Source organism: Melitaea cinxia, chromosome 19, assembly GCF_905220565.1.
Source record: "Melitaea cinxia chromosome 19, ilMelCinx1.1, whole genome shotgun sequence".
NCBI classification, from domain to species: domain Eukaryota; kingdom Metazoa; phylum Arthropoda; class Insecta; order Lepidoptera; family Nymphalidae; genus Melitaea; species Melitaea cinxia.
The window spans coordinates 11,175,019-11,319,197 of record NC_059412.1 but is presented as its reverse complement, the minus strand read 5'-3'; the positions used below and the strand labels follow the sequence as shown (position 1 = coordinate 11,319,197).

General features: G+C 32.4%; 4 protein-coding genes and 1 non-coding gene across 5 annotated transcripts; 1 reads left to right on the top strand and 4 right to left on the bottom strand.

The window, feature by feature from the left end:
* Window positions 1-6,354: 6,354 nt before the first annotated feature.
* Window positions 6,355-8,111, bottom strand: LOC123662840 (FMRFamide-related peptides-like). The gene is made up of 2 exons (XM_045597633.1): window positions 7,981-8,111; window positions 6,355-7,354 (listed from the first exon to the last, which is right to left on the bottom strand). The coding sequence occupies exons 1-2, from the start codon at window positions 8,109-8,111 to the stop codon at window positions 6,919-6,921; spliced, it is 567 nt and encodes a 188-aa protein (XP_045453589.1). The 3' UTR covers window positions 6,355-6,918.
* Window positions 8,112-56,825: 48,714 nt separating this feature from the next.
* On the bottom strand, window positions 56,826-62,530 carry LOC123662750. Its single transcript, XM_045597549.1, has 7 exons — window positions 62,455-62,530; window positions 61,867-61,990; window positions 59,746-59,885; window positions 59,355-59,415; window positions 58,283-58,385; window positions 57,542-57,637; window positions 56,826-57,128 (listed from the first exon to the last, which is right to left on the bottom strand). Exons 1-7 carry the CDS (start codon window positions 62,528-62,530, stop codon window positions 57,006-57,008), a joined length of 723 nt encoding a protein of 240 aa, XP_045453505.1. The 3' UTR covers window positions 56,826-57,005.
* Window positions 62,531-79,331: 16,801 nt separating this feature from the next.
* On the top strand, window positions 79,332-91,349 carry LOC123662850 (proteasome subunit alpha type-1). The gene is made up of 6 exons (XM_045597640.1): window positions 79,332-79,450; window positions 79,825-80,075; window positions 81,404-81,563; window positions 82,270-82,479; window positions 83,821-83,994; window positions 90,828-91,349. Exons 1-6 carry the CDS (start codon window positions 79,448-79,450, stop codon window positions 90,846-90,848), a joined length of 819 nt encoding a protein of 272 aa, XP_045453596.1. The 5' UTR covers window positions 79,332-79,447; the 3' UTR covers window positions 90,849-91,349.
* Trnaw-cca lies at window positions 90,347-90,418 on the bottom strand. The gene has a single exon. It is a non-coding gene; the product is annotated as a tRNA-Trp (tRNA).
* A 607-nt stretch (window positions 91,350-91,956) lies between the features above and the next one.
* On the bottom strand, window positions 91,957-94,403 carry LOC123662849 (ras association domain-containing protein 10). The gene is made up of 4 exons (XM_045597639.1): window positions 94,268-94,403; window positions 93,641-93,765; window positions 93,109-93,323; window positions 91,957-92,915 (listed from the first exon to the last, which is right to left on the bottom strand). Exons 1-4 carry the CDS (start codon window positions 94,401-94,403, stop codon window positions 92,117-92,119), a joined length of 1,275 nt encoding a protein of 424 aa, XP_045453595.1. The 3' UTR covers window positions 91,957-92,116.
* Between the last annotated feature and the right edge of the window lie 49,776 nt (window positions 94,404-144,179).

Sequence of the window (144,179 nt, the reverse complement as noted above, 5' to 3'; positions counted from 1 at the left end):
GGTGTATATGTACATATATGAGTATAATATGTTCATGTGTATCTTACATAACATTTTTGCACCCCATCTCACACTCCTTATTTAGTCCTCTGCCCAAAGGTTGCCTGGAAGAGATCGCTGTATTAGCGATAAGGCCGCCTGTTGCAACTGATGCAAATTCTATTTTTATATATCATTTGTAATACTGTTAAAACCTTGCGAAAGTGTAAATAAATAAATAAATATTGGCTTGCTCTACCGGCATCAACAACAAAAAAAAAAATTATTATTGCTTTTGTTTTTGTAAATTAATTAATTATTAAAATTATACACATAGATATACATTGAGACACATATAGCAATGCTGCCATCTGGCGGCTTTAATTTTGAAACAACGTCAACATAATTGACGGTCGGTACATTTTTTATTCAATTTCAAAACATTTTACGTATGTATATAAATGTAAATGTAAAGTGATAATCATTATACTTACTTAGTAAGAATTTTTTGCATGGATATAGAAAGTATATATTAATAATAAATTGGATAATCTGTCAATCTGTATAAATATTACAATACATACATCATTTAATAACACATTCGTCTCTGATACATAAAACCTCCTACATTAGTCTATGATACTTAAACCTTTATAGAACTCCAAATCAATTGTAAGTTTATTGAAACCCGGTTCCTATATTAAAAACGATGTGTTTTGATTACGAAGGTTAAAACGGTTCCCTTTGTATTCAAACAACACCTACTGGAAAGCGAAAAAAAAAAAAACTGCCTTAAAATAATTATAAAACTTATAATTATTACGTATTATTATTGATTATTATAAAGAGTGATGTATAGTAGGTATGTAGTTAAACATAATTTGTTCTTAGGTCGTTGTCAGGGCTAGCGATACCTTATAACGCCTAATCGTACTGAGATTTTATTTATTATAACACATAGACCTTGTACATATATTACTCGTACATTCCAGAGCTTTGTGACCTCGAATTAAATACCTCTCGTAATAGGAATGTGTATAATTGATAAATTAGTAACATATACATATATATGTGTATAAATGAAAGTCGAAAATAATAATTTTTGTTTCTTATTTTTTTATGTAATTCTAGTAGTAATTTATAAAAATTACATAAATCATATTTTTAGAAGAGAAGAATTACATAAATCATACTTTTACAAATATATTACTATTACGACTAATAATAATAATTAAACCACAAAAATTTACCTTGACAAACAAGGCCTGCTTTGGATTTTTATAAAATTATACTTTTATAACTAATACATTTAATATGAAAACAAAACCTAACATATTTAAGGTTACAGTTCGTTCATTTTGTAAATACACATTAATGACTCTTAATAAAATCATATTAATTTTATATAACAACTGGACTCTTTTAAAGGTGTAAGAATAAAATTAAATGAATAACAATAATAAATTCAAAAATGTTTCTGTTTATTTTATTATTAAATTTTTTTATACAACTAGGTCGGCAAACAAGCGTACAGCTCACCTGATGGTAAGCGATTAACGTAGCTTATAGACGTCTGCAACACCAGAAGCATCGCAAGCACGAGGCGAGTGTGGCGAGGGCAGCGGAGATGACGGACAAGAAAATCCTTGAGCATAGTCTCAAGATGGCCATTCACCATAGAGATGCTGCCGTCATTGAGAATGTGCTCAAAATGTTGAAAAATGTAGAGGTGTGAAGACATCATTGTATTGTAAGTATAAATTATGCGTAGATAAAAGTGTAAAGTAAGTAATATAAATAATAAAATTGAATGTAATAGTATAGGAATAGGATAATGTAATTGTAATGATAAGGCTTTATATATTTACTTAATAAGATAGGATTAGTCATATAATATATTAATAAAAATTAAAAAAAAAAGGAAATTTAAATGGATAAAACGATTCCTAAGCACAAAAAAAGTACCTAACTACTAACAATAACATAGGTTAAGTGTACATTGTAAGTAGCAAATAAGTGTACATATATTGTAGTTAGCAAATAAGTGTAAATATAATAAAAATAATTAGTATATAAGAATATAAAATAAGCAATATGTAGAATAGTCTTGGTCAGTGGACTCGCGTCGACTTTTAGAAATTTGAAATTTTAAGACTAGTTATTAAGGCTTCTAGATTCTAAGTTGCGGTGAAGTACCGATGCATGTTAAAAAAAATAATAACAATATATGGAATAACAAAAGCACGGGCATAATAAGCCTGTGGATATATCACATAACTAAAAAAAAAAAAGAAAAAAAGCACGTTGCGGACCCTACCCCCAATACCGCGCCGGAGCTCTGGTCACATTACTTACCATAGGACAGAACATTGCTTGAAAGCAGTATTATTTAGCTGTGATCTTCTGTAAGGTCGAGGTACTTCCCCAGTCGGGATGCTCCAAATTTGAGTCGAATATTTCCTGATGTGCCCTACCTTAGTGTGTATTAAAGGAACATAATATATATGAATACACCCTTCGCTTACCCCTCTGACAAATTGTGAATGACTTACTAACATGTCGTCGTCTTGTTTCTATCGCTTAACATAAAATCAGTAGAGATATTCGTGACAGTGTTACAAGTAAAGAGAATATTATATTTTATATTTTTGTCAAAATTAATATCATAAATCACATTCAATGTTGATGGACAAGTTGAGAGTCGAAATATAATACTGATAAGAGAGTCTTCACCTGTGAATTATATTTATGAGTATAGTTATCTAGAAGATGAAATACGTCAATTTTAGGGTGATTGTTTTTTTAATCCATTTGTTATCTCCACTATCTTCCTCTTAAAATATATATTGTTCAGTGATTCAATTTTCGTACGATATTAAGAATTTATATATTAATACGTGAAACAAAAACGTTGTACCCCTTTTTGCGATAAATGCTCGGAGTCCGCCGGAGGGGCGTAGTTACCGCCGTATCAGCCGTGTCAATGATACGGGGCCCTCGGGTTACAGAGGCCCCTTATGTGTGTAAGCAAAAATTAGTAAAATGTTATCCACGATGTCACTTAATTTCATGCTTGTCGGGAAAAAACATTTAAAAAACTGTCATGCGTGTCTATAGAGTAGGAAAGTGTTAATAAAAATTGATTTCCAGTCAAAAAATTAATAAATAATAAAACACAAATGAATTTTTATTAATTCAATATTAACGTATGATAAATAAACATAACATGCGATTTCAAATAATATCTTTGAAATAATAATAATAATAATAAAATAAATTTTGTATAAATCTTATGACTTTTAAATAGTGTATTATAATAATAATAGTTAAAATTATCCAAATTATTGTAGTAACAGACTACTTTTATATTTTAAAAGGGATCTCGAGAGTGTTTCACGCGTAATTTTAATGGCATCACTAAATTGAACGTGGATTAAGTATTGCGGAAGAAAAAATTTCAACTAGTATTATAGAAAAAGTTTTGAGTTCCCGGTTTTTTTACTATTTTAGATTCGGGTGATAAGAATTAATTTATTGGTTGAATTTACCAAGGAGAATTGCGTATAGTGTTTTGTGTATTATTATTTTTTTCGAACGTATGAGGTACATATTATCTAAGTAGTGTACGACTTGAAAAAAATTGTAATCGTGCTATTTGGCTGGCGTGCTAACTAGCTGAAAATTATTACTGTAAAAAATAATCATGTTAGCTTTTTTATTTTGTAAAAACTGAATTCGATAATATGTTGCTAATTTGACTAAACTTCTGCAAAAACCGGCTTTTGACAGAGGTTGTTCATTTCTTATTCGGTTTTTATCAAGAACTGTTTAATTGTAAGAACTACAAAGTGATTAATGTTGGTTACTGTAAAAAACGTTTTTACAAGATTTGTTAGTGATTTTATTACTAACGAGCTTGAATGTGATTAGATTCAATAATCCGTAGTGGTAATAGTAAATCAATGATTGGCGTACGTTATACAATAACTGTGATAGTGAAAAAAGTTAAGTCCTATTTGACAACGTTTTTTAATTACAATGGTACGTTTTAGCACGAGTACGAGTCGCTATTCTGTCGTTAATAAACAACGAAATCTGTGAAAATTGAGTTTACAGTTTGATCCAAACAAGGGTATTATAGTTTTATTAAAGGTCTATTAAAATACTATGGGCAAAACACATGAGTTCACGTTATTTTTGACGTAAACTTGTGGAGGCCTATGTCCAGCAGTGGACTGTATAGGCTGTAATGATGATGATGATGATGAAAATAGTTTTATCGATATATTTTATAATTTTAATCATAAACTAGCGACCAGCCCCGGCTTCGCACGGGTGCAATGCTGATACTTAATATACTACAGAATGTCTTTACTTATAGTGTGAAGCTAGCTTATAGCATGGTTATTAACATAGTAACAACAACATTCAAATATTTGTCGTTAGATTACACGTTGTTACAGAATGCGTTGAAGAAATAAAGGTTCACTGCTCGTTCCCCGTAGGTGATAGCGTGATAATATATATCCTATATGTTGACCCAACTTCTTAATAATATTCGTGCCAAATTTGAAGTAAATCCATGCGTTACTTTTTGAGTTTATCACGGACATACGTACAGACAAACAGACAAAAATTCTAAAAACTATATTTTTGGCTTCGGTATCGATTGTAGATCACACCCCAAGTATTCTTTTAAAAAAATATTCAATGTACAGTTTTGACTTTCCTACCATTTTATTATATGTATAGATATAGATAATGGCTTCAAAGTTTTATAAAACCTGTGAAAAACTGTTACCTAAGCACGGTAGCATTATTATTCTTTGCGGTACGTACTCACTCTGTTATAAGTACGCACTCTGTTTGACCTGAGCAATATCGTTATATTGTCATGATAAAAGTGAGCCATTAGGTGTCGACTTACCAAATGCATTGTAAGTCGAAGCTAATAGCCTTTAATGACCAATTAAAAGATGGCGTAAATGACGCTTTACAAGAACTTAAGCTTTTGTCACGCGATCTTTCAGCAATAAATAACTGTAAGTGTCGTTATAATGTTTAAAATTTCTTTTATGCTACTTTTTTTAATATACTTTATTTATTATACATTTTAATTAATCATCTATATTTACATATTTATTGTAAAAAATTACTAAATCTTTAGTAACTATCAAAATTAACCTTCTATCTGAATCTTAAATATTAAAAATATCGATAATTTGAAAGATATTTTAAGACATCTAATATTAAATAAAAGTAAATTAATCGAAAGTCATGTACCTACATGTACAATGCATATCTAGTTGCCATATACATAACATTCTTTTTTGTCTTTATTAATAAAGGACGCCTTTATTCAGCATTTAGAGACTGGTAGAACACACTAAAATAAAATATATATACTAAAATAAATTTGTCTTTATATGATACCCATAATTGGTTGGCATAATAGGTTTTAATTAAGGCTATAATACATTTATTCATTTACTTTATTGCAAACTTTAAAATTTAATGAAAGAAATTCTCAGTATTCAGATTTAACAAAGTGCAAAGGCATTGTTATCTGTGGAAATAATATTTGCGTAGTTAATGTAAAGGTATAAATCAACGAAATCAATAAAAGTATCAATGTAATATGACTTTTATTTTTAAAATAAAACAATCCAAAATATTACGCATTTATGCCATTTATTTTATTTATATATATTAACAATTTTATTATCCTATATTTGACATTGATTTATAACATATACATAGATGTGCTAATTTTTATTATATTTTTAGTACTTGTATCCTTATTCGTTGTCTGCGGTGAGCGACAAACTGAGAAATGCGACGGGTTCCAAAGCGACATGACAAAATTAACTAATACAGCCTAAAATGTCAGAATCACAAGATTCTGCACAGGAATTTAGTGGTAGTGTTACTTCAGCAAGATAGGAATACTAGTATTTTAACAGAAGTTGGTACATTTTTGTTAGAAAGTTCAAGATACTGGGCGAAGTTCATAATTGATCGTATTATAACTCGTCGCGTCATGTACTAACGTCTTATGTCGCTCATCTTAGACAACGGGTTAACCCAGCCTTGAAATTTGGATACTAGCACTAAGTATTTCAAAAGACAGAGAACTAATTATGTAATTTTATTAAATATTTGATTTCAAATACAGTATTGTACAATGTTATTTAAATTAAAAAGAATTGACAGTTAGGTCACACGTTCAATATTTTTTTAATATCTTACATTTTCTCCGATTGAAGTTCTTAAAGTAAGGTAATGTGTTTTAATGTTTTCATACTTTGGCACACTGAGTAGTGCAATCGACTAAGAGACCTTGTAATGATTAATACATCATAGAATGCCAAGTTATTGTAAAATAAACTTAAAACTGGTGGACGTAAAAATGAAGTTTTTGTTACAAAGCTTAAGAATGGGGGGGGGGATAATAATTTTAAAAATGATAGTAATTTAAACAAAATAACGTACACCACAGAAGTATAAAGAAAATTTATGTTCCGTAAAAGACTAAAAATAGTTAGAAAAGCGTATTTTGCTTTAGATCAATTGAAGGATTAACATCGATTTTCATACAATTTATTTCATTTTAAAATTTCTTAGTATAATTTTTTATATAAATATCAATAAGAATTCTCTAATTTGTTTTTGGTTTTACGCCACAATTGTTAAAGTTGGTGATTGATTTTATAAAGAATAATGTTAACTAAAATATATATCTTTTTTCTTTTATATAATTTTTTAAAACATAATAAATAATTTGTACATTTTTTTAAATAATTTAAGTTATACACTTGTAAAAAAGTACAAGAAAACTTATCTAACATATCATAATCTAGAAGATGTTTAGAAGATAAAACTTTGGCACAAAAACATTTTCCTGGAGATCACGTCTGACTTTGAAAGTATCACAAAAAATTACGATTGGCAATCGTGACAATCGGTCGATCTCTTCTTCCTCTCAGGCTCTTCTAAGTCAGTATCTCTGGTCAGTTCCTCGCTGTCCCTTCCGAGTCGGATGAAATGGTCCCTGGCCCTGCTTTTTCTTTGGGGATAGCCACTTACAACTAGCTCTGAACCTTGTTCATATTCAGGTTTGTCTTCGTCAGTTGATCTTCCGAGACGAATGAATTTGGGATCACGGCCCAGTCTTACGAAGTTGGAAACACGTTTTGAGGCAGGGCTATCGTATTCATCTTCATAGGTCCTCAGGAGTGATATGAGGTCGTCGGTGGTGAATGAGAGGGGCTGTGTTCTTCCGAAACGAAGAAAGCTGTTACCTCTCCTTGTTGGACGCTGGAACGCTTCGCGAACCTCACCAGCTGAAGGTTCCGGTGGGTAAGATCTTCCAAACCTGTTGCAGGTTAAAGTTTTCTTTAATTTCAGATATTTTAAATCTTAAAAAAAATGAAATATACTTAAGTTTTCGTCTAACAAAGTAGCCAAAAAACATTTTTTTTATTAGCAAATTTTGAGGTTTAAGCACCGTATAAACTTCTTTTTAACTGATAGGATGGACCCAACTGAGTTTGTGGATGTCAAATTTTTTGGATAATTTTTATGGAGCCTTATAGTGAAGAAAAAAAATTGATAGAAATTAGTACATTTTTGTGTAACTGATAGACAGCTCAACAGAATTGTAGACTAGGCTACAAAGCCAGTGTATTTTCCTAGTAATTTAGAGTGATAAACTAACATTCTGTCTTACATATTGTTTTCTAATGTTTATGCAAAATTCACTAATTACAATGATACAACTTTTTGGATTTTATCGCAGAGAGATTTTGGAGATTATCAAGAGTGAATAGGCATCTTCTAGGCAAGCGCGCACCATCTTAGACTGCATCTTAACTTACCATCAGGCGAGATCGCAGTCAAGCGCTAGTTTGTATATTTAAAAAAATATTAGGTTTTTTTTATCGCCCGACATTTCGGATACTTTACAGCAACCATGTTCATGGGAGGAATATTCCGTCTTACCTTATCATACTTCTATCGATAGCACTTCTGCGCCTCGCTTCAAGATCTGGAGATCGTCTGACAGGATTAGCCATAACGCCGGCTGCTAGGCAGATCACCACCACCAGCATGATAATTCTGTTGTTTATCATGACTTCTGCCAGGGCCCTGGATAGAAATAATTTCGTTAAAACCAAATAAATATTTACTAATATACGACGAAAACCAATCGAGTTTAATTACATCGACAACGTAGGTAGAGGAAAAAATGTGTCAAGAATATGCGCGCTATCAAAGATAACTCAAAAAATAGTCATCAATTATTGATCAAATTTAATTGGAACTACAAAATAAGTATCAACTTTTGATTAAAAAAAAGGTTATCAAAATCAGTATACCCAGTGAAAAGTTATGCGGTATAATGCAATGTAGATCGACGAAAAATAGTCAAGTAAACACGCATTAGTAGATAGGTATAACAAAAAAAAGCACGGAAACATGACACGCACCACCTTTCTACTAAAAAAGTCATCAAAATAGGACCCACTTTAAAGTTCTGAGGTAACATATATAAAATAATTGTGTTTGCTCGCAAACGAAAAAAAAAACCGACTTCAATTACATCGACGAGTAATACAACGTAGATCGGCGAAAAAATAGTAAAGTAACTACGCGTTATCAAAGATTAATCAAAAAGTAGTTATCAGATCTCAATAAAATTTATATGTGACCACATGACAAACATCAGCTTTCGATTAAATTAAAAATTATTAAAATCGGTACACCCAGTAAAAAGTTATTGCGTATTTTTAAGAGTTTCCCTCAATTTCTCTGGGATCCCATCATCAGATCCTGGTTTCCTTATCATGGTACTAAACTAGGGATATCTCCTTTTCAACAAAAAAAGAATTATCAAAATCGGTACATCCAGTAGAAAGTTACGTGGTATAATACAACGTAGGTCGACGAAAAAAGCGTCAAGTAAAAACGCATTATTAGATATAGCTCGAAAAGTAGTTATTAGATCTCAAATAAATTTAAATGGGACCAATTGACATAAACCACCTTTCAATTAAAAAAAATTTGTCGAAATCGGTCCACACGGTCAAAAGTTCTGATGAAACATACATTTAAAAAAAAATACAGTCGAATTAAGAACCTCCTCCTTTTTTGGAAGTCGGTTAAAAATACAATCGAATTGAGAACCTCCTTACAACAATACAATCGAATTGAAAACGTCAACAGTTACAAGGTCAATTACAAAGCTATTCAAAAATGTCTATTTGAATAGTAAAATTATTGTTTTACCTCCTCGCACAAACCTCTAAAAAATTTAAACATTAAAAACTTAAAACACATATAAATAAAGTATATTTATTGAATGTAAGTAACTCGTAAGTGAATAAAGTTACAATACGAGAAACATACAATATTTTCACACATTTTTTTATTGGATAATAACTCAAAAAGTTGTCTGTAGACAATATTTTTCAAACGAATAAAATTGAATAGAATTCCTAGAAACTTTCGTATGTGTCAAAGTAAAACTAAATATATACATTTTAAGTATTGCTACTTTATTGTAAAAGGAATCGGTATTTCCTGATATACGAATTGTAAAGGTCGTGAACTAGAGGAAGGTCATTCAGATAGACTCATCGGCGCCGCCGCCCGTTACCAAGATTTGAACAAAAATAAAAACATAGTATGTTGTTAAGCGCAATGCGTACTTTCTTTTAATTCCTTTTTAGTGATTATATTTGTATCGATCTCATAATACTCTTAACGTATTAACTTTTGAGTATTAAATGCGTTTTTTGACATAAGAGTCAGTTTTTTTCAAGTTTTACGATTCTTTATAGATGAAACTTAGGTCCAGCAGTTGGATTTTTTCTTACGACTATATAGTAAAATATATGAAAGAAATTTAATAATAACCGTTAATGTATAGGATTTTGATAAATAAGTTAGTAGATAGATAAGGGAAAATAAGTTGGTGTAGTATTTATTTATCAAAAGCCCTGAAATAGTAGATATTAAAATTATTTATTGATGTATAGATACTTATTAGTCAATTAAAATAATTAAAATATTCCTGGAAAAATAAAACGACAACCAGGACGATTTTCACGAGGACCCAGAACCACAGAGAAATAATGATGGACCCACGGAGCCTTAATATCAACAAATAAGGTTGACACATGTCAGGTAAATCTAATAAGACCTTCTTTCGCAGAACTTTTAAAATAAAAAATACGATTGCGATTTCTAAGTGCCGATATTTGAATGATTGATACACTTACTTCAATGTACTATTTAAGTATTTAATTCTTTTATTTATCTGTTTTTATGTTCTATTTAACGTTTGATTGGTACAGATATGAAATATGCGATTTTTAAAAAAATATAATATATACTCGTATTTATTCCAAAGAATAACAATGTATTGACGAAAGTTAGTATAAGCTACAGTAGCTTTGACTGCATTAATCGTAGCTGGCTACGAACACTTCTCTGCTACAAACAGTATTACGTAGCTAGTAGTATAATCGTAATACTCTCAATGGACACCGTATTAAATACAATCAATTGATCTATATAAATAAAAATGAATATCTATAATTCAGAACGTGCCCAGCTTCCGAATGACTGGATATGTTTTTCGTGTTCCTTATTGTCATTACAAGGTTTGCATAAAAAATTAAAAGAAGTCGATATTTTCACAAATATTAACACATAAAATTCAAATGCGCAAAATATTTTATTTTATTAAAATTTTCCCAAATACCCATTTAATTCTGTTCACAAATAATCAAGTCAGTAGCTTAACCTGATAATACTATTCTCTAAAGTTCGTTAATTTAAGTTACAAAGCCAATTAAATTAACATGTTTAATTGCATTGATTAATTGTTAAACAAACAGACAACGCTTCGCTTCAGAATTACTTCTTAAACTTTGAATAGACCACGGCAAACTGTACGACGATTATGTCGGACATTGTTTTAATACTATTCAAGTGTATACGTGTTGTGTTTGTGAGAAATTCAGTGTACACTAAAGCCTCGTTCCTGTTCATTCTCGTTGAAAATTTCATGTGAAAAATTCAACCATTCGTATAGAAAACGACTCGTTTTATTGTAGGTTTATATATACAGGGCATTAGTGTATTGTGAATTAGTTTTAACTAAATTTAAATAATTTTATTCGATATTAATCTTTAAAAACTTGCTTTTAATGTCTATTATCGCTTGGTTCATCATGACCGTGGTAAAAGAAGGCGTATGGACAAATTTGTCGCCTTCTCGTCTGCAATAGCATCGTAAAGCGTTAAAGCACTTTTTTTACGATGATATGTATAATATTGATTACAATAATGCATTGTTATATCCCTCGGCTGGTCATAGAATATTATTGTTTATTGGATGTCATTTTTATAAGGCTATTTCTACCAATATTTTAGAGAAAACGTGAATTTGTATGTATTTTACCGAATGTAGTATTCACTTCAGTCTGTAATATACCTCTGCTGGCCTCTTTCCCCATGCAGGAGAAGGATCAGAGCTTAATCCACCACGCTGCTCCAATGCGGGTTGGCAGTTTTTTTTTTTTTTTTTTTTTTTTTTCCTTTATTGGGAAACAAACAGCACAAAGAATAAATTCGTTCATGAAACTTAAAAAAAAATAATCAAGCCAACAAAGTTTCCACTTAAAACTATGAACAAATAAATTAGACAATACAATAACTATAATTTATACATACTACACAATACAATAAAATATAGATGTACTCAGGGCGTATATATAACATTAAAAAAAAAAAACAAAGACAAATATACATTATACAAATCGAACACTATTACACTATATTTCGATTAGTTATGGAAAAAAATTTTGCTTCTATAATATAATTACAATTCAACATAGCTTTTTATATATATTAGATTTTGTATTTTTTTTATACGACTAGGTCGGCAATCAAGCGTACAGCTTATAATGCTAAGGGGTTACCGTAGCTTATAGACGCCTGCAATACCACAAGCATCGCAAAGGCGTTACCGACCCTACCCCTAATCTTCCAAGAGCTGTGATCACCTTATTCACCACAGGAACACGTCACTGCTTAAAAGCACTATTATTTGGCTGTGATCTTCTGTAAGGTCGAAATACTTCCCCAGTCAGGCTGCTCCAGATTTTGAGCAGGATAATTCCTCTTGTGCCCTTTTTCAGTTAGCTAGTACATATACTACTACATCATATTTTATGGACTGTATGGAGCTTACTATTTTGATTGTTACAAATTTAGTTCCAAGTGAACGAGAGGTTTGTGGATTCAATTAAGAACTTCCCCAAATCTGTTATAATCCACGTTTGACGGTGGATAAATTGATGAGATTCTGAAACATTCCCAATTGTAGAACTTAGTAGAGCTTAAATAACTAGTAAAACAACTATTTTAGCCATTACAACAGATTCATATTATATATTTTATCGCTCCGATCGCTCCTTCGCTTCCGTCTATTGAACATAGGCCTTCCCAAGTTTGGGCAAGATATGTCAATGTTAACAATTTAGGTAGGTTAAGATATATAAACCCGTAGATTTGATACTTCTGAAGAAATTAAGTGGATCTGAAATAAACTAAAACGGTAAGCAAAGTCCCTAATCGCTTATATATTGGACTGACCAATAAAATTCTTTCTGTATCGATTAACTTTTTGTAGACAATGTGACAAATTCATTTATAAACAGGATAGGTATCGGACGTTTACTTGAAAGTGCTTATTTGGCACTTATTTTTCTGTAAACATCTTAAAGACATCAACAAATTGACAGATTTACATTTGAGTTCGATTTGTTGAAAGCGTTTCGTTGCTTCGCTTAATTTGCGAAATAAAGATAAGGTCTTTTGGTAAATTGTTTAGCACGTAAATAATACGTAGTGATAGTGCGAAGAATTTTTTAAAACTTTTTATTTCTTTAACTAATGGAAATAGAGTAAAATAAAATATATTTTATATTTACGGACTTGGGAACGAAATTCAAAAAAGTTTGATGTTCACGATTGGCTGTTATTTTGTGTGTTATTAACATACGATATGGATAGATTCGGATCAATTTAACAGTCCTTTAAAAAAATATTGTCATGGCCTTTAAAAACCTTCGTAAGTCTACTTTTAGGCTTCAGTTTTATTAATATGCTTTGTAATTGGTATCTAATCTATTTATTGATTGTTGCTCTTTTATTTAGTGAAAGTCCAGCCCGCCGGACCTATGATCTACATAGATCACCGGTGCGGGCTAGATAAGGATTGCAGTGAACCGGAAAGTTTGGTCCAAACTTGGGAAGGCCCAGGTCCAGCAGTGGACTGCGATAGGCTGAAGTGATACATAAATAAATACATTCATGTCATTCATTCAGACATTCAAGAGACCTTCTACGCTAAGTTCAAACGCTTCTAAATTAATCGAACTAGCTCGACAAGGTTATTTAAAAGCGAGCGTGTAAGTAGGGTGTTGATCCTAAACGTCACAAGTTGTGAGATGTTTAACAAATACAAAATCAAATAAGTATATGTGTTAGACATTTTTTGGCTAATAAAGTACTCAATTATTCAATATCAAAAGAGTTCAACAAAATCAAAAAATGCCAGTCAGCTTTTATCAGGGAAGTTCCCACAGTTTTTATTGCACACACGTTTAATAGTCGTCCCCAAAACTCGTCATAGTAGTACTCGTAATTATCTGGATTTTTAATCATTATTTTCTTATAGTAATTCTGTATTTAATTATTATTTTTATATTATTATATAATAAATACTGATAAATGGGTCTTTGTTGTTCGTTACTTTTTAAAACGATATAACTTTTTACTTAAAAAGAAGTTGAATTTTTATTCAGAGCGCTGAAATATATCGAACTTATGATTATTTGCATACAAATTCACAATATTTGCAAGTTTAGCGCTAAGTCGAGTGATTTGTACATAGTTCGAGTTCGCGGCTACTTCAATGAACTCCTCAACTACCCATTTCCCACTTCGAACTTGAATAGTTTTGAAAAGCTATTCCAGTAGTAAATTGAGAAACGCATCAAGTTTCATTTATTTTAATATTGTAGAATCAAATGTAGTTTTCCGAAAATCGTAATATATTCGACTTTCTCTTTTCATAATTCACTCTGAATTAAAAAGTACAGCTATGTGTAAACTTAATTACGGTCCACGATCCACTCTAAAATCAGAATTTTTAAAAACGACATGAAAATCTAAAATACAAGCGCGTTTGTAATAAAGGTCTAAAAATGGTAATGACGTGGTTATATGGAATAGCGGGTTTCCATTTTCGTTAGTAATTTATTAAGTTCTCATTTCCTTTCGCAAATTTTTTGTAGAAAATGCGGTAGAGAATGGTGCACGCAAGGAATGTTCAGTAAATACAATTTTGAATCAATGCTTGTTCATTGGCTGTTAACTGGTGATTCGTTATACCACTGAGAAAGGGAAATATGATAGCATAAGATGAGGGAGGGGGCGGAAGTAGGAAGAAGAGCAGTGATAGTATGAGAATTGGATCGGATCTTGGACTTCTGCCTTTAGGTGGATTGTATATATTCTATCTCCCGTTGTACACGTTGAATAATTTTTCTTTCGTTATCGTATTTTTTTTTAAAAAAGGTAAAAATAATATAACAATATATATCATCATTGGCCTTATCCGTCTATTGCAGACGATTTCGACAGTGTGAGACGGACACTGTGTCGCCTAGGACACTCTTCAGGAAAACGCAGAGTTGCCTAAGCTCTGCGCCACCCTCTTGACCTCACTGGCTAGGCGTACAGGAACGACGAGTCGATACGTGTGGAGCCAGTTCGGCTGCAAGAGTTTTCGCATTTTAGCACTATGCCACGAATGTCTGACGGAGACTCCTTTCCGGGTTTCAAATGAAGTTTTCCTTCTCCAGATCTCATGATTTTGAGCCAGCTTTATCCCTCGGTCGCCTTTTACGACCCCCACGGGAAGAAAGGGGGTGGTGCTATTCTACTCGGCCGATACCATACGGTATAACAATATCTATACAATAACAATATAAATAATAATTGTGTTTGCTCGCAAACGAAAAAAAAAACCGACTTCAATTACATCGACAAGTAATACAACGTAGATCGACGAAAAAATAGTCAAGCAACTACGCGTTATCAAAGATTACTCAAAAAACATTTATCAGATCTCGATAAAATTTATATGTGACCACATGATAAACATCAGCTTTCGATTAAATTAAAAATTATCAAAATCGGTACAACCAGTAAAAAGTTATTGCGGATTTTCGAGAGTTTCCCTCGATTTCTCTAGGATCCCATCATCAGATCCTGGTTTCCTATTCATGGTACTAAACTAGGGATATCCCCTTTCCAATAAAAAAAGAATTATCAAAATCGGTACATCCAGTAGAAAGTTATGCGGTATAATACAACGTAGGTCGACGAAAAAAGCATCAAGTAAAAACGCATTATTAGATATAACTCGAAAAGTTGTTGTTAGATCTCAAATAAATTTAAATGGGACCAATTGGCACACACCAGGTGGTGTGTGCCAATTGGTCCCACGAATTAAACAAAATTTCGAAATTCGATTAAAACAAAATTTGTCGAAATCGGTCTACCCGGGCAGAAGTTCTGATGTAACATACATAAAAAAAAAAAAAAAAAAAAAACAGTCGAATTGAGAACCTCCCCCTTTTTTGGAAGTCGGTTAAAAATGAACCGTAAAAATGGTCAAATAAACAACTGATTATGCATATTGAATAATTTTATATAGTTGAGAAAACTCATAAGAAAATACACGTATTATTTTCTATATACAAAACAGGTGGTATACAATAAAAGTTCTCCTAAAAACGTAATAACATATTTTTACAAGCGAATCGTGTTATGAGCAAAAACAGTAAATGCATTAAAATAAAAATATATATTTATTCATAGAAATTATAATGGAATATCAACAGCAAAGCACATATAAAGTCAGGTCACGTCTATCAAGAATATCTAGTATATTATAACGCTACAGAGCCGTCATAGTCACAGCATCCGTTTAAAGACAATACCCGTATCAATACCCTTATGATATGAAATGTTAGAACATAATTATCATATTTTGATCCTAATAAAACAATGGAATTAAATTGTATATTTTGCTGTATGTTGTATACTCAAATCTTATACATAGTCATGAAAAATATTATATGTATATATTATGTTTGAAATTTCTAGAGTTGTTTGTAGTCGTAAGTAGGCAAACAGGTCTTACAACACCAAAAGCATGACATGCGCGTTGTCGACCCTACCCTTATTAGAAGCTAGAAGAAGCTCGAAGCTGGCAACCTTACTAACCACAAAAACACAACATCGTTTGAAATTATTATTTAGCTATGATCTTTTGTAAGGTTGATACTTTTCAGACGAGCTGCCATATATTTTGAGCAGGATATATCCCGCTATTTCCTATCTCAATAAAAAAATATTTTATTGCATTTGACAACTTAGGTAAACAAAATCGTAAGTGATAAATAGATTAAAATATTACCGACCAGTACCGACCAGTACATTTAGTGTTCAAACGAATATTTTGTAATATATTAACCGCGTACATTTTCTTATTACGCAAAGTAAATTACGTTTTTTCATAACTCTCGAGTTAAATGATATAATCTAATATTAATAAATTTGAAAATACTTTTAACGTTTTATTATAAATATAATTAAAGTAAAAAATTACGAAAACATACTATTCCTGTAATATTGATCAAATTTAAAAGTCCTTTGTAAGAAATATCCTTAACAAAATCTGAAGCAACTCGACGTATAAAAAAATCATCCATTGGCGAAATCATCTGTGCCAGGGGTGTCAAACATAATTTTGCAGATTGGCCATATATTCAATTTAGAATGTGTAGGCGGGTCAGGTTCAAATAAAAAAAATGTAGTGTGCGTATTTTAAATATTCCGTAGAGGAATCGAAAAATCAGGATTCTTCTTTCTGTGACATATTGCGATTGCGGGTCGTATTTAATATCTCTGATCTACGCCATTTTGGTCATTAACCAAAATAAACGAAAATACTAAATTTGAAAAATTATATTAAGATTGAAGCAAAATTTAAATGAATTTTAAAATAAAATAAATTGCTAAATACATGAAGTTAACTTTAGACGTATTTTTATTGGCAGTAAATTTAAAAGTTTATCCGTCTCATACCATAAAATGGATTTATAACTTATGAGTAATAATTCCGTTGCATGTGTCCGCATATCTTGAATAATGTACTGTTGAATTATATCTAGATGTGCAAATATGGTTTTTGGAAACATTTCTGTTTACTGGATAATAGGTATGTAGAATATTGTTATTTAGACAATTGTATCATATTTCAAAATGATTTGTTTCTGTTGAATCGCTGATTCGACGACATTGTCTTTTTATACGATGTTGTGTGAAATGCGTAAAATAAAATAAATAAATAAACGTGTCACACGCAATGGTCCCCACTAGGGTTTGCAAAGGTTACGTGGGAGGAGCTCGCACGCGTGCAGAGGCTGGAACAGGATACCCTGTTGCGGCGGTGGACGGAGGACCTGGCCCTGCCGGTCCCCGGGCAGTGGACATATTCGGAAGTGGGTGAGGCGGCGGTTCGGGCCGCTGACCTTCCGTTTGGTGCAGGTATTTTCCGGATACGGGTTCTTCGGTTAGTACCTGCACCAAATCACGAGACGGGAGGCGACTCCAGCCTACCACGAGTGTGGGGCGCCAGAGGATACGGCGCTCCACACGCTAGAGGTGTGCACCGCGTGGGACTCGCAGCGGCGCGCGCTTTCGGCGGTCCTCGGACGGGATTTCTCACTGCCGAGCGTCGTAAAAGCCATGCTCGACAGTCAGAGATCGTGGCAGGCGGCCGTCTCTTTCTGCGAAGAGTTGATGTCGCAGAAGGAGGTCGCGGAGCGGGCCAGGGAGAATGACGTCTCCGCTGACCCACTCCGGCGCAGACGTACGGGGGCAAGGAGGAGACGGTTTGCCCATCTTCCCCCCCCCCTCGTAATAGACCCATATCGCCGGCTGATAGTCAGGGGACTTCGGCCGGCCGGACGACATGACCCCACATGTCTTGAGGGGTGGGCTTGTTGTGAACGAGATCACCCCCACCACTGTGCCGGGGCCAGGTTTCGTCCGGGCCTACTGCCGGGGCGAGGTGGCGAATGCTAGCGCGACCCCATCTCGCCCAACTCAGGCGGACGACTGCTCACACGTGGTGGTTTTTTAGTCAGTAGGAGTCTGACATAACCCTCTGGCACCCCCGCGCCGGAGGGTATCCATGATGGATTTTCCCCACGTATAAAAAAAAGGATTTGCAAAGGTAAAATTTGTGCATTCAGCCTGTAATATCCCACTACTGTTAATGAATGCATATTAATCATCGATAAAAATATTTAGCTTTATATATAGTAGTTATGTTATTATATTCTTTAGTCTTCATCTATACTTAGTGATTTTCTGATGATGTACTTTTCTGCTTGTTCTTTTTTCCAGAGGAATTTTAAAAACCCTTTTTATGTTTGAAATCTTGTTTATTATAATTATGCAGTATCAACTAAAGTCTTGAAGCTCTTTTAAGTATTGTGAAGTATTAAACATTTTTATTTTGTTTAGCTACATTTTCATATCAAAGTATGGCCCATATGGATAATGTTCCGCTGAGCGAATTTATTTTGATGAAGGAATTTCAAAGGGAATTTATTTTGCCTTAAACGTCAGCTCAAGTATTGACTGAATTAAAAAACCTACATCTGATGGGATTTGAATTCGTGTATATTTAAAATGAAACGCTGTCGAGTGTTATATTGATTCTGTTAAGAATTTTGTTACTTAATTTTCAGACTTGTAGACTAGGTTCTAAAAGAGCGTACAATAAAGCAATTATTTAATAATATATTATTGTTTTATGATAAATATACTAACTACCGCTTTAATCGCAAGCAATACTGTAATCATTCACGCAAAAGATGTTCTTAGATTTTAGATATATCCTTATACCTCATCAAAACACGTATAAATGCAGACTAAAGTCTCATAGAAAGGTTTTGAGAGGCTATGAGTCTTATCTTCTGATTCGGTATGAGAATTTATTCTGCATTTCTTCATATTTTATGACTTTTATAAGATTTTTTTTCCATTGGGTATATAGATAGAAGATTGATAAAGTGAACGCAAGTTTAAATTTAACGATAATAGCTGAATATCTAGGACAAGTAGGACACGAACCTCAGTTTTTTTAAAACTTATTATAGGATTGACAATATTTAATTTTTTTTCAATAACATCAACCCACCACGAAATGTAACTGCTCTTGATACTTGAATGATATTTGTTCGAACTTAACCCAGTTCATTAAAATAAATAAAATATACAAGTGACAATCAATTTATAAAATAACTAGACTTTTACTATATTGGCTTAATTAACGGTTCTGGGTCGATGGATTAATGAATATTAACATACATATATTCTTTTATATTTGATTCGTTAATGATATTTCTTTATATTTTTGTGAAGTAAAACTTTTTTACGCACGCTTGGCTTGGGGAGTAAGCTGGTGAATTCGTGACGAGAGCGTTACGAAAAGTGTGATCGGGCGAACGGAAGTTGAGAGAGATAGAAAGAGAGAGAGATAGAAAGAGAGAGAGAGAGAGAGTTACGTTTCGTATGTTACTATAGGGGCAACTAAAGAAGTTTTACTTCAGTCGAGTGGTCTAAAGCACACTCGTTTTTTTTTCATGTTATGTTTGAAATTTTTAGAGATTTTTGTAGTCATATCATAATGTTACTAACGTATTTTCTGACTTACTCCTTATAAAATCTATCACGTTATTATAATTTAAGGGTTCATATTTACACCAATGAGTTTTTTTTTGGTTTTTTTAAATTTATGATATATAATAATTGTGTTCGCTCGCAAACGAAAAAACCGACATCAATTACATCGACAAGTAATTTTTTTTTTATGTCACTAGGTTGGCAAACAAGCGTACGGCTCACCTGATGGTAAGGGATTACCGTAGCTTATGACGCCTACAGCACCAGAAGCATCACAAGCGCGTTGCCGACGCTACACCCTCTCCTCCCCAGGAGCTCTTATCACCTTACTCACCGTGGAACACAACACTACTGGGTGTACTGAATTCGATGATTACTTTTTAATCGAAAGCTGAAGCCCGTTTGTGGCTGACTTGAGATCTGACGGGTATTTTTTGAGTTATCTCTATCAAAGCGTATTTAGTTGACAGCTTTTTCGAAAACTAAATTATTAAATACTAGCTGACCCCGCAAACGTTGTTTTGCCATATATATTAGTAACCCTCCTTAATCCCCCCCTTATAACTTAGCTGTATGAAAAATAGATGTTAGTCGATTATCAGACCCACCCGATATGCACACAGATTTCATAAGACATTCATAAAAAAACAGTCCAGCCGTATCGGAAGAGTATTGTAACTAACATTGTGACATGACAATTTTATATATGAGATTTTTGTTTAATCACAATAAAATATAGCATATATTACTCCTGAATAGTGTAACTTTCTGTTAGTGAAAGAATTTTCGTGATCGGACCAGTATTTGCGAAAATTGCACCCTACAAACAAAGTTAGAAACTTTACCTCTTCATAATATTAGTATAGATTAGCGTTGTTTAAGAAGAAAATTCCAATTACCTGTTGGAGCTGAGAACAATACTTTTAAGCTCATTAATGACCAAAGCACTAATGAATTAAACTTCTGAATTACTAATAAAGAAATTCAATTTCTGTCACAAGGCCCTGCATGTTTATGACGTGAACGATTAACCTTTTGAGTACATTGTAAATACGGTACGTTAATTTTCCCCGATACAGCTAAAAGGTACTAATACATGTATATGTTTAGCGTACTTTTTTATTTCAAGAGTTTCTTTCATAAATATTATATTTAGGATGAATAAATTCACAAATTAAAAAAAATAGTTATTAAAAACTAATTTATCGTTATTTTTTTTAATGAGATAAGGCTGTAGAAAGAACCTTTACCTTCCTGCAAGATGAAGAAATGAAAATTAATTAATTTCCGAAATTTTAATAAAGTATAGACTTTAAATGAACTGAGACCATTATGTGTGTGTTATATTTTTAAACGTTTGTCATTAAGTATGATCGCATATTTCAGATTTTTCAAGAAGTTTTCTTATTGGCCTGGATACCATTATCGGAAATTCCAATGTGCCCTAGGTTTGTGACATACTAAATATGGATATATTTTTATTATTTATAACACTTGAGTGGCAAACAAGCGTACGGTCCGCTTGACTTTAAGCGGTACCTGGCTATGGACACCAGCAAAACCAGGTGGAGAAGAAGCGCGTTTACAACCCGACCCCTGATCATCCCCAGCTCTGACTGTCCCACTCGCTACCGAAGCACAACACTATAAGCTATTGTAGCTTTTTGACGCCTGGAATACCAAAAGTTTTGCAATCGCATCTCTCCCGCCCCCACTCTCCGCCCAGACTCTCCACCCGACTCTCTCTAGAAGCTCTGGCTATTTTACTCACCACAGGAACACAACACAGGATCTTCTGTAAGGTAAGATACTTTCCCAGTCGGGCAACTAAAAATTTTAACCAATATATTTCCCGCCGTAAAAACGTTTTTTTGATATTCTTGTATGTAGTAATGTCCAATAAGGAAATTTCGGCGTGGAGCGATCTCAGAGGCCTTTTACTGTGTGATGTCTACCATGATTATGCAAAGTACAATCCAGTTGATATTTCACTTTTTAATAGGGAAGAGATAGGCCAATTTCCATACATTTAGAGCGTGAAATAATATTTTGTAAAATTAATGACTTTAATAATAATCAAATATATATTATGATATGTGTTATTACGCTAACCATATTTTTGTTCAAAAAAGGAAAGTTATAGTTTTATGAGTTTTTTTTTTATAGTTTTAGAGAATTTTTTTTCAGTCAAAATATAACAATTAAATGAAAGTTTCAGTAATTAATTTTTATTTTGACAAACGCTTCTGTATACATATGTCTGTGTAAATAAAATCGTACAGCTGACATATTTTATATGTCACACACGAATGTCACAATAAAAACCCCTCTCCATGGAATATGGTGTAAATTGTAATATACTTCGACAATAATTTAAATTGAACGCGCTCATCTCGTTACGAAGACAAGTACTGTTTTACACTGATTATTATTTATGATCAATGTAGAAACCATTTGACTAGGCTGATGGCGGAGTTGGTAGTGACCCTACTTTTCTTCTATGTAATTAGATATATTTATTATCGAAAAAAAGTGTGTGTGTGTCATTTCCGACACCTACTTCAGCCTATCGCAGTCCAACGCTGTACATAGGCCTCCTCAAATTCGCGCCAAAAATGCCGAACTCATATGTTTTGACCATAGTCACCAGGCTGGGCAGGCGGGTTGGTGGTCGCAGTGCTGGTATTATCGCACCGAAAACGCTGATGCCCGTCTTCAGTCTGTGTATTTCACAGACAGCAGCTGGATGGTTATCCGTCATCGGTCAGCTTTTTAAGTTTCAAGGTGGTAGTCGAACTGTGTTATCCCTTAGTCGCCTCTTACGACACCCACGGGAAGAGAGGGGGTGGCTATATTTTTTACTACCGTAACCACACAGCAAACCGACACCCATCTGAAAGTCTACTCATTAAGGACGATTACCGTGATGTTTAAAAATTAAATACTCTATTAAATTAAAACAACAAAATTCTGAAATTAAAAGATAAATTGACGCATCGTATACAAGTATACTATTATAGCTTGATCTTGATACGGCTAAAAGCGCTGTAAAACGTCACTCCAGCGTCACTCAGAGTCACAGCTGTTTTGTTTTCACTCCTTATATTTTTTTCAGGCCGTGCCCCTTATATTGTTTCTCAAGAAGAAAACTCCAAAAATAATCTATTTTTTTTATGTCACTAGGTCGGCAATCAAGCGTACAGCTCACCTAATGGTAAGGGGTTGCCGTAGCTTATAGACGCCTGCAACACCATAAGCATCGCACGCGCTGACCCAATCCCCATTCCCCCCAGGAGCTCTGGTCACCTTACTCACCAACAGGAACACCATACTGCTTGAAAACAGTATTATTTTGCTGTGATTTTCTGTCGAGGTACTACCCCAGTCGGGCTGCTCCATATTTTGAGCATGAAATTCCTGCTGTGCCCTACCTCAGTTACTATCTATTACTATCTATTTCCGAATGTTAAAATAGTTTTCGACATTTTTAGTTTATCTGCTCATTACATTCTGATTGCGAGTTCGATCCACACTTCGAGTCTAGTCTAATATATGTTTAATTACGCACACATTTTTTTTTAATATGTAAATTTTTGACAAAAATGTGTATTCGTCAGTTTTTATATCAACAACGGGGATTAAGTTGCTTAATCTGGAATTAGTCGACCGCGTGTTTTCCGTACAATGTCAAAACCACATAATTATGATAAACAGTTTTGTTTTACATTGTAATGATAGCAACACCGTCTTTAGGCGCAATTGCTGTGGGCTACGTTTGTGTAACAATTGTGTTTGATCGCAAAGAAAAAAAAACATCGTTTACATCGATAAGGAATCCAATGTTGGTAGTCGAAAAAATAGCTAACTTAATACATAATGTTTATTATCTAGGGATAACTGAAAAAGTACTCAACAAATCATGATCAAATGAATAGGTCACACAACAAGTACCAGATTTCGATAAAAAAAGAATCAAAATACCACGCATAAAAAATACAGTCAAATTGAAAACCTCCTGCTTTTTTAATTCGGCTAAAAAAACTCTAAATAAGTTTGGAAAATAATAATATCAAACCATAATTAATGGTTAAATAAAAATAAAAGGATAGTCAAACTGAAAGTATAATATATATAGAAATATAGTAAGTAAGAAGAGGAATATTTTAGAAATTAGCTCTAATTCTGTTGGCGCTGACAGCATAAGCCGTAAAATGATCATGCCGATTATTGATGTTGTAGCTCCTATTATTACATCAATCTTTAACTTTTCTATCCAATCCTGCACCTTTCCATCTGTGTGGAAAGATGCTCCAATTATCCCTCTACCAAAAAAGCTGAATCCCTCTAATTATTCTGACTATCGTCCTATAGCTATTCTTCCCTTCCTTTCAAAAGTACTTGAGCGACTTATTTACAAACAAATGACTCCTTTTCTTCTTCAACACAACCTCTTCAATCCTATGCAATCTGGTTTTCGGCATGGTCATAGTACGACTACTGCTTTAGTTAAAATTACAGATGACATCAGATTAGGTATGGACAATCAACTCGTCGCAGTATTAATTTTACTTGATTTCAGTAATGCTTTTAATGCTGTTGATTTTGATTTATTACTAGCCACACTTAGTTCTCTTAACATATCTCCTGAAGTGATTGACTGGTTTCATAATTACTTGCACAATCGTCGGCAGCGCATACACATTGATGGTCATTTTTCCAACTGGTGTATGAGTAAAGCTGGCGTGCCGCAAGGTGGCGTGTTGTTCCCTCTATTATTTTCGATTTTTATTTCATCTGTCACTAATCACATCTCTTCTCTCTGTCATTTGTACGCAGATGATCTTCAAATCTACTCACAATCTCATCTCAGTGAAATCTCGCAATGTATAAATTTGTTGAATAAAGATCTTACATCTATTCAACGATGGAGTAAGTCTTATGGTTTAAGGGTTAATCCTATAAAAACGCAGGTTATTGTCGTCGGCAGTCAGAAGTTGATTTCCCGTATCAACTGGACGCAATTACCGCCATTAATAATTGATGGGGTTTGTTTACCGATAAGTGATAAGGTTAAAAATTTGGGAGTTACTTTTGATAAATATCTTTCTTGGATTCCTCATGTTAATGAAGTAAGTAGGAAATTGTTTGCCTCGATGAAACTGCTAAAAAGGCTACGTAACTTTCTCCCTATTTCCACTAAAATAAAGATAGCGCAATCCCTTCTGCTTCCCATTCTTGATTACGCCGATACGTGCTTTATTAATCTAAATGAGGAACAAGTAAATAAACTTGAGCGCCTACAAAACCTCTGTATTCGATTTATATTTGGACTTCGCAAATATGACCACGTTTCTGAATTTCGAAAAAAACTCAAGTGGCTTCCTATACGACTTCGAAGGAATACTCACATATTGACCCTTCTTTATACTATCCTCTTCAATCCTTCTGCTCCGCACTATTTAAAAAATCGATTTGAGTTTCTCAGTAATTCTCACGAACGGCCTCTCCGTTCGAAAGAAAGCCGGATATTGAAGATCCCTGCACATTCTACATCCTTTTATTCTAAATCTTTTACTGTAGAAGCTTGTCGTCTTTGGAACTCATTGCCACTGTCTATAAAGAATGCTCAAACATTAGAGACATTTAAAAAACTCACAAAAGAAATGTATTTATTGTCTTAATGTATGTCAAGCAATTTTATTTCAATGAGTACTTTATGCTATGATGTTTTGTCTGTCATTTAAAATTTATCAGGTTTTTTTTTACTATTATTGATATATATGTATTTGTGTATGTATGTATATGTGTATGTATATGTATGTGTATGTATGTATATATGTATATATGTATATGTATATATCTGAATGTATGTATATGTAAGTAAGTATTATGTATATGTAAGTAAATGTATTTGGTGTACATGTACGTTTGTGACTATGTACATATGTATGTTACATAACATTTTTGCGCCCCATCCCACACTTCTTATTTAGTCCTCTGCCCAAAGGTTGCCTGGAAGAGATCGCTGTATTAGCGATAAGGCCGCCTGTTGCAGCTGATGCAAATTTTATTTTTATATTTCATTTGTTATGCTGTTAAAACCTTGTATTAGTGTGCGAAAGTGTAAATAAATAAATAAATAAATAAAGTGGCGCTAAGAAAAGTTGTATCATTTAAAATAAAAATAAAAATAAAAATAAATATAAGAAAAAACATTTTTTTACAGTATCAATTATCAGATCCTATTTAATATATCTTAAAATTATCGTTCAAAAAAGAGTTGTTAAAAATGTAAACAAAGTTTATGGGCTTGTACCTTTAATGTAACCATTTTTAGCCGTTAGCGTTAATTAATATAAAATCGTAACAAAGGTTTTAAGGACATTATTAATTATCATGTTTTTTTTGTATCATACGGGTCTTTTATTCTCGAATAATCAAAATTAAGAGCAATTGTTTTTAACGATATCCTTTATTTGTGACCGGCCTTTATTTAAAAGTACACTTTCATTATTGTGTTTTATTGTCACAAAATGTTGTGTATTTGAAAACAATAAATGATATAGGTTTTAAGTGTTTTATATAACTTTTTAACATATTATATGATTATTTTTATCTTTAGTGAAATCACACATACAAAATATATTAATTTTATTTACAACTGATTTTAAAATATATTTAAAAGTTTATTAATACTAATAATGATAATGCCGATTCTTGAATCATTGATTCGTTTTTGATTTCTTGATAAAAATTGTAACTTCTGCATTATTCTGTAGAACTAGATTTCTAGATAGTAGACTTTATATCCTTTGTATGGATGAGTAATAAATATCCTTTCATAGTTTCATTCTAATAAATTTAGTTGTTTTTAATATTAGTAGGATAGGAGTGAGGCTAGGATTATTTGTGATTACTTTTAAAAGATTATTAGAACAAAGTCCTACCATACACACATAAGTAAGATTTTCCTACCGCGTTATTTTTGATACCTGTATTAGATAACTAACTTCGTTATTTTGTAAAAGTAGTTTTTGTAATCGATTATTTTGCAATTAATTTTATTATATAGACATTGCTGTACTTCTAAACATGGATACTGGACAGCTGGACACACATAGATACTAATAAGCATGGAAACATGGATATTATATAATATGTAAAACATATATACATAAATAGTTTACAAAAGGTTGTCTTATCGATATAAGAGATCTCTTACTGACAGCCGTTAGGCGTTTGACATGAAAAGGGTAAAGCGAAAAGGAGAATTAGTTTTTTAGGGGCTAAAGTTACACCAATGTGAAAATTCAATAATTGAGAGATTTATGGTTACTTCTTCGCACCTACGAATCATATTGTTCTATTTAATAGCTTACACTATTTCTTAATACTTTGATAGCCTGTTGGCGCGGTTTGCAGTGCGCAGCTTTCTACTCCGCGTGTTGCGGGTTCGATTACCGCCTGAGTCTGGGTGTAATATTTATATTTATATATGTACGTATATATTATTTCTATGTATATTTGTCAAAAAAAATAGATATAACGGTCAGCTGTTACCTATAAAACACAAGCATTAAGTTGCTTACCAAAGGGGCAGACGACCGTGTGTGTGTGTTGTAAGAATATTCATAATTATGACACATAAATAATATTTAAAATTACTGGATTCAAACAAAGAAACTCACAGTTCATTTCTACAATATTAGTAGATATAATTAAATAAATAAATAAATAAATAATAAGATGTTTATCTTACCCTCAAAGGTTTATTAATAGCATTTACTACTGTGTCAGGAGTCTGGAAACACACACAATACACAAACACACATACCGAGACCACGACCAACATGTGTATGATCAATACAAACGTTTGCCATGAATGGTGTAATGAGGTATATACATTTCTTATACACGTATTTATTTACTTTCATTTATAAATGATTATATTACTTAATATATTTCAGAAATTTCACTTTTAGAAGTTTTGAAATTGAAACAAAAAATAGTCTTGGTACTAATCGATATTAACCGGTTTACTTTCATGTAGCAGTTTGATAGCGCAAAAATTTTAAGAAAATTCTTGATACTTTGACTGACTATATACAAGAATGTTTATATAGTATTTATGTAGTCCATTAACAAAAAAAAGCTTTAGATATTAAATATTATTTTTTCCCATTTTTTTAATGTGTAGGAACAATGTCCCCCGGAAATTAGTGAACGTGATAATTATAATAAAAATACGTCACAGTCCTCAAGAATTTTAAAAACATTAAAATAATTTAATTTCTTGTGTATTTTTTTCCATAGGTTAATGTTTTTATACCAACTAATAATAAAATATACCAACCTACCAACCAAACCAAAATATACCAACGTAAATTCAGTATTAAAACATGATTTTTAACCGACTTCAAAGAAAGGAAGAAGTTCTCAATTCGACTGTATTTTTTTAACGTATGTTAACTCGAAACTTTTTACGGGGCGGACCGAATTCGATGCTTCTTTTTTAATTGAAAGATGATGGTCAAGGGGTCCTATTTAAATTTAATTGAGATCTGACAAGTACTTTTTGAGTTATATTTAATAAGGCGTATGACTTGACTATTGTGTCGTTTACCTACGTTGTATTATTATACCTCATAACTTTTTTCTGAGTGTATTGATTTTGATGATTTTTGTGTATGTCGAAAGTCGATATTTGTCAGAGTAATCTTTGATAACGCGTGTTTCCCTAATTATTTATTTTTGTATCTAAGTTGTGTCCCTTGTCGATGTAATTGAAATCTATTTTTTTTGCGTTTGTGAGCAAACACAATTATACTTTTAAATATATAATCATAAGAATATTAGATATATATATATATATATATATATATATATATATATATATATATATATATATATATATATATATATATATATATATATAACTCTATGTGGTCAGAATTCTGCAGAATGGAATAAGTATATATAGAATTTCGAAAGAAAACAATAATAACGTATGATATGAAAGATGTTTTAAGACAGCTTCGAATAAATATGGGGTCGCTTCCCGTACCAGGAATAATGGAATATTCGAATAAACATTAGCTATGTCTGGTTTGAAAATATATTTAGACGTACTTGTTTTTTAAGACTAATAAGGTTTTAACTTTTTAAGATTGTCGGTGTGGGCTGGACGAGGATTGCGGAAAACCGAGATGTCTGGCGCAAACTTGGGGAGGCCTATGTCCAGCAGTGGACTGCAATAGGCTGAACTGACTGACTAATTGATTGTATGTGTTTAGCAATAATTATAAAGATAAAAATTTAACAAAACTAATTTGAAGTGATTTCACTTACGCATATCTTTGCCAACTTCCATTTATATTGAAAGTTGTTAAAAATGTCCTAAAGTTCAATAAGTTATTTGTAAAAATAAAAATGTATCTAAATGTGTCACTATGAGACAATGTACGAGAACGGCTGAACCTATTCGGCAATTTTTTAAAGTTTTTGCAAACGTAGTGGATGTTTAAAGTAACACATATTTACATTACAGCCTATACAGTCCACTGCTGGACATAGGCCTCCACAAGTTTACGCCAAAAATAACGTGAACTCATGTGTTTTGCCATAGTCACCACGCTGGGCAGGCGGGTTGGTGACCTCAGTACTGGCTTTGTCGCACCGAAGACGCTGCTGCCCGTCTTCGGCCTGTGTATTTCAAAGCCAGCAGTTGGATGGTTATCCCGCCATCGGTCGGCTTCTTAAGTTCCAAGGTGGTTGTGGAACCTTGTTATCGCTTAGTCGCCTCTTACGACACCCACGGGAAGAGAAGGGGTGGCTAAATTCTTTAGTGCCGTAGCCACACAGCACATATTTAGTAGGAATGAAAATAAATATCAATTAAATACACAAAAAAAAACATTTGAGCTGTTACCACCGAATGACCACACTCAGCGGTCCCCACAAGTTCGCGCCAAAAATGGCGTGAACTCATGTGTGTTGCCTATAGTCACCACGCTGGGCAGACGGGTTGGTGGTACTTAGATAATATAACATATTAGCGCTTGTGTTATAGCCGATTGATATCTACAGCCGATGTTGTGTGTATTTCCTCACCCCCAAAAAACATCCTGCTAGAAACTGTTGAGTTTGAGGCATTTACCATGTTTAATATTAAAGTCTAATAATTTGTATTACCTTTCAATAATTCTATTGATTTGCATAACTCAAAACAATATTAAACATTTTTTAATATCATATCAAAAATCGACCGTTCCAGCGGGGATCGAAGCTGCATCTCCGACTGACCATGTCGGTGCTCTAGCCAATTAAGCTATGCAACGATGTACCCGCTAGATCGAAATTTTTAATATGATGATTTTATATTCAACGGTGATTGAGCCATGGATTGTACCTGTTGCGCTGATGGTTGCGGGTACGATCCCCGCACATGACTAACATTTGTATTGGCCATACAGGTGTTTGTCGTGGTCTGGGTGTTTGTGCAGTCCTAGTGGATCTCCCCACCGTGCCTCGGAGAGCACGTTAAGCCGTCGGTCCCGGTTGTTATCATGTACACCTGATAGCGATCGTTACTCATAGTAGGAATATATCCGCCAACCCGCATTGGAGCAGCGTGGTGGATTAAGTTCTGATCCTTCTCCTTGGATTTGGGGAAAGAGGCCTATGCCCAGTAGTGGGATATTACAGGCTGAAGCGATTTTATATTCGGTCTAAGTGACCGTGGATGACCGTATGATATAAAAAAAATGTTTAGAGTTTCCTAATATGTGGGTAATATAAAAATAAAATCGTACAAATCAAAACAATATTGTTTTTAATTGTACCGCTGTCTTTAGTTCGTTTCATTTCGTTCACAACATTTCGCTGAGCTTTCGTCGGTAAATTTTTTACTTATTTAGTGCGAATTATTCGCACGGGTATTGCTAGTTATTAGTATTCTTTCAATATCATTAATTATAATTTCAAATCAAATTTAAAGTGACTTTATGAAAAATATAATACTATCATATCTTAAAGTACATAATAAAATCTTATCTTCCGTAATCTAAATTAAGCCTTAACAAGTGTTTTAGATAAAAATAAACTAGGAACATGGATAGTAAGGGAATGGATCCCTTTAATTAAAATATTTCCTTCTCATTGAATCGAATTTGCATAATTATTTCAGTGGCCCCAGGAGTTAAACTATTTTAAGATTACGGTGACCTGCCGTTTTTGTTTTTTCAAACTTACGTAAATGCTTAGTCTATTCTACTAGAAGTAAAATGTAAATTTTGACTTTTTTTGTTGCGAACTTTAAAAAAAATTGGTAAAATTCATGTTTTTGAGGAACTATGTACAATATAATAATTTATGATTTATTTCATAGTTATATGTTACTAGCATCCCGCCCCGGCTCGCACGGGTATTTAGCAAAAATTTCAAAATAATTATTTTCCCTATTTTTTTTAAATTGTAATAAAGCCTATATCACCCTCGATTAGTGAAAGCTACACTATATACCCAGCTATACACCCAACAGTGAAAGAATAATTCGCATCGGCTTAGTAGTTTCGGAGCCTATTAAATGCAACTAATACTCGTATAGGTATATAAAAGGTTTAATGTGTTTCAATGAGTACCTCAACAATTTTTTTATGCTGTTTTGAACTCAAAATGCATAACTGCATATCTTGTTGTCATTTTAATGCATTTTTAGATAAACTAGGTAGAAGTGATTCTACATATTCAAATTTTGTTTATTCAAATAAATTTCTACAAGCTGTTTTGAATCTTCAAGTGCCGCTACTGAAATGCAATGAAACAGGATGAGAAAGTTGCAGGAATAGCTTAATATTGTTTTCTTTTTTTATATATAACAACTTTTTTATCTTCTTTCTTCTCTGTCAGTAGATAATAGCTTGATGATGAGTATTTGAAAGAAGGTCCGTGAAAAAGAGTCTTGATAAATCTAGAGGTAAATCTTGAAAATATTAATTATATGATTTTGAGTTTTATAATTCTGTTTACCACATATTTACACTAAATTCACTTTCTTAACTTTTTTAATAACTACACATATATTAATGAATACAGAAACATAACAATACACATAAATAAAGGAACGAGTAGACAGGAATTAGTAGCAGTTTAATAAATAAGTTTGAAGCTTTTTTATACAACTAGCTCGGCACACAAGCGTACGGCGCGCCTGATGGTAAGCGATTAACGTAGCTTATAGACGTCTGCAACATCAGAAGCATCGCAAGTGCGTTGCTGACCCTACCCCCAATTCCCCCCAGAAGCTTTGGTCACGTTACTCACCAACAGGAACGCAACACTGCTTGAAAACAGAATAATTTAGCTGTGATCCATAGGTAAGGTCCCATATATTGAGCAGAAAATTACCTGCTGTGTCCTACCTCAGTTAAAGCTCTCAATTTTAAATTAAGCGGAATGGATATGTGATATTTTGTTTAGTATTCGATTTTAGACTTTTTTTAAATATTGAAGTATGTTTATATCTTAGAATACGCACGTTTTCTATCACACACAAGTGGTATAGCACTTAAATTTCCATGTTTAAAGAAGGTGTGGGCGTCTACTAGTTAACGAGTATAAATGTAGAAATGTTTTTCGTTTTCATAGTATATAACAATAATGTCAATATACGATTGATAAATCTACTGGAATAAACCTTTATAGAAATTAATTCATGAGTTTCAGCCGCTCTTAACATCAGGTACGTGCAACCGACGGCTCCTGATATCATCTGATGGTTTCGGTAAATCCGAATGATTACTTAATAGCCTTTGTTTTGAAAACAGTTGCGGTTACCCATCGTACCTGCTGATATTTGTAAATTCTATTCGGTTTCAGCGATATGATAAATTTTGTAATTTTGTTTAGTATCTCCATAAATTTTGGAAACGTAGCGGTTTTTTATTACTACAGGTATGGAATAAATTATTAAAGAAAAGCGATAGACATTACCCAAAGTTACTATCATTGTTTTTCTTACAATTTATTATTTTTGAGCATATTTTGTTGATATAGGTAACAGGTATAGGCTTAGATAGGAATTGTTATCAAAAACGAAACATATACTCATCCTCTGTAGGCTAGTAAAATAATGTACCTATAGGCTACAAATAATCAAAAGAGATTAAGAATTCAAGGAATAATTTTAATCCATGCCAACGGTACCAACAAACCCTTAGCTTACGTAGAATGCATGTAAAATTTAAAAGATATGTTTGTATGTAATACTATTTATTAGAATTACGTCGGGATAGCGCTATGGCTACAGGAGGATTGGTGATGTGTTCACTGGCTTTTGAGCTAGCGGGTGTTAAAATGGATATGATTTGTAAATGTTATTTATATATTTTTTACAGTCTAGAAATTGTTATTTTTCATTTTTTCGGACCCCAAAAACAAGACCCCAAGAACAGGATTCTTCACCTATTGAAGGCTATTTATTGAAATATTGATTGTATTTACTGTTAATTGATCCGAAAGACATTATTGCATCTTGCTTTTAACACGTAGTTTAAATAACCGTTACGTCTTCTGAAATTCTTCAATTTTCTACGCGATTTTCTTAATTTATCATTCCATAGGAACTTTGTACAAAGTATTAGGAAAATCGAAATCGTAGGACACAGCTAGCATTATAAAGTATCAAGGTGAGACAGTTGGACGCCCAGCTCAGCGGAGTTCTTCCGCGCCTCGCGGTCTACCCGCGGTTAGTTAACTTACAGTTTCAATGATCGTGATCTATTTAGGATACATATTTTCATAATAGAGCGGGAACTTCTTTTGCAATTAACTTTCATAAATTCTTTAATGTAAGACTTGTGTTTTAAAATGAAATAAAAATGATATATCTATGCTAGGTTCTGGATGCGGTTAAAAAACTCCAAGTTATTATTATGGTTCTAGATGAAAATGCAAATATTCAACTTCGGCTTCAAATTTGATTGAAAAGTTAAGGAAACTGACTCTTATTGTTCTAAACAAAATAAAAAATTTCGAAATTCTTGTTTACGGTATATTTCACATTAAATATTTATGCGTTTGAATATCCTAGTAACATACAACTCGTTCTCATGTAACTGATTTTTATATGTGTTACAAGTTTAATAAAAAGTTCCTTTTCATTTATTCCGATATTTCATTATATTTAATGCACTAAAATTTATGGTCGTGTGTGATTTTATTTATACCAAAGATGAAGTAATGGTAATGGTATATTGTGTGAGTGAGGATATGAGAAAGAAAGGAGTAAGCACTGAAGTGACGAATAATAGAGAGGAATGGAAGAGGAAAACATGTTGTGCCGACCCTACATAAGTGGGATAAGGGCAGGAAGATGATGATGATGAAGTAATGGTATGGAAGTCACGCGAAGTGCCAACGAATTGAAAGTTAGACAAAATTTAATGACAACTTAAGAGTTTGCTATGTTGTAATGAGTGTAATAGTTCTCTTTTAAAATCTGTATTTTACGTCAATGTCATAACTTCTAAAAAAGAACGAGGTTTTCAACTATATTTTTTTTTATATTTTGATGCTATTTTTGGTAATAGTAAGCAGCCATTTATGTATGGTCCCATTTAAGTTTGAGCAAAATGTGATCAGTATTTTTTGAGTTATCCGTATTATGCCTAATTAGTTGACAATTTTTTCGCCTACCTGCGTTGTATTATTATTTATCGATGTAATTGTAAATCAATTTTGTATTTGCAGATAAATATAATTTATTTCTATCTTTACATCTTTATTCGTATTTCAGGCGCGTGATATATACATATTTAATTAATTTTTTCACCCTTAAATGTGGGTCAATTCGTTTTTAAATGTATTAGCTTATAGATTTTAAGCATATGAATTTCAAATGATTTTGCGACGGAACCTCCGGTAGAACAAAATTATAAAATCTCTTCACTTAACGCTTTGCGATGTGTGAATAATAAAATTGTTTAGACAGTTTAAATTGACCTTATTTTTATTCAAACAAAGGCAAATGTGTACATATGTGGGAATTTAATGTGTTCTCTCATTAAATAAATATATATTTTTAGGTCACTTTAAAATCGGTGGAGCATACATAAACAATACGGCTTGTGATTTTTGTGTATCATATCATGATTATTAATCTATTTCTCAGAATGTAACAAGTTTTTAAGAATATTATCAAAACGTAGTCAGCTGCCGAGAATTATTTCTTAAAGCTTACAGTTATTAATTTTTATTTACTCTACAAAACATTTAATTTTGATTCATTTAAGTTTTAGGAGAGTTTGGTTTTTTTTTTTAAATTCAAAATTAACATCAATAGACAAAAATATTTATGCCTTTTATAAAAAATTTTGCTTAAAATTAATGTAAAATAAATATCATAATAATAAAGATGTATTGTAAGTATTTTTGGCAAATACTATTCCTTAAATAATTATTAAATAATTTATTACGAGATTATTATTATTAATGTTTTTGTTATATTATTCAAATGTTACTCGTATAATATATTTTGTTGTATTTTATTCGTCTATGAATAAATATTTCGTAATAAATTGAAAGAAAAATATTCAATCAGTATGAAAAAAAAATGTTATAAATTCATAGCGTACTTTGTATAATAAAAGATTACTTCAATCGTTATTTTAGCCACTACAGAATAGTGATTGAAACAAAATTATTAAATGTAAAATATTCCTTTTCAAAATTTTTAAAGATTTTTAGGCAAACTGCAAATTAAAATTTCCTTTTAATACTAACCATTATATCTTAAATTGATTATAAATGTTATTATTTATAACAAGGTAAAGGTATTCTGGTACATTTAATAATTAGCTTTCTTAATAATGAGCTTTCTAATAACCTTATAATAAACAATGATTACATTTTAAATAGGTTTAAGCGTTATTTACTGAAAATTAAAGTTATAGAATTACACTGTAAAAGGTTTATTTTTCTTTTACTTATTAACAAACAATATTAATTTTATTTATATAGGAATAAACGTTGTGTCCTAATAATGATAAAATTGATAGTAATTAAAAAGAAAATAATTAATATTATTTTGTAAGCCATACAATTTTAATGGATAATGAGCAGCAAACAAGACATTTATTAGATTAAAATTATTTATACTAAATTTTAAAATATAAATTTTTAACTTTTCAAATATTTAATTGAGAAAACGATAATTCACTATTTTAAAGTTCTTTCGTATAAACAATAAAAAAAAATTAGGAAAAAATATTAAAAGTGTGTTGTAGCATTTTATATCTTACTATTACTTATTTAAATAAAAAGTTGTTTGATATTTTAATTAAAAATTATCAATTTAATTAAAAAAAAACCTTATCACAAATTATTTTAAAATACCACTAAAAACTCTTTACATTGATTTTATATTTTACCACACCTTGTATAATATTACAATATACACTTCAAAAAAAAGTTTTACTCACGTGGAAGTCCGTATGAGACACGTACTCGTACTCTGAGAGTCCACCACTGTTTTGAAGGCTGTACCGCAAGCTCGGAGCTTTTATGTTGCGGCCATGGCGTGACGTCATCGACGTGGGATGGTGGTCTGGTGTAACGTTACACTTATTGTGCTATTCCTACGATTTATGGGATAAAATGGACGGTTCTAGGATAGTTTGTATCAGAATATGACTAAATTTATTTTATAATTATTGACTAAGAGTGAATAACGATCATCTTATTCAAATAACATATAATTTTCTATAAGATTTTAACATATCTTATAATTGACTGTTTATTTATTTATCAATTTATTTCAAACACAGTAAAACACGTAGTGGTAGAAAATAAAATAAAAAGTAGAAAGATTCACTAACACCTGCAAAGGCAGTCCTTATTGCTTTAAGTAATATCTTCCAGACAACCTCAGGTGAGAGATTATTATTAGTAATAAAATGCGTTTTCTAATAATAAAGTATAACTATATTTCAATTTAAAAAAAGTATATAGTTACAAGCTAAGACAACCGTTGTTCTGTCATATGGGACACCGTTATCACTAATGGATATAAAAAAAATAGCCTTCGAACTATTTTCAGGCATAACAAATATACACAAAAAAAAACGTAAAAATCGATCAAGTCGTTTCGAAGAAGTTCGATAAAAAACAAGTGACACGAAATTTTTGCAAATTAGAGAAGATTGGTTTAAATATTTAAATACAGACTTGATGTCGTATAATTTCATTGCTTTTATATACATTATTATTATTAATATTAAGTCATTTATTTATCCTTGATATACAAAAAATATTTTTTTGTGAGTAAATCATGCAAATGTTGTTTTTTTTTTTTTTAATTAAGGACCTCTTTTCGAGTAAAAAGTCTATCATATCGTAGTTTTTATCTATTTATCATTGATTTTTCCTCCTTAATTTGTGCACACTTCTAACCGCTGCTACTGTATCGCGTCCAGTACCCAAAGGTTATCTGGAAGAAATCGCTATTTAGCGATAAGATCGCCTTTGTACATCTTGTATTGTATCTTTCTTTATATGTGTCTATATTTTGGTGTACATTAAGAATAAAATAAATAAATAAATAAACAAAAGCCTCATCCGTTTTACTCCAAAGTTTTCTATCTTTGACTTTTGACGTCCAGTTGTCTCCTGCTATCTTTTTAATCTCATCAAGCCAATTATTAGCCTACTCTGTTTCCTTTTTCCATATGGGCCTGGCCAGTAAGTTACTTTTATATACATATAGGTATAAAAACTCTGACATTTATAATCCATTCCCTTTCATCCCTTTCAAGACCAATTTTCAGAGACCCTGTTTAATAAAAATTCAATTTTAGACTTATAAATAAAAGATATGTTTATGACACAAAAATTTAAAATATCAGTCAGTGAATCAGGTTGTCTCTCTATTTTTTCGAATAAATAAAAATAAATCAATCTAAAATCGTGTATATATTAAAATATAATATAACATTAAAGTATAATATAAATTATATTAAAATATAATATAAATTATATAAATCTTTTCAATAATTTTTTGAATTTTCTTTGCTGGTTTTCAACTTTTATAAGAAAATAACAGGAAGAATAATAAAAGTTATTCGTAATATTAAGTTATGCGTTTATAAAGGAGTTTTTTTTTTATGTCACTAGGTCGGCAAACAAGCTTATAGCTCACCTGATGGTAAGCGATTACCGTAGCTTATAGACACCTGCAACACCAGAAGCATCGCAAGCGCGTTGCCGGCCCAATCCCTAATCCCCCCAGGAGCTCTGGTCACCTTACTCACCAACAGGAACACAATACTTCTTGAAAACAGTATTATTTTGCTGTGATCTTCTGTAAGGTCGAGGTACTACTCCAGTCGGGCTGTTCCATATTTTGAGCAGGAAATTTCCTGCTGTGCATTACCTTAGCTAACTTAAATATACTATTTAAAATCTGTGCCCTACCTCAGTTAATATAATACCGGAGTTACAAAAGCACAAAGCACTTGAACGATAGTAGAAAGTTACAGAGAGTTTAGGATGATAAAGAAAGGGTAAAGCCTTAGCAGGCAGTTGTTCCACTCCATACGAAATATTATATCGTTAAATTAACGATTCGAATGATAGTTTGATGTAGGTCTAGTCTGTGTTCATGTAGATATTTCTTATTTTCCAATTGATATTAGTATTTTTTTTTTTGTTATTGTATGGCAATCAAAATAGATCATCACTTCAGCCTAATACAGTCCACTGCCGGACATAGGCCTCCACAAGTTCGCACCAAAAATGGCGTGAACTCATGTGTTTTGCCATAGTCACCACGCTGGGAAGGCGGTGGCTTTGTCGCACCGAAGACGCTGCTGCCCGTCTTCGGCCTGTGTATTTCAAAGCCAGCAGTTGAATGGTTATCCCGCCATCGGTCGGCTTTTTAAGTTCCAAGGTGATAGTGGAACTGTGTTATCCCTTAGTCGCCTCTTACGACACCCACAAGAGGAGAGGGAGTGGCTATATTCTTATTGGCGTAACCACACGACAAGCAAAATAGATCGTCGATCGTAATTTCAAAAGTAGCACGCGTAGCGCTCGTAGCATCGTCGTAGCAAAGGTAAAATCATGGTTACTAATTTCTTTACCAATTGAAGATATATAATAAAAAATTAATACCAAAGAAATTCTAACAAATATTTCAACAATTTTATTTAAAGTAAAGTAATTAAAGTAATTTTTTGTTATGTAATTAAAATAAAAAGATTTTTTTTTGATTAGTGACTTACTTGTATGAACAGACGTTATTATTATTGTTTGCTAACTAATGTCGGTTAATATTAAATTTGAAGATATAACCTTCAAACTATTCTCGTATTAGAAACAAAAAAACCTTGCATATTATCTGGCAGATAGGCTTATTGCTAAGTGGTGGATAAATTTGTTTCAGCACTTAAACAGGTCGTAATATTTTTTTATCAACGAATGTGAAATATATATGTTTATGTAGGTATATACCATTTAAATGTATGAATATTGTATTATATAACTACGTTTAGTATTGTAAATTGATTTAATGATGTATAATAAGCTTGCGTTGTTGATTACGCACTATTACAGACATATTTTTCATATACGAGATCGCTATAAGCGATAAGGCTGCCTTTGCATATATTATTTGTTAATTTTAAAATTTAGCCGTCGAAAAAAAAAGAGTTGCATCTAATCGTTCTAAAATGTACCTTCTTTTATGTGTGTGCAAATATAGTTTAGTAAATAAAAAATAATTAAAAAAAATCATGTACGAGCCGAATAACAATTCTTCGTTTTCATTTACGATTTCTATTAGACGGGTCATCCGAGTTCGATGGAAACGATTCATATTCGAGTATGTGCTCGTATATGACTACATTTAAGGTCTTCAATAACTACATCATTTGCATATGAATACTTATGTATATAATGCTAAATATTTATATATATTTTTAAATATAATAATATTTTATAATATCTAGTATTTTTTTTAAATACAATATTAATTAACTCATTAATTGTTTTTCGATTTCTAATTTAATCAATTTACTTTATAGTGTTCCTGTTTACTTACTGTACATTATATATTTATTATAAATTTTTTTTTGAAATTTTTATTTAAAAAGTTACTTTGACCGGATAACAGTTACAAAAATAATTGAGTTTGTTATCAAAACAACAAAAAAGTATTCAAGTTACGTCGTAAATCAGAGAAAGATCACACGACCAACAAAAACATACACAACTAAATACGCATTATTAGGAAAAACTTAAAAAATAAACTAAACGTGTCGCTCAAATTTAAATCCAGGACCACATAAAAAGTAGCAGCTTTTGATTAAAAAAAAATAATTATCATAATCGGTAAACTCATTATAAAGTCATTTAATAATACACATAAAAATACAGTCGAATTGAGAATCTCCTCTTTTTTTCGACGGCTAAATTTTAAAATTTAAAAAATTATAGTGTATGATGATAAAGATAATTGATAAAAAATTCTTTCTTTTTCGAAATATGAAATTTAGTTACATTTAGTGTAAAATTCTTGCATCGTTCATAATACAAAGACTACGCTAGTATTTAGCTACAAACAAATTAAACGTAGTAGGAGTTCAAAGGTCTTTTAGTACATTTTTGTCCCACGAGATTTCGAAATGTAGCGCTATATAGAGATTCTTAGCTAGCTTTCTGAACGCGTCTTCATTCACCTTGACTAACGATTTTGCCACCTTTTTTACTAACTTAAAGGTTAAAAATTCAAAAATGCTAAAATATGTTATTCTTAATTTCTAACCAAGTAGCTAAATACAAATTATCATCGATTTAACTCCAAATCTGACTGAGTTTTATAAATTGATTTTAAAATGATTCCTTTTTCTGCACCCACCTATACTGTAAAAGGAAAAATAATACAAAATCCACATTTCTATTCCTAGTATTTTGGGTCGTGGGTTGATATATATAGATAATAAAAGAATATACTAGCAGATCCAGCAGATGTCCTCCCCGGAAAACAGCTACCAAATTTGATTGCTTACAAACCGATAGCAGCGCCACCTACCGGGTCCAATTGAGATAAAAACTACCTACCCTATCTCCCAAGTTGGACCAAATTACAGATGCTTACAAAATTTGTAAAAGTTGGTTCAGTCATTTAGGAGTTTATCTGGAACACACATCGTGACACGAAATTTTTATATATATAGATGTGTGATTGTCACTCAGTCAATCAGTCAAACATTTAGTTGTTAAGTCAGATTTCCATTTTATATTATTAGAACGTGAAAGCAAATTTGACATCAAACTTTAAGACATGAGTACATTATGTAGGTCAAGTAAGTACCTCAATTACCCCTCTGTCATACTAAATGCGTTATTACTATTCAGAATCCATGCAATGTAATGACTAATTGTTACACTCATATTGTAGGTTGTTACTTGACATCATTATACCTTGTTTCAACCTTGATTTACAATAGAACACAACAACGTCTTAGAGATATGCATTGACTACGAACGATATGAAACTACATATTACTGGCTAGCCCGTGTTGTCACCGTTCGCAGTGACACTATTTTCTCCTCGGAGGGTCGTGGATTCGATTCTCAGTCCGAGTCTGGGTGTAATATTGATATTTATTTATAATATCAATGTACTACTTATTTCTATATTTATAGAAAAATAATAATAGTGGTAGTTGTACTAGTCGCCTGTTATCTATAACAGAGGCATTAAGTTGCATACCTTGGGACCAGGCGACTGTATGCATGTAAAGCACATTATTTTTCATTTCATTATTATTCATTTATTTATTTTTGTTTAATTATTTACTAACTATCCCACGTGGTTTCACTCGCGTTTATTTGAAGAAAAAAAGTACTAAAATGTTTTATAGCCTATAGCCTTTCACGGTAGATAGGCTATTCAAAACAAATTTGTGCGTTCAAAAAAACCAATAAACAAACATTTCAGCTATAATATTAGTATAGATACCATGCTTGACGAAGGTCTTAATGACGTCAGAATTCACATAAAACCTTTATAATTAAACGTAAATGTCAAACAGGTAATTGAATTTATATTATACTTAAATCCAGCTGCTTTTAATTGCTTACCGGTAGGAATTTTTTTTTCTTTTCTCAGGTTAAATTTGATCCTTTATCCGCCGTGCTACTTCATGACAATACATATAACCATCAGATAGTAATAATAAAAATATAACAATAAAAATCCAACTATATATTATACTAGCTGTTTCCTGCGGATTCATCTGCGTTAATTTGAGATATAATGGTACTAAAATTTATGTAGCCCTCTTCTGTGTTTAATTAAATCAATCAATAAAGCAATTTGACAGATGACTGATGGTAACTGAGGTAGGGTAAAGCAAGACATATCTTGCTCAAAATTTGGAGCAGCCTAACTGGGGAATTACATCGATCTTACGAAAAATAACAGTTAAATAATACTGCTTTCAAACAGTGTTATGTTCCTGTATTGAGCAAGGTAACCATAGCTCCTGGGAGTATTGAGCGACAGGGTAGGGTTGGAAAAGCGCTTGCATTGCTTCTGATGTTGCAAGCGTCTATAAGCTACCGTAATCGCTTACCATCAGGTGAGCCTTACGCTGATGCGTATAGGCCATTAAAGTACACTATAGTATAAAAGACTTCAACGGACATCTCAAGAAATTCATGTTAGTAATGCTTCTTCATTATATTCTTATTTAATTTTACCTAATCTATTACATGAGTTATGTGTATGAATCAATTTTAAAGCTCTATTTCAGGTTGAAAATACCAACATTTTATAAGAAAGAAAGAAAGAAAGTCTAATTTCTAACATACTATAAAAAATGTAGGCAAAAAAAAATCAAAATGGCGATTTTTAAATTTAGCAATTTTTATGCATGATTGTAAGAATAATGTATGTTCTTTCTGCAATATGAGTAAAAGTCACCTTTAAGTCTTTGTGAATAGTAAAGCCAGTTTCATTTTTATCCTCGTCAGACGACAGTTTATAAATTGCATTACCGCCGTAATAGGAACATCCACTTGAAAACTAAATTTTATTAAAGGAACGAAAATAAAATTAAAAAAATATAAATTAGATAAATATTTTTTTATGGATTTTTTTTCAAAAATAAGCAGTGAAATTAAAAAAAGAAGTAACTCCGAAATTCATATTATCCATTAATTATAATGTGATTTAAATACGGAACATTTAATTTTTTAATAAAAATATTGAAATATTTTTATTACGTTAAACCTAAAACTATGTAGTTCGAAGAAATATGTAGATTAGTATTTTTTTTTGGTTCTTGCCTCATGTCAAGAACAACCACTCTGAGGTGTATACATATGCCATGTATGCGCCTACATGTACGATACGTACTATGTTTGTATTTGTATGAATGTTTCTTTTCAGATTAGTTATCTGTCCTGGGTTTATCCATAGTGCCTCGGAGAGTACGTTAAATGGTCGGTTCCGGTTGTTATCATAGTCACCCGTTTATATTGGTGGTGGATTAAGCTTCGAGCCTTCTCTTACATATAGAAAGAGTCCTATACCCAGCTGTGGGACGTTTCAGGCTGACTCGTATCGTATCGTATTTTGTGAAGAAACTAATTTAGAATTTAATAATGAGTGAATTTAATTTAATTATAATAAATATAATTAATATGTTATACTTTGTTTTCGATAAATAGTCAAAAGTATATTAACAACATAGATATAAATAAAGTCTTTCAAAATTTACGTTTTTTTTAATTTTTATTTGACTAATTTATATATTATAAACTATATAAGTTTTATTTTACACTTACAATTAGAAAAAAATTGACAAAAAGAAAACCTCTAACGCTAATATTACATTTATACTAATTATATTGTTATCTTTTAAGCGTCACGCTCACGATCCTAGTTCCGAGGTTAACATACCATAGCGTATGTAATATAAACATATGCAACGAAGCGGCAAGGGAGTCCCATTAAAAAGCATTCAACAATGTTGTGTACCAGAGTTAGTAGTTTAATGTGCGCTAAGCTTAATTACAAAAGTTTAACTTAACAGTATTTTCAAAATTTTGGAATCGCTTTTTAACGGAACTTTTTATTATTTTATAAACTACTGCTCTCATGTTATGAAGAGGTAATTTTTTTTTATTTTGGAAATATACATTATTCAAAAGTAAATCAGGCTATATTATATTAAGTTACGACTTATTGTAGTATATAAGTAGCGATTACTGTGACCGTTGGAAGCCACCAGGGGTGTCTTTACTAACAAAATCTACAAATTGAACATCCTTGAGAATATATATCTTAAAACCGAAATCGAAATTTTAATAGTGTTACTAAGCCATAAAAATAGCATTCTTCAATAACCACATTATCTCTATAATGTTGCACGGTAGTCTTTGTATTGTTAACAAAAACAACTAATTACTTCTTGATAGCATCAGTTGTATTTAAAAAAATATTCCAATTTTTAAATACAAATGATTTAAAGGAATCATTTAATTGTTCTGACAATCTTAAGGATTTACCAGAAAAAGTGAAAAGATACTATTGTCTTGTATATATGTATACTCGATACGCCTGTTTATGTAGTTCAGCAAAAAACACACACACCTCTTTACACAATATAAAGTTGTATAAAAACGTAATTCGTTTCAACTAAAATTTTCGTACACATTCAAATTATTAACGAAAATTTGACATATTTTAATTACTTGTTGGTCGAAAGGGAGTATAAAATTTAATTTATGTATTTCTCGGTGTTTATATATTTGATAACATAGTTTTAACAGTCAATATAGTGACTTAGTTATGATATACACACACTTTCATGCATACACATAAATATGTGTATATACCTCAACTCTATAGGCAAAGGCACACACGCAAACATACATACATGTACAAATTAGCTGAGGTAGTTTAGCTTAGAAAGGGACGACGGCTGATGTTAAACATGTTTATATTCTTAGATATATTACATTTAATGATATATTGAAGCCGACCGATGGCGGTATAACCATCTAACCGCTGGCTTTGAAACACACAGGCCGAAGACAGGCAGCAGCGTCTTAGGTGCGACAAAGTCAGCCCTGCGGTCACCAACCCGCCTACCCAGCGTGGTGACTATGGGCAAAACACATGAGTTCACGCATTTTTGGTACGAACTTGTGGAGGCCTGTGTCCAGCAGTGGGACTGCAATAGGCTGGAATGATGATGATGATGAATTGATATATGACATTTAATTGACATTTATATTTAGTGACTAAGTCTAGTCTTATATTTAAATGTGTGAAAATTATGAACTTTACGGAATAAGCTAACCTTTAACTGAGGTAGGGCACAGCAGGAATTTCCTGCTCAAAATATGGAGCAGCCTGACTGGGGTAGTACCTCGACCTTACAGAAGATCACAGAAAAATAATAGTGTTTTCAAGCAGTATTGTGTTCCTGTTGGTGAGTAAGGTGACCAGAGCTCCTGGGGGGATTCGGGATTGGGTCGGCAACGCGCTTGCGATGCGTCTGGTGTTGCAGGCGTCTATAAATACGGTAATCACTTATCATCAGGTGAGCCGTAGCCGTACGCTTGTTTGTCGACCTAGTCACATAAAAAAAAAGCTAAAGTGAAACCTTTTTTCAGATCAAAGTAGCTCCAGACATATACCCTATGTGAGCGGTAGCCGCAACCAATTTTTTTGCGATTAGAATCAAAATTAATACAATTTGTAAACTCTTTTACTTTGTCACGTGTTTCAGGTTTGTCACATTATAACGTTCCCAAAATTAACAGTTTGACCTACAGTGATTTTGGTTTGTAAGTCGTAGGTTGATGTTTTATAGCCCTGTTTAAAATTAATGCGATATTTTTTTTCATTTTAAATCATAATTCCTGTAAGTAGTATCGTCAAACAAGTACAATTTATTGCTTTTATAGTATTATTCGTAGGCTAAATAGCCTCTTGCATTAAATTTACTATTTTTTTTTATTTCACTAGGTTTGCAAATAATTGTACCATTCATTTTGTGGTAAGTGGTTACTATAACCTATACAAACCTAATAAGCCGCGATAAAATCCAAAAAATGGTTCCATTATAATGAGTGAAATTCGCGTAAACATTAGAAAATAATATGTAAGCTACAGAGTTTACTACCAGTCTTAAGCGCATTTTCGAACCAGTAACGCTGTTAACGCAGGGCATCTTGTAAACATTCTCAGGAACCCAAAACAAATTGAAGCAGTACTTTTTAGTTGTGATCTTTTATAACAACTATATACTTCCCCAGTCAGGCTGTACCATATTTTAGCAAGAAAAATGCCGCTGTGTCCTATCTCACGATATAATTATGAGTTACATTGCAATGTATTACAGCCTGCGTAACATATTCTAGTAAACTGAATACTGACAATATGCCTTGTAGTGTAAATAGAAATTCACGTTTCAATTCTGGGTCGATTAACAGCTTCTTGGCAACATTTAGTATCTGCTGTATTTCACTTAAACTTTTAACTTTTTTTCTTGACCTATTTAAAAAAATAGTTAATTGTGTAAAAATCCACTAGATCTTAAAAGTAAGATAGAACTAGTAATCTTGTTACGAAAATTTAATTCGAAAATAAAACAAAGTTTTAAGTGTTTATTTGGCACTAAAGTAGGATTACATTCAGAAAAGTGTGTGGTACAAAATGTTATAAAGTAACACTTGCGATTTTATCATCATCCCAGTAACGATATATACTTAACATCTTAAATATAAAATTCTCGTTCACAATGTTAGTTAACAAACTCCTCCGAAACGTCTGGACTGATTTTTATAAAATTTTGCGTGCATATCGGATAGGTCTGGGAATCAGCCAACGTCTATTTTTCATACCCCTAAGTTACAAGGGGGAGGATTAGGGGGGGTAATAATATATATGGCAAAACAACGTTGGTTGCGTCAGCTAGTCTTTTATATAAAATTCTCGTGTCACAATGTAAGTTAAAATAGTCCTCCGAAACGGTTGGACAGATTTTTATGAAATTTTGTATGCACATAGAGTAGGTCTGAGAATCGCCCAACATCTATTTTTTATACCCATAAGTTATAGAGTGGGGGCGATATAGCGGGTTAGTAACATATATGGCAAAACAACGTTTGCAGGATCAGCTAGTAAATATATAAAAATAAGTAAACGTTTCATATTTAATGCCCCCCATCCAATAGGATGTGATTCCTATATCCGATTCGGAAATACAGATAAAACAATTACAAATGAATAGATACAATACCTAAGAAAAAATAGGCGCATTCATTTTATGAGTAGAGGTAGTCGTTTTGTTTCGGTAGTTTTTTTATTTTTTATTGAGGTATTCTTGTTGTTAGTATTATATATTTTTTATCTCCAACAATCTAAATACAAAAACTCACAATCGGTAAATTGATTTATAAATTCTGACTACAGATAGTACGATAATTTAGGACAATTATTCTTTTTTGCAAGAAATCTAACAAGTAGGTACATAGTAAAAATGTTTACAAAAGAAATATACAGGAAAGCATGATTTCTATAGTAACAATCTATATAAGCAACTTTAGGTAGAGGAAATTAAACAAACGGTGGTGGTATTCACAACTTACAATTGTAATGTAGGTACACATATATAACATAAACATTACATACACACTTTCATACGTATACTTAAACATATATACCCAAGCGTATAGCAACTAAGCTATCGAGTTAGATATTTTTATATGTTAATCAAGTCAATTTTGACTGCATTTTGTTTGTTAACAATTGATTCTATACCACTATGTACAGCTTCGATCCCTGCTTGTTGCAAATATTTGCAAAGAGCGTCCAGTTGTTTGTAGTCGTCTACGTGTTGCAGTCGACAGAGGCTTTTGTTAATGACTCAATTTAAAAAGCTGTTTAGACGTGTTAATTATTAAACCCAAGTATAATTTTACTGTCAAAATATATTATTTAATATTTGATGTATTAATTATAGTTTATACAAAAAACATACTCATATGTTATTAGATTTATAAATATTAATAAATAGAAAATTTTATTCTTTCTAAATCTTATTCAATACAGTGTGATGGAGTCTTCCGAGTGAGTAGTCGTAAACACCCTCACGCTACATTCCTTTACAGATAAAAAAGATCAAAGATCTACAAATTCAACATTATTTAATTACATATATTTAAAAGAAAATTACAACATAATTAAATTGTTTAAATCTCTCTCCTCGTCGAGTTTAAGTCCATATGTGCGTCTGCGTGTGTGTATTTGTTTTTGTGTGTGTCCTTATAAATCTAGACATAAATAAAGTAAAGTTCACATAATAAGCTGAAAACGCGTGTATCAGCTCCGGCACGCGATTGGATTTTAATTCTTAAGATCGATTATTGTCTTTATACGTGATATTTAAAAATATATTCATCCTTTTCTAGCATTAGACGTATCGCGATAAAACGTCAAAAAATTTTTTTAAGTTAATTGACAAACACTTGGGTCATTCTCATGGCTACTCCCCGCGCCCTTGAGTCTGTCTCCCTGATATGAGTCGGAGCCAATGTCAACGTAAATTGCGTCCTACAAAATCGTCCGACCCCGTTCCATATATTTATTAGAATACCCGAAAAACAAATAATACGTGTCATATAAAAAATTTCGCTATCATACTTGTCACGTAATCAATGTCTACTTTATTTACTTCTAGACGGACGTAATATGGGATATTTTATTTCATAGAAAAATCAAAGGACTGACGCCATGTTTGTGTCTACGCTACACATTTATGAGAAATAAAAGGTGTTTTCACATGGGATTACCAATAATTTATTGAGCGTTGAAAAAAACGATAAAGCGTTAGATAGATATGTTTTATTTAATACCAATTTTTGCTCGCGACTTTGGCCGCGACGAACAGTTACTTTGGAAAGCATTTTAATTTTAAGGATACTTGTTTTCAAATAGTTAGAAATTAATCGTTGTTAATGTCGAACCTAGTATATAAATTAAATAAGCTTGTATTTATTATTTCTTACTAATTATATTAGTTACTAATCTCCATAACGATACGTTATTGTACTGAATAGTTTTTGACTAATCTCCATAGCGATACGTTACTGTACTCAATAGTTTTTGCCTGTTTATATTTACAAAGTTGTGATTAGTGCAAATAAATACATCACAATACTTTGGCGTCGTAACGTTATACTACTACGCGCTGAACCGACCAAGGTATTAAAAAACGCAGCGATTTTCGAACTGTGTGAAACCTAAAGCTAAAGCTGAGTCAGAGGCGTGGGAGTTTCATTCATGTCTAAGATCTGGACTTCTTCCAACATTTAAGTTGTACAAGCGTATTTAATAGTAAATTATATGAATAGGTACGTATACATCTGACCGTTTTTGACTTTACTTACGAATGCGTGGGTTTAGTATCCATAATAATATAGAATGTAATTCTTAACAAAGCTCAGTATACATATTTTTATTACTTTACTTATGTGCGTTTGTGAAATAAATTTTTGATACATTTTTATTTAAAACTAGCTGGCATGGCGGATTTTATACCGTCAAATTTTTTCGTGAATATGTCGATTTATTTTAGTATAAGGTTTTTTAAAAAATAATGAGCAAATTAAGAATTATCAAACTTGGTGCAGTCTTTAGGAAGTTATGTGCGCTGTTGCTTGTTGATGTTTTTAATAGACAGTACCCAGATGTGGTAAAATAACCACCCCTGCATCTTTCAATAAACAAGCATTAAGAACATTGTAATCCCTTAAATTTGTAATACTTTTACGTTCAATGTACAAACACATTTAGATAATTTTAGTATATATACGGATCGTCCGTCTCAATTATGTTTTATGGTAGCAATGAAATATAATTCCGAAGTTTCGAAAAGTATTTAGATTGAATAGGTAGTCTGTCAAGAATGAGTCAGTGCATGGAGATTTCTTGAAAAATTCCAAGATATTAGTAAAATGATTTTTGTGAATTTTCACATTGATTAATTTTGATAAATGTACATAGAACGCAATTTTTTTACCAATATTTAATATTACTAAGGTGTTTATTAAACATAAAAAATGTAACACGTTTTTTGTTCTATTACAGTGTGTATGTATATTTGTAAAATTACTGCAAAAGGCGCAGTTTAACGTTCAATATGGCCATCACACGCGTAATCAAGCAATTATTTCCGATTCTGTCTCGAAGTGAACTGATAACTAAAGTATAAACAATTGACAAACTAAGTTAAGTTAAGCAAAGGAATTAAGGGTTGAAAGATTCTTCTAGTACTTCTTATTTTTATATAGTAACTAGCTGTGCCCGCGGCTTCGCCCGCGTTGAAATTAGTGTGTCACAAAGTTTTTCCGGCAAACTTCCAGTGAAACTCTCATCAAAATCGGCTTAGCCGGTCCATAAACTTTTCTCTTGGCAATGGTGGAACCCTCTCTCGTATGGTGAAACCGCATGAAAATCCGTTCAGTAGATTTTGAAGGAATCGATCACATACACTTTTGAGGACTTTATTTTATAATACACTAACTATTGCCCGCGACTACGTCCGCGTGGTTATGAAGATATGCATTACTATTAAGATGTTTAACGCAAATTATTTTTTTTATTTCATTCACTTGAAATGCTTATCAAACTGAGTAACTTTTTAAAAGGCGCAATTTAGTATAATTTAATAGTTATTTTTATAAAACCTTTCTATACACCACATTTTTAGTTTTATTTTCAGGCTCTATATGATTCATACAAACTATCAACCCCAATTAAACCCCCTTAGCGGTGGAATATCGTAAAATCCGTTCTTAGCGTACGTCTGCTAACTATAATCTACCTCCTTGCCAAATTTTATCTTTGTCCAACCTGGATGGATAGACCATCCAGCGGTTTTTGAGTTCTCGTGATGAGTGAGTTAGTGACCTTTCTCTTTTACATATATATAGATTACGATGCATTATTTGAACACCTCCTCACCATCTATAGAGCATATATTTTAAATTTCAAGTCTCTTACTTCAAAAACAAAAGACTATCATACAAACTTCCGATCCTCGTTTTATCCCCTTAGGGGTCGATTTTCGTAAAATCAGTTCTTAGCGGATGTCTACGCTTTATAAGGAACCTACCTACCGAATTTCAACTTTGTAGCTGTTATAGTTTCGGAGGTTTCGTGATGAGTGAATCAATCTACCATCCCCCGTTTTAACTACAAAAGGGAGTTGCTTTCTAAAGATACATTATTTGGACACCTTCTCACCATCTAAAGAGCTAACATTTTAAATTTCAGGTCTCTTACTTCAAAAACATAGGACTTTCATACAAACTTCCCAACCCCGTTCTATCCCCTTAGGGGTTGAGTTTCGTAAAATCAGTTCTTAGCGGATTTTTACGCCCTATAAGAAATCTACCTGTTAAATTTCAAGTTTGTAGCTGTTATAGTTCCGGAGATTTCGTGATGAGTGAATCAACCTACCATCCCCCGTTTTAACCCCAAAAGGGAGTTTATTTCTAAAGATACATTATTTGGACACCTTTTCATCATCTATAGAGCACACATTTTAAATTTCAAGTCTCTTACTTCAAAAACATAGGACTTTCATACAAACTTGCACCCCCCGTTTTACCCCCTTAGGGGTCGAGTTTCGTAAAATCCGTTCTTAGCGGATGTCTACGTCCTATAAGGAGCCTACCTGCCAAATTTCAAGTTTGTAGGTGTTATAGTTTCGGAGATTTCGTGATGAGTGAGTGACCTTTCGCTTTTATATATATTATTATAGATTATAGATTAAAAAAAACATGATCTACATCAAAATCTTTGTCTAATAACTTTGTGATATTTTTACAAGCTTCCCAAGATAATATAAATGTTTTGATGAAGATGGTATATGAAAGTCTATAGTACGATGAGTATTACAAGATTTGCCAAATCTTCGACCCGTTGTTAACACGGCTCATTCTTAATAGCTCTGACTACTTTACTTGCAACAGGGACACAACACAACTGAAAGACAGTATTATTTGGTTCTGATCTTTCTGATATTTATAAGTTTAAGGAACTTCCCCAGTCAGGCTGCTTTAGATTTTCAGCAAAACATTATCTTTTTTCATGTAAATAGATCGGCAAACAAGCGTACGGCTCGCCTGATGGTGAGCGATCATAAAGACGTCTGCAACACCAGAAGCGTCGCAAGCGCGTTGCCGAATCCATCCCCAGTTTCCCCCAGGAGCTCTGATCACCTTTCTCATCAACAGAAACACAACACTGCCTGAAAACAGTGTTATTTAGCTGTGATTCTCTGTAAGGTCGAGGTACTACCCCAGCCGGGCTGTTTCATATTTTGAGCAGAAAATTTCCTGCTGTACCCTAACTCAGTTTTCTCTTCTCTGTGTCACAAAATTCTGCTGATATCGTTTAACATTTTGGCCACTTAAAAATAACGTGTTATTTTCCTTTGTGTTATAATAATGAAATAAAATATGACTCTAAGGACTGCGGTATATATATCAGTGTTAAATTACATCTCGGCGGCCATTAACTCGAGAACTACTATTTACAATACTAATTACTGTTCGCAGCATTTAAATTCTTCAAAGGTAACTATGAAGACGAAGTTTTCATATACATTTTTTTAATATATTTATTGCATTATATTTTATTTTTATGGTTAATCTAATAATAACATTTAAATACGCCTTTTTTTATCTTAGACATTTTTTTATACGAGAAGTACGAATTTGTAGAGATTTTTTTTAGAGGATTAGGTGTCTGTGTATTGTAAAAAAATAAAAAAAGGTCTGTCATGTAACTTTCGTCTAATTTCATATTTACGTTTTATTTTGAACGGTCAGTAAAGGTTATAGCAAAAATATTTTAAATTAAATACTTATAGACCTAGAATTCTTTTTCGTATATCTATTTTGTCTGCCAATAATATCATTTTTTTGATATTTTATTAGTTTTTTTCGTTAGCTTTTTAGTCACTCAATCTTAAAATAATCATGAATAATTGAAAATATTTTATTTTATATCAATATTTTCTTGTTACATACATTTTGAAACACATCCTAAATTAACTTTACTCGATAATATCCCTACGACTAAGTTTTTTTTTATAAAAAAATATTTAATATATTTTTTGCAACAATTTAAAACAAATATTTAGATGCATGAAAATATATAACATAATATGATATAAAGTTAATATCTTATCGAATATAATTACCAAATGATTATCGCAATGAATAAAATACGAAAGAAATACATAAATGTAAGTCTAAGTAATCATGATATGTAATCATGATTACACATTTGACATTATGTATAATTAAATATAGGTTAGTCCAGAAAAAAGTGAAGATCAAAAATTGGTCCATGTGGAACACCCGAATCAATGAAGTATCATATTTGTAAGCCCTCAGATTAATAAACCTTTTGTTTATTAATCTGAGTGTAAGATGTTTAATTTTTTTACTAAGATGTGATGTGATTATATAACTTTAAGAATTCTGTTTTGTATACCATAACAATGCTCTCCGAGGCACGGTGGGAAGACCCACAAGGACATACTTCTAAGCCGGAAAAAATAATTTGTAAAAATTCAAGCAGCGATTTTGCGGTTGACAATTTGCGGGTTCCATTCCGAACGGGAATCGAACCCGCAAACCGTCGGCGTATAGGCGACTACTCGCATCACTACACCAGAGTGGTTGTTCGTATCATACTTAAAGGCAAAAATAAATTAGTTCCTTTCCCTTAAAATCATGTATTTTGTATTGAAAAATCAAAGAAAGCAACAATTTGCAATAGCGTGCATAGGTGTACGTACATTTTTTTTGTAGTATTTTGACATACTGTTAATTGATAAATAAATTAGTTAATCATATTAATGGTACACGAAAATTATTTTGGCATTTACAAATTATGCGTAAATACATCGCAATTAATGTACAAATGAATCAAAACATCGTAAATGTTGTTAAACAAAACACAAACATTATTGCGGACACTGTTACTCTAATAGACGCGACATTTATGTTTTATTACACATTCGTGTAATATAATAAAATAAACTTAATGTTTAATTATTTGAGATTTTGGGGTCTATCGTGATAAAAAATCATTTTAACACAAAAATAATCTTATATATTATTATTAAATAATTAGCGTGCTCTATTAATTTTTTTTTATATAAAAACTTTTTTGAAGTAGACAACGGGGGATTCTCCCATGACCATGGTTGCTGTAAAGTATCCGAAACGTTGGACACTTAAAAAACTCAAAAAACCGAAAAAGTTGTTTATTATAATGAGTGAAAATCGAGTAAACATTAGAAAACAATAATCTTATTTTTGATCTAAGATAATAATGATAATGAGTCGGCAAATTTAATACTTTATTAATGTAGAATATTTTTATAGAAATCTACATTTCTTAATTAGAATGTTTTTTTTTTATGTCAATAGGTCGGCAAACAAGCGTACGGCTCACCTGATGGTAAGCGATTACCGTAGCATATAGACATCTGCAACACCAGAAGCATCACAAGCGCGTTGCCGACCCTATCCCCAATCCCAAAACCCAACTATAACGTTGTTAACTGACGTTAAACGTGTCAACGAACGTTAACTGAGGTAGGGTACAGCAGGAATTTCCTGCTCAAAATATGGAGCAGCCCGACTGGGGTAGTACCTCGACCTTACAGAAGATCACAGCAAAATAATACTGTTTTCAAGCAGTATTGTGTTCCTGTTGGTGAGTAAGGTGACCAGAGCTCCAGGGGTGATTGGAAGTAGGGTCGGCAATGCGCTTGAGATGCTTTACAAACGTTTATAGGCTACAGTAATCGCTTACCATCAAATGAGCCGTATGCTTGTTTGCCGACCTAGTTGTATAAAAAAGTGCTTAAGTAGTAGGTATAAGTGCCTAATTTTTTTCTATTTATAAAACAAGATTTGGATAGTGATTATCTGACTGAAACACGAGATATAATGATTAAATAAAAGGAAAAAAAAATATTAAATAAAATAAAATCGTAATTGGCCTTAATGATTATATTTCTTTCTTGTTTCTTTCATAGCTTTTTTATGATGTGTATGGTTCGCATATGTACCCAAATAAATAAATAAAAGGAATCAACGATATAATACTACTTATTAAGTACTACATATAAACTAAAACAAGAAAGACAAAATACGCACTAAGCCTATTTTATTACTGGAATAGTAATCTCTTTCAGACAAGTTATCTAATTTTAAAACAAAAGACGTTACAGCCTGTGTGTGAGTCGCATTTAGTAATTATGCTGGGAGTACTGTAAATTTGTGGTCGCTTAGAAAATTTTGGTTCGGATACCAACCTTCATTTGTAGGTGGTAGCTAGTAATAGGTATTTCCTGATACACAAATTGTGCACGATATGGGTCTTGTTGGGGTAGTTATCTATAAATACCTCTTGTTTACGCAGGCTAGCTTTCATGAAATTTATTTGATCACTACCCGGACCGGACCCGGCAGACGCTGTCCTGCCCGGAAAACAGCTACTAAATTTGATTGCTTACATACCGAAAGCAGCGTCACCTACCGGGTCCAATTGATGTAAAAACTACCCTATCTCCCAAGTTGGACCAATTTACAGATGCTTACAAAACTTGATAAAAATTGGTACAGTAGTATCGGAGTTACATACTGATAGCAGCACCACTTACCGAGTCCAATTGAGATAAAAACTACCCAATCTTCTAAGTTGGATCAAGTTACAGATGCTTACAAAATTTGATGAAAATTGGTTGAGTAGTTTCGGAGTTTATCGCCCACATATATCGTGACACGAAATTTATTCATATATATAGATTAACTAAGAAGTAATAATTAAAAAGTTCCATGCTTAAAATACCCTGTCATTTAAAACATTTTTGTAACTATTTTACTTTTTAAATTAAATAAGTTGTATACAGTAGTATAAAAAGTTGCTATAATGTATATATATATATATATATATATATATATATATATATATATATATATACCTATTTTGTGTAGCTACACATTTTGTGCTCTGTTAGAATTATTTTAATGGAAATAATTATTTTTATAACAAATTAGAAATTATATTATAATAAATTAGAATTCGTACCATTCAATGCGGTGGTTGCTTTTATCGGTACAAAAGTGATAATTTACAGAAACAAAACGTTGTCAAATTCATGAATTGATTATGATAAAATTTGTCATATTAATCGCTTTGTTGAATTCATATCATATCATGAGATAAAAATTTTAATCACTGTTAAATATAATTCAAAGAAATTTTAATCAGCGTTTTTAATTTTACTAACACGATAACTATAAAAGACAATAATCTATAATATAAAAATGAGTCGCTGAATCTGTTGCTAAGCGCAAAACTCGAGAACGGTTGGACCGATTTCGCTAATTCTTTTTTTAAAATATTCCTTGAAGTACGAGGATGGTTCTTACGGAGATATAAATTCTAAAAAAAAAAATTAATAAAATTAAAGAATCGACTGTTAGGCGATACGAAGTTCGCCGGGTCAGCTAGTATACAATAAATATAGGTATTAATTGACAAATTGACAGCCAAGCCACTAAGACTCCTAAACTATTTGACTAATCTCTAATAGTGGCTTGGCTGGTTTTTTTTTGTATTTTATAAATTTGACAGACAGGAATCTTTAAAATTATGGGATGTTTTAATTTCTATAAAAAGCAATATTACGAAAAAAAGAGTAACTACTAAAATAAATACATGGATATTATTACTAATTGATAAAAAAAAATAAAGAAAATTGTCAAAAATGAATTTATTAAAAGTAAGTGATAAAAACTTCTTTTATAAAATTTTTGTTACGATGAATTCGTAAAAGCAGAAAAAAGAACGTTGAAAGATCAAAATTATATATATTTTTATTCTTTTTATCCATTTTATTATTGCCATAAACATACTAATATTACAGGTTCATTACCTAATGCGATAATACGATAATATGTACATACTAAGCCATGTTGGTCTAACTGTAGACGAACAAATTGATAGGCATCATGCAGATGTTTTTGAAGTAAAGGTGAAGTGTTTCAAGCGCCGTATAAGTACGTAACTATAGTACACTCTGTTCGTTAAATTCAGCGTGCTTTGGTAACGATTGTATTTTGTATGATGATAATAAGTTTCCTCGAATTATATTCCAAGCGAGCTGTACAAGTAGTCTGTTGATTTCGGCCTGAAAAATATCACATATTTTTGTTTTACATGCTTATACAAGTTATTATAGAACATAGAAATTGAATACTTTTCTAACAAAATAAAAAAAAAATAAAAAAAAAATCAATAAATAAAACTAAAAGATATCAGTTATGTGAAAGATTGTTGTAGGAAGATTGACATTACAGAATGGAAAGAAAAAACATTCTGTGCTAACTCCGTAGAAGTATGAGATGAAAAATGTAAAAATAAAGACAGAAGATTGCAGTTCGCTTAGTTATTATTTCATTAACTTTTAGACAATACCAAAATTCAAAATGTAAGGTTTAAAATGTACTTTAAAATTATGGAACAGGTTTCCTTCCTTGCCTAAGTAAGAAAGTAGATGACGCGACTTAATAAACTAAGTTATAATAAAAATTAAGTAGTTACCGCATTTTGTGTAAAGTACGCGGGAACATCGACGTTGAAGAATGTGTTTAGTTCGCTTGAATAGTCGTTACCGAGGGCATTGAGGTTGAAGTCGGACTGGAAAATAAAATAATGTTAGTTAGTATATCATCAGTGGCGAAGCGTGGAGAGGGGGGCAAAGCCCCGGGTGGCACAAGAAAGGGGCAGCAAAATTACCACAATTTTTTTCATTTATAAAAAATTTAAATCTTGCTTATCGACAGCCAAAAAGTACAAAACAGAGGAAGTGACCTGAAGTTGAGTGCCGTTAAAATTAATTAGCAATTTTACTTTATTAGTTCTCACTAAACCCGTAATTCGTAAAATTTTTAATACAATCGTTACCATGTACGAGAACACATACTGTATGTTCAGATTAATCTCTATCACTATATTGGCAATATGGTAGGTAGATTGTTAGAATTTTGGTAAAAATGGCCAGATTTTTCATTTAAACTCGTTAACTCTTTAGCCAATTAATTGAAATACAAAAGTTAGTCCTAGCAATAGCATATTTACCAGTCGGATGAGTAGGTTGGAGCAAGGGGGGGCAAGCTTTAGAAAGCATCGAATCGGGCCTAATTTTTTGTCTTACTGTCAACACGCTTTTCCAAAATATACATTTGACATGATAAATTTTGTAAACAATCTAATAACGTTTTATTCTAAAAGGATTAAACTAGCAATGCACAAAATTCAAAAATATGAATAAAAAATGATCACCTGAAAAACACCAGCGTTGAAGTTCAAGCCAATGCTACGAACGCTAAGTGGGATTAAGTAGAACCAGACAGAACCCCTGAGACGAATATTCCTAATTGAGATACTGAAAAAGAAAAAAAATTATGATCTTCTTTTAATTTGTACTTCGTTTTTTCTGAAATATATTTTCAGACATGCATTTATACTGCCAAAACTTTTTTTAATGCATAAATAAATAAATAAATAAATAAAAATAAATAAATAAATAAAAAAGAATGAGGATTTTTTTGGTTTATTTTTTTTGTGGATTTTTTTTCTGATTTAGTAGTCCATTGAAAATTTTACCAGCAAAACCATCTTAAAAGTATCAACTTTACAACAAAAAAGAAAACAATACATGGAATGGTAAGCATATACATTTTTGTAGCCATCTCCTATTTTAAGGGAACCATGCTGAATTGGGGATTTGGGAAAAATTTAACCTAGCATTCTAGCTGGTAGTACAAACTCGAAGTGTAGCCCAGTTGTGCACAAATTAATTCAGCAACGTTGGTATGGTTCGCGGATAAAATATTAATATAAAAGCAAACAAACTAATATAGAAAAAACACATTATCTTCCAGTATCGATTGTAGATTATGATACTGAAAGACTGTTGAAGTTTTTTTATAGGTAAAGATTATAACCGTTAATCTCTTAACTCTAAAACATAGTCGTTTTAAACTTTACCCGCCATTTTTGTTATTAAAATTAATATCCACAGGCTCTTGAATGCCCATGTCCTTTTTTTGTTTTTTGTAATACATGCTATGTCCACATCTAGTAGAATCAATTGTGCATAGATACATACTTTATACTTTGGTATTGTGGTAGCTTGTATGGACTTAAAAAAAGCATTACGCTTATTCTATAGGCGATTTATTACTTAAGACCGACAATCCTGGGGGGATTGGGGATTGGGTCGGCAACGCGCTTGCGATGCATCTGGTGTTGCAGGTGTCTATAAGCTACGGTAATCGCTTACCATCAGGTGAGCCGTACGCTTGTTTGCCGACCTAGTGACATAAAAAAAAAAACAATCTTGTGACTTTACCCGCCATTCAACTGAGCGCTATGTCTTTGACCAAAAGTAAGCACGTTGATACCAGAGTCAGCTGCAATGAAAAAAATAGATTAAAATGACAAATAGACAGAAATAATTGCTTAAATTATCATAATATTGATAGAATATATGCCACAATTATTTTTTCATAGAAAATAAATAACGATGAATTTTTTTAACGCAATTTAAACTTTAAAATTGCTAATCGGGCTAAAGTAAATCCTTAACAGGAAAATTAAGATATTTGGCTTTGACTTTAACCTTAATATTATTTTAATAAATTGTACAATTATATTCATTTTTGATAAGAAAAAGGATAACATTGTAATTTAAAAAATGTAAAAAAATATATTTTAAGTTGTATATTAAAAAACTTACTCACCGATTCCCAGTCGAAGTTCTGGCAGAGATAAGTCAAAATCGAATCTAGGGTTGAAAATCCAAAAGTTAAGCCTGTTTATGTAAATATTACTGAGACCAGTAAAAACGAGGTGGTCGAGAAAGGCTTCAACTTCCACCAGGCTAAAGAAGAAAAAAATGGAATTAATAAAAAATTTCATTTTTTTTTATCACAGATAATAAGCACTTATTGATTTATGCCGTTTCATAATTCTTTTCATTTCAAATGAATAAAATCTTGTGTTTACATTTTTCATGCATTTCTAATTCAGATAAATATTCAGATAAATATTTTTCCATACACTGAGAATCGGATCGATTTATAAGGATGAATTGATAGACAATATCCAGTATAGTACAGACAGTAATATAGCAAGATGACGTTCTTAATTCTCCTGTATATACTAGAACGGTTGTATTGCAATAGCATATGGTGGGATATGGCTTGCTATTTATATGGTATGACATAATATACGTATACTTGCAATAGTGGAAGTTAAGTCATGCTACAAATTAATAAACACATCGTTTGGAATCTTAAAATAGTTCACATAGTATTGATACATTTAGATGATCTCCGTCCGCAAAATTGTACATAAAACGTCATAAGATTACATAATGTTTTGGTCGATTGAAAAAGACAAAAAGCACTGCTATATAGGTATTTGATTAATTTTTTATTGTTTAATCTTAATTTAATCACAGAGAGATATTTCATACACAATCAATGTTTAGATTAGATAACATTAATGCAACGACTTGTATTTTTGTTGTTTTGTTAATAAGTTCATCAAGAGCATTATTATAAAATTATAAAGTTTGTGGCACGTACAAGATTTACGCGTAATATTTTTTTTTTTTTAAAGTACTGGAGTAGTTATGCTTATATTCCAGCAGCCAATAATTGTTTTTTTTTCAGAAAAATTAAATTAAAGGCCTCTTTCCTTTATAGAAGAAGGATCAAGGTTTGTCGACGTTGCTCCACTGTGGGCTGACGGATATATTCCCTACTATCAGTAACGATCTGTTATAACCCTGATCAGTTACCCTTATTCCCTATTCAGCACTCCTATTCTGCCTATTCAGTACTCCTATTCTGCCTATTCAGTACTTCTATCCTTTAGCAGGTGTTGTTACTTATCCGCCACAGTCAGTCTCATTCCCATCTTCCATCCGCGCTAGACGTGTGCTTTAAAAAGAAATTTTGTTTCCTTTTTTAAAAAGACTCTCGCCTTGAGGCTCCTAACAGATCGCTATTAGGTTTATATGATAACAACTGGGACTGCCAGCTTAACGTGTTCTCCGAGGCACGCTGGGAAGACCCAAAAGCACAAAAAAACAGACCGGACATAAATATTTGTATAAACACAAATATAAACAACGGGCGGGAATTGAACCCGCGACCGTCGGTGTTTAGGCACCGCCAACATGGCACACGCACCATTACCCCAAATCGGTCGTCAGACTAGCTTCGTGAATCGAGAATTTTCACTGAATAAAAAATAGGGCTTATCGAACCGAACCTATTCACAAAGATTCAACTGAAAAGACTGAAAAAAACATCCAGCGTCTGATAGACTAGTATAGTCGCCTAAAACGCCGGCATTCGTAGGATAGATTCTATCTCGGAGCACATATTTATATTCGTGCTCGTAATGGAACAAAATAATCTATAATGTATTCATACTAACGTTTTTATACGACTAGAACGGCAAACAAACATAATGCCCATCTGATGGTAAATGGTTTCCGTAGTCTATCGTTATCGACACTATTCCTGACCCTCCCTTGGACCTCTGGCCACATTATCCACTACAGGAACACAATATTACTTGAGAGTAGAACTAATTAGCTATGATCTATAAGGTTGAGGTACTTCACCAAACAGGCTACTCCAGAATTTTCAACAGGACATTTCCTGCTGTGCAGTACATCAATATAAAAGTCTACTACATATTTATCTAAAGAGATTCGTCACCTATAATCTTAATATGTACAGATACTACACTATACTACTTTAAATTATATTAGCCCGTTTAAACAAATAAAATTTTCAGCTTAGGTAAAACTAGTACTATAGATTAACCAAAATTTCTGTACTCACTATGGCACTGGTTTGTTTTCATAACGAAAATTGTCAATAACTAATGGATCAAGACCAGCTTGTCTGATTTGATTGCGAATTTGGTTAATGATCCTCGTTATTTGGTTTACAATAAATCGACCTTCTGTAAGAAAAATATTATTTACAAAACTTAATTTTTTTATACAATTTGTGAGCGATTCCCATCGTGCCTCGGAGAGCACGTTATCCGTCGGTCCCGGTTGTTACCATATATAATATAAATATATATATATATATATATATATATATATATATATATATATAATAGTGATTCGTTTAGTGGTGGATTAAGGTACAGTCTTTCTCTACAGGCTCGTCTCTTGTTACAGGCTAAATCGGGAAAGCTATTGCTGTAGCCTATAGGTACTTGCAGTACTAGAAGTAACGCAAGCGTGTTGCCAACCCTCGCCTAACCCTTTCCAGGAGCTCTGGTCTCCTTGCTCATCACTGGAACACATAACTTCTTGAGAGCTGTATTATTCAGCTGTGATCTTCTGTAAGGTTGAGGTGTTTGCTCCAGATATATAGTATAGTTCTACTCAACTAAAATATGACAATATGACTTACCAGCTTCTTTTTCTTGATAAGTCGAAGCGTATGTGCTTGCGACTATTAATAACACAACTAATATGGAAAACTTCATTTTCAAAAATCTTTTTTTTTAAATATTGTGTATTTGTACGTGTATTATAATAAAATTAAGTATCCAATAATTGTGTTCACTGCAACAATCAGTATTTATACTCCAATAAAGAGATTAAAATTAGTAATCAGAAAAGCCATTGATATAATCAAAATTATAAGTATTTGGTAGCTAATAATAATTGGCATAATCTTTAACTGATAATGATATAAATTGATATCATCTAAAATTTGCAACTCGCATAATGGAGAAGTCCACGAATTTGAATCTGACTTAAAAACAATTGTGATACGATACTTTCGTTACACTATATTAAACTTATTTTTATTTGAAGTAGATCCTTCAATATCGATGCAAACTTATTACATCACAGGTTTCAAAAGAACAGATTTCATAATCTGTACATTTGTGTCATATCTTTGAAAAATCGTTATTTAGTTCGATATATAATATACAAAAAGCAATATTGGTAACTTAGTTTAATTAATAAAAAAAAACCGGCCAAGTGCGAGTCAGTTTTGCGACCGAGGGTTCCGTACAAACAAAATTATTAAAAATATTTCCAGTATAGTATGTAACTAAAAATTTATGCTTTTCGCAATCTTTGCTTTATCTATGCTATAAGACATTGTTTCGTACCAAATTTCAAGGTTATGAGTTCACAGGAAGTACCCTGTAGGTTTTGATTCCCTTGCGAGTGTCGAACAGCATAAACGGCTGTATCTTTTGATTTTTTCACAGCTCCAAGGGGCAGTAGATTTGAGTTATTTGATATGATTTTCAGCTTGATAACTCCACACGTTCCTGAGAAAAGGGGTCTTGATAGACAGACGGACAACAAAGCGATGCAGTAAAGTTTCCGTTTTATTCGAGGTACGGAACCCTAAAAATCGATATAAACTCTATAGATATGTGCCTATATTAGAAAATACCTGTTCTTTATATGGGTATCTTATTAGTGAAATTCATCATTAGTTACAATTTAACACAACATAACACAAGAAAAATCATCTTCATGACAATCGAATTCTCTCTATCAAAGGCTTTATATTATAGCTTTATATTTTATATTTTGAACGCTTATTTTTTTAATTATAATTTGTTAAAACCGACTGCAAACGGAAGTTGAGAGGAAGATATAAGTTAGTGAAGATAGAAAGAGAGAAGGTTGCGTTTCGTAAGTTTTACTTCAGTCGTATGAACTAAAGCACACTCGTTTTTTTTTTTTTTAAATATTAATTCAGTTTGTTGCCACTTTTTGCATATACTCCTTGTAAAGATTATCTTGTCAAGTATATATTTATAAACAGAAACATCTAAGGCGTTAGGTCCAAAAGGTGGAGTTGAAGACCAAACTGCACCTTGGACACTATTGGCGAAGTATTGTATCGCTTCAGTTATGTCATCCGTCACTTTTAAGGAAACCGTCTCTATGAAGCCTTCGTCAGTGAGTTTGCGAAATAACTGCCAGTTATAACAGTCTTTTTGTTTTGAAATGAGCATTTAGGGTCGTCTTCCTTAACAACCGTATCCAGAATTGGAGAGACTCATATACATACAACATAGACTTCTCTTGATATGGTTTAGCATAAACAGAAAATACATTTTTGATATTTTCAGTGTAGTAATGGCTTTATACAAAATTTCGTAAAGGGTAAGTAAATATAAAAACTAAATAAGTACCTACGTAATAGGAAATTAAAAAGCCTTTGTTTTACCTTCACTCAGTATAGTGCACTATTTCAATAATTTTTTTTTTTATTATTACAGCCTATACAGTCCACTGCTGGACATAGGCCTCCACAAGGTCATGCCAAAAATAACGTGAACTCATGTGTTTTGCCCATAGTCACCACGCTGGGCAGGCGGGTTGGTGACCGCAGTACTGGCTTTGTCGCACCGTAGACGCTGCTGCCCGTCTTCGGCCTGTGTATTTCAAAGCCAGCAGTTGGATGGTTATCCCGCCATCGGTCGGCTTCTTAATATGATTGATTATATGATATGATTATATAATTGCTTGTGAATATTTTGGCGAATCTAAAATTTAAATTCTAAATCTAAAAATTCTGTTATCAGCTTCAGTCAGGGTGGGGCAAATGCCTCATCTTACCCCATTGTAGGTACGCCATTAAATGTAGCTATATTTTAGGTGTTAAAACTTTTTTGAGCAACGTTTCAATTGTACACACGCTTGTACGTGACCAGCATGTGATAACGCGAACATCATTGCTCAGGATAAGAGATATAATGATATTGTCGGATTATGTCATGTGTGTAAGATGTGAATAGGTAAGGATGAATCAAAAGCGAAGTTAAGCCTTTTGTGTTCTGAATTAATTTCTATTTTCTACATTGTATACGAATTACTAACCAGTATATAGTTTGTGTGATAAAAATGAAACTTAAGAACTTTTCATTTTGTTTTAATTAACTTAATACTGTTTATAAGTAAGCTGTGTGACTACGGCATTAAAGAATATAGCCGCCCGCTCTCTTCCCGTGGGTGTCGTAAGAGGTGACTAAGGAATAACACAGTTCCACTACCACCTTGGAACTTATAAAGCCGACCGATGGCGGGATAAACATCCAACTGCTGGCTTTAAATTACATAGACGGAAGATGGGCAGCAACGTCTTCGGTGCGACAAAGCCAGCCCTGCGGTCACCAACCCGCCTGCCCAGCGTGGTGACAATGTGCAACACACATGAGTTCACGCCATTTTTGGCGCGAACTTGTGGACGCCTATGTTGAAGTGATGTGATAAGTGATGTTTATAAGTCCCATGGAGAAATTTTACAAATTCGATCTGAGCGCTCATAAGTTATACTACCACTTCGTCGTATACAAAAAACTTAGAAATTAACCCGACTTTTACGACTGTCTGGCGTAATAACATACAAAAAAATGTTGTAAATTATATTCAACTTTTATAATAGTGATATGAAAGCTGTAATATAAAAATTTATCTCAGAAGTTGACAGTAAAGGATCTATTTGAAATACTCTTCATAACTTCTCTATTATATGTCAAATATAAATAATACATTATGAACAGCCACGTCCTATACGTATGCTAGTCTCACGTTACAGCGCTAGTTTTTATTTATTTATTTATTATTATTACAAAGGTGGCAAACAAGCGTACGACTGGCGTGAAGGTAAGTGGCATCGTAGCTCATGGATTCAAGCAACACTAGGAACATTGCAAGCGTGTAGCCGACCCTACCTCTGATAAATAAAAGACATGTATCGAACAGAACGTATATTAGGAATGAGTACATTATCGAGCGCTCGGGCGCTCATTCCGAATCTACCCTATACTAAAAATATAAAACTAATATGTAACACCTTCACCCTTAATTGAAGTGCCTATAATACTAATTTTATTATAATTATATACAGTTATGGTTAACAATTAACCTACAAACTTAATTGACAAATACAAAAAATACATGCTACTTAATTACTAATTATATACAATAAAAAATATCTATCAACTAGTTAAACAACTTCATGTGGGATTATCATCAATTCCATATCGTTTTACAGGCTTTCGTATGCGTCGTAAACTAATCTGTTGATTATCGTTATTAATTACTTCCGGAGCATGAGTACCTGCCTCCTGCACATTGGGTACCACCGGGTTAGGCGAAAATGAATTTTCCTCTTCGTTCGCTCTTTCTTGAACTGGTGACGGCACCTTGGCAGTCTCCCCGTTCTCATTCGTTCCGTCTGCCGTTTTATCGTGGTCGACTGGAAACAACAGAGAAGGGCGGGATCGTCTGCCCGACGGAATCAAGTGTCGTCCGATATCACTCAACGCAGAATGCGCCTGTTCCGTGTTTTTGTTTGTGTTATTTAACGCTCGCGACCGTAATTGGTCTACGTGCCTATGTACCTCCGTTCCATTGATAGATTTATACTTTATAATTAGTTCTACCTAATCTGTCTATAATCGTTCCTACCGTCCATTTGTCAGGCTTATGATATTCCCTAGACCAAACTGGGTCACCCGTATTAAACTGCCTAACCACGCCACTCGAAGCCGATTCGAGTTGCTTCTGGTGCCCTCTTACTCGTTCTCCCTGGTCTGGTTTCAAACAATCTAAACGCATGCGCAAGCTACGCCCTAACAACATTTTAGCTGGACTTTCCCCGGTTGTGTAGTGTGGTGTGTTTCTATAAGCTAATAAGAAACGACATAACGCAGCATGTATATCTACTTTTGCCTTAAAAGCCTTTTTAATGGTTCTCTTACAAATTTTTACCGCATTTTCCGCGGCTCCGTTAGAAGCCGGATGATAAGGAGCCGAGAAAATATGATCGATTCCATTATTATTTAAAAAATCTTTAAATTCAGAACTGAAAAATGGAGGTCCATTGTCGCTAACCAGCTGTTTCGGTAACCCGAACCTTGACCACATGTCACGTAACACTTTAATTACGGACTGAGTGGTGGTGGTACTCATTTTTATGGCTTCTATCCACTTTGAGTGAGCGTCTACTACAATAAGATAAGAGACCCCTGCTATAGGCCCCAAGAAGTCCACGTGCAGCCTGGTCCAAGGCCGGTCCGGCCAAGGCCAAGGGCTAGGCGCGTGCGCGGGCGGCGCATCCGCCACCGCCGCGCACACTGAGCACGCGCGGCACTCCGCCTCCACCGCCTCGTCCACTCCCGGCCACCACACATAGCTCCGTGCTAACGCCTTTGTTTTTGTTATACCCATGTGACTTTCGTGAAGTTCCGTAATTACTTTACTCCTGCATGCGCTAGGAATTACTACGCGATGTCCCCACATAATACAACCTAATTCTGAATAAAGTTCATTCCTACGGCAGAAATACGGTTTTAATTCATTTATTTCGACATCGTTCGGCCAACCGTCATTTATGTATCTCATAACGCGGCTTAATATCTGGTCTGAGGCGGTTTCTTTTTTTAAAACCTTGTAATCTAGTAAAAGCGATTCTACTGCGAAATGCAAATACGTTTGTTCCGGTGTATCTAATTCTTCGTTCATCGCGTTTTCCTTATGTGTATTTATTAACCTAGATAACACATCCGCAGTATTCTTATCTGTGCGAATATATTCTATGTCAAAGTCGTAAGCCGATAATTTAATCGCCCATCGCTGTAATCGACTAGCTGCTGTGTTTGGAATGCCGGCATGCATTCCAAAAATTGTAACCAACGGTTTATGATCAGTACGTAATTTAAACTTCCTACCGAATAAATATTGGTGAAACTTATCTACTGCAAAAATTATAGCAAGAGCTTCTTTATGAATCTGGCTGTAATGTAATTCAGCCGGTGTGAGAGCCCGCGACGCATACGCCACGACGCGTTCGCCGCCGCCGGGCTCACTCTGCGCCAGCACCGCGCCGAGCCCGCGCGCGCTTGCGTCGCACGTTACTATACTTTCTAAAGACCTATCAAAGTGTGTCAACACTTCGGCACCACATAACATTTTTTTAATTTTCTGAAAAATTTGTGAATGTGTAAAAGTCCATTTCCAATGTTTACCTTTTTTAAGTAGTTCGTACAGTGGGCTAATATGATGACTTAAATTTTTTATAAATTTCCCGTAAAAGTTAACCATGCCTAGGAACGATATTAATTCTGAAACGTTCGATGGGTGAGGCATAGATAAAATCGGTTTTATTTTTTCTGGATCAACTCGCACCCCATTTTTTCCTATTATGAACCCTAAGTACTTAACTTGTTCCGCCATAAATTCACATTTATCTTTTCTAATTTTCAACCCGTTTTTTTCTAGGATATTAAACACTTGTTCTACTCGTTTCAAATTTGATTCCCACGATTTACTTTTTATTAAGATATCATCATAAAATACTATCACGCCAGGAACGTTTTTAAACAGATTAACCATGCATTTTTGAAAAATTCCAGGGCTGGAAGATAGTCCATATACAAGGCGATTATATTTAAATAGCCCTCGATGTGTATTAATAACCGTGTAGTTTCTAGACTGCTCATCTAGGACCAACTGATTGTATGCTTGTGATAAATCTAATTTTGTGAAATAATTGTTACCACCTAAGTCACTAAATAAATCCTCTATTTTTGGAACGGGGTACCTGTCGACCAACAGAGCCTTATTGAGCGTTACCTTATAGTCTGCGCACAAACGAATTCCGCCATCCGCCTTCCTCGCTATAACCAGCGGCGTCGCCCAGTCCGAGCGGTCCACCGGCTCGATGACGCCGGCGCGCAGCATCGCGTCCAGCTCGCGGTCCACGCGCGATAGCAGTGCGTAAGGTACCGGTCGCGCGCGACAGAATATCGGTTCGGCACTATTCCGTAAGTGCAGTTTCACTTGTTCCCCGGTATATTTACCCAATGTGCCATCGAACAGGTTTTCATGTCTGGAAATGATATTTTTAAGGATTTGGTTTTTACATATTTTTACATTATTTACCTTACAGTTAGTGATTTTAGGTATGTCGATATCGAGCTCAAATAGCCACTGTCTACCTAACAAGGTAGTTGTACCGTTATCGATAACATATAAATCTAACATTTTCTCGTTCGTACCATACTTAACCTTTGTTTCTAAATACCCAAGCGGTCGAACCATGGTACCGTTATAGAAGGCTAACTTTAAAGAACAAGGTTTTAACAATAATCGTTTAAACTTTTTTAAATATGTGGCTTTACTAATGCAAGACACCGCTACTCCTGTATCAATTTCCATATTCAAAGGTCTATCATTTACAGAAAGTGTTATACACACCGGTTTATAGTTGGTCAGTGACATTTGATACATCGGCTGCTCACAGTCGTCGACACGCCGCTCCTCGCCGGAGCTGACGTCGTCGGCTGCGGGCTCGCGCAGCCAGTGCGCCGTCCTGGGCGCGCGCTCGGCGGCTCCGTGGCCGGGCACACCGCGCGGCCCTCCGCCGCGTCTTCTCGCTCCCCCGCCGCCGCGTCCTCGGCGTGACCTTTCTTGCCCGCGATGATTATTTTGCAGCCTATAGGATTCTTTTTTTAAACACGCTCTTCGCAAGTGTCCGATTTTGCCACAATAACTACACTCGAATTCTTTATATTTACAGGTGTATACACGATGACCGCTGTCCCCGCACGCTGTACATTTTGTGATATCTAGTTTTTGTACGCTTTCGGTGATTCCTTCGTCATATTTTTGTACTCGGCTTCCATCTACGGCCTCGGCATCCCGCTCCGCCGTCTCTAGAGTATTCGCCAATGCTAGTGCTTTTTTAAAGTCTAGATTATCTTCCGCGAATAACCTCTGTCGTACGAGCTCACTGCGTAACCCGCACACAAACTGATCCCTGAGATTCTCTTCCAGGCCGGCCTTGAATTCACAATAGCGTGACAATTTTTTTAAGTCTGCCACGTAATCCGCTATAGTTTCGCCCGGCCGTTGCCGCCTTTGTCTGAACCTATACCTCTCGGCCATTTCCGACGGCTTTGGTTGTAAATGTTTCTTTAATATATCTACTACCTCCCCGTACGATAGTTCTGACGGTTTCCTTGGACTCGTTAAAGTTGACAATAGCTCGTAAGCTTCTTCCCCGATTAACGCTATTAACGTCGGTAATTTCAAATCGACCGTTATTTTGTTCGCCACAAAATCACATCTCCACGCGATCGATATACGCGGACCAATTCCCATTCTTAATATCGAATTCTCGAATTTTACCAACCGACATTTTAGTTCAAATGTTACCACTTCACTATTAATAAAAATTTACTTCACCGAAAGCTATTAATTTACCTCGTCGCCAGTGATAAATAAAAGACATGTATCGAACAGAACGTATATTAGGAATGAGTACATTATCGAGCGCTCGGGCGCTCATTCCGAATCTACCCTATACTAAAAATATAAAACTAATATGTAACAATCCTCCCCAGGAGCTCTGGACCTTACTCACCAAAGGAACACAACACAACTTAAGAACAGTGCAATATATACAGTATAATCATATTCCAATGGTTTGTTTGTGGTTGATCTAAGACTTTATTACACTTTTGGAAGTTTTAGTGTGCGACTCATTGAATGGTTTAAATTAATTCGTTTTGAATCAATTTTTTTTTCATTTTTTTTTACATAGTGATGATAACCTCAGTGTGGGAACATCAGGCGGCGTCTGGCTGAATGCGTCGTCTGGCCCATAACCTAAGAAACTCAAGGTTGAGCTTTGGTAGAGAACACGAGAATTTCACTCTAAATGACTGGTCAAGAGTTATGTTTTCAGACCAGTCTAGATTTTGTTAATGTAAGCACGACGGGATGAAAAGAGTGTAAAGAAGACTGGAAGAGCGCTATAACCAAGCCTGAAAAAGTACCATAAGGCGGAGGATCTGTTCACGTGTGGTCTGAGACTTCTTCCGAAAAAAGCACTTAGTTAATGGTGATAGAAAATGGAACATTAACTGCAGAAAGATATGTCACTGCAAAACTGCATTACTACGTTGGTCTATTTTTAGTTGACATGGGCGAGAATTCCGTTTTTATACAGAACAATATATAGCCCGAAAACAGCTCAGATTGTGTTTGCCAATTTTACAGAAGTCGGTATCACACACATGAATGGTTCCAGGAAACGTCTGCGCCAGCGGCCATCGGTCCTATGTGTATTAGCGTATTTAAATTATATTCTCATACCTACGACTTCATTGGTAGTCGTTGTCGGCAGGTTAAATTTTAAGTCATTTCTGTTTTATTAGCCGACTTATAAAATGAGGTCCTCAATTCGATTCTACTTTTATGTGTGCTACCTCGTAACTTTTTAACAGGGTGCATCGATTTGATGAGTTTTTTTTAATTAGAAAGGTGGTGTTTGACGTGCGTTTACATTTAAAATTTGAGAGGGATTTGACGAGTGGTTTTAGAGTTCTCCTTTATGTATAGCACCTACTTGTCGATGTAAATTGAAGTCGTTTCTTTTATGTTCGAGCACAGACACAATTACTATTTTCAAGGCTAATAATATACTCGTATCTAGTTATTTGGGCGACTGAACTATAATAGTGAAGGTAAGTCAGACAATGACATGAATATCACCTGTCACGATGTATAAGAAAACAAAATTTAATTTCATAAGTTAAACTCAAACGAATCTTTTTCACGCATCAGTAATAAGGCTAAATATCTTTGTGTACCTTACGCTTCAGCCTATAATATCCCACTACTGGGCATAGGCCTCTTTCCCTATGTAGGAGAAGGATCAGAGCTTAATCCACCACGCTGCTCCAATGCGGGTTGGCGGATATATTCCCTACTATGAGTAACGATCGCTATCAGGTGTACATGATAACAACCGGGACCGACGCCTTAACGTGCTCTCCGAGGCACCTTATCTGTACAAAATGACGGATTTTTTTAAATTGTGTACTTAGAGGATATCCACTAATCAGAGACTCGAAATTGGGGGAGGGGCTCGGGAAAAAATTACTAAATATCGTAAGGAGAGGGGAGGAGTACGTAATAAAATATCCGTGTATTTTTCGTTAAACACGCGATTTCTAAACAAAAAAAAAAAAAAAAAATAACCATAAAGACCTGAAACTTTAATGTCTGTCTGGTTTGTAACACGATATTCGATTTTCCAAATTTAATCGGATTATACCTGTATTTGAAGATAATATCCTGAAAATTACAATATAGTTTGTACACAAAAACTACACGTGATTTATTGGTATGGGGAGGGATCTTACACCTCACCACTTATCACCAACTTTTAAGCCCCCCACTCCGTGTTAGGAGGTTTAAAAGTTACTAAAAAAAATCTCGAGATTAATGGACGACCCCTGCATTGAATTCAAATCTTTAAAAGTTTTCGACTAAGATAGAAAATCAAGTATGGATCGAGTTATGGTAACGAAGCGCCAGAAAATCCTAACCATTTTACACAGATCACTAGTCTAACTCAAACACAGCGTTTCATTTTTATTAAAAAACTCTTGTTATGTACAAAGTACGCACTATGCTCGACTAGTGAGGTTTGAGGGCCAATTAAATTCAAGCTTTACTGTTATGATTTTTATTTTATTACGGCGTTAATCAATTTCAACTTTTTTAAGAGTAGTATTCTCGACTCTACGCGTGTATAAGCATCAAAAAATTAATGGAATATATTTTATTATCGATTAAATCACCACCGACTTTTTCAAGTATACCAAAAGATACCAAAGATAGTTACGTTATAAGTTTAAAAAAAGTTAACAAGCAAAACAAAAAAAAAAGTTGGTATCTATAAAGACGAAGTTTATCTGTAATAGAAAGATTATCGCAAGGTATAGTAAATAAAAATGTTGAGTGGGGTTGTATATATCTATATTAATATTATAAATCTAAAAAGTTTTTAAGCTTGTTTGTAAATGGGCTAATCAGGCAGACAGGCTCTCGTACCTACTACAGGTTCAAATTGAGAAATTATTTTTGTGTTGGAAAGCTTTACGCTATTTTTCCTTAAATTACCGCGAGCGAAACCGCAGGCACAGCTAGTATAGGTATAATAATAAAAACAAGCGTAAAAACAAAACTAAAAGTATAAAACTTTAGATTTGAGATGTCCTAGTATCTAGAACATTGTTGCCATGCACAACTGAAAAATGCAGGTTCGAGCCCGGGCTTACACCGGTAACATTTGTAAGTTATTATAAAAAAAACCCTTATTGTAAAAGTAAACTGCATGATATCTAACATGAAAGTCTAAGTAGCTATATTTCCAAGCACACAGTAGGGTAACTCGGCGGATTAAACTACAAAAATGTTAATAGGTACTTACTAACTTTTATACTAACTTTATATACTCTTTGTTTATCATGTACTTACATGATAAACAAAGAGTATATAAAGTTATTTAATATGATGATAAAGAAAGGTAAGGATACCTAATATTGAGATAATACTTACTTAACATGCCTACTTACCATTTTTATAATAATTTTAAGTTTTTTGTTTTGTCGCCGCGTTGGCGCAACGGTCACAGCCATGGATTGTACCTGTTGCGCTGGCGGTTGCGGGTTCGATCCCCGGACATGACAAATATTTGTATTGGCCATACAGGTGTTTGCCGTGGTCTGGGTGTTTGTGCAGTCCTTGTGGGTCTCCCCACTGTGCCTCGGAGAAGCACGTTAAGCCGTGGGTCCCGGTTGTTATTATATACACCTTATAGCGATCTTTACTCATAGTAGGGGATATATCCGCCAACCCGCATTGAAGCAGCGTGGTGGATTAAGCTCTGATCCTTCTCCTACATGGGGAAAGAGGCCTATGGCCAGTAGTGGGATATTACAGGCTGAAGCGAAATATATTTCAAAATGAAAATATATTTAGAAATATTTCTGTACATGAATAAAAATAAAATAGTAACATGTTACGGAAGATGTACAAGTGGTCCTGTAAAAGATGTAAGTATATTTTTTATCGCTATACAATTTAAAGTTTTTGCGAATAATTTTAATTATTACCAAAAAATAAACTTTGTTTTAATGTTAGTATAATACAGCCTCAGTTATATTTCATATGACGGTAGTTTAATTTAATATACCATTAATATTTATAAGGTGTTGCGAGCGAAACAAATACATTTTACATTGTTTTAATCAAATTAATAACAAAAGAATATAGTAATAGTATAATCTGCGGGGAACCAACCTTGGGATTGGACTAATCTTATTCTGAGTTTAATTAACTTAACAGATACAGTATTAACTACAGGCGACTGATCTGTTTTAAAATCGGCTTATGTAATTTGTTCAAACTACAAAATTGGGTATATAGTTTTAATATTTTTTGTAATATATTATATATTTTATGACTTAATAAAAATATTTGAATATATGTGTATAAATCATAAAGGTTTAAGTTTATGCTTTGTTTCGGCTTTCTTTTTATTCGAGTTTTTCATCCAAGTTTAGACAAATAATGTCTATTTAAGGAAAAAAAATTGGAATACAGTAAATTTGAATAATTAATACAGTAAATTTGAATATTTAATAATTGTGCTGTGTGGCTACGGCACTAAAGAATTTAGCCACCCCCTCTCTTCCCGTGGGTGTCGTAAGAGGCGACTAAGGGATAACAAGGTTCCACAACCATCTTGGAACTTAAGAAGCCGACCGATGGCGGAATAGCCATCCAACTGCTGGCTTTGAAATACACAGGCCGAAGACGGGCAGCAGCGTCTTTGGTGCGACAAAGCCAGTACTGCGGTCACCAACCCGCCTGCCCAGCGTGGTGACTATGGGCAAAACACATGAGCTCACGTTATTTTTGACGTAAACTTGTGGAGGCCTATGTCCAGCAGTGGAATGTATAGGCTGTAATGATAATGATGAAATTTGAATAAGTTTTGTAATTATTTATATTACAAATATTAAAATTATGCTAACATTAAGGTTTTCAAATTTAGCGCCTTTTAGAATTCTTAATGCTGCCAGTTTAAAAAAAAAACAATATTTTATAAATAACTTTAAAAGATTAGACTACAATAATTGTGTTTGCAGGCAAACGAACAAAAACTGACTTCAATTATATTGACAATTAATACAACGTAGGCAGACGAAAAAATAGTCAAGTAAATATGTGTTATCAAAGACTATTCCAAAAGTTGTAATCAGACCTCGATGAAATTTAAATGTGACCACATGATAAACATTGGCTTTCGATTAAATTAAAAATCATTAAAATCGGTACACCCAGTAAAAAGTAAATGTGTTTATATATACATACACACACACACACACACACACACACACACACACACACACACACACACACACACACACACACATATACAGGATGTCCCAAAAAGTAGTGATAAGCGGAATTCCAGAGATAGGGCACCCCTTGGGGTATCCGAATCACCCCTATGTATGTTCAGCGATTTTGCATAGTTTTCGAGTTATGAATTTTTTAATATGTTTTTGAGAATTTTCCACCTGAACAACTTTAAAAATTTCTAAAAAAAAAAATTGAAGACTTTTTAGAATTTTTAAAACTAAGATCGAAGATTTAATAAGCATTTGGAGGTTATTTAGGTTTAATTAATAAAACGAAAAGTAATCGTCTTAAAATTATTTATTATAAAAAGTTTTCAATATGTCGACCTTCGTGCTCGATACATGTTCTACATCGTCTTAAAAAGTTTTCTTTGAGTCTTTCTGTTAAATGTTGTCTGACTATTCTTGCAAAGTGGCATAGAGCACCATCGTTTTGGAACCATATCACTCAGTCTACGGATTTATCATTTTCCTCCGCACGAATCCTATACGTATGACCCAGCTAGAGCGCCGACAAAACTATTTAACCTTAAAGGAATAATAAATTGAGCAAAAAAATTTTTTTTATTCAAATTGGTAATTTTAAGAATTTTCCACCTTGATGTCTTTGAAGGCAAATTTTAGCAAAAGTAGCCCCATTAAGTACAACTTTTTATTTATGATTATGAAACCTGAGACTCTGGAAAAGTTTTTAAGCCTAATTAGAAACCATAAAATCACCTGTTTAGATTTTTAATTCTAAGTTGAAAATTGAAGTCATAGTTCTCAAAACGTAAAATTTTCACTTTACACTTAGAGTTTCACAATTCCCATCAAAGTTAAGAAACTGAATCTTTTAAGCGGGAAGCTACAGCTCATGACTATTTAGATACAAAAACAAAAATTCTAAAAAGTCTTTAATTTTTTTTTTTTAGAAATTTTTAAAGTTGTTCAGGTGTAAATTCTCAAAAACATATAAAAAAATTCATAACTCGAAAACTATGCAAAATCGCTGAACATACATAGGGGTGATTCGGATACCCCAAGGAGTGCCCTATCTCTGGAATTCCGCTTATCACTACTTTTTGGGACACCCTGTATATATATATATATAGGAATTTATAAACAACCGATACAACGATCGCGCCACCTAGCACAGTGTTCGATAGTCACCTACCCTCATTCATTATATTACTCGAGTTATTGTGACGAGTATAAAACGAACGGTGCAACCTCGGCTAAAGCAGTCTTGGCTCTGGCTTGGCACGGTGCACTTATTGTATCCTGCTAGTAGCTTAACCTTAGATTCTTTTAATAATTAATTTGTGCTAACGAATTAATTGTTACATATTAGGGCGGACAAATCGAGCAGTGGAGGTAAGCGTTGATACGTATCTCAAAGGGGGCCTCCATAAACCTATACCTAGGTCGCAAGTCCTAGGCACTGCTCTGAGTTACTACTCCCTCTGCCACACGATGGACTCGGCACCCGCACGGTGAATCCATCGAATGCTAAGAAGTTCGGCCCTCTCCCCGTTAACTTATATCTATCTTTTGTTACCTCATATTGAAATTAACCAGTCTGACCACTTCCTATACTACTTCCGAGATCAGAAATGGTATCAGATCCACCCCCACTTACAAAAATTTTGTCAGGATAGTCGAACTGTTCTCCTTTCGCAAGCCCAACCCAACCGAATCCTCCTATCGGCCTCGAAATTGTTGTGGCCTAGTTAGATTGTAAACTTACCTAAAAATTTGCTCACGATAAGTTAGGGAAAATGCCAAATACCAGACGAAATTGGTGTAATTTATGCTCTTGTTGATAATATGTTCACGCTTAAAAAACTCGAGTAAATGACTCTATCGACCGTAATGTGTTTGACCGTCATCATCATCATTACAGCCTATACAGTCCACTGCTGGACATAGGCCTCCACAAGTTCGTGCAAAAAATGGCACGAACTTATGTGTTTTGCCCATAGTCACCACGCTGGGCAGGCGGGTTGGTGACCGCAGGGCTGGCTTTGTCGCACCGAAGACGCTGCTGCCCGTCTTCGACCTGTGTATTTCAAAGCCAGCAGTTGGGTGATTATCCCGCCACCGGTCGGCTTTTTAAGTTCCAAGGTGGTAGCGGAACCGTGTTATCCCTTAGTCGCCTCTTACGACACGTGTTTGACCGTACCAGTAGTTATTTCGTAGTCGTGGGTGTGCGATGTGCATTTAACTCACTCCCGTTAATCAAATCAAAATTTACGTATGCGCTTCGTTGCTGCTCCTTTTGGAATCACTCAGATCTTTTAACACAAGTAGACGACTTAATAAAAATTAGCTTAGAATCGATTCTTAATATGCAACTGAACGAGCAATCTTGGACCCAAGCATCCTTACCTATCCGTTATGGTGGTTTAGGGATTCGCAAAATTTCTAGTGTCGTTTTACCAGCCTTCTTATCTTCTGTCCATAGTTCAGCAAATCTCATAAGTCAAATTTTAAGGGCATCCCCTTCAAACTTTGAGATTGCTGGTTTGGAAGAAGCTGGAAACGCTTTCTTAATTGCATGCCCAGGTCAAAATTTTCTAGTTTCTCCAAATCCACGGAGGAGCTGGGACGACTTAAACTGCAAATTGACTTATGACAATCTTTAAAGCTGTAGTACAGGTTCGGCGCATGCTAGGCTTTTGGCCGTGGGTACGCATGAGGCCGACTACTGGCTTCACGCGTACCCTTCGTCAAATACAGGAACATTTCTTGAGCCTGACACGCTGCGAATCGCAACCTGTCTACGGGTTGGGGTTCCGATCGGGTGAAATATCGATTCACTGAATCGATTCAGCTCAACATATCGATTCGCAAAATCGATTTATTTGGTATAGGAATCGATTATTCGATTAATCGATTTCAGATCGCCATGCCTAGCAGGAGTAATAGCGTGACCCGATTTAGTAGATTTCTACTTTTTTGGTAGATTTTGAGGTACCGGTAACAGTATCTAGGAGCTAAAAAATAGTTGGTACATTTTGGTAGAATTCACGTTTGACAACTATTCTGGTACTTTTTTCATTCATATTGCAAACCTCTCGAAAAAAAAAATGCGGGTGTTCTTCTTTTCATCGAAGGGATTGTAACTATCTCTTTCTAATATTAATTATTCGATATGGAAAGCTGTTGGGGGAATCCCACATGTAAGTATTTAAAAAAATGATTAGGTAGGTTTATTTTTAATTTTTATTCTTTTCGTGCCGTGAGCCAGTGATGAAAATTTACCGATTTATCGGTGGAACTCGATTTTGGTGAATAAATGCCGATAAAACGATTTAGGGAGTAAATCTCCCGATTTACTTCATCTTAGGACATGAAAATTAAATTAAGTATACGAGTTTTAAGGTTTGTAACACTGTACCTACATTTAACTATACATAAATGGTAATTCTCGGAGGCATTTTATATTGGCCTCTTATTAAACAAGCCAATTTAAGCTGTCTTTCATAGGTACTAAAGATTGAATATTATTGTCCTTGGAATGTAGGGGCTCCTCACTGTTATCAATTGCGAGTGAAGCAGTAAAAAGTAGAATAGGTTAAAGATTCTAAGAAATAGGGCTTTTAAATCAAATTAATGGACTCAAAACATCTTTATGACAATGTTACCCAACATAAGAAGAAAAATCATAACTCGATCACAGTTTAAGAATACCTATATTTTTTTAGATTTTAATTTTAAGTAAAAAAAATTAATTTAATTTTAAGTAAACATTGATTGATAAATGTGGTAATTTATGGTGTTTTCTTTGTTAATTTTATTGTTTTATCGTTATAATCAAGAGAACTTTACAATTATGCTTCTTCGTTGTAACACAACAGCGAAAAATGTAATAGATTTTTAGTAATTTCTCTTTCTCTTTTGGTAGAATTTAGTAGCTTTTAACCGCCACAAGCAGTCGATTCGTTAAATGAAATCTGGTCACACTTAGGAGTAACAAACAGGCATAGAGCGAAGGACTCGAATCCAGCTCTCAGTAAATTAAAAAACAAACAGGCATTTTGACATTTTAAGAGTTAAGAGTCATCTTTGTTGCTTGCCGACGAAAGTGATTATTTAAAGTGCCGGATCGGTAATAATTATATAAAATTATAATCATTTTATTAATATTTAAAAATGGTAAGTGAATAAAGTGATTATTGTATGTTTTTGCTTATTTAGACACTCCATCATGTAGTAGTTGATCGTAAATAAATCAAACAAAAATGCAATGTCATTTTCATTACTTTTGAAATAATTTCGGAACTAAATGCTTAAGAAAACAATATTATTTAACAGTTTTAATGTTAATGAATTTACTTTTCTAGTTCTATTATATAACGAAAACTTGAATATGTAAATAATTCACTAACTAACCTTAAAGTTTCTTTCAATATATTTAACTTATCAGAAATAGCTTGTAAGATAAGTTTATTACTATCTTCATTTGAAAATTATTAGTTTTATAAATAAATATCTAAAAGAAAATCATATATCATCTTTTCATATTACAGTTCCGTAATCAGTATGACAGTGACGTCACAGTATGGAGCCCCCAGGGTCGTCTCCATCAAGTCGAATATGCCATGGAGGCAGTAAAACTAGGATCAGCTACTGTCGGTTTAAAAAACAAGCAGTTTGCTGTTCTAATAGCTCTTAAGAGAGCAGTCAGCGAGTTATCTGCATATCAAAAGAAGATTATACCCATTGATGACCATATTGGCATTTCGATTTCAGGATTAACAGCTGACGCTAGAATGTTAAGGTAATTTATAGTGGCAAAATAATTAAAAAAATATACATTAAATGTAATAGATATTTATATTATATGATCGAAACAAAAATTTAATGATAACATTACAATAACTTTTATTATAAGCAAGAAACTTTTATTGCCTGAAAACGTCCATTTGACAAATTTCAAAATGTTATATTCAGGCTAAAAAATAACAATAGTTTAATAAACATTTTACATATTTACAATTCACAACTTAAGAACTAAATATTTACAGATAGTTTTGGTACAAATCATGTCAGAGTGAAATTGTGCCAAGAATGCTGGCAGCATTTCTCCATTGAATCCCTTATAAATGACGTGTGGTCTTAGAACTGAATCAACAATGTGATACATAGAGAAATATTCTTAAATATTTTCATAAAAAGTTAGATTTTATAAATGATAGAAGTGAAAAGAATTTGAGATGCTTAAAACTCTATATACAGTAATGTGTATCGTGTTTATGTGTATGTTTGTACTAGGGTTTTAACAGAGGCAATTATATCTGAACCAATGTCGCAATACAGTACGAGTATTTAAATTCGTAAAGGCAAAGTCAGAAGCAATAATACAAGAACAACGTTTTATTTAAAGACAAATAAATTCATAATTGGTTTCAAATTTTTAATTTTTAATCAACCACTGGATACTGATATAAGGTTATTACAATAACCTGTGCTCAGAGTAAGATATCAAATAACATTTCAGACAGTAGAAAAAAAACAAATAATACATGTTGTACGACATAACATAGCAAGGAGCCAGACACGTTGCGATTGTAAAGACATTGTTTGATTGAAGGTCTCCCAATCTTGAATTTAATTTACTTTTGTGTTTTTAATTTTTCATTTGTGTCCGGTTTGCTGTCATCTATTTGTGTTGTAGCGTGTGTAGTAATAGACTTACTGATGGGATGCTAGTGTTATTATTACTCACAGCTATGCTTCGATCTCTGATTAAAATATTCAACCCAAAAGTTTCAAAACCGAAGGTGCAATAATAGCTGGCAGTTCTGACTTATTGGAGTCAGATCAAAGCTCTGTGACGTCCCTAGTTCATGTTTTTTTTTTTTTACAAATACTCATTTTTTATACTCATTTGTGAAAAATTTTGAGTGTAGACTAGGAGTTAGTTAACTGCCTAGATTAATATTTAATACATCTGTTACATTTTCTTTTTCCAAATACACAAAACAAAAAGTACATAATACACTGGTATACTTTATGGAATGTCTACTTCATAGTAATTCTACACCCGTCATGGTTTTAAATCAAATTTATTATTTTAAATTAATTTATTAATTTTTTTAATTACAGCCGTTTCATGCGTACCGAGTGTTTGAATCATCGTTATGCTCATGATGCACCTATGCCAGTCGGTAGACTGATTGGCCTAGTCGGGAATAAAATGCAAATTTGCACCCAGAGATACGATAAGAGACCTCTCGGTGTTGGCCTGTTGGTTGCTGGATATGATGTAAGTGAGAATTTTATTTTTGATCCACCCTTAACATGCCATTGCTCGGCATAACATATTCTCAGCACATACACGTCCCATGCACCACTACACCAGAGAAATGTCATTTAAATTTTATATTAGCAACAAAAGAACTAGACATTACTTGTGATTGCACATATTGTGATTTGTACTTGTCAAAAAATAACAATATATTCATAGAATTGTTAAAATATTGTGTACAGATTATAAATTATATAATTAATGTTTTGCAATAAATACTGTTGACATTATGTGTCTGGCAGTATTTCGTATATTTTTTTTTAATTTTTCTACTTTTATAATAAGTAATGTAAAATAGATAGTTAATACCATTTTTAATTTGTACGATTTTATTTCTGTGTTACTCACACATTAGGAAATTCTAAACATTTTTATGTACATAATACTACTACTTTATTTCACAAATTTTGTTCTTAAAAAAATAAGAAAGGTATAGAGTGCCTGAGATCTGCCATACGAAATGCTGACAGTTCAATAACGCACATACGTATAATAATGTGCGTCAGAGAAAACGAGGTATGGTGATTACATTTCACGACAAAAAAAGAACAATAAAATATTTTAATTTTACTATAAGAATTAAAATTGTCTTTAGTCAGACGGTGCTTTTATAGATTTTACTAGATTTTACATGTTTTTATAGACATATTAAAATTGTTTTCAGGACCAAGGCCCTCATATCTACCAGACGTGCCCCTCAGCAAACTTCTTTGACTGTAGAGCAATGGCCATCGGAGCTCGGTCACAGTCTGCTCGGACGTATCTCGAGAAACATTACAATACGTTCCTAGACTGTGATCTGAATGAGTTAGTAGCTCACGGCCTGAGGGCTCTAAGGGATACACTACCTAATGAAGTTGATCTCAATACTAAGGTGTGTGAGATTTGTTGCATTTAATTAATCTTACAAACTTTTTTGCCATTATTATTTTTTCCGTGAATCTTTCGATTTTTTATTTTCCTTTATACCTGTCCTGAAAATACAGAACTCAAAAAAAAAGGTAATTTTAGAGTTAACAAATATAGGATTTGTATTTTCAAACAATGTTACATACTTTACTTTTTTATTATTTTATAGTAAGCCAACTTAGAGTATAATGTCAGTTTCTCTCACCGTCGTGTTCCTCATTACTGTGGGTCTTGACTCCTTCCACTGACGACTTTCCGGTGTGGGTTGCAACGTGTAGCGCATTGTTGATTTTCGTGTCGAGTGCGGTGCAGATTTGATTGGACCAACTCATCGGGCTCCGTCCTCTAGGTCTATTTCCTTCCACTTTGCCATTGATAACAATCTTCTCCAAGTTGCCACCTTCGCTTCGGGCAATGTGACCGAAGTACTCAAGAATCCTCTGTAGGCATGTAGTGGATAGCCTTTTCATTACTCTGAGTTGTTTCAATATCGATGCGTTGGTTCTGCGTGCTGTTCATGGGATCCGGAGCATCCTTCTCCAACACCACATCTCGAAGGCATCAATGTGTTGCCGATCAGCTGCTTTAATTGTCCATGTCTCAGCAGCATACAGAAATATCGAGAAGATAAGTGCACGGACAAGACGTATTTTGGTGTCAATAGAAATGTGTCTATCCCTCCAAGTCCCACGCAGCTGAGACATAGCACTCTTGGCCATTCCGATACGCCTTCGAATTTCACCTCGCACGACCCAGTGTTGCTGATGTTGGAACCCAGGTAAATAAAATTCTCTACAACTTCGAGATTTAGTGAACTAGAGAGATCTAGTTTCCTAGCACGGTCTACAACCATAACCTTCGTCTTGGATCTGTTCACGGAAAGGCAACATGGCTTCTCCATCTCGGCCTCAGTTGCTGCTAGGAGTGTCGTGTCATCGGCGTACCTTAAGTTCGTTAGTTTTACTTCACCAATACTGACTCCACCTTCCCAGTCTTCGAGCATTCGCCTCATAATGTATTCCACGTAAATATTGAACAGGACGAGAGAAAGCACATACCCTTGTCTTAGCCCTTTACCAAATTTGAATGGTTTGGAGATTATCTCGTCTATCCTTATGAGTCGAGTCCTAATGTCAGTATAGTAGAGTATAAAAATTATAAATTTGACAAATTGTTATCAAAATACAGACTAACTCTTTGTAATTTATCAAATTTGTGTAATTATGTATAATAAAATAGATCATGGCATAGATTTAAAAAAAAAAAATCTGTTTATTGTATAATATAAGGTAACAATTTGTTGCAGAATGTCTCGATTGCAATTGTGGGACCTAAAACTCCACTCACTGTATCTGAGGAAGCCGATTTAACTCGGTATCTGTCTCTGGTGGAGGGTGAGGAGAGACGAGGAGGTACAGCCGCTGCAACCGGGGATGCTGGAGCTCCTGAGGCGGGGGACGAGAGGGATCCTCAACCTCAGGTGAATATGTTATAATTAGTTGTTTTTAGTGGTTGTTAGTGGACGACTGCTCTGGTGTAATGGTGCGTGTGCCGTGTTGGCGGCGCCTAAACACGGATACCGGGTTTGATTCCCGCTCAGAGTGTATATTTGTGTTTATACAAATATTTATTTCCGGTCCGGTTGTTAGTCCTTGTGGAACTCTCCACCGTTCATCAGAGAGCACGTTAAGCTGTTATTCTCGATATTATCAGTACACCTGATAGCGATCGTTACTTATAGTAGCAAATAGATCCGCCGACCTGCATTGGAGCAGCGTAGTGGATTAAGTTCCGATCCTTTTCCTACATGGGGAAAGAAGCCTATGCCCAACAGTGGGATATTACAGGCTGACGAGTGGTTGCACTCGTAAGGTGCCATCCATAAATTAGGACATTGTGTGATAAGGGGAAGGCCGGGTGCCAAAATGTTGTAAAATCACATTTCAAAATATATTTAATTGTTAATATTAAAACATAATAATTATGTGAACTACTACATACATACCGATTAACTTACATAAGGAACGATTAACTAAAAAAAAAAAAATAGTTTAGTTTTGTTGGCGCATTGACACTCGCTGTACTAGTTTATTATTTTTATACCTGTTGATCTTGATTTTATTGAAAAATAATTTAAATGGAAATAAAAATAATGTGAAATATGATGTTTTAATTTAATAAATTCTAGGTGTAAAATTGCAAAATATGTGTTGGCACACTAGGTGGAGAGGGTCTCATTAATGTGACCAACTGTAACAAGGACGGTTGATGGGTCAAAAATGGTGAAATTCGTATTGTTTTCTAATGTTTACGCGAATTTCAACCATTGTAATGAACAAACTTTTTTGGATTTTATCGCGGTTTATTAAGTTTTTCGGAGTATCCGAAACGTCGGGTATTTAAAAAAAAACTTAATAACCGCGATAAAATCCGAAAAAGTTGTTTCATTATAATACGTTAGATTCGTATTACGTAATTTATGGATGGCCCCATAATATTAGCTGATCCGTCAGAGTTTGTCCTGTCTCGCGAATTTTTAAATGCTTGAAGCTTAATCTTTTTTATTTTTTATTTATTTATCAAATAAACATAAATTACCTTTTCTAAAATTTTGTAATTAATTAAAAAAAAAAAAAAAAAAAAATAGTCGAATTAATCCAGCTATGATAGAGTTTTGCTCTTAGCAACATATTTCGGTAATTTTTTATTTATATAGATTGTTTTAAGAGATTGCTATCAGTAATTACAAATTCATAAAAATGAAAAGACCATCTGTTTAATATTTTTGTATATTTGTCATATTCAGTGCGGTACAGGATAAATAATTGTTTATAATTTTCTTTTCAATAAATACTACGTCGTGAAGTATATTAAGTTTTATTTTATAAAGAACTAGTTGAACGGGTGGACTTCGGACCGCCATTTTATTTTTCGTGAATATATCGATTTTGTTTTTATTTTATTTTTTATTCAAATCTTATCTTGCCAATAATTATTACAAGAATTATAATTATACAATTTGCTATATATTTCGTCAATTAATGATTAATAAAATGAATTATATTGTTACTAGCTCTGTCCGATAGTTTTAAGCGCGATAATTTGAGAAAGAAAAAAAATTTAACATATTATATAGCTTAGTAAATGGAATATCTAACAAAAAAAAATTCAATTCGAAGCAGTACTCCCTGAAATTAGTGCGTACAATATAATAATAATAATAATAACAATAATTGTTTATTGGCAAGAACATGGCGTTGAAGTTGTACAAGATTAACCTTAGTATAGTCCAAACATGTTCTACCTACGGTGTGTAAATATTAAATATTAATTTGGTTCGATACAATATTTTTAACATTAACTGTAGATTATTTATCATTTAATTATTTATACATTATTTAATTATTTATAGATTATTAATATATGATATAATTTTTATCTAAAACTATACAACCAATATTAATAATACAAACAAATATAGGAACTTCAGCTTTATAATATTAGTATAATCAATTAGTTGGTGTCGTTGAATGTAACATTACTATCGATGGATTATTTTCAATAATATCATCACCATCTATATCAGTATCGGCTAATGTGGTTCTCCGTTCTGGATTCTGCTTAATCAAAGCTAACGGCAAATCATCAAGATCAGAAACAAAGGCCCATTTCTGATACAGATTTAACGCTAACGATATAGTGTTATCAGCGGGTAATGGATCGAATGTTGTTGATAAAAATTTCTCCTCAACCGTGTGCCTAACCACGGCTTGAGCGCTTTTTTCGTCGAATATTTCTTTCCTCATTTTTGCGTCTAAAGCTATCTGTAAAAATTTCGCCCATCTTGGTTTATAGTAATAGTGAATAAGTTCTGCCCATTGTTTGCAAGCGTAGTCTGTTATTTCACCTTTCGGTCCCCATAAGGTTATCTGGTTGCGAGAATTCAATTCGTAAAAATATGAATCTATCATCGTTGGCGCCATTCGTCTGGCGGAATCAACCCATTGACCAGCTTGAAAATTTTCGTTTGTTGCCAATATATTTTCCATATCTGTCATAGCGTCCAGAAATCTTGTTATTGTATAATTAAATATGATAGTATTGGAGAATCGATCTCTCGATAAATTAACGTAAAGTTGGTCTATTCTGTATTGCAAAGTTTGTCTTGTTACGTCGACAACATCGTGTATAAATCCAGGAGAATCACAACTTGCACTAAAAATTAGTCCTTTCAGAGCGTCAAATAAATCGCTACTGTTGTACCAAGCCCAGGGTCTTATTCGGAAACTGGGCCGACGCGTCACCACGTATTTCCCTCTCATTCGGTTAAGACCACTGAAATTGTATACGCTTTTCAATAAGTATTTCCAAGCTGTTGCTGTTGTATTGCATCCATATCTTCTTTCGGCGTAATCACCAACCCATTTGTTCAAATTTTCAACAGGACCTAACCGCCAAGCACTTTCTAACATCAAATCGTAAACAACGTAGTTTTGGTTAATCCCTTCAGGTGTTAGTCCTATACCAAGCATTGTGCTATTCACACGATTTCTTGTCTTGTAAACGTCCTCATTAATTGTTTGCATGTTGCCAAACATTCCTAATGTCCCTCCGAAATTATGCAGCATGCACCAAATGAACGGTTGCCCGTAATACATTTCGTATAAGTCAAATTGTGGCCATTGCTCTGACTGCAAGTCAAGTATTAACATACGACCGTTTGGCACAGATGTCAGGAAGCTTTTTACTCGCTTTAAAGGCCACAGCATAGGGTTGTGAACGAACATCCAGTTTTGAAGAAGCCACACTGCGTCTTTATCCATCTCAGATATGGTGGAGAATATTGATTTAGCAGTTTCTTGTACTAGAGACGTAGACCACGGTTGTACTTCGACCTCATTAAAAGGATCAGCCGTATAAATATTTCCGGTACCGGTTCCAGCCGTGATTTCCCTTAGAAACATTTTACCGATTGTTTTAAATGCTGGCTCTTTCGGATCTATAAATAAATTGCAACAGTAGTCAGAATCGAATCTGTTCCAAGTACCGACATCATATAAAGTCATATTCGGGAATATATTCTTAAATACTCTTGGTACGTGACCGTTGAACGCTGGAAAGACTGGTATCATACCAAGTTTGAACATAAGGTCGACAATTTTGTCCTGTATATCCCTTTGTTGATCGTGCCAAGATTGAGGCAATGGTCCGCCCCACCCATGAACGTTTCCCATACGAAGCCAGGCGAGGAAAGCCGGACCAGTGAAGTGCTCCTTAATATCATCATCTGACATACCTAATTGTCTGTAAATTCTCGCCCACGCAGCTTCTTGTGCAACCGGAGCCAAAGCTAAATTAATCCCATTTAATGCCATCCATTCTACATGCGACCGCCACTCGTCTGCCTTCCACCACACAAAGCTATAAGATGCAGTACACACGTTCTGATAATAGCGGAATCTGTCATTAGCTATGACGACTTCATCAACATCCGGCAAAGGCGATGGTATAACAACCCTCTGAACCTGCCACGCTATTTGAGACTTGCAGTATTTTTTAAGGTAGTAATTAAAACCCCACACAGCCGCTACTCCAGTACTCGCTCTGATGTGTAGCTGGCCATTTGTAGTTCGAAGTGAAAATACATCTTTATGATCATTGAACATGATAGGATTTACCTCCACTTGGACATTGTCTAAATATTTCCTGATGATATTTAAGGCGGTGTCTTGCTGTATTGCCGGCGAAATTTTCGTTTGTAATTTCACCGGGTCCAAGTAATCCAAATTTATAGTTAATCCAGATGAAATTAAGCTGGCGATAATCGAGAGTACGTGTAATTCCATCGTGCGATGTGTACTCTCAACGTTCCGCGTATGAATGATAGGCGGCGGATACTTTCATAATAACGAGTGACTGTTGACCTCTTGCTCACGATAAAAGATAATTTGATGCCGCTAAGGATTCATTGTCGTGAACCGTCTGGTACTTTGTACAAGTCAATCGTCTTGTTGTTTTGTCATTATCTTGTTTATGCGTTAACGACAAATATGTATAAAATTTTATCGGTACATTGGCTATCAGTAAAATAGTTTTATTATATAACTAGCCGTGCCCGCGGCTTCGCCCGCGTTGAAATTAGTGTGTCACAAAGTTTTCCCGGCAAACTTCCAGTGAAACCCTCATCAAAATCGGCTTAGCCGATCCTCAAAAACTCCTCTTGCCGATGGTGGAGCCCTCTCTCGAATGGTTAAATAGCGTGAGAATCCGTTTAGTAGATTTTGAGCAAATTGATCACATACACTTTTGGGGACTTTGTTTTATAATACACTAACTGTTGCCCGCAACTACCTCCGCGTGGTTATGAAGATATGCATTAGTATTAAGATGTTTAACGGAAATTATTTTTTATTTCAGTCACTTGAAATGCTTATCAAACTGAGTAACTTTTTAAAAGGCACAATTTAGTAGAATTTAATAATTATTTTTATAAAACCTCTCTATACACCACATTTTTAGTTTTATTTTCATTCAAACTATCAACCCCAATCAAACCCCCTTAGCGGTGGAATATCGTAAAATCCGTTCTTAGCGGTCGTATGCTAACTATAATCTACCTCCCTGCCAAATTTTGTCTTTGTCCAACTTGGATGGATAGACCATACAGCGGTTTTTGAGTTCTCGTGTTGAGTGAGTTAGTGACCTTTCTGTTTTATATATATATAGATTACGACGCATTGTTTGGACACCTCCTCACCATCTATAGAATATGTATTTTGAATTTCAAGTCTCTTACTTCAAAAACATAAGACTTTCATACAAACTTCCGACCCCCGTTTTACCCCCTTAGGGGTTGATTTTCGTAAAATCGCTTCTAAACGAATGTCTACGCGCTATAAGGAATCTACTTGCCAAATTTCAAGTTTGTAGCTATTATAGTTTCGGAGGTTTAGTGATGAGTGAGTAAACCTACCATCCCCCGTTTTAACCCCAAAAGGGAGTTGATTTCTAAAGATACATTATTTTGACACCTCCTCACCATCTATAGAGCATATATTTTGAATTTCAAGTCTCTTACTTCAAAAACATAAGACTTTCATACAAACTTCCAAACCCCGTTTTACCCCCTTAGGGGTTGATTTTCGTAAAATCATTTCTTAGCGGATATCGACGCTCTATAAGGAGCCTTCCTGCCAAATTCCAAGTTTGTAGGTATTATAGTTTCGGAGATTTCGTGATGAGTGAGACAACCTACCATACCCCGTTTTAACCCCAAAAGGGAGTTAATTTCTAAAGATACATTATTTGGACACCTTCTCGTTATCTATAGAGCATACATTTTAAATTTCAAGTCTCTTACTTCAAAAACATAGGACTTTCATACAAACTTGCAACCCCCGTTTTACCCCCTTAGGGGTCGAGTTTCGTAAAATCCGTTCTTAGCGGATGCTTACGTCTTATAAGGAGCCTACCTGCCAAATTTCAAGTTTCTAGGTGTTATAGTTTCGGAGATTTCGTGATGAGTGAGTGACCTTTCGCTTTTATATATATTATAGAAGATTATACAAATGTTTTGACAATTTGATAATAAAATTAATATTAATAACCCTTGAAAATTATAAATAAATTATAATGATTTTAACTATGATAATATATTTTATTTTTGCTGTACTTGATCAACTTTCTGTTTATTTGTATTATTCTTTTCGAAAATTTCTGATTTCCTTCCGCTTAAGAAAAATATTTTAATCTACAATTTGGTTTTTATTTGAATATTTATCTACAATCGTATTAAAGTGAAAAAATTGTTAATAAAATTGTTTGGATTATGATGACCCCGACGTGATTTGAACACGCAACCTTCTGATCTGGAGTCAGACGCGCTACCGTTGCGCCACGGAGTCTTGCTATAACTTGATATAAATAAGATACTAGTACTAAACAAATTTATACGACATAAATATATATAGTAATACTAGCTAGGCAACGTTTGCCGAGTGGCAAACGTTGTCTTGCCGCTAAACGTTATTTAAAAATAGGGGTTGGTGGTAGAAGGGTGAAAATTTAGGGTTGTATGTATTTTTCAACGCCAAATCATAATAAAATAAAAAATAAATAATTTATCTAAAAATTAAAAAAAGAATTTAGGGGTGGACTACCCTTAACATTTAGGAGAAGGGGGTTTCTGGTGTTGCAGGCGTCTATAAGCTGCGTTAACCGCTATCAGGTGGACCGTACACTTGTTTGCCAATCTGGTCGTATAAAAAATAAAAAGTATCAATATTCGTATATTAAAAATGATATCTGTTTCAGGTGGCGATGGACACAGAGTAAACACAGATCGTTTGCAGGAAAACGCAGATGGGCTTAATAAGATAATTGACGAAGAATTCAAGACACTCTCGTCAGTTTCCATTTGTGTTTATTCGCAACTCTATAGTGTTCTTTTACCTTTTCTTTTTAATATGATTAAAGATTTGCCTTGGCCAGTGTTTAGATTGACTTTCGTTGCGATGTAAATGAAACAAAAATATAAATTTAATTTGTCTATGGAATTAAAAACCTCCAAATTGTTATAAAGTTTATATCATTGAATACTTTTTAATTAATGTAATATTTATAGCAAATATCAGATAAATAGTGCGGACCTTTTATTTAATTTTTTCATGTTATATATATATATTTTTTTTAATAATACGATCAAAGTTTCAATTTAAAGCAATTTGACGATTTAAACACTGGCCAAGGCATACAGAAAAGGGTCTATGAAGTTTTTCTTTTTTGATGTATTATCCTTATCATTCTTAACATAATAAAAAACATGCGTCTCTTTAATATTCTTTTATTTATTCTGTACATCTATTATATAAAGAACTATTAAAATTAACAATATTTTACCAACTTTTTTGGATTTTATGAACATCATTATTATGATTTTGAAAAACTAAAATGACACGATAAGGTAATGATTTCAATTTTAAAACTTGTTCTTTACATAATACATTTATATAAGAATTTAATAACTATTTCGTAAAAAATTAAACATTTATTTTTTCTAAATAAAAAGAAACTTAATATATGAATAGGGCGGATCGCTAATATTTCTAACAATATTATTTTTATACCGTGAGATCCTTAAATATTGCCATTAATTATCAATACATTTTCGATCATATGAAAACTCAAATCGAACCTTCAAATCCCAGAAAACGGAATTCTATTAATTCTGAATAAAATATAGTATTTTACTTATGAAATGAAAATAAGCTGAATTTTTTGCTACAGATAAAATTTTATGAACAAAGCATATTTCATAAAGATTATCGAATTGACTAGTGTTATATAATTTACACATGTGATTGGTGGTTTTGTTGTACATTTTTGGCATCGGAATCGATATAACATAAATATCTAAAACTATCCATTACATACATATAAACAATCTATATAACAACTTAGCACCATTCATTATAAACTTAACGTAACTTAAATTCTATAATTTAATTTTGGGACGATTTTGGGAAATGATCACTCTTCTAACTGGAAGCTATTGGTAATTACAAAGCAGATCTTTGGACTGATTCGATATTTCTTATTCTATGTCATACAAGAGTGTCTAAAACGTAGCCGTTGCCACTGTAATTGAAGTTCGGTTGGCTCGTGGTTGTTTGGTCCAGGACAGGAATGTAGCTCTCTTGCAGAATAATCGGTTGTCGACTCGACGCTTCGTGCAACTGCCTTTCTAATATCGTATTCTGTAATTCCTCTTTTTCCAATTCTATCGTCAATTCGTCCAAAAGTTTCATTCTGAACTCAATTTCTTTGTCAGCTTTTTCTATCTCCATTGTATTTTCTTGCATTTCTTTCGTTGTTTTTTCTAAGTCTTCCTCAATTTTGTTCATAAGCATCGTTACTTGGGACACGTTTTCGCAGCTATTCGCTTTATTCTCGTCCACGTACCGTTTTACTTTCGCCGTTAGTCTCACGACTAGTTCCTCTTCACGATGTAATCTTTTGTTTATAATCGCCAGTTTTTCTAATAGCTCGATTTCTTCTCTTATCCGCGATAATTCATCTGCTGAGACGTCTGAATCTGTGTCGTTCGATGTTTGCATTAGTCTTTCGGAATTTACTTGACAGATATCTGTGAGTTCTTTAGTGAAGTAATGTTCTCTCATGAGGTGCCTTTCTCTTCTGGATTTGTGTTTGGTATGCCTTCTTGGAGGTGTTCCACTGCCTACCCCAACACCGCTATCGCTATTGCCTGCTTGACTATCATTCTGTTCGCTGGATCTTCCCAAATCCCGGAGGTAGGATTCGAGGAGATAATTGGTTCCGTGTTTCTCCATTCGATTTTTATGCGTCTGGTCTTCTAGATGGTCGATCAGTTTTTCCTGTTCCCTATAAAACAGATATATCTGTATTATTTGTATGGAAAAAAATATTGAGAGAAAATGGTGTGAGAAGTTTTATTAATTTATAAAATTAGAAGGTATATTACTTGTTAATTCAAAATAATTAAATATCAAACATTTAATGCTTCGATAAAATTTAATTTAATCATACTATTTCATCTAAAATATTTCAGAATTACCTAAGTTTGTCGAGTTGCTGATGTATTGTTCTGCTCTGGTGCTGAATCACAGACACTAGTTTTGCTGCAGGGTCTTCGCTTTTAGATCTAGGGGGTGGAGTAGCAGCTCGTACGCCTTTCTTCCTTCTTCTAGATCTAGCTCGACTGCCGCCATCGCTGTCACGACCGGAATCGTCTTCGCCGCCACTCGACAAACGCCGAAGGGACAAACGAACCTGAATATGGGAAAATTAAAAAAAAAATAGCAATCACTCTTTGATTTGGTCTTTAGTATTAGTGGAATCTAGATACTAGAGCCCAATAACTGAAAATATACGTTTCATTACCTTGTCGTATATTCACCTTGTAAGAAAATTTTATTTGAATTATTTCAAGTAATTCCGCTTAATGTAATCAATTTCTAGTAACGTAACAAAATCTTTTGGAGTCTTAACTTTCACAAAAACCTAACCTTACGTACGGTCAGTAATATGCATCAAAGTTGTTGTTTCAAAATCAAAGCATCTGTAATTAATTTAAATAGAGAAATTACCTCATGTCTAGCATCTCCCCAAGCAGCTAAGACGTGTAAGACTGGGATATCTGGTGGTAGAGGTCGTTCAACCCCTCGCCATCGCTCTGCTAAAACCCATTCGCCTTGATCACTCAAACCTCCAGCTGGTAATACAAATAAAAAAAAAAAAAAAACGAATAAAATGAGATTAAAATAGATGTACCTGTAAGATGAAATTAAAATTGAAAGACAACACCGTTCCTTTTTCTCATCCTTCAATCCAATCTCCTATCCAGTACTTTTTTCCATAATGTCTTAAATGCTAATAATCTTTAGCCTTCAATGCATAATTGAGTATAATAATAGACGTAGTGGAATCTTAACATTTGTCGATTAGTACCCAATATATACTAGGAAAGATTGGAATGAAGATGTAATGAATTAACTCAAAAATTATTAGACTGATTTTGAAAATTATTTTACCAAGAGAAAGTTGTGTCATCACTGTACGTAAGTTATAGCTTTAAGAATATTTATGTTTTGTTTTAAGAATATCTATTAAATATAAAAAAATCTTTAAACACTTAAATAGCTATATTTTAGTAAAATGGTGTAATCCGAGCGAGCAAATTCGCGAGTAAAGTAATTCATATAGAACCGTGTTACCTTCAGGCGCGCCTTGTAATGCTCGGACGATGTCAGCACACGTGGTATGTGCGCGAACACCCCGGACCCAAAGTTTTTGTCCACGGGCCAACACGCCTACCTCTTCATCGCTGTAATCTGAAGATGATGCCTCCATGACACCTGAAACATAAAAATAAATGTAAAAACTTTGACTGTGGTTAACCGAAATCATATTGGATCAATAAGATAATCAGAGAGATTATCCACCAACCATCAGTGGAACAGCGTGTCCATGCAACCAAAATCATGTTAAAATAAGTAGGATTTGTTCCTTGATATCAGTAGTTTAGTGGAGTATACTTTGCATTAGATTATTATTATAAAACTTATATGAGTATACTTTGCATTACATTATGATGTTCCATATTATAAAACTTATATTTAAGATTATTCTGTATCACCTAATTCATAATTAAATTGTTTTTCATTTATTAAGAAAGTTGCCTATGATAAATTTAAGTTTATCATCTTTATGATTAGAGGAACTACAAGTAACAAAATTATAACTAAAAATATAATATTTAGAATGTAAGTTAACACTCACAAAAAGTAGACCTAATAAAGCTAAATTCATTGTCATTTTAAATTAATTTTAATCACCAAATTTCCAAGTAAGCCTCCATGCAAAATAATTTAGTTATATGTTAGTTGGAAGTAATGAGAATTTCAACGATTTCTATACACCTGCCCACTGCCGTTGCTATGGCAACGAATACCCAAACACGTTACCACGTGTATTGCATAAGAACGGGGTTACCCCGCGCCTGGTACAAGTAGGGTGGCGATTACCATAACCGCCTCGTGTTGCAGGAAGTTGCAGAAATTTGAATGCAGATAAAGCTTGTAAATTTTTAAATTAGAAAAGAGGTTTGCTGCAATTCGATTAACTTTATGTGAACAGATATTTCCGACATTTTAGAATTGAAAAAACTTCACCTGTAATATCCTACTGCTGGGCATAGGCCTCTTTTCCTATGTAGGTATGCTGCTTCAATGCGGGTTGACGGATCTATTCCCTACTATATAGTAACGATCGCTATCAGGTGTACATGATAACAACCGGGACCTACGGCTTATCGTGCTCTGCGAGGCACGGTGGGGAGACCACTACAACTACAAGGACTGTACAAATACCCAGACCACGACATACATCTGTATGGCCAATACAAATGTTTGTTATGTGCGGGGATCGAACCCACAACTCCCAGCGCAACGGCCACAAACCAGTGCTGTGACCGTTGCGTCCACGCGTCTTATAGAATGGGAACTTTTTATTAAATTGAGAAACAACAATCCAGCTACCATGCGGCATAACAGTTTTAGTCTATATAAAATCGATATCTAAAACAAAGAAAAAGATAACCTCTATTTAACCTTAAGTTAAAAAAATATTATTAATCTTTATTTAATGGCCATTAGAAAAAAGAAATCTTTTTCATCGCCTAGCATTACGATAAGACTAGGTACTAAAGTGTATAATAATAAATCCATGGCATTAACGTCGACGTGGCGGCTTGTAATTTGAGTGCTCGATTCGTGACTAGTCACCATTAGGCGTTTCCGTCACCCCTTCCACAAGCCACCCTACCTCCCTTGACATTAAGGGCACGCCCAAATGTTTGTGTTAATGTTACTTTAGAAAGATTTTAGATTATTGTGTAATATTTCACAAACGTGTAAGAAAATATATCATAAGGTTTTTCTACGATACTTAATTTTCTGGACAGCTACAAAAATAAAGATTAGCATGAATTAAGTCCGAAGGCCTATATTTTTGTAAAGAATTTATTAAAAGATATTTGAATAATACAAAAATAAATAACAAAATGTAATTATTTCTCTAAAATATCCGCGAGATCATGCGCAGTTTAAAAGGATATACCTACCTATTATTTCTTTAAAAATATTTTACCTATATTACAAACATAATTATTACTTAGGTATGTTAAAAAAATAACTATCTCTATCTATAAAAACTTTGGTAATTAAATGAGTTAGTCAGGAAATATCTTTAATCTGGTGTTAATTTCATTTTTTATAAGATATTGGTATGAAAACTTGATAAAATAAAAATTACAGCACTAATGTAACGCTACAAAGTAGATGCAACGTTATTTTATTTCGTTTTCGTAACATTGTTGCATCAATACGTATTAATGTTGTGAGCTATATTTAGTGAAAATACCACTCATAACCAGAAACGTGTAGTTTTCTAATTTAATGCGTTTATCACTTAAATGCTTACAAAAAGTTAAGTATTGCGTCTTGCACGAACACTACATTGAAAAACGTTCAAGTAGGTATGTGTTTAGTAAAATGTCTTTAATTTTGTATTAAGAATAAACTTATAAGGCAATAATGTAATTGTCTCAATTTTGGACCTCTTATTATTGAATATATACTCTTTACCTTATATATTTTTTACCTAGTTAAAGTCACGATCACGTTTTTTAATAAGAATACTTCAAAAATATTTTAACATGCATAGTGGTTATCTACACAAATAAATAAAATTGGAGTGTCTGTTTGTAATATCTATTAAAAGAACAGCTTTTTACTAAATGCATATGGATGTATACATGGTACATATACAAAATCAATTTTTACAATTTTTGTCTGTCTGGCTGTCTGTCTGTCTGTTTGTTCCGGTTAATATCTGAAAGGCTGGACCGATTTTGATGGCAGATAGCTTATGTAGTAAGGAGTAACTTAGGCTACTTTTATTTTAGAAATTTATTTATTTTACAACTTTGCGAACTGAATAATAACTTTTGTGCTAAATTCCACGCAGAAAAAGTCGCGGACACAGCTAGTAAATTATAAATCTAGAAGTCACTGTTGACTTTCTGTAACAAAAATGGCCTATTATTGTAATAAAATGAATCGATAGAGTCCTCCCGTGACCATGGTTGCTATAAAGTAACCAAAACGTCGGGTATCTAAAATATTTAATAAACCGCGATAAAATCCGAAAAAGATGTTTCACTATAATGAATCGATAGACCTATTAACAAAATTGAGCAGTTTACGATTGTTGCACAGTCATCGCGCGATTCATTGCTCTATGTCAGTGATAATTCCGATTACCGATTCTACTATTACATTTGTGATTAGGATTCATAGCTGTTGATTTAATTTTTTAATTCTAGAAGTTCAGTCACAAACCGCTTATGATAAATTGCTGGAAAATTCCATACCTATGCGCCGCCTATAAGTATTATGTCTAATTTGACAGTTTTTTTTTTTTGTTTTGATTAATTTTATTTGATTCTATTATGAAATACTTGAAAATTTTAAAATAAAAACTATTTAAAAATGAATATATCTTATATTTCCCTGTATTTAAACGGAAACTATTAAACAGGTGTTTGTCAGGCTGAACAGATGTAAGAGTGGTAAGACATGAAGTGGTACGGTCCAGTTTCTATGAAGTGCTCACTAGACGCCTGCAGCCTGATTACTTCACAGTAGCTGCAGTGATGTGTAGGATTCTTATCGACAATAAATAACGACAATTTAGTACTAAATCTATTGTTAGTCGAACATAAGGTTCAAACTTAAAAGAAATGCTAATATATTCTACTGCGAACTGGAAAGCATTCAGAGCATAAATTTTGTACTACACACAGAAAAAAAAATTGTTATTTAAAATTTTAATGCATTCAACCTCAAAGCAAAAAAAAAAGTTACCGGTTCAATCTGTAACATCTCATTGTTAGGAATAGATGTCTTTCTCTATTTGTACAAATATTTCTTTCCGGTTTAGATGCCTGTCCTTGTGGGTCTGCCTACAAATCAACATTCGACACCAACATTCTTGCACGAAGTAAATAAAAAAATGACCTTCCTCAAAACTAAATACTTTAGCAATAATTCTTTATAACCCCAATCATTGTTAAAATTCTATTGAAATTGTAGTAATTAAAATGTTTCCGTGTATCGATAAAAAATATAATATCACTAGTATCGTAACAGGCGAATTATCGGTAGCCCCCGCTCGCAGGCGTAATTATAAGCAACAGCGCCGACTACCGACACGCAAGGACGTAGAGAATTACCCGTGACTCACGGTTTCAACGAGTGGCGAATATTGAACACCATGCAAAAAACTTTAAAATCCTATATCATATTAAATGTATAACATTGACACGTAGTACTCTACTGTATCAGGTTCTTACTAGACGAAGTTCTGTTAATTAAGTATAAGATATGTTCTTAATTAATCCACTACATTTCATTTGACAGTTATATTTTTATCGAGATCACGTTTACATTAATTTTTTAAACATAGATATATGTTTTTGTTAGCAACAGTTAAAGCATTGATTGACAGTCACTGAGTAACTGTTGCAGTGGTGGTCGCGGTTTCGATGTCTGTGCAAGGCAGATATTTCTGTTGGCCGTATAGATATTTGCCGTGGCTTGGTTGTTTGCTCTTGTGTATTGCATGTGCTTTCCTGTGTCAGGGACACGAATTAATCCTAGCTAAGAATAATTTTGGCGTTGATGTTTAGAAATGTTAATAAAATAATAATTTAAAAAAAAAACAATAAACCCGCCTGCGTGAAGAACAACTAATAGAAAATCAACTGAAAAAGCTGGAACAAGATAAAAATTCAATATGCACACAAAGTCAGCATGACATGAAATTGAAGGATAAGTCAAATCATTCTCTTTTTGTGCATGTCTCCGACTGCATATTATCTACGACGTTGCATAAAGTTCCGAAGGACTACCGTATTAATATATTTTAAATGTACAGCACAAAATGTTTGATATTGTTTCTATTTATTTCGCTGACTTTGTGTGCATATTGAATTTTTATCTTGTTCCAGCTTTTTCAGTTGATTTTCTATTAGTTGTTCTTCACGCAGGCGGGTTTATTGTTTTTTTTTTTAAATTATTATTTTATTTATGTCTTTTTAGTCAGACAAATTACGTAATCGGTTCAATTCATTAAAACAGTTTACATCATGTGGCTGATTAAGTATTTTTTTAGGGTCAAGAGAACTGATAGCAAGCCCGGAGAAAGATCTCACTCTGCTCAAAGCAACGTAAGCCTGACCTTTAGCAAATAGGTGACTGCTTAAGTTAACAACTATTGGTTTTAATATAATGAAATTATTATTAAAATTATTTGTTTGTATTTGGTATTATGTATTTGTTATTGATTTTATTAATGTAATTGTAAATTGGTGTGACATTTATTAATTTTCATTTGTAATTTTAATTGTATGTTTTTTTTAACCATTGTATTTTATTAGAAAGGCTACACCCCGAAGTTGATCGTCACCTAGGAGGCGAGTTTGGCATGGCATAGGCGTGGGAAAGAGCAAAGTCCACGTTTTTTAAACTTTAATATTGTATTTCTTTATTAGTATTACGGTAATAATAATCATGATATACCTTTTTAAAATTTTTGTATTGTGCCCTTCAATTTGATACCCATATTGTAGTATTCGAGAAAAAAATTTTTTTTTCATTATCTACAATGGCTTCGCGCAACCGCCATGTTTGATTTTTTTTTAATGTCACCTATCTAACAACACTTGGGCAGCTAAGACGAACCTAACGATACCTCAATTATGTAAATCCGTTCAGTGGTTCTGGAAATATGAGGTAGTAAAGAATATTACATACAAATATACATACATACAAGATACGCGCGAAAAACATAACCCTTCCTTGGCAGTCGGGTAAAAAGTAAATTGTCACTACACATTTAAACAACACAGATATATAAAAAGCATGGCAAATCATTATCAATCATTATCATTATCATTATAGTCAAGCATTGAAAAAACTGATCATGCTTGCTTATCGATACGTCTGTGGGTTTCACACAAAAATAAATATGGTGTCTGTAAACAAAGGTTACGCAGGTTTTAATCACCGCCTTCAGTTCAGACGCCCTAGCTCGCATCCGGTTGATGGGATGAATTAAAAAAAAATCTAAAAGACCACCTCTAAGATAATTAAGTTTAAAAAAATGATGTTGTACTGATTTTGTTTGAAATTTTGGAGGTTTTGGTGTTCTAAAAAACGACAGTTGCATGAACGACGTTTTGTAATTTTTTTTTCTAGTTTTATCTTAAAAGGTAAAGATTTGAGAAACTTTTCATCCAGTGTTTAGGCTGGAAGCTCGACACAAAACCAGGACGCCAAATCTAAGATGATTCAGCTCCTCGCAGTCGCTTTTGCAGTGCTATTGTATTTTTCAACACTAAGCTTGTAATCTGTTTAAACATCAGCTACCGTGATTTATTAATTCTGTTGTTTGTGTCCATTTCAACGAACGTCCAACCTCAACATAAGAACTTCTTGGTAGAAAATCTTAAACAGGTTTTATATTAAATAGATTTTTTAAACATCTACTCAAAAATACTATTATTTTCCGTAACCGAAAACGATTTCCGAGAACTTCCGTAAACGATTCTCTTTCATAAGGAAGTCACTAATGTGTCTCCATTTACAACTTTAATATTTCTAACACATAATTATATCATATTTTTACATCACGTTCTAATGTCCCCACAACACCTACAAAACAAATTTACTTTAAACGTTTTCTAAGAATGAAATTGGCGCGAAATAAATTATACACTCTGTGGCACGGGCCAACATTTGCCTCAATTACATTCTTCCGAGAACGATCGATTCCGTTCATAAGACCTAAAATTAGTTCCTTTGAATGAAACAATCAATCTCTATAAGTTATGTTTAATTCTTGCTTAACTTTATATTAGAAATCATTAAAATGATTGTTTTATTTCAAATTCTAAAAACGAAATATAACGCTATTTACAAAACGTTATACAAGAAAATTCTGTGATCAAATAGAATTATGTTGTAAATTGTAATGTTGGTAGATTATGTATACTAACTTTGTAAAAATATTTTTCATCGAAATAATTAATTTAGTAACTACTATTTAAAACCGTAGTTATAAAAATTCTATTGACGTTGTAATCTCGATCGCACCGATTATTCTTCTTTGAGTCCTCTCCACTCTGCACCAAAATTTTTGTATGTTTTTACTTTATTCATTTAGTTTCATGGTTTTTAATAGTGCCAAAGGAAATATACTTTTCTTTTAGACGTTTAAGGTACAGAGACAAGGAAAAAGAAATCATAGATAATCCTGACCATTGACACTTGATAGCACATGTAATAAAAACTTTTAAACCATGACTGCACTATATCGATTCGAGTTTTCTCCATCTTATGTGATATTGGCGAAATCATCTGTGCTATCTTGACACTAGTAAAAGCCATTAATTCTAAATTCATTAATTCATTCACTATATCGAAACCACCTGTAAATATCTCACTGCTGAGCAATAATTCCTTCTATAAATAATAAATTAGAACTTAATGCATCGGTCTGTAGATTGATTTATGATAATATATAATAAATGTAATTGAATATTCAATTCTATTGTAAGGAAAAAATTCACTCACTTCACCCTATGGCACTGTCTACTGCTGGACATTTGCCTCCCTAAGTTCGTGACAAACATCCCATCAAAATAAAAAATATCTTTTAAAAAATGAAGAATAATAATATAAGCTAATATTTAAAGTAGAAAAAAAAAAGAAACAGTTGGAATCAAGTTCACTGTCTTGTTAAATATAAATTGCCTCTCGTTCACATAACGAATAAAAGTCAAGTCAAGAATGCATCACTATTAACGAAACAATGTCGTTAACCTTTGTTTAACTTTTTGTCAGCGTTTGATGGGAGTAAAGAAACAATGACGCGACGTTGATACTTCGGTATGGTTGAATGTTTGATAAGACTCATAACTAGGCTTTGTTTTGCGGTTTCACACGATTTTTTCGTAATTTCAAGGGCCCGTTTCACTACTTGTAGATAACGCTATATGACGGATGACGATATCCAACAGATAAAAGTTTTTGATGTATTTTTTTACCAAAGAATTCCACTGTATTTTTGAAATATTTCTATTCGCAAAAGTGAATATAAAAATGTACCTACTTTATTAATTGAGCTGAAACAAGTCCTAATGTACCTCCTGCTGTTAAAGTCCAATCGCAACTTATTTGTAGGATAACCTTTGTTCACAAATGGTGAAACTGGTCCTAAGGTTTTTAAATTGTTTGATGTTTGTGATAGTATATTAATTAATGCATACAAGGCTAGAAATATTGTGTGTACGAGTATAAGACAACTTTACCAGTACGGTTGCTTTGGTGTCACAGATTTGCCAAACTTTATCTAATTAAAAGTATTATTATGTCATTGAAATATACAATAAAAATAACAATAAAACTGATACGATATATAATAAAATAATGCATGATCTCAATTAACCATTTGTCTGTGGTATGTATGTATGTGTTATATACACGCGATATTTTTATTAGAATAATCACGACCTATATGTATCGTTTTACCGAATGTAACACTTAATAATAAAATATTATTTATCATATGGCACAAAAAATATATTAAAATTAATTACAATAACAAGAAAAAGTACGAAAGGCCTTATTTCATAAAGAAAGTTGTTCCAGGCAACCTTTGGACGGAAACTGAACTAACAGAAAAACAAGAGTTTAGTAGGTATGCTGTAATATTTGTGAAATAGTATTAAAGATAATTAATTAAATATGTAAATAACTTATAATTGTTTAATTTTATTGTCTGAATGTTTAAAATACTATATTTGTAAAGTTGTTTGCGAATTCGTTATGAAATTCTCCATGTTATTTTAGTATTATTGATTCGGACTAGATTTTTTTTTTCGTCTAGTTCGTTGTGCTGGAGTTGTTGTATGCTCGACTCACTCAAAAAAATCACGAAGAAGACAAGACTCACAGGTTTTGGTGTAATATACACGTATTGACTTGTTATGTATTGATAGGTATGTACATTAATTTAAAAAAAAATGGTTCTATATCAGCCAGAAGGCCCTTAGAACGTAGGCATTAAATTTGTCTACTTTAGGAACAGATGAAAGTGTTTGTATGTTAAATATATTTATTATTTATTTATTTATTTATTATTATTATTTATTTATTTATTTATTATTATTATTTATTTATTTATTCCATATGTTACGTACATATTTGTAACCACAATATTTTAAATTCGATACCTTAAAACTGGTGATGAGAAAGATTGATACTTTCAAGTGAATCGCTTCTTAAGTACTTCGGAAAGTAAGAAAACAAAGGCTATAACGGTTATTATGTAACGATGGTTCACTCATTATATATGGATTAAAATGGTATTGTTTTATCAGAATACTATAGAGATAACTGTCGGCTTAAACGATGTAGGCTTTAAATTATAAGAGACAAGCGGGTTACGATTGGCAATGACTTATTATGTCATAAGTGATAAGCGATAAACAGTTTAAGAATTATTATAATACGTTATATTCTTGCATTTGACCACAAACTTTTCAATTAAAATCGAATGTCTATGTCAGGTTAGTTTTCATAAATAATACGTCAATTTTTTTACATAGTATGAAAGTCATGTGGGGAAGGCGACGACACGAGTCGTAATCCATTAATCCATTTTTACATAATAAGCTAGTTAAGTGAGGAGCTTGTTTGAGCCCTCGCAAGTCATGTACTACTAAAACAATCACTTTCTGTAAGTGTTCTTTCCACTTTAATTTTATTGGTACTTGAAAGTTTTCCACGTCTAGCGGTTCGAATTGAAAAGGCGAATGAAACATTTTGATGCTATTTGACTCGGCTTAACAGTAAATTTTTTATATTTATATATATCAAAAACACAATTTGTATAGTTTGAAGTAAGTGTCTATTTGAACATAGAACAAGTGTATAACAAAAATGGTTATAACATAATTTTTAATAAGTATATAAAAAAGTACTCTATTCAAGAAGGCATCAAAATCACTTTAGAATCTTCACTGTACAAATTAAAGTTATATTTGTTTTTTTACATTGGTTATAGTTAAAGTGAACTTCGAAATAAAGACTCTGCAGAGAAGAATCGCTAAGAAACTCAGGAGTTACTTTAAAAAAACTATGTTTTATAAATTTAGTTATATCAAATCGCGCTTCTCTTCAAACTTAAATAACATTCTTTGAGAATAATCCGTTTCTTTACAGTGAAACAATAGGGCAGGAAGCTTTTATCCATATAGATGGTGTTCGATACACACGGATGGATTTCGTAAGAACATGCGAGGTTTGGAAATCTTGATTGATACTACTATTAAGAACATATGTAGATACACAGTTTAATTATTACAAAAACCTAACAGTAGGTCAGGTTAACAGAAAATACATGGTTCGCTTCTAATGTAAGATGATTATTTATAATTATGTTAAATCTTTAATCTTAATATCTAACTAACTGTCAACTAAACCAAGTAACCCAAGTAATACTTTTTTTAAAAATAATATAACACATATTTTATTCGCTAGACGAAACTGAATTATTATTAAAAATATATAAACTTATTTTGTAGTAAATTTTTTCCATCACTGTGTGTAAGATTACGGAACAAACACCATTAAACATGACGATTGACACGGGGCAGAGTCGTCACACAACGCGCTATGTAACTCTATAGAAGGCTTAGTTATCTTTTTTATGGTTATAATATCGATTATTCTCCATAATCGATGTCAATTAGATTGAAATATTATCTTAGATCTACATTTATTAACGAATTTATTTTTAAAAGATAAACTGTCGCGTTTTTTGCAAACTAAACGTTTCCTTTCTAGACTATGATAATATAATCACATAAAAGATTTTACTATTTCCAGAAAATAAATTATTGAAACGTGTTCAATAGCAAAATCATATTATTATAAATTAAGAAATTTATTACTTTGATTTTTTACTTTCTTTGGCCCATAGTTCCTCTTGGACTACACTTGCTCTGGCTTAACTTTTAATAAAAGATGTGACTATGGATTTTTTATGAAAAATTTTATTTTATAGGACCGTGCCATTATCCTATATCTGTAGACTGCACCTGTATTATAAAAAAAATACCCTTAGAAACACAATTTATTAGCTTGCACTGTCTATGACAGTGTTTCTATCTCAAAAAAATTCTGTCGATTTGAAAGCTATTTTAGTTTGCCACTCTATTTCTTCTTTGTCTTCCTTTTTCTGTCTTCTGTCTTCCATCTTCTCGTGATGATAGTAACCACACTGCGCTAAGGCATCAGGAAATTCACGGGTAATCATGTAACTCCTGTGAATTCTCCCAGTGCCAAGACTCAGCGTGGTGACAGTCTTCGTTGGAACTTTTTTCTTCTGTGGCTCTCAATACTTGCTTATCTTAATTATTTATTGGCATATTTTACAATATAATGATTTTACTCGATATAAATTTTATTAAGTAGGTAGATATATAAAACTTAAATTATATAAAACCTCTAGAAAAGAACAATAAAAAAACCACTGTTAGAACTGTGAGTTACAAAATACCGTCTAACTATTAAAATTTTACACACTTCATAAAGCAACAAGTTTTTACAATATAATAACGCCGCTATCCGCGCATAAACTTTTATTAGTAAGACCGTTAGTAAAACTTTCAATTGTTACTATTTTATCTTCAAAATAAATGAACGAAATATTTATTCGAATTTTCAATTCGAATTATAAAAAAAAAATAACTGCAAATATTTCTGTATCTGTGAATATTAAAAAAAAAAAAACTGTACCGCCAAAACCGTAATGCCGGTAAAAATTAGGTACCGGTCGGTCACACCACAAAAACTGGTGAGAATAACGCAGCGTTTAAACTTTTTACCGTCATAATATCAAATGGTAAACCGCAAATTTCCGTATCATCGCCATTTACCGTTCATCATATTTTATACTCTGTAATGAGGAATGACGATTCGTCAAGTCATCTTTAATTTTGACAAGTGTAAAATCATCTGTAATTTTTACTGAGGAACTGTTAAATAAAAAGAAAAAAAAAAAAACACTGAAAGATTTCCGATTGGCTGCAACGTATTTTTTGTTTGAGAGGTAATGGTCAAAACTCTTATTTTTTATTATGCTTCAAACGAATATTAAATTATAACATTCATCATATAGTTATTCATATTGTCCACAAGTTAAGAGCAAATATTATAAAGTAATAATTGTGTTTACTAGGAAAAAAAAAACTAACTTCAATTACATCGACAAGTATTACTAACGTATTATTAACGTAAGTAGACAAAACAATAATTAAGTAAATGCGCGTTATCAGAGAATACTAAAAGGTGTTGTTGACCAGATCTCGTTCAAATTTAAATGGGACTACAAAACAAGCATCAGCTTTCGATTAAAATAAGAAATTATAAAATCGGTATATCCAGTAAAAATTTATGCGGTATAATACAACGTAGGTGGAGAAAAAATGGTCAAGTAAAAACCCATTGTTAGATATAACTCAAAAATTACTTATTGGATCTAAATTAAACTTAAATGAGACCACATGACACGCACAACCTTTCGATAAAACAAAAATCATCAAAATCTGTTCTTCCAGTCGAAAGTTCTTGGTAACATACATAAAAAAAGGAATCGAATGGCGAACCTTCTGTTTTTTTTGGAAGTCGGTCAAAATACAGAAAATTTAGAAAAATTAACTTTAATTCAATTTTACTCACCTCATCAAATATGCGACGCGTTCATTTAACAAAATCTGAAACAAACAAAAAAATTAATTAGTATAATAATTATATAAATATAATCATTAATTAATGAAAACATATGAAACCTTTTTTAAGTTTCCTATAATACTATAGTATATATGAATCGTTTTGATTTGTAAAGTAATCGTATGCAACGTTACTTCCAATTATCAATTTGTAGTTATCCTAAATGATATGTACCTACATAAATATAATATAACCAGTCTTTACTAGAATAACTATGAATTATTATACATGATTTATTAGAAATGAATAATCACACTTAAAATCTTAATTTCAATTTCATAATATATACAAGCTTTGTTAGCTCGAAAAATATACTTGAAATTTTGACTCGGTAATTCCAGGGGCAAAAAAACTATTCAACCAATGACTAAAACCAGGACAGAAAAAAAAAACGAGAATTCCAAATGGTACGACATTTTCCAGGCGTTTTAATAATTCCGTAAATTCTCGTACATAGCAAGGTTACATTATTATAGCGACCAGTGAAATATGTACTCTATTTTCAAGACAACATAAGGTCGATAATTCGTTGTCGTGGGTCGAAGCCGTGTTGTTACCCCGTTACCATGGTGATTTGTTTCTTTTTTAACTACTTTAATGTACATGTCAACTGTGTTTGGAGTATCGTGCTTTATTTTCTTCGAAATGATTTTTAGACTAATGATAAAAAAATATAACTACCCCCGCTTTAGCCTCTTATTGTTAGCCTTGTTATAAATTACTTGACAGTTTTGGATGTGTAATTTATAAACTAGCTGCCGGCGAAATTCGCCGTATTTTTTTTTTTCGTCTTTTTTAGTATCTTTTAAAAAAACCTTGTCTTTACGACAGTAACAAAAAAAAAAAAAAACAGTTGCAGTCGTTAGGAAGCTATGTGCGTACATAGTTTTCGGTGATTCATTTTAATTTAGGTAGATAATTTTTCATCGATCCAGCCTGAAACATCCCACTGCTGGGCATAGGCCTCTTTCCCCATTTAGAAGAAGTTTTTTTTTTAAATTCTTCATACAATAAATATATTTAATAGACAGGTATTTGCATGGAGTGCCACGATTGTAATCATGTGGTGCACTTTATAAATTATATACCAGATTAATTTGAGTCAACGATTATATTATTTATATTATTATATTATTTTTGCCGTATTGAAAATTATAAATATAATAAATAATAACAGATTCGATTCATAGAACTCCATATTAGGCTCTTGCCTGTTTTAGGACGTTCAAGAGACAAGCTCGTTAATCTAAGTGTCGCCTTAACTGGGGCATATATATTTTATCTTGGTCTGTACGTGTAATTATTATTTTCTCGTTTATGAATTATTTATTTGACCTGTGATTTTGTAATCGTTCTGAATCGGTTATTTTACGATTGTTTAGGGTCTAATTGTAATACAAATGTATCAAACTAGTAAATACATTATTCGGAATCAGTCTGTAACATCCCAATACTGGGCACAGGTCTCTTTCTCCATGAAGCTTCCGAGCTTAATCCACCACGCTGCTCTCTACGCGGTAGCCGAAAATATTCCCTACTATAAGTAACGATTGCTGTCAGGTGTGTTGACGGCTTAGCGAAAAAAAAACGAATCAATTTAATAAACAATAACGGAATTTAAAATTTCCATTCGCATTTTTTTATGTTTTGAAAATGGCTACCGAGAGCGTTATTGCGTGTGGACAATCTCGGTCGGTATCAAAATAACGACATGACACGTAATTAACTTAATTATCTTATAAAATCACTCATTATTACATAATGATCAACATTAAACTTGTTTTTATGATCATGAGAAATGTTAATTAATTAATATTTTCCCGTCATTCGTTGTTAATTTTATTTTATGCTGATTCGGTTCATCAGTTTTTATTATATGTAATGTGCTGTATGAGAATAAAAATAGGTTCTGCCAGTCTTGAGTACAATTGCTAATGTAACATTTCTGGATTAATTGTGATAAATGTGTAGCAACTGTTATTCGGGCTCCTCGAGGGATTCTTTTATGGGTATACTATTTTTCAAATGGCTGAGATATGTGTGGAAAGGAGTTGTATCGTTGGCTACATAAGTAGGCGCACGCGGAATAGTTGGATGGATGTCTAATGGTGAACTATTTTGGCTAAATTCCCTGTGTGTTTTTGTAGTATGTATTTTGAGGCCTTTCAACGATTTGAATATCTTGTTGCACTGTGTACATGTATGGGTCGTCTTCGACGTGCCATCACAAGATTGGGTCACGGACTGCATTTAAAACATTTAAATACATTCATTAAAAAAAGGAATAACTTAAAAACAAATTAAAAAACACAATAAAGTAACTTAAAATAAACACCGATTAAAAATAAAAATAAAAAGTCTAAGTAAGTTAAAATATGATGACTGCTTGTTGAAATAATGAGGAGCGTCACAGAAAGGTCTTGCAATTGGACGCAGTGGAAGAGATCGATGGCGGCATTAGCAACCGCATTTGAGCTGGTCACTTATATATATATAAATGTTATTTTCCTCTGTAAATACGTAATTCACGTTTTTCCACTCACTTTCACAACACATTAGCTTACAGACATTAATTTAAAAATCCATTCACTATTTATTTCAATTTGCTTTTCGTTTTTCTTTTTTTTACATTTGTAGTTGATTTCTTCTATGAATATTGTGTTAGTTTTTAATTATTCAAGTTGATTTTCGGTTATGTCAAGAAATATAATTTGTTCGTGTTTTTCTGATTAAATCAGACATTCTAAATCACTCTTTTTACACAGACAAATATATAATCTAAAACTTGAGGTCTTTTTATAACACTTTACCAAGGTTTTTAAACTATTTATAACGTATTTTTTAATTAAATTGTATAAAATATATAAAAGTAAATTTATGCGATTTTGACAGTTTTGACAATCTGCAATTAATTACAGTTTTATGCTGATTTATGTTTGAAATTGTTTTGTGATTGAAACTTTTGTAATGAATGAATGATTGATTTTAAAGTGCGAATGTATCATTCATAGGCGTACCCAGAATTTTGTAAAGGTTCAACACCAACATAGAAACTCAGTACCTGAGTAGTATAAAATTAAAAATTATTTTTATTTACTGTAACTTCATTTACCTTATTACACATTACATTATCTACACTACTTCAATAATAGTTTGCGGAGATTTTGGCTAAATCTATATGTCCGGGTATACCTAGTATATGTTTTATGAGTATTTGTGTGTGTATGTAAATGCATACTATATTTCAAAGAGATCTTTATTTATAATTTTTTTTAAGTTCTTGATCGTTTTTTGTTATTGCTTCCGTTTGTATATTTTTTATTATTATTATATAAGCCTACCTGTACGCGGTATTTTGATTTTGTAAATCTTAAGGTTGACTGGTGGGTTGTGTAATAAAGTTTAAATGAATAAATAAATAAAATTAAGTATAAAGTGCCGCATAATTCTAATTGATGTCCCCTTAAGTCAAATGATGACTATACTAAACTGTTAATTTTGAAAATTTCAATAAATTTATTTAGCTTTTTCTTTCCTCTGAGTCTTAAAAACCTTAAAATTATTTTTATACATTATTTTAAGTAGCCAGGTTGTCTTTATATTAGTAAAGTAAAAGTATTTAAAATCCAGAAACAAACATACAAATATCTAATACACCCAAGTCAATAATTAAGCGAACATAACATGGCAACTCCAAATCGATCAACACGTTACCCATTAATCACGGCACAAAAACTCTTTCCTCAATCACTACACTAAATCCCGGATCGCGTGTTAGAAATCATGAACATACCATAAAGCCACATCGCCTATATACCGTTCTATAGGTTAACACCCTGGGTGTGGTGACCTATATAATAGGTCATCCTTACCCCATGTCCTCTGATTTGGGTCAGTCTATTTTTGCACATTTCGTGAGGCTGTCAACTATTGTGTGGACTTTGAAAGGCTGTAATATGTATGATAATTTGTCATTTGTAGTTATGTTGTTGAGGATTTAAGGTTACTTTTATTACGAGACTTATTTCGTGATAAGTTTCGATGTTTGGTTAAACCTCGGTAAACGAATTAGTAACAGAATCTAGGAATTAATTTTTCTTATGGATAAATATAATATGGTAAAATATTAACTGCAATATTTAATTTTTTTTTGTTTAAATTAATTTTTATTTAAAAAATATTGGTTATTTATTTATATATTACTAATGAATTCGGAACTTATTTTGATGTAATGAAAAATAAGTAATTTTAGGAAAACATTGCCAGAAAGTTCTATATGAAAATGTAATAATTTTAGTTTAAAAAATACTTCTGTTTTAAAGCACGTATTTCACGTGAATTCGTGGAATGAACAATAATATTTTCCCAGGTTGCGTCTAACCCTAGGTTAATTAAATAAATGGCCGACCTTTATCGCTCCCATCTGTACTCTGTAAAAACATAAATAGCTGCTTATATGACTAAGTTCTGGGAGAAAATTAATATATCTTTGAAGTACGTTTCAGCGAAATTTTCGAAGTGAGTGAGACATGCTTAGTTACAAAATATAATATTTAAATACTAAATTTGCTATAGGTAGTCTGGGTATTCTGAAAGATCACTATCTAGTGATAAGACCCGAGTAGAAATTTTTTCGTCTTCCTTAGAAGGACCGGACCAGGCATGCCTGATCAGGACTAGATAAGGCATGTAACGCAGATGATTGGTCTGGACCTGATCAGGATGAGATGAGATTTCCTGATCTAGATCTGATCAGGAAATCTCATCTCAACCTGATCAGCGGGTTCGGTTCGGTCCTTTTAAAAAACACGAATGTATATTTTTGAAAAAATTGTTTAACAAAAAAAAAAGCGATTTGATATAAATATGTATTAACATAATTATTATAATATTTATTTCCGTTTATTTTTTCTAATGTATTATTTATATATGTTTTTACTTTAAATATTAATTATTTTTATTTATTTTTATGTTATTAATTAATTATTATTATTAATTAAATTTTATTTATTACCTTCTAATGATTAACTACTAACTACTATTTCCTATTACTTACGACTGCTCCACTGTGTAGAAATGGACTCCCTGCTAGATTGTCCTGATAACTGTATATATACTAAGTGCGCTTAAAAACATTAATAGCGCGATTCAGGCTCAGTTCGCGTCATTTCTTTCAGGCCATCCTGATCTGGACCGGACCAGGTCCTGATCCAGTATGCCTTACCATACTTGGTAAGATTTTACATCAGGCTAGCCTTGTCTGGACCGGACCTGGTCCTGATCCAGTATGCCTTACCATACTTGATTATATTTTACATCAGGCTATCCTTGTCTGGACCGGACCTGGTCCTGATCCACTATGCCTTACCATACTTGATTATATTTTATATCAGGCTATCCTTGTCTGGACCGGACCTGGTCCTGATAGAGCTTGCCGGATCAGGCATGCCTTATTCTATCCTGGTCCGGTCCAGATACATGATCTGGTTGAGCCTGACCTTTTTTCTACTCGGGCGACCGCCAGTTGCAATCTATGTAATTTATTTTTAAGCTTTCTATTTATGTAAGTGTTATAAATTACTTGTGTGCAATAAACTTATTTATTATTATTATTTAATTTATTTGAATAAAATTAAGTTGAGCGTATTAAAAAAATAAGTTCTAAATTTTATATTATTAATACAAAAAGGCGGTATATCCTCGTTAAATTATACTGACCATAACTATAATGACGATGAATGGAATAATGCATACAACTATATTTAAATCGAAAAAATTGTATTTATTGCTTCAGCTTACCTTAAACGATTGTTCTTTAAAATTAGTTATAGTCACAATAAAGAGTAACGATTTTACAAGAAAAACACATATTGCAAGAGTTTATTTGGAATTATGGTTAAAATTTTACAAAATATTTTTTTGAGGTTTGGGGGGGGGGTCAAACCTCAAAGTAGTAGTAGTAGGCTAGGGGCCTATTTTTACAGCTGTCAAGTCGGTAACTAAGCCCCTGTGTCTTTCGTAAGTTTAGCATAATACTTATAGCCAGGAATAAATATGATAATCAAAATTAGCGTGTTGTAAAAACTTTTCCGCTTTATAATGAAGACCAAAATAAACATTTAGTTATATTAAATCGACAATCTAAATAAAAATTAATAATATATTTGTTTAAGTAGACTTTTAAAGTATTTTGGAATCATTGTACAGGTAAATAAATAAATGTAATAAATAAAAAAACGAGTGTGCTTTAGACTACGACTGAAATAAAACTTCTATAGCTCCATCTAACTTATATCTCCTTCTCAACTTCCGTTTTTTAGCCCGATCACACTTTTCGTAACGCTCTCGTCACACATTCCCCAATCTATTCACCAAGTCAAGCGTGCGCAAAGAAGTATTCTTCTTTACAGCCTATACAGTCCACTGCTGGACATTATAGGCCTCCACAAGCTTACGCCAAAAATAACGTGAAATCATGTGTGTTGCCCATAGTCACCACGCTGGGCAGGCGGGTTGGTGACCGCAGTACTGGCTTTGTCGCACCGAAGACGCTGCTGCCCGTCTTCGGCCTGTGTTTTTCAAAGCCAGCAGTTGGATGGTTATCCCGCCACCGGTCGGCTTTTTAAGTTCCAAGGTGGTAGCGGAACCTTGTTATCCCTCAGTCGCCTCTTACGACACCCACGGGAAGAGAGGGGGTGGCCAAAGAAGTATTACTTTAATAATTTTATTTCTATTTGCAAGCGTTACGTGATTAACGGCCAGATATGAGTCAACCAATTTTTTTTTTCCAGCAGTGCAGATCGCGTGCGGCGCTTATTGATTTTGTTTTCTAGGAACCTTCGTATTTCATGATACCTATTACAGTATTGTTATATTTCATATTTTTTAGTGAATACATATACTAAACATTTTTTTTATTCTTTATTTATAAAGCCTAAAAATTGAAAATAAGGAAAAAGATTGCCTCAAAAAGGTATATTTATCAAAAAAAAAAAAAAAAAAATTAACGTTAATATTTAAATCCTTTACTTATTCATATATCGTAAGTCGTATATGATTTTGCTCAAAAAATAAATAAATCCAACTGTCAGATTTTTTACCTTTCAAACATTTTTAATAATTGTTAAGAACTTAAGCTTTATTATATTGTAGTTATTTAGTATTGTGTCCTGAAGTTTATCTCATCATTTTTTGTAATGAATTTGTAAAATGTTTTACTGACCTAATAATAATAAAAATGAACTACACACTTCATTACAACAAAAGTTTCTATTCGCATATAATATTCTTAAAATTGTAGTTTGTTAATTGAGGAGAAACAGGTCCTACTGACCTATTCTACCTCGCGCTGTCAATGTCTATCGTATCGTTATCCGTCAAATAGCGTTATCCACAACTGGTGGAACAGGCCCTTAATCAAAAAGAACCTAAGAACCGTTCTAAATCCATCTATCAGCTGTTTATCATACTAGATGTCTTATTTACGCAAAATATATTAATTCTATTTGATTTAATGTTTAGAAGCCTATCGTAATCGTTTAAGCCATTCTAATCAATTGATTTACGATGTCAACTTAATCGGATTTATGATATTTAGGATTTAGATATTTGTTATAAACTTCTCAATTATGGGAGATTCAAATAAGGAATTAATGTATTTCTGCCAAAGAAAATAATTATGATTAATAGATTTATTGAATTGGAACAATTGAAATCAGTAATTATGTTTATTATAATGGCAAGGTAATATTTTGTTAAGTGCCCATTATGAATGACGTATATCAGGCTAATTTAGTTTTATATAACACTAGCTGTGTCCGCGACTTCATCCGCGTGGAATTTATCAAAAAGGTTATTTATTTAGTTTGCAGAGTATAAGGAATTGATGCATTTCTGTAAATAATTATGATTAATAGATTTATTGAATTGAAACAATTGAAATCAGTAATTATGTCTATTAATGGGAACTTAATATCTTGTTAAGTGCCCATTTTGAATGACGTATGTCAGGCCAATTTAGTTTTATATAACAATAGCTGTGTCCGCGACTTTGTTCGCGTGGAATTTATCAAAAAGGTTAAAATTTAGTTTGCAGAGTTATAAAATATATAATTTTTTTAAAATAAAAGTAGCCTAGCTTACTCCTTATTACATCAGCTATATGCTAGCGAAAGTCTCGTTTCAGAGATTATCCGGGAACAAACAGACAGACAAAAATTGTAATAAATATTTTTTGGTATATGTACCGTGTATACATTCATATGCATTTAGTAAAAAGCTATTATTTTACAAACAGACACATCAATTTTATTTATGTGTCGATCGTCACGATCGTCTGCTTCTAATGTAAGCAACTCAAAGCTCATGTTATTATATATAGGTGATATCCGACTGTTATAGCTAAATAAATAATTATTTTTTTATAAATATACATAGAAATAATACAAATATTACACCCAAACTCAGACGGAAAACGAACCTGTAGCCAGAGCAGAAAGCGGGACCATTACAAACTGCGCTAACGGGTCAGTCGAACGCCAATTATGGTTATTGCTATGGTATAAGGTATCAGTTCACTCAGGTAAGAATAAGGCAGAAGTTGACAGCTGCTGGTTAAATTGGCTCATTTGAGCATAAAAATTATTGCCTAATACTGTATTATATACCATACGAGTATTAATATTTATATGATCAAATTTTGGTTATCGTACAGGATCTTACGACATTACATTTGTTTGAAGTATTTTTTTATATATCTTTAAGAAAAACAAAACAATTATTGTAACTATATCAAATAACATCCTACGTTGAATAGAATCGGAGTTGACTTTGTTTCAATTTATCTTAATATACAGAAAATATTAGTCTTGTTGCGAAATTATAATTGGCTTTAGCTGACAGGTGCAATAATTATACTGCATTTAAAAATGCGTTATTAACTTTACACGCAATCGTACAGATAGCTTAAAATTGTTACCTACAATTTACCTTGTCGATTTTATTCTGATATTTTTAGTTTCCTATATATATATTTAATCAATAATATTTTTATAAATTTGTTATGCTTTTAACTCAAGTTTGTATTAAATTATCGTTTATTGACCAACGATTAAAATTAATATCTTTATTTAAAAATATTCATTAATAATATTGGTTTTTTAAAGTATCAGTTTCGCTGTATTAGGAACAACAACATGTCACCTGCTTTTGTTAGGGTTTGTCAGACTTAAGCTCTCTAACCGTATAGCGGCCAGTAGTACGACTATAAATATAGGATATATGTGTGTATTAGTGATTACATGCTTATGCTATAACTAACAGTTGATTTCGAATAACATACTTTACAGAAATTATATTAGTAATAAACAAAAGAATTTTCAATGCTGTTATAATTTATTGATATTTTTTTAAATACAAAAAGGTCGGCAAACAAGCGTACGACTTACCTGATGGTAAGCGATTACCGTAGCCTATAGAAGTCTGTAACACCAAAATAATCCCTTAATCCAGGAGTTCTAATCACATTACTCACCACAGGAACACAGCACTTCTTTAAAGCGGTATTATTTAGCTGTGATCTTCTGTAAGGCCGAGGTACTACCCCAATGGGGCTGCTCCATATTTTTAGCAGGAAATTTCTTTGTTTGTCCTACCGTAGTGATTAAAAGATTAAAAAAGTAGCCACAAGAAAAATCATACCCTACCTGAGTTCAATTATTATTTGTTTTACATCGAATTCATAATAAAGCTAAATAGTTTGTATCTTTATCTAATCATTACTGTCACGATATCAAGGAATAGCTGAGATAATTGAATTGAATTTACTTTACAAGTTGTCTACATACATTTTTGAATTCTAGTATGAAATCGGAAATATACTTTTAGAACATAAGATACCGAAGCTATTGCTCTACCAACGATATACTCGTACCATTGTGAAACGATTGTAAAATCAAAGTGATTTCAGTTCGTTTGTAAATTAAAATGCTATTATTCATAGAAAGTGGTGCTTTTAAATATATAGTACTAGCGACCCACCCGGCTTCGCACGGTTGCAAAAACTATCAGTTTTCCTCTACTATATTATGCGTGTATTATACATATAAACCTTCCTCTGGAATCCCTCTATTTATTAAAGAAAACCGCATCAAAATCTGTTGCGTAGTTTTAAAGATCTAAGCATACAGACAGCGGGAAGGGACTTTGTTTTATACTATGTAATGATTGACCAATATTAGAATATAATACAGACAAAGCCATGAAGTAATTTTAGTTAAGCTTGTATATTAGTAATGATTTTGTTTTGGTGAACAAAAAAAAAACAAGCTTTTGGATAACGACCGCAATTAAATTTTTTATTGTTTAGTTTAAATTTTTTACGATCGAAGATAAAATGAATAATCTCTTTTGATTTCGTTCAACTTGTTTTAAAAATTTATCTCAAAATATCGATTTGATTTTATTGTTTTTTGAAAAAGGGATTAGTTTTGTGTAATGAATCGTTAATTTTATGCGTCATTTGTACTAATAAATAGTCGTAAATAAACTTTATTGTTGAATATTATGTGATTTTAAATTAAATGGTCACGGTGAGGAATTCCATATAATGCAATGCGATCAAACTTCTAAAAAGATAAAATGTCAAAATAAATTTAATATCTTTGAAGTAAAATTACATTCTTCATTCTTCTGTCTGATGTAGCATAACTGTTTTGTTTTTATTTTTACAATATTTGTCACTAATAAGAATTAAATAGTATATTTTCAAGCGATTTCAAAAAAGGAGGAAGCCCTCAAATTTAATGTATTTTCTCTTAAGTTTGTTACCTAGTAACTTTAAACTGGGTGCACTTGATTTTTATAATTCTTTCTCTTTTTTTTTGTTTTAAGTTATCCTTGAAAATGCGTATTTGAAGGTGATAATTTTGCTTTAGAACAAACATAACTATTACTTTTATTTCATAGGTAGGTGCTATGTCGTCATATATAAATAATAAAATATTCTATTTTTAAACAATAATAAAGTACAAAGATAATTGACGCCTAGTCATCATTGCATTAGTTACAAAAATAAAACCAGCTGTCTCTATGAATAAATCATCCTGATCGACGTTTCATTCATTGATTTTATTATCTACTACAGAAAATACGACTGGAATTGGTACGGCCCTTCTCCAGTTATGCTCTTAGGAATACATTTATCCATCAATTTTTTTTTATCTAGATTTCTTTGTAGTTATATTTACGAGGTTAATATACACAAGCAGTGTATAAACTTTTATGTGTGGATGTAAAACTTTTAAATTACTTATTTATTTTGCACTTTTACGAGTTGTCACACCTGCTGAGGTAATGTTTATTTATGATTCTGTTGAGTGAATACTTTCAAGGTTTCTAAACTGTAACGAATAAATCCTAGTTCGTAATATATAATATAATTTAAAATCTTTACAATTCTCAGAATTCGGAATCGCTTAAATCAAACATTGGTTTAAAATTTATCAAGTTATGTTATATAATGGTAAATATCAACAGTGTATAATAAAAAAAAAATAAAAAAAATCGTCAGTTGAATTGTTTGTTATTGGTTGATATTGATTCATTGTAAATACATTCTCGATTAATGAGAATGGCAATCAAGTCAGTAGCCGAGCCGTATGACAGATTTGTGTAGAATAAGTTCCTAATTTGAATATCATGTCATTATAACTTAGCTACACTTTTTGTTAATGAATTTATCAGTTTTTTTTTAAATCTAAGATAAATAATTATGTTACGATTAACAGTAAATAAGGAAATTATTATTATTTTCTGACTATCATCGTATATACTATTATTGTCTTTCCGGAATGTTCTCTTCGTTAAAGTTGATATTCCGTATTATTACTTTAAGAATCTTGGTTATTTTAGGGTCGAATTTTTGAAAATGTTAAAAAAAAATATTTTTAAGCATCAAGATTAATATATTCTAAATTATATTTTTTTGAAATGAACTTATCTATGACGAAATACTAGTAATAAAAATAACGTCATCGATTCTGAACAACTTTACAAAAAGTAAAATAATTAGGTGTAGTGATAACATAGTCAAGCTGAAATGTCCTAAAAACTGCATAAGCAAACTTATTTACTATATATCTATCTATATATTATAAAGCTGAAAAGTTTGTTTGTTTATGTGAACACGCACCTTTCAGGAACTGCTGGTTCGAATTGAATAATTCTTTTTGCGTTAAATAATAGTACATAGACCAAGGATGACTATTGGCTATATAATATTTTAGTACGTTTTTTTCTCAATTTAACGTATGTGAAACCGCATGGGTCAGCTAGTGTAATATATTCAAAAGAACTTAAAACAAAAAGGCGTATTTTTTCTTTTCAAAGAAAACGAATGATGTACCGCGACGTAATTCGTTGAATACCAGCACAATGATGTAATTAATGGTAAATTGTACGATTATTTACTTAATTGCATTCTTCGTTCATCCGTTCACCATTCATTTCATTCTTTGCTCGCATGTTTTCAATGATAAGTGCTTGTTTGAGGATTTATTCTAATATGTACCTCCCAAGCAGGAATCGGGCCTGTTATTCTCCGCCATTTTGAATTTAACAAAAATATTTTCTTAAATTCAACATAATGGTTTCTCATTGTGATGTCAATCGTATCAAATAAATCAAAGAAAGATAATTTATTTTTAAAACTTTACTTACATTAACTACTGTACTGTACTGTGTGGCAACGATACTAAAGAATATAGCCACCCCCTTTCTTCCCGTGGGTGTCGTAAGAGGCGACTAAGGGATAAGACAGTTCCGCTACCACCTTGGAACTTAAAAAGCCGACCGGTGGCGGGATAACCATCCAACTGCTGGCTTTGAAATACACAGGCCGAAGACGGCGCAGCGTCTTCGGTGCGACAAAGCCAGTACTGCGGTCACCAACCCGCCTGCCCAACGTGGTGACTATGGGCAAAACACATGATTTCACGTTATTATTGGCGTAAACTTGTGGAGGCCTATGTCCAGCAGTGGACTGTATAGACTGTAATGATGATGATGACTTACATTAAATTATGTTTAACTTATTAACTAGTGTATTTCAAGTAACTAAGAATTCAAATTTATTAGGAAAAGAATATGTACGGAAATGAAAGAGAGAAAAAATGTACGTCCCGGCATTAACATTTATAAAGGGTCAAATTCCCATGTTTATGTATGTACATTTAAAGTTTTTGTTGTGTACATAGCGACAAGTTTTAACATAACAGACGACAGCTGACTAGCAGTTGTTTTAACTGAGAAGCGCTCATTAAATGCAGAATTGCGAAAATATTTGTATTGTCCAGTGTCTTGAAGGCTTAGTGAATCATCCATTGCTAATTATCACTAATGGCAATGGAAACTAATTAGATTTACTATAGTCATTACTATTACATAAACATTTTAGAATTTTTACTTAATTATTAGAATATTTATAATAAATTTGTTGTAACTTGTACACCTATGCTGACGCTAGACCATTTCCTTTGCCCTAAGGTTGCCTGGAAGAGATCGCTTTTTAGCGATAAGGCCGCCCTTTGTACCTAATGAATACATTGTCAATAATTTTTTCTTTCTTTGATATGTATCATTTCTGTTTTTGGTGTACAATAAAGAGTATTATTATTATTATTATTATTTTATTTCAAACATTATATTTATTCAATGATAAGTATTAACTATCCCAACACAGTCAGTGGACAGTATTGGTTAAATAGTATGGGGACGCGCTGAGTTCAAATTCAGTCTAGTGACTCTACATTAATATTAAAAAAAATGTGTTAAAGTTTCATGCCACGCTCATTGTTAATATATAACACCGCACGTAAGAAAGAAATGCTAAGTTATAGAAGTAGAAATGTCTTTGCTCAACATAAGGGCTTTTAGAAACTGTCAAATAATAATATTTGACAGTTTATGGTACTAGTGATACAAATTATTATTTTAAATTATTATTATTTTACTCATATTTGATTTTAGTAGTGACACTAAAAAGTTAGTTTATTACCCCCAGAGACACACAAACAAAAAAAAGAAAAGAAGAAAAGAAAGAGTAAAAATTATTATCACTAAAACGATCTCTAACAGACAACCTTTTGACATTTACTTCTACATATACTTATAAAGAAACTAGCGAAAGTTTTTGAAGAAAATTAATTAAAATGAAACGAAACAACACTGTAAGAACGTAAAAACTTAAATTAAGACATGTAGCACTTCACAATGTGACTTTGTATGCGGCTCAGAAATCGTGACGAGCGCTTAATCAATGTCACATTTAGAGGTTGTTCTAAAAACTAGGCTACCGAGAAAATTAAATCAATATAAAATAATTAGGCCTTCTATGTGGTTTTACTTGTGTATATTTTTGAACGTGACTTTGATTGAATACCTAAAATGATAAAAATCGCTCAAGGCTTGGATGGCTGCCAATAAAACATCGACGTAACTTACATATTCTGTCTCTCCTCTACACAACCCTTTTCTATCCTACTTCACCGCTATACCTCAAAGAACGATTTTCTTTTCTTGGCAACCCTTCTCTTCATCTATGCCTTCGCTCTCAAAACGACAACAAATTGAGTGTGCCAATTCATAACTCGAGTTCGTATTCTAAATCTTTTACGTTAAAGGCTGTTAAATTGTGGAATGCGCTACCACCAGTAATTCGTCAGTCTCCTTCTATCTCTGTCTTTAAAAACCGCGTAAAGCATCTCTACCTCACTATGCCTTAAATAGCATGTCTATGCATACTTATTTTCACTGTTTGTACCCATCTCTCTATCTCGTACGTTTATTCATTGGCTTATTTATGTGTATTTATACGTTTGTTTTGTGTATATATATATATATATATATATATATGTGTGTGTGTGTGTGTGTGTGTGTGTGTGTGTGTGTGTGTGTGTGTATATGTATGAATGTGTGTATATAAATATATATAAACTTATATGATTTATTTATTTATTTATTGTATTTTAGTTGCATATGTATATATGTATGTATGTCTGTTGAAATTTATATATGTATTTTGATTAAACTTTATTACTCTTGCGCAAGCCCGTTACACTGCTAGCTTTTTTCTGTTGGGTAATCTGGAAGAGATCGCTATTTAGTGATAAGATCGCCCATTGCACTATATGTATCTAGAATTAAGGTTTGTTATGTATACTATCTTTAGTTGCAATAAAGTGGTTTATTATTATTATTATTATTAAAAATCGAGTAAGTTTTAGGGTTCGGGACGTCACGGTTGCATGCGTTAGCGACCCCGTTGCGCTTCCCTATGAGGATGAGAGCATCGCTGTGTTTTAGTGGGTGTTCCGCAACGTTCTATGATTACCGGTGAATCCTACATGCCCGTTGCACTTGTTTTTATACCGTCGGAATGCTTAAAGTAACCCTACAGTTAAATGGGGTTAATTTTAGGTTAATATTTTATGGGACTCTTCAAAAATCAAATAACTAGTGAATATCTCATGTCAGGCAAATACTTGCGTCTTCTGACATACTTCACTAAATATTAACAGATATTTTTCCTACAAATAGTACTAATCGTTACAATTTATCGTAAAACTGCCAATCATAATAAATCGTATAATATCTGTAATTATAGTAACTTCGTTAAGCGGGTGTTATGTGGGTGGTATACATTAAAACTAGTAATTCGAAATATTGACTATTTCCAAGCAATACAAGCAACCTGATAGCGATCGTTACTCATAGTAGGGAATATATCCGCCAACCCGCATTGAAGCAGCGTGGCGGAATAATCTCTAATCCTCCTTCTACATGGGGAAAGAGGCCTATATAGGGATATTACAGGCTGAAGCGTACGAGCAATATATCAATAAATTTACAGTATATTTAGTATTACAGCTGTTTTCCATATCTCTCTCACAATCTTTTCTCCCTTTAGTTCTCTATATATCATACAATTTGAAATTAAGGTTATTTAATAAAATTATTTATCATCATCATCATTACAGCCTATACAGTCCACTGCTGGATATAGGCCTCCACAAATTTACGTCAAAAATAACCACGCTCGCGCTGGGCAGGCGGGTTGGTGACCGCAGGGCTGGCTTTGTCGCACCGAAGACGCTGCTGCCCGTCTTCGGCCTGTGTATTTTAAAGCCAGCAGTTGGATGGTTATTCCGCCACCGGTCGGCCTTTTATGTTCCAAGGTGGTAGCGGAACTGTGTTATCGCTTAGTCACCTCTTACGACACCCACGGGAAGAGAGGAGGTGGCTATATTCTTTAGTACCGTAGCCACACAGTACAGTAAAATTATTTATATATATAGTATATATATAGGATAAGTCTTACAAATAAAATTGATATTTTAAGCTAAAATCGGATCACATAGCACAACAGAATTCGAAATTTGAATACGTAGCCTCATATTTAGTTCACGTTTCATTAATTATCTATTTTTAATAAAATGCCATTTAAACCAAGATTTAATCAAACACACTGTATAAGATTATGACGCAACGGAACAAGTTTTTATCTACCCACCCTGCCTTAAGTTGCCGCAGGTTGACTCGACTTGACCACGGGCAATATTCAACAAAAAATTAATCATTTTCATTTTGCCTCTGCTTATTATACACACTTTTTTACTATAACAGAAATGAGTCTACATTACAGGCTAACTGGACAGCTGGTCCCGAGTAATAATAAATAAAGTATCATCGCTTGCTACTAAATTGACACTTCTTGCTGTTTTTCTCTCGATGTGCTTAATTGTTTTGTCATGTTATTTTTTTAATAAATTAAATTGTTATACATAGAAATTTTTTTTATATAATAATTAATATGAATATATAATATAGCCTGTCAAATTATTTAACAGTAACATGTAATATATTTTATATTTCGAATTAAAGACTCACCAGTAAGGCTGCGCAGGCGTCGCTAAGACATCATTTCTTGTAAATCCAGTTGTAGTAGTCTGTAGACAAATGAAAATGTGTTTAAATTTTCACAAAAAAAAATTGGATATATTATTAAGTAAGACGTACATTAAAGAGCGTTGTACAATTGTATTATTCTGCCTATTTTCGTGATTATTAACCCATTTTTAATGTAGCTTCCCTGTCGAATTTCGTCGTTTGTTAGTATATCGATTTATGTGCTTTTTTTTCATACAACTAGGTCACCAACCGCCAAAGGATACAACACTGCTTGACAGCAGTATTATTTAGCTATATTATTGTGTAAGGTCGAGGTGGTTCCCAAGTCAGGCTGCTCCAGATTTTGAGCAGGAAATTTCCTGCTGTTTCTTAGTTAAAAATGTGATGAAAACAAACACAAAAAAGAACTATACAATCTTGCGCAGTCGTTCGAATGTCATGTGTTTTTTCTAAATATAATATTTCTGTGTGTAATTAATATGAAACCGCGTCCAGTTAGAAGGCTAGTAATAAATTTGAATGGATGTTATCCGTTAAGGTATCGTCAGTTAACGTTCTCAGTTAGGACATAACCTAGATTCTAGATCGAGACGTGATGTACTGGTAGCAAAAATATCTTAGTATTTATTATTATTATTAATATATTGTGTATATATCTTTTTAAATTAGACTATTTAGTGATTTTATTCACATCAATTATTTTGCCTTTGTACTTTTCGAACTTTAAATATAGAATTTAGATATTTTAATAAATTAATAATAAAATAATATTTATTTTTATTATTGTTACGTCTTAAGCAAATAATTATTATGTGAGAAAAAATTACAGAAATAAATATTAAAATTAGTGGTAGAATACGTTAAATTTAGCGGATTACTCTAATTGAATTTTTTAAACATAAAGAATGATTCATTACTCGTTCTGGTAAAATAGTTACTTTTGGTATTTATATTATCTATATTTCAAAATGTACCAATTGAATATAACTGTTTCATTCACAATGCTTGTTGAGGAATATAACAATGACAAACAATATAGTTTAACTAATTTAGTAAATCTAATCTAATAATGTCAAAAACAAAAATTAAAAATCATGTTGTAATTATGTAAACTTACTATTTTTTAATAAAAAAATCATACTTTACTTATTCCGCTGACCGTACCTCAAACCATTACCTCCAGCGCTTTACTAGAAATGCCAGCACTATTCGCAGGCTATTTTTTATCGTATTTAAACTAATTAAAGTCGATTATGAAACGTTAAATCGTTTTAAATCGATCTAGGCACGCGAACATTACGATTCTATAATATACTTGTATCGAATCGCCAACGATGGTGTAATCGATTCCCGAGGACATCCATTAAAACCTTTTTAAAACCTTTAAAAAGAACTGGCCTCAAAAAAAAGGACAAGATTCTCAATTCGAACATGTTTTTTATATGTGTTATTTTGCAACTTATTACTAGATATACCTATTTTATAAATTCGTCCTTTAATCAAAAGTTGGTTCTTGTTTTGTGATCCGACTTAAATGTAATCAATTAATCATTAAAACGTAACAATTATTGACTACAAACGTAACTTATGAACTTACTGAATATATGTATTGTATATTTTATTATATATATAAAAAATATTAATATAATTATTATTAATAAAACGTCTTCATTCAACCTGTATGAACGACAGTAAGACGATATCTCGTTGATGTCTTTTGTATGTGTCAGTTGAATATCTTAATATATATAAATCTCGTGTCACAATGTTTGTCCTCAATGGACTCCTAAACTACTTAACCGATTTTAGTCAAATTTGCACACCGTGTGCAGTTTGATCCAACTTAAAAGATAGGCTATATTTTATTTTGATATATTATGTTATTATTATATTTCAGAAAAAAATAAGGTGATACGAAGTTCGCCAGGTCAGCTAGTAGACTATAAAATATTTACCTAATAAATATTTTAATTTATTTTCATTTATAAATTGAAATATACCATTTTGATTTGAATTAACTATCAAATATATTAAGCATTTAAAAATCAATATATCATGATCTAATATGAATAAATTTATATTCAAAACTGAACTAGCTTAAATCGTGCGAAAATTAGCCTATAAAGTTTATATAATAATTAATGTAAGATTACTAATATCCAATATATTAGTACTATGAGGTATATGTATGTTTATGTACATTTTTTATTTTCTATTTTGTATCAATATATGCCTTGTAAAATCAGGCTTTAAAGTCTATTATTGATCGATTGATTGACTCAGTCTGTAAGATGTAGGATGTTACACGCTGAAACAATCAAGTCAAATTTTGGGTATAAAGGAAATGAATGGTATGAATGAAAAGGTTGGGAGCTTAATCCAACACGTTGCTTATCTGCGCGTTAATGGTTTACTTTCTACGATGAGTAACTATCTCTATCAGCCAATAACTGTCATTAAAAGATGCTTAAAGTAACGTATTCTGTTATGTTTCCATCTAATTTCTTGACTAAGGTACAGCAGGAAACATCCTGCTCAAAATCTAGAGCAGCCCGACTGGGGAAGTACCTCGACCTTACAGAAGATCACAGCTAAATAACACTACTGTCAAGCATTGTTGTATTGTGGTGAGTAAGGTGACCAAAGAACCTGGGGTTAAGATTGGCAACGCGCTTGTGGTGCTTCTGGTGTTGCAGGCGTCTATAAGCTGGGGTAATCACTTACCATCAGTTGAGCCTTACGCTTGTTTATAGTTATATAAAAAAGCCTTTTTTGAAACTAGTCATTTACATGCTGTACGTAGCTATGAATACTTTCGATTACTTCTCAACATGGTGCAATATTAGATCTAACTCGAGATAACGAGATCGAAATTGGAACAATATCAACTCAACTAATAAGGCGGACTATGATATATTGAATCACATACACAGCGATAAATAATAATTTTGTAACTGTAATCGAACGATTAATTTGCATAGATAAAGAACTTTTGGACAATATTAATTACTGTTTGAACGTTACGTAAATAAATGACAAAATATAATGTTTAAATTATCAAATGCCTTCCAACTTAAATGTTGAAGAGCATGTTAAAATACAGCCTCAAGTGATAGTTAAGAAACATAGAGTAACTCACATTTTTGTCTATTTAATTTTATTATAGAAAAATTATAAGTTGTAGGTGTAAGCTATATTTGGTTATAGGTATTTGTATTTCGCCTGCCCAGCGTGGTGACTATGGGCAAAACACATGAGTTCACGCTATTTTTGGCGTAAACTTGTGGAGGCCCATGTCCAGCAGTGGACTGTATAGGCTGTGATGATGATGATGATGATTTGTATTTACTTATATTAAATTCATATGTTGCAAATAAATTATTAATATAAACAGTCAGTTTTGGCAGATCGAACGGGCCATGGCTTTGAGTTCCACCGTTTAGGGAAATTAAGGATCATGTTTTTGCGTTCAGAAAAGGTTCATGAAGCAAAGGCATTGAACATTTTCAAATACTTGTAGTTTATTGGAAAATTTAATTCCTACGACGCCGATGTACGTGCGCAGATCGTCACTAATTATGCCTTCGTTGGAGACCTCCATGCAGTATTTTCTATACGATTTTTTATCTTTTCTTTAGTAACTGAAAATTGTCAAGGACGAAAAATTTATATCATATTTGCTTGCGCATTATTGTTGCTTGAACCTGGTTGTTGTTGGACCATTTGCACTGATAAAATTCGATATGTTTACTTGTAAATGTTTCACTTTTAAGATACAAAAATAAAAGTTATAACACATGATGTTTTTTCTGACATCGAACCCAACACCTTGCTAGGTTTGTAGTTTTCGTTTACGATAACAACGGTGCATGCCGTATTTGGCATGGATTATGAGTCTCATCACTGCAGAGTCGCTATCAATACCATGCTAGTCGCCATCCCAATTTGAATGTATTTCATGAGTTTATCTATGATGGCTATTTAAGATAGATATCGTAGGGGATACAAACGTTCCTGCATTTTTCTCCAACCGCTATTGATACGAGCCTGACGTGTGTTGCCGTCACGACGTGACAATCGCGCGCATCCTCGTACAATGAAACAATGGGTGTGTTTGAAGCAACTCAACGTTGAGCAACTTTGAGCAACATTGAGCAATGCTGAGCAACGTTGAGCAACGGTGAGCACACGCTGAGAAACGTTGAGCCGCGGAATTCAACACAAATGGCCGCTAGTCAACAACGTTGAGTTGCGAGTACGTTAACCAATGCAAACGTTTGGGGGTGTCCTGCCTAACGTTGCTCAACGCTTCTCCACGTTGATCCATGTTGTTCAACGTTGAGTTGCTTCAAATACACCCAATGTGTAACGAGTGGATTGCTGTTAAAGAAAACTACATGTTTTTCACACGAAAGGGTTGACGGTGCCTTTGGTTCACGGGTATGTCGGCGATTTTCATAGTTTCGTCCGGAAAACTTTTCATGGCGCTTGTAAACACTGTTACACCGTAATAGCACACTGGCATCAACCCAGGAGCATACCATCCGCTCAGCTCCATCGAATGCAAGTAGCCGCTGCGCCCCCGTCATCTGCATCTCAAGTAAGTCCCTTTTCCTTTCATCCTCATCTCAGCGGGCTAATACCCCCGCTTCACAATCATCTCTGCGTGTGACCGCTCCCAGCGATCACAGTAATACTTTGTGTCTTTTTAACCGACTTCCAAAAAAAGAGGAGGTTCCCAATTCGATGTATGTTACATCAGAACTTTTGACCGGGTGGACCGATTTCGACAAATTTTTTTAAATCGAAAGGTGGTGTGTGTCAATTGGTCCCATTTAAATTTATTTGAGATCTAATAACTACTTTTCGAGTTATATCTAATAATGCGTTTTTACTTGACGCTTTTTTCGTCGACCTACGATGTATTATACCGCATTACTTTCTACTGGATGTACCGATTTTGATAATTCTTTTTTTGTTGGAAGGGGAATATCCCTAGTTTGGTACCATGATAAGGAAACCAGGATCTGATGATGAGATCCCAGAGAAATCGAGGGAATCTCTTGAAAATCCGCAATAACTTTTTACTGGGTGTACTGATTTTGATAATTTTTAATTTAATCGAAAGCTGATGTTTATCATGTGTGCACATATAAATTTTATCGAGATCTGATAACTACTTTTTGAGTAATCTTTGATAACGCGTAGTTACTTGGCTATTTTTTCGTCGATCTACGTTGTATTACTCGTCGATGAAGTCGATTTTTTTCGTTTGCGAGCAAACACAATTATTTTACATATTTGAATAAAACGATAATGTTATAACTGTTGTTCTTTTTATTTAATTCGACGGGGCATGATATATATATGTATTGTTTATATGTATGTTTATCGAAAAGAAATTGTAGCTATACCAGTCGGCTGTTACCTAAAACACAAGCGTTAAGTGGCTTACTTTAGGAACAGATGACTGTGTGTATGTAATTAAAAACTTACTGCATTTTAATTAATTTAATACGTCATATAAATAAAAGTAAAGAACGAGACTAGATGGATATCGTAAATTATACGAAAGGGTGGCGCTAACATGTTAGAGGTGCGGTCATTAGTCATAACATTGTTAGTATGCTTATACAAAATCCCTTGAGTAAAATAAAAAAAAGTTCTTCATATCTCTATGGTATCCCTAGAATAGTCAGGCTTAAGCTATGAAGTAGAAGAGAAGTCTTGGGTTCATTAGCTACACTTACATTTTTGAATGTTCAGCCGATGTTGACTCCATGGCTCCCAAATAGCTTCTGACATCCACACCCCATTCGGAACTTTATATATTTTCAACTTTACTTATGCCGCAGTGTGTATATATTTACAGATGCCGCAGTGGGATAGATGCCTCATGTTCTAAAAACCTAACATCCCGAACTCACAAATAAAAATTAATCGCATAAGTAGGAGTCGAAGTCACCCCGTAACTCAGATATCCACAGATATTCGTGTGGCAAGGACACGTTTGGATCGTGTGTGTAATTGTCTCCGTGGCGAAATTTACAAACACGTCAAAGTTTTAAAGGTTAGTATTTAAGGTTGTATAATTTTATAAATAGTAATAAATTCCGTTATATTTTTTATCACGTCTATATACTGGGTCATTGAGTCTGCATATAGTTGTAAATAGATGCTATTTTGTTTATAATTTATTTAAAAAATACGTGGGCATCTATCCCAATCACAAAGGATAGTTGCCCTGATTTTTTGAGGTATAGGCCCTTAGGGGCATCTATCCCTTCATTCACCATATACAAAGTAAGTTTATATGTATAATTTTTTTTTGTCTGTTATATTTTTTATGTATTTACGTATATTTATGTTTGGATGTTTTACTGATTTTAGCAGAACTATGCCATGAAAATATAAAAGAAAGGAAGAAATGCGAGCTCGAATATGTTCTTGGACTATAGAAAACCTTACAGTCAGCTTTCGATGAGAAAGTATGATTGTGCAATGTGCATGTTGATACTTGATATGAATATTTTAGACCAACAATTAAGAATTTATACTTTTGTTGAATAAATGCTTGTAAAATTTAATTAAATTTATATATATCATGTTGAAACTTAAAAATTTATATTTTAGTTAAACAAAAGCTCTAAAAATTTAATTAGGTATAGTAATCTGTGTGATATGAAAATTATATTCTAATTATAACAATTAAAAGACATAAAAAAACACAAAATTTTTTTCATTACTATGGCCCATGTTTCTTGGAGACAATCGATGTTTTAGGAGTAGAACTACCTAACATTTTTTGGGTTTTTCGTTTACACGGTTTAAAGGGCATCTATCCTACTCACTATTTTCATGGTGGGGCAACTATCCATATAGGTAGGCATCTATCCTTAAAAAAAGGGTTCACGAAAAGCTAATTTCTGCATTGGCTAGGTTGAAAAAAAATAGTCATAATTCAACATAAAGGATTGAGCTAGCTACATTAATAAAAATTATTTGTATAAAAATCATATTTTTAAAATTAGGTGGCTATTTCAAAAAGTGGGGCATCTATCCCGGTTTTACCCTAAGTTTTTTTGTGAGTTAGAGAGTATTTTTATGTGTGTATTGTGTAGATATTTATTTGTGTAGATAGTATGAGTTTGTGTTTTTATTTCTACGATAATGGAAGCTTCAGATCTTATCAGTTAGATATTAAAAAAAAAAGATAACCAAATAATTACTTCTAGATTTAACTAGAACGATTACAGTCTTTAAATACTATATATATCTATATATAATATATATAATATATCTCTCGCAAACGAACACAATTACAACTATTACTCATACTCTTGAAAACTGACTTCGATTAAGTCGACTCGTATTAGTAACGTGGTAGACGAACAAATAGTCAATTAAATATGTATTATTAGATATAACTCAAAGAGTTCTAGTTATATCTCAATCTATGGGACTATATAATTATCTCAATCTTATAGGACCATATGACAAGCACTACCCTTTGATTAAAAAAATCGTCGAAATCGGTATATCCAGTAAAAAGTTAGGTAACTCGAAATATAAGTATAGTCAAATTTAGAACCTTATCATCTTTGAAGTTAGTTGCAATAAAGAAAACGAATTAAAAGTGATTTTAATGCGAACAAACCACGAAAGTCGCCTTGTCTACATAGCTGCAGAATACTGACTCACTAGGGAAATAATACTCATAAACAATCAATAATTACTACTATGTTTCTTTATGTTACCAGTAAGGATATCTAATAGTTGCATTTGGTATCTAACTATATTTGGAGTAATTTATTTAAAGGTATTTCAAATATTTTAAAATTGAATCAAGGCGCGTGCTCTAACTTTTTGTGGTTGAAAATATTAAGCTATTCTTATTCACACATATATTACTTTTTTGTAATAAATTTCAGGTAAAAAAATGTGTAGAAATTGTATTTGTGTAGTATATAAGTAATATCTTTAAAATAAATATATTATTACTATGCTAAAGTATATTTTTTTTTATTTAATTTATATGTGAAGTAGTATTTAACGAAGAAGTCAGTGACTGTGTACTTGCGTATTTTGGTGTAATCTTTCATTTTTAAAGTCATTTTGCTATATATATAGCCAACATTGTAAATAAAAACTTGCAATTCATCTATCCGACACGACATTATTATCTACCTATAAAAACTTTTTTAAAGCTTTCGACTTTAAAAAAAAAGTACTGTCAAATATTTTACTGTGGTATGGAGTTAAAAAAGCTTTTAGTTTCTTTCTATAAAAAGAAAAAATATAATAAAACATATAAAACAAAAAATAATACTCAATATTGTAATACGAAAATTACCGGTTCAAAAGTTGACCTTCTAAGCAACCATACAACATAGCACATGATTGTCTTAAAACGTTTGTGTAAAAAATATCTATACACCCATATATTGGATGCACTCTAATGAACGCGTGGGCAGCTCCACACAACACGAAATCGGTATTATAATACATCGTAAATTAAATTGAGCGACAATAAATGGCACGTGTGTAGACGCCTACGCTAGAGAAAAAAATTAAGGTGATTGCAGATTAGAAACACGACGTGGCGGTTAAACTTGCATTTTTTGTGTTTTAATGTTTTGAGCATTTGTAGATATAGATTTCATTTATACTGTATATTTTTTAAAATTAAAAATAATTTTGTTATTAAAATCGAAAATTTGATATTGTTGTTTTTTTTTGTGTTCAAATAATTTTAATCTTATATATATATAATTGTGTTTGCTCGCAAACCAAAAAAAACCGACTTCAATTACATTGACGAGTAATACAACGTAGATCGACGAAAAAATAGTGAAGTAACTACGCGTTATCAAAGATTACTCAAAAAGTAATTATCAGATCTCAATAAAATTTATATGTAACTACATGACAAACATCAGCTTTTGATTAAATTAAAAATTATTAAAATCGGTACACCCAGTAAAAAGTTATTGCGGATTTCCAAGAAGTTCCCTCGATTTCTCTGGGATCCCATTATCAGATCCTGGTTTTCTTATCATGGTACTAAACTAAGGATATCTTTTTTCCAAAAAAAAAGATTTATCAAAATCGGTACACCCAGTAAAAAGTTATTGCGGATTTTCAAGAATTTTCATCAATTTCTCTGGGATCCCATCATCAGATCCTGGTTTCCTTATCACGATACCAAACTAGGAATATCTCCTTTCCAACAAAAAAAGAATTATTAAAATCGGTACATCCAGTAGAAAGTTATGCGGTATAATACAACGTAAAAAAGCGTCAAGTAAAAACGCATTATTAGATATAGCTCGAAAAGTAGTTGTTAGATCTCAAATAAATTTAAATGGGACCAATTGGCACACACCACCTTTCGATTAAAAGAAAATTTGTCGAAATCGCTCCACCCAGTCAAAAGTTCTGATGTAAATACATAAAAAAAAAATACAGTCGAATTGAGAACCTCCTCCTTTTTTGGAAGTCGGTTAAAAATTCTCGTGTCGCGTGTTTGTAGTTAAACTCCTCCAAAACGGCTTGACCGATTCTCATGAAATTTTATGTGCATATCGGATAGGTCTGAGAATCGAACAACATCTATTTTTCATCCCCCTAAATGTTAAGGGTAGTCCACCCCTATTTTTTTTTCATTTTTAGATAAATTATTAATTTTTTTATTTTATTATGATTTGACGTTGAAAAATACATACAACACTAAATTTTCACCCTTCTACCACCAACCCCTATTTTTAAATAGCGTTTAGCGGCAAGACAACGTTTGTCAGCTAGTATTGTTATATATTTTATATACCTTTTAAAGCAAAATAAATTCCTACTTTTGTAATTGTAATTTAAATTATAATTATTAGAATAATACCATTCCACCTTAATTTTTTACCGTCCTTACTACTACGTAATAATTAGTTATTTTTAATTAAAAAAAATTAAGATTATAAAGTTATTTTCTTCATTACTTATTTTTAATACGAGGCAAATTTGTAAAAAATATATTTAAAAAGTTACAAAAACACCAACAGCTTTTCGTCAGTGAACATAAGTCTCTATTTATATATTTACGATGTCGAACAGATGGAAAATAATTTTATTTTATATTTCAATATTAGACAGTTTAATTCCGTATAAGTGCTAAAAGTAATTTAATTTGTCTAACATTTATAATATTTAGAAATTATTCTATTTCTCTTTTGCGTGTTTGTTTATAATGTTATTACATACCTTTTTTCTTATTTAGTTAGTCAAATAATGTATGTGAGTTGATTATGTTTAATAATTTAGATTTTTATTATTTTAGTATTTAGTACATTTAAAAAATGGAGCAGTCGGTGTTTTAAGATATTACATCAAAAGATGCAATCTAGTTTTTTATGTTATTAATTGAACCATGCTATAAGCAGACTAAAGGCTGCATTCTCCATAGCGATTTTTTAATAAATATATTTCGCTTCAGCCTGTAATATCCCACTACTGGGCATAGGCCTCTTTCCGCATGTAGGAGAAGGATCAGAGCTTAATCCACCACGCTGCTCCAATGCAGGTTGGCGGATATATTCTCTACTATGAGTAACGATCGCTATCAGGTGTACATGATAACAACTGGGACCGATGGCTTAACGTGCTCTCCGAGGCAAATATATTCAATAATAATTAATTACAATAATAATTATATTGTAATTAATAATACAACGAATTTTAGTTTCGATATCGTAGACTTAATGTACATTAAAATAAATCTTCGTCTATTGAGCACTTCTTTTAATATTTTTACTAACTTCTTCAATAAAAATTGAATGACATTTCTGAAGTTTGTATTTTTTTACGACTTAGAAGACTTTTTATTACGAGTAATAAATATTATGTGAATGTACGTTTTGTGACTTTTTTTTATTTAAAATAAAGAATAGTAAGAAATGTAATATCTGTATCTACTGATACAGCGTAAGATGTCCTTGTTTAAATTTGCTAACTCAAGATTTACGTCATACATTTTAATTTTTTGTTCTTTTTGTCCATAATTCTGTGAATTGAAAATAATTTTATGGGGATATGAAATATTTGAAAGAGTGAGGTGGTAAGACATAACTTTATATCACAATTTATGGGTTTCTAACTTTATAACCACTTCAACAAAAATTTTACATAACATTTTTTTAAAGGTACTGAAAATAATGTACACGGATTAATGAAATTATTTAAAAACAGTAACTATCAATTTTTTTCCTATTATTTTTGCACCAAAGTAATAAATAGGACACTTTGTAATAAATTACGCATAAAATAAAAGCTGACATTTAGACAGTTTATTGAAATTATTTATGAAGTAATATAATCAGAATGTAAATGACAAAATGATTTGTCAGAAAAAAAACGATTTTTTGTAAAAAAATAAGGTTTTGTAAATTTCGGAATTTCTAACTGCTTAAATAATAAAACTAAGCAAATATTTGTATTCTTTCAACTTCCGAAATACGAGAATTACATTACTCATTTGTATGACATTACAAAGGAAAAGAATCTTAATAAGAATATACCATTTAAGGTGCAGCGTCATTAACTATTTTAGGAGAAACTATTCGTAAATTATTGTTATTAATATTTGTTATTTTTTATTATTATATATTTCTATATACTTTCTAGATTTTTTAGAAAAGTAAAAATTTATTACGATTTGCATATATATGTAAAATAAAATTAATAAGTTTGAGTTTTCGATAATTTTCGCACTATCGCAAAAGCTTTGATCATAAATAATTATCATATTAAAAAGAATATTAATGTCCATGTACGCTTAAAAACTTATATATAGCTTTATTTAATATATTTCTGTTTTTATATGTCAATATGGAAGTTTTTAATTTATTATTATTACTAATTCAGGCATATAATTCGATATATAGATTAATTTTATGTCCCAAAATATAAATTAATTAAACATTTCGAAGGGTGTCGGAAATGCCGTTTTAATTAATTTATTTTTGCTCTTTATATTCCCAGTGGGAAATAGGCCAAAACAAAGGCAGGGCCGGAGGTAATGAAATTGCTCGGCTTGGCGACCCCTATTTGAGTAACGAACTATAAAAAATACGATTCTGATCATAGTGTCTGTTGAAAACTATTTCTTTAGATGACGTGCTATTTTGAAGACGGCATTTGAAGTTAAATATTATTATTATTGACAATTACTTAAATGTCAATCATAGCTTTTATACGCTAAAGATAAAAGTAATATACGTATTTAATTTTAACGATATTATTATAAATTAATTAGAGTTGAGAAATATGTCTGTATGGTGATGTAAAATGAATAAAAAAATGAAGGTGAATTTTAATGAAATTAAATGGCTGTAAAAATAAAAGGGTGCAAGACAGTCACGGTAGTGGAACTCCCTCTTAACAAAATATGGACGGAGGCATTAAACAAATAGCGTGTGTTTATAAAGCATGTTTATTTAAGTATTATGTACATAGAAATGTTAGTACACGTCGACGTATACTTTACACTTTACTATGTATTTATTTAAATTATTAACAGTGTTGTAACTTAAAGAAAAATAAGCCGTGCTCAAAGATCTGCGTCTTACCGATCGCGACACCGGATACGGGTGACTTCTGTGAAATTGAGGAAATAATTATTACTATATTATTAAAGGTTTTCAAAAAATTTGTTACGTAAATCATTATGTCATATATAGGTTTAAAATATAAAGTATTGGTATGTAAGTTATTTTACTAGTGAAATATTACTTTAGTGGTTTACAGAACTTGTGAAAGAGCGTCATCTCTCTACCGTCTTATGTCCATTTTTAATAGAAAATAACCAACTGTGACAGGAACATAGTTAAAAAGTTAAGTTATATTTAATTGCACGATCATTTTAATAACATTCTTAAAATGTTATTAAATATTAAAAAATATTAAAATATTAAAATGTTATATAAAATACGATTTATAGATAATATAGACTTACATGGTGGCTTCCAATTACTGGGTTTCTCAGCTATGGCGTCCATGATCAGGTGCTATCACGTCGGCCTGGTCTGTCAGAATGGTGCGTGGTATTACAGCATGGGTTCTACCATCCCACGGTGTCGTACCACCACCACCAGGTGAGTAGCACCACGCATGCGTTGCAGGGTGGGGTTGCAAAATATTGATTATTTTCTACCCTTATTTCCATGATATTCTGATAAGGGCCTATTCACGGCAATGGACAAATTGTTGGGGTGATTCGGTGTACGTTGTATTAATTATGTACCACGCAGAATGATTGATTGGTTATGTCCTGACTTTTCAAGAACGATATCGATCGATATTTCTGTATATTTTTATGTAAAAAGCTATAGGCTTCAATAATAGATTATTCTGGAGATAAATATTATACGTAATACATGTATACTCAAGTGCGTTAGGTTACATTGTTGATTCATATTCAATCGATAATTTTTAATAATAATTGCCAAGTCCCTGGTTTTGACTGTTTTAGCTAAATCTCGCAACAAATTCATGTGCCAAATAAAGTATTGCGCTAAGATTTTACGACTACGCAGACGCTGATTGCTATTATTTATTATTATATATTTATAAAGTATAATTACAACTATTTCAAGGAACTATTATATGTAGGCAATGATCGGTATTAAGATCTGTCTACTTTAATTCTTTATGTAAACCATTATGTTTACGATTCTTCGAATTTATATTTTTCGATTAATATCAAATTAAAAATACTTGCAGGGTTTTTAATTAAAATTTAGAAGAAATATTGTGTTCAAATCTTCGCGTTACTCAGCCTAAAAAATTGTTTGGGTGTCAAAACGTGTTTACAATGAGATAAGAAAATCTTGACGCCATTTTTAATAATTATGTTCAGCTGTAGTAACCAAAGTTGTGACTTCAATTTTTTATCTGATCCGCAAATATTAACACACGCACAAGAAAATTACTTTTACTACAATGCTATATATAAAAAAATATTATTATATTCTTTTTTCTTTTATCTATGAGGTGGTTTTTTTTTTTTTTCTTTACTCTCCATAATTCTATAGTGTTGAGTTTTAAAAAATTGTAACATTGTACAATATATTGTGTTGGCTTTCTATGCAATGAAATAAATTTATCACAGATTTAAATATAATTATAGATTAATTAAAATTCTACTTTTTTTAGAATTTGATACTATTATGTAATATGATGTATATGGATATTACAGATACAAAGATAAATAATGCAGTAGAAAAAACCGAGAATGTTCGAATTTTACGTTCAATTCAAATAATTTGTATGTGTCATTGTTGTCAATAGTAAAAAGCGCATTGCGGCGTAGTCTCGTTCCATCGCTGTATGAAAGGTATTGGTCTGTAAATAACTAAAAATAACTATATACATTTTCAAGTGTTAATTAAATATATGTGTTTTTAAGTCATATGTTTCATAGGACTTTTCATATATTTTTAGCCATATTTTATTTCTCAGTTTGTTATTAGATTTGAGTAGTTTTTAACGGTATATAAAATATATTATATTTTATTTTTATAAAACTATTTAAATACAGAGACATTTATATGTACCTATATTATTTTGGCCATTATGATATTGATTCGTTTTAGATAAATACTTTTTTAATTAGTACGATTTTTTTAATTATATTTACTTTATTTACTTTTTTTTATACTTGATATGATTTACTTTTTTAATTATGTTTGAAACTTTAACACATTAATTCTAGCATCATAGATACTTATTTTATTATCCTTCGTCAATTACTTCAAAGTACTATATTAAATATTTATTTTAATATTGTTGTTGACAATAGCACAACTAAAATCTAATACATAGTAGCTAAGGTCATGAAATATATAGACATTTATTTAATATCCGATTCAAAGTTTTTAATGGAAATTAGTTATTTTATATACGTCTATGGAAAATTATTCCATCGATAATTGTTAGTTTCTCTTCTGTTCAAACAAACACAGCACACAATTGTCTTTTAATCTATGTAATCTAGAATCATTATATTTTTGTTCTTTTTTCAAATTATCATTATCAAGATCGAATGTTCAATTTCTTGAATATATTGAAATAATGATTAATGATCGGAAAAATAGTAACGATCATTATTGTTTGTTTTGTTTTTATTAATTTATTTTTATTTGTTAATCGTGTAGAGTAAATTTTGAATTTTATTATTTTATTTATTTACAGATCGAGTATTCCAATGTTTATATATTAAAATAAAAAATATCCGAACTGAACTTTCAGTTGGGGCAGTTGTGTGTGAGCCTAAACTTTTTTCTTCCTCGAATCAAGTTTTTGTGTCCCCAGTTAACAAGACTAACAACAATAAGCTTTTAATGAAACGTTATATTTAAAAATCGACACTAAAAAGTATCGACATCATAAAATGAAGTGATCAAAATCTTTTTGAATTAGCATAAAATTGAGGCCATTTATACATTAAAGTGTTTTCTTAAATTAAGCTCTTTGCGTTTTTTAGGGTTCTGTTGGCAATGGGTTGGTATGTTCTGTCTGCGTTTACAACTCTTTATATATAAATATATCATAAAAGGATATATAATTAAGTGTTCATAGTGTTATAGTGTTATACTCATTATATATTCCTAAAACACAAGGTTTAATCACAACTTATTAACTTCCTAAGATTACCGTCAATAATTTCATTTGCCGTCAAAAACCACAATTTTTTGACACAAAATCGCTTATAAACGTAATAAATTAATATTGTATTTTGCTGTGGTGATAGGCATAGATAAAGCATAAAATATACATAAACAAAGTAAAAGAGAAAAAAGTTTTCTCAAAAAAAATTAAGTAAATATTTTTATAGTCGCTTTAATTATATCAGTAAATGTACACAGAATTACATCCCAGATGAAGATAAGAAATATTTTTTTTTTAAATATATGTTAATATTCCCTTTCGTTGATTACAAATTATCTTATTAAGTAAAAATTAAATAAGTAAAAAATATATTTACCCGACTTTCTAAAAAAGTGGAATGATTTTAAAATCGAATTGATTAATACGAATCAGTAATCGGCGTCTTTTGATTATAAATTTAAAGTTATTTTTGAATATAAATGAAACGTTTTAAATGTTAATTGTACGTGTTATTTTTTATCCGTTATGTATATAAATGTACTTGTATTATTGAAATGGAATTACTTGTACTAAGTACCACATTTATTTTTCATTTGCTTGTATTCTCCAAATCGTTTTAAAAGACTAGAACATGGTCTGCAAAACGGATAATCATTTTTTTTTTTTGTAAATTAAAGTCGATCTGTTTTGTTTAAGAACAAACAATAATTATTTTAAAAGAGTTACTATTAACAAATATTAATAAATTTTATTAATTCTTCCAAATTAAATAATCATTCCTTCCTACGTTTTGGAACTTGTCAAGCTTGTGGCATAGTTTTGTGTCATTAATTTTGGATTTGTTTTCATTTATCAATGTTTGTTATTTAGCATCAAAATATAAATGAAAAAAAAATGCAAAGAAAAAAGCGAATAAAAATTCGTAACTTTTTTGTAATTGTAATATTAGCTACTAATTTTATTTAAGTAACTTTTAAGACCATAATAAACTTATTTACGTAACACAAGCATGTGTTGTGATAAAAACGCTTTTCCAGTTAATCTACTTAAGGTAGTTTAACGCATATTACTTACCATATTAACCTTTTCTTGAGTAAATACAAAGTAGATAAGTAGCTAACGTAGTATATAGCATATAAATAGTCGTAAAATACATGCTTGTAAGTAATCTTTTATGTACATATAGGCTTTATATACCCAAAAGTTGTAAATCTTATATCTGTTTTAAGTAAGTGTATTAAAATATTTTTTTCAATGTTTTTTTTTAATATTTTTAGCCCATTTATTTACAGCTAACAATCGTTCTGGTGTAGTGGTGCGTGTGTCGTGTAGGTGTCAGTTTGCGGGTTCGATGGATATTTGTATTTCTACAATTATCTGTTTCTGGTTCGGATATCGTTCGATGTGTGTCTTTCTATCATCCCTCAAAGAACACGGTCGCGATTGTTATCATCATTCATCATCATCATCATCATTTCAGCCTATTGCAGTCCACTGCTGGACATAGGCCTCCACAAGTTCGCGCCAAAAATGCGTAAACTCATGTGTGTTGCCCATAGTCACCACGCTGGGCAGGCGGGTTGGTGACCGCAGGGCTGGCTTTGTCGCACCTAGGACGCTGCTGCCCGTCTTCGGCTTGTATCTTTCAAACGGTTAGATGGTTATCCCGCCATCGGTCGGCTTCTTAAGTTCCAAGGTGGTCGTGGAATCTTGTTATCCTTTAGTCGCCTCTTACAACACCCACGGGAAAAGAGGGGGTGGCTATATTCTTTAGTACCGTAGCCACACATTGTTATCATATTGATCATCATGATTGTTATCATACACACCTGATAGTGATAGTTACTCATAACAGACAATATATCCGCTAACCCGTAGTGGAGCAGGGTGGAGGATTAAGCTCCGATCCATCTCCTACGTGGAGAAAGACGACTACCTACACCCAGTAGTGGAATATTACAAGCTGAATGCGATACAAATCTCTCCAGGTCAGTTAGATTATAAAATGAATGTAACCAAAGCCGTGATCTAAAATAAAATATGTTTACAAAAACATTATCTAAATTAATAGTCGACACTCAATTATGTATAAAGCGATAAAAGGCAGGTTTCGTTTTCAATAACTACGTTATTTTACATAAAACGTACGTTTGTTTGTTAGTTTATGTACATGAACTGGGTTAATAGATGTAGATAAAGGAGTAACTGCAGAGTTTCTTGACGATTCTTCTTTGCAGAATATACATTCCGGTTGTATTCATTTTCAATTATAATAAATTTATTAGAGAAAAAAACATTTAAATTGTAAAATAACGATTTAAAGGCGTTTTTGAAAACAGAACAATTCGAATTTTTTTTTTATTATTTTGATATGCGGTGAGACAGTCAACACTATTGTTGGAGATTTTATTACAATACTAGCTGGTACCCGCGACTTCGTCTTCGTAGGATTAGTAAGTACTTCGAGTATCTTGTTATATTCTCAATATCTATCTTTATACCAAAATTCATCAAAATTGGTTCTGCGATATAAAGATCAATTTGTTACTACCAAATGTGCATTAGAAAAATATTATCAATTTTTATTGTATTTATGGTTCACTGTTTTGGCGATAATGGCTTACTCATAAAAGATAGATATATACTGTCCCGAACTTGTTTGTAGGACTAATTAAGGTAAACATTTTTCTTATACATTATATACGTATAACTCTACAGTTTTTTCAGCGTACGACAGAATAGCACGCAGATCGGAAATTTTTTCCCGACTTACTTGACAATTATCGTTATATTTTGGACAGTTCATACACTATCTTTAAAAATAATAGTGTTGGATTAAAAGACGTAGCTCAGGTTTTAATCACTATATATTTAAATAATAGAAAAATTAATAGTAATACGCCGGTCGCTAGATGTAACAGATTATAGAGAGAGACAAGTATTTATTAAAGCGCACAGACTGCACAAATAGGCGCGAAATTCAAATATAGAACATTATGTTCAACAGATAGTCTATGTGTTATTCTACTATATAAACTACATTATTGTAAACTTTCATTAAAATCCATTTGTTAGATTTTGTGTGAAAGAGGAAGAAACATCCATACATCATACATCTATACATCCATACATACAAACTTTCGCGGTTACAAATTAGTATGGTAGTTTATGTTGCCACTAATCAATATATAAATAAGATATACATATTGATTTAAAATATATTTAATTTTGTTTTATATACCTACACACCTAAACAAAACTTTTATACATTAGGCTTGATAATTCATAAAAAAGTTAGCGTCGCGATGACGTCATCGTTGCGTTATTATCGCGTCATTTTTATCTGTACAGTGAAAATCATTTTCTGTTAACTAATTGATTATTAGGAATGTCTGTTTCGTATTCATTATATTTTTCAATTAGATACATTTTGATCTCAAGGTCACTTTAAAAAAAATCATAAATAAAAGTCGTTGATCTTAAAATTTTATAATTTATGTAATCTATATATTACGAACATTAACACTTTATAAATAAAAATGAAAAAATAAAATTTACATAGTAGTAGATACTATGAGTAATAAAATAAAGTTAATTAATTTATATACATATTTCGTGTAATAGTTCGTTAGTGCTATTGCGTATACATGTATACAGAATGTAGTCAAGTAAATAATAGTCTACTTTAAATCGACATGACTAGCAATTACTACTGAATAGTAATGTTGTATTATGAATTCAATGATGTAAGGTCGTTTTTACACAATCCGATGCGTTATCGTACGTATATCGTAGTGTTTATTCAGTCATTCAGATTATTCAGGCTTTAATAAATATGTGATTAATAATAATAAATACTCTCTTTTGTTTTTTTTTAAAGATAGGAGTGTTTGTGCTTGTATTGTGTCTTATCGAGCTCCTATCACATAGCATTACTATACTGGGAATCGTTAAATGTCAGACCTCAGACTTGCATTTATTTATGTACAAAAAAAAGAAAAGCTTGCGCTCATCAGCTCTTCAGTTCTTTAAACATATTCGTTACCTTCATAACGTTTTCGGTGGTGTTGTGTTTTTCCAAACCGCTAACCCAAAATTGGATATTGAACTGGGATCCGTTTATTTATTTATTTTAAATGTCGTCTAGCGATATCGTATCGCATGCTGATAAAACTAAAATATATTCATAATTTTATTCATTTTAAAAGATCCTATAGCTATAAGCATTAACTATCTTATATGATTTTATTTTTTTTTTAATTCTTTATACATTTACCAATTGAGTAAAATAACAATAGTGAAAATTAATAAAATTTATATTGTTGTTTCGTAAATTATAAAAAAAAACACCAAATGATAAATAATCCTCGAATAAAATTATATGTACCTGTGGTATATATGTGAGTATGGTATATTAAACAAAACAGAAGCAAAGCGGGTATTAAATACATAGTCTTATCATATCAATAACTTAACGAGCTTATGAGAAATTCATGATAATACGGACAAGAAGCAATGAATATATTTATTATTTCACGCCAGCACACAAATTATGTTGAGTAAATATGAATTAATATGTAGTAAATTA

Coding starts and splice junctions, on each gene's coding strand:
- LOC123662840 (XM_045597633.1), bottom strand. CDS start 8,111: ATGATAAACAACAGAATTATCATGCTGGTGGTGGTGATCTGCCTAGCA. Junction 7,355..7,980: donor ATCGATAGAAGTATGATAAG/GTAAGACGGAAT, acceptor AACCTGCAACAG/GTTTGGAAGATCTTACCCAC.
- LOC123662750 (XM_045597549.1), bottom strand. CDS start 62,530: ATGAAGTTTTCCATATTAGTTGTGTTATTAATAGTCGCAAGCACATAC. Junction 61,991..62,454: donor TTATCAAGAAAAAGAAGCTG/GTAAGTCATATT, acceptor TTTTTCTTACAG/AAGGTCGATTTATTGTAAAC. Junction 58,386..59,354: donor AGCGCTCAGTTGAATGGCGG/GTAAAGTCACAA, acceptor TTTCTTTTTCAG/TATCTCAATTAGGAATATTC.
- LOC123662850 (XM_045597640.1), top strand. Junction 80,076..81,403: donor GCTGACGCTAGAATGTTAAG/GTAATTTATAGT, acceptor TTTTAATTACAG/CCGTTTCATGCGTACCGAGT. Junction 82,480..83,820: donor AAGTTGATCTCAATACTAAG/GTGTGTGAGATT, acceptor AATTTGTTGCAG/AATGTCTCGATTGCAATTGT.
- LOC123662849 (XM_045597639.1), bottom strand. CDS start 94,403: ATGGAGGCATCATCTTCAGATTACAGCGATGAAGAGGTAGGCGTGTTG. Junction 93,766..94,267: donor ATTACAAGGCGCGCCTGAAG/GTAACACGGTTC, acceptor TTGTATTACCAG/CTGGAGGTTTGAGTGATCAA. Junction 92,916..93,108: donor CAGCAACTCGACAAACTTAG/GTAATTCTGAAA, acceptor TCTGTTTTATAG/GGAACAGGAAAAACTGATCG.